General features: G+C 42.0%; 7 protein-coding genes across 10 annotated transcripts; 2 read left to right on the forward strand and 5 right to left on the reverse strand.

The window, feature by feature from the left end:
• The first annotated feature begins 161 nt into the window (after positions 1 to 161).
• Positions 162 to 7,286, forward strand: clocka (clock circadian regulator a). Its single transcript, XM_071539026.1, has 15 exons — positions 162 to 247; positions 431 to 544; positions 637 to 755; positions 928 to 1,010; positions 1,440 to 1,546; positions 1,667 to 1,814; positions 1,978 to 2,053; positions 2,205 to 2,349; positions 2,500 to 2,600; positions 2,748 to 3,023; positions 4,299 to 4,457; positions 4,712 to 4,921; positions 5,098 to 5,285; positions 5,587 to 5,857; positions 6,076 to 7,286. The coding sequence occupies exons 1-15, from the start codon at positions 166 to 168 to the stop codon at positions 6,316 to 6,318; spliced, it is 2,322 nt and encodes a 773-aa protein (XP_071395127.1). The 5' UTR covers positions 162 to 165; the 3' UTR covers positions 6,319 to 7,286.
• Positions 7,287 to 13,040: 5,754 nt separating this feature from the next.
• Positions 13,041 to 17,777, reverse strand: tmem165 (transmembrane protein 165). Of its 3 annotated transcripts, none has more exons than XM_071539053.1 (6): positions 17,460 to 17,777; positions 16,796 to 17,021; positions 16,525 to 16,700; positions 14,965 to 15,147; positions 14,556 to 14,661; positions 13,041 to 14,289 (listed from the first exon to the last, which is right to left on the reverse strand). In XM_071539053.1, exons 1-6 carry the CDS (start codon positions 17,607 to 17,609, stop codon positions 14,213 to 14,215), a joined length of 918 nt encoding a protein of 305 aa, XP_071395154.1. In that variant the 5' UTR covers positions 17,610 to 17,777; the 3' UTR covers positions 13,041 to 14,212. The 3 variants fall into 3 exon arrangements, with proteins under 3 accessions (XP_071395154.1, XP_071395153.1, XP_071395152.1); XM_071539052.1 differs by having other exon boundaries at positions 17,451 to 17,777; XM_071539051.1 differs by having other exon boundaries at positions 17,433 to 17,777.
• A 654-nt stretch (positions 17,778 to 18,431) lies between these two features.
• On the reverse strand, positions 18,432 to 20,718 carry srd5a3 (steroid 5 alpha-reductase 3). The gene is made up of 5 exons (XM_071539071.1): positions 20,477 to 20,718; positions 20,133 to 20,284; positions 19,847 to 20,038; positions 19,645 to 19,770; positions 18,432 to 19,235 (listed from the first exon to the last, which is right to left on the reverse strand). Exons 1-5 carry the CDS (start codon positions 20,698 to 20,700, stop codon positions 18,976 to 18,978), a joined length of 954 nt encoding a protein of 317 aa, XP_071395172.1. The 5' UTR covers positions 20,701 to 20,718; the 3' UTR covers positions 18,432 to 18,975.
• Positions 20,719 to 24,842: 4,124 nt separating this feature from the next.
• On the forward strand, positions 24,843 to 44,975 carry kdr (kinase insert domain receptor (a type III receptor tyrosine kinase)). Its single transcript, XM_071539025.1, has 30 exons — positions 24,843 to 25,104; positions 26,185 to 26,278; positions 26,378 to 26,580; positions 30,165 to 30,286; positions 31,048 to 31,216; positions 31,740 to 31,879; positions 32,710 to 32,875; positions 33,739 to 33,862; positions 34,080 to 34,249; positions 34,430 to 34,586; positions 36,015 to 36,135; positions 36,308 to 36,419; positions 36,524 to 36,868; positions 37,370 to 37,516; positions 37,606 to 37,737; positions 38,849 to 38,955; positions 39,436 to 39,571; positions 39,920 to 40,024; positions 40,270 to 40,383; positions 40,819 to 40,907; positions 41,222 to 41,384; positions 41,933 to 42,024; positions 42,167 to 42,289; positions 42,396 to 42,507; positions 42,606 to 42,705; positions 42,805 to 42,910; positions 43,439 to 43,581; positions 43,692 to 43,776; positions 43,866 to 43,948; positions 44,146 to 44,975. The coding sequence occupies exons 1-30, from the start codon at positions 25,038 to 25,040 to the stop codon at positions 44,360 to 44,362; spliced, it is 4,044 nt and encodes a 1,347-aa protein (XP_071395126.1). The 5' UTR covers positions 24,843 to 25,037; the 3' UTR covers positions 44,363 to 44,975.
• A 15,241-nt stretch (positions 44,976 to 60,216) lies between these two features.
• Positions 60,217 to 80,116, reverse strand: kita (KIT proto-oncogene, receptor tyrosine kinase a). 2 transcript variants are annotated; one of them, XM_071539068.1, is made up of 21 exons: positions 79,938 to 80,116; positions 77,065 to 77,319; positions 76,475 to 76,759; positions 76,148 to 76,287; positions 74,706 to 74,877; positions 74,243 to 74,429; positions 73,513 to 73,628; positions 73,107 to 73,221; positions 71,331 to 71,515; positions 69,550 to 69,656; positions 69,217 to 69,343; positions 68,524 to 68,628; positions 68,058 to 68,168; positions 67,649 to 67,790; positions 67,165 to 67,259; positions 66,906 to 67,036; positions 66,312 to 66,434; positions 65,419 to 65,530; positions 65,210 to 65,309; positions 64,820 to 64,925; positions 60,217 to 62,879 (listed from the first exon to the last, which is right to left on the reverse strand). In XM_071539068.1, exons 1-21 carry the CDS (start codon positions 79,990 to 79,992, stop codon positions 62,697 to 62,699), a joined length of 2,952 nt encoding a protein of 983 aa, XP_071395169.1. In that variant the 5' UTR covers positions 79,993 to 80,116; the 3' UTR covers positions 60,217 to 62,696. The 2 variants fall into 2 exon arrangements, with proteins under 2 accessions (XP_071395169.1, XP_071395168.1); XM_071539067.1 differs by having other exon boundaries at positions 74,706 to 74,898.
• Positions 80,117 to 93,928: 13,812 nt separating this feature from the next.
• Positions 93,929 to 114,148, reverse strand: pdgfra (platelet-derived growth factor receptor, alpha polypeptide). Its single transcript, XM_071539066.1, has 29 exons — positions 114,000 to 114,148; positions 111,260 to 111,340; positions 110,850 to 111,134; positions 110,383 to 110,643; positions 109,567 to 109,697; positions 108,278 to 108,440; positions 107,569 to 107,761; positions 107,306 to 107,421; positions 106,900 to 107,199; positions 106,513 to 106,779; positions 106,264 to 106,394; positions 105,959 to 106,127; positions 105,617 to 105,806; positions 105,308 to 105,423; positions 104,997 to 105,123; positions 104,575 to 104,771; positions 103,856 to 103,950; positions 103,158 to 103,290; positions 102,694 to 102,798; positions 102,364 to 102,474; positions 101,746 to 101,902; positions 100,770 to 100,930; positions 100,275 to 100,390; positions 98,613 to 98,735; positions 98,380 to 98,491; positions 98,144 to 98,243; positions 97,764 to 97,869; positions 96,120 to 96,355; positions 93,929 to 96,036 (listed from the first exon to the last, which is right to left on the reverse strand). The coding sequence occupies exons 2-29, from the start codon at positions 111,315 to 111,317 to the stop codon at positions 95,889 to 95,891; spliced, it is 4,407 nt and encodes a 1,468-aa protein (XP_071395167.1). The 5' UTR covers positions 111,318 to 111,340; positions 114,000 to 114,148; the 3' UTR covers positions 93,929 to 95,888.
• A 6,264-nt stretch (positions 114,149 to 120,412) lies between these two features.
• Positions 120,413 to 121,357, reverse strand: gsx2 (GS homeobox 2). The gene is made up of 2 exons (XM_071539078.1): positions 120,982 to 121,357; positions 120,413 to 120,753 (listed from the first exon to the last, which is right to left on the reverse strand). Exons 1-2 carry the CDS (start codon positions 121,355 to 121,357, stop codon positions 120,413 to 120,415), a joined length of 717 nt encoding a protein of 238 aa, XP_071395179.1.
• Positions 121,358 to 143,307: the final 21,950 nt, after the last annotated feature.

Consider the following 143,307-nt stretch of genomic DNA (forward strand, 5'->3'; position numbering starts at 1 on the left):
TTTATGTCTTTGAATACTGAATGGTCTATAACAATGCCTACATGTCAGCAGTATTACATGCAGTGTTAATGTAGCTACAACTGCTCATAGATTCAGTAGAGTTAAAAGATGATTTATGTGTTTCAGTCTGATCTTGTGGATCAGAATCTGTTGAACTTTCTGCCCATGGGAGAGCATTCAGATGTGTATAAGGCTCTGTCCTCTCATATACTGGAGGGAGAGACACTGACGCCTGAATTTCTGAAAAGTAAGTGCTGCAGCTTTTCCACTGGGGTCTTCTGTTATATCTTTATTATTTCCTTATTTCACTATTATATTTACTGACTCATCCTGAGTTTATTGACACTTTGTTATACAATGAAGGCCCTGGGTGCATATTCTTAAAGTTAGGTCTTATCTTTTTTTGTAACACTGTTTAATTTGTTTTCAGCAAAAAATCAGCTAGAATTTTGTTGCCACATGCTCCGAGGGACGATCGACCCAAAAGAGCCCCCTGTGTATGAATATGTTAAGTTCATTGGAAACTTCAAGTCCCTGAATAATGGTGAGTTACACTCAGTGTCTGTGCCTTGAGTTGGGTTTTCCTGGCCCGCTGGCTGTAAGGTTTAATTTGTCTTTTGTCCCGTTTCTCCCTAGTGCCTAATTGTACCCGAAATGGTTTTGAAGGAGTGATCCAGCGATCACTTCACTCTGCCTTTGAAGACAGAGTCTGTTTCATAGCAACTGTGAGGCTAGCTAAACCACAGTTTATCAAGGTAAGAATTAAAAGCTACTCATCCACTAGCCTAGATTTTGCCTGCTTGACACATTCAATTTCATGCTTAAGGGTTTAAAAAAAGTGAGTTCTTCATAGGATTTTAAATAACTTATCTTTGGAGATTTGTAAATTACTTACTACACTCCTCGCCTGACCTCTGCCCCCCACAGGAGATGTGCACTGTAGAAGAGCCTAATGAGGAGTTCACCTCCAGACATAGTTTAGAATGGAAGTTTCTCTTCTTGGACCACAGGTACAGTTTCTGTTTTTGAATAACCCCGAAAAAGAATGCAGTCTTACTTTTGGATGTTATTGTGTGCCAATATGTTTTGGTCTGTTGTTAGTGTATGATATGTTTTGGGATTTTAAGCCTTTGCCAGTGCTAGGATCAACCATTAACTCACTAGAAGCTACTTGCAACACACCTTTTTGATAGTATTTTTCATTCAGCGCTGCCTGAGTCAGAGCTCCCTGGAGGAGGGTGCTGTCAACCCTTTGGAAACAACACTAGAGCATTTAGTTCTGTCCTACTACTGTGGAAACACATGATAATTAGTTCTTAACAATGGCATGCAAATTAGATAAATTCACAGGACATTCTGTGCCCTTTAATAGTCCTCTTGAGTTCCAAGTGATTTATGTCAACATTGTCATAACATTGTCATTATTTGTTTATGTCCAGAGCTCCGCCCATCATAGGTTACCTGCCGTTTGAGGTACTGGGTACGTCAGGATATGACTACTACCATGTAGATGACCTAGAGACACTGGCCAAATGCCATGAACACTGTAAGTACAGTTCCATCAATCATCTATTAAGTGAGTTGACCATTATCCAGTACTTCTTGAGTTTCCCTTCTGTCCTAAACTGTGAATGTCAGTCAGCTCCCTCTCTCTGTGTCTGTGTAGTAATGCAGTATGGCAAGGGAAAGTCATGCTACTACAGATTCCTCACCAAAGGGCAGCAGTGGATTTGGCTTCAGACCCACTACTACATCACCTACCACCAGTGGAACTCCAGACCAGAGTTCATTGTCTGCACACACACTGTTGTAAGGTACAGGAAAGAATTACCCTTTGTAGACATAGAAATAAAAACACATGTATCCATGGGGCAACATAAAACTTAGAAGCCTAGATATGACCTTTTTTTCACATAGTTTCACTTTGATCAGGATGTCATGTGTACTTGTATTTTATTTCCTATCTTTAATCTACAGTTATGCTGAGGTAAGAGCAGAGCAGCGCAGAGAGCTTGGGATTGAAGAGTCACCACCTGAAATCACAGCAGATAAGGTGAGACATTTGCGAGTCTAATTTGTATTTTATTTTATTCAGGGGATGATGCTGCATCCATAGCATATCCATAACTATGCTACTTAAGTAAATCCAGAGCCAATGAGCTTTTCCCACACTGACTGCTGTCACTTTGTCCCCCACCTGACAGCAGTCCCAGGATTCTGGGTCAGAGTCACAACTCAACACCTCCAGCCTGAAGGAGGCTCTAGAGCGCTTCGACCGGAGCCGTACGCCCTCCGCCTCCTCTCGCAGCTCACGCAAGTCCTCACACACTGCTGTGTCTGATCCAGCCTGTAAGCATTCACAACAAACGGCTTTTCATTACCCAGCACACTGACACCTCAACATGATATCTCCATGACTGTGACAGCTATTTTACAGCCATCTATACCAAGCGTTCCTGTTTTTTCATCGGCGCAACATATTTGTATATCCCCCCTCAGCAACACAGACTAAGCTTCAAGGAGACAGGAGTACGCCAGGACGCCAATCTGTCTCTGCCATTGAGATGACATCACAACGAAGGTCATCAATCAGTAGTCAGGTCAGTCAGGGCGGAGAACAGAATGGAGGCTTGGTTTAAGTTCAATTCTGACTAATTGTGCAATGGATTATGAGGGATTAGATTACTGAAACAGAGATTCAAGGAACTCTGAACTCATCCTCTCTCTGTTCCTTTTTTTTTCATCAGCAGTCTATGAGCTCCCAGAATACAGCACCATCCATGGTTTCACAACAGCAACAGCAACAGCAACAACAACAACAACAACAACAGCAACAGCAACAGCAACAACAACAACAACAGCAACAACAACAGCAACAACAACAACAACAACAACAGCAGCAGCAGCAACAGCAGCAGCAACAACAACAACAACAACAACAACAACAACAACAACAACAACAACAACAACAACAACAACAACAGCAGCAGCAGCAGCAACCACAGATTCAGCCCAGTGGCCAAGTAAGATATTCATATAACTCATTTTAGGGTTTGATTCAAACCTTAAGTGCCACACAGCCAGTTTGTATCAACCCTGGAGTTCCTGGCAGGGATACGCAGCCTCTGACAAGATAGGCACTTGAGATAATGAATATGTAAATCAAGGCATGTCCTTCACATTATGATATGTGGATTGCTACTGAAACCCTGCAATATGTCTGGCACTCCCATCAGTTCCCTGATGTAAAATACGAAGTCTGCAAGCTAATAAACAACAGATATATCAAATGGGATATGAATTGTTCAATCACAGAAACTTGAAGGAAATTAATGCTGGTGATTGGTCTCTGGATAACTTTCCACAAATAAGTAATCAAGGTGTGTCCTACCATTTATGTGCTCGGGTTTTCAAGGATCATCGAAGTAGACAGCACCACCAGAGCGCACAGAGGGTGCCAAGAAATCATTTAATTGTGCTGAGTTTAACAGACGGCCAGTGCATCCAGTGTTTGCTTATGGATTGGGGCTCAATCATTGAAGCCAGATTGCACACCTGACATCCCTCCCATGTTACTCCAGGTAACGTGCCCTTTCCATCTTGGCGGCAAGTGCAGTGTCAGCCAGAGAGGGTGATAGGGGATGTTGTGTGAATATCTGCCTGTGTAGTTTTTAATGGCATTGAGCAGGTGCACAAAACAATATACATGTTTCTAATGGTGTTTCTACCTGTTTTCTAATGTTGCATTGACAGCAAACCTGAAGAGGCAGACGCTTTGTGTGCTTTGCAAACTTTACTGGCTGAAACTGAAAATAATTCAAATTTTGTGTTTGTGATTTTTTTTCATTTTATTTTGTTTTATCCTGTGAATGTCCTGAGGTCATGATGCCAATTATATCTTCATGTGCTGTCATCTTAAAACTGAATTAAATGCACATGGTATTTAAAAGTAATGCCTCTCCGGATAGACATTAATATGGAGAAATGGCCCAATGTCCCTCAAACCCAAATTTTAATAAACCCATGCACAAGTGAAAGCATACCCAAAATACTCAGTTCACACACTAAATAGCCCAAGTCTGAATAGGAACAGCAGATCTCAGTCTGCATAAGACCTGCTTAAGTTTTCGCAGTCTGAATCAGTGTGCACTCCTTGGGTGAAAACACCACTGAACCATTCTTTTGAATCAACTGCTTATCTCACGTCACACCAAATACAAACATTCAGTTGTAAACCGCATGTATTTTTCTGCCACTTTACTTACTGGCTGTGTGCCTGTGCCAATGCCCTTTGACAGCCAATGGTGCAGTTCTCCAGCCAGTTGGAAGCCATGCAACACCTGAAAGAGCAGCTAGAGCAGAGGACAAGGATGATTGAGGCCAACATCCAGCGGCAGCAGGATGAACTCCGGCAGATCCAGGACGAGCTGCAGAGGGTGCAGGGGCAGAGCCTACAGGTCAGACTTGGCAGCACTGTTAATGAGTGTGTGGCAAAAGGTCCCAAAGTGGAACATAGTGCCACAGTATAATGGGCGAAGATATGGGCCACTAAATGTATTGGCACTCCTCTGTTTTATGTGGTGAAAAGGATAGTTGTTTTTTATAAGTATGCATATATGACCATTAGATGTGTGTTTGGATGGTTTTATTGCTGTTATAGTTGGTTTGCCATAAAGACAGAAGGAGTTTTACTCTGAACTCTATGTTGCAGATGTTCCTGCAGCAAGGAGCTGGAGGACTAAATCTCAGCTCTGTTCAAATGGCCCAGGGGAATGCTGTGCAGCAAGGGGGCACCCTCAGCATGCAGGGCCAAGTGGTCTCTGCAGGGACTCTACAGAACAGCATACAGCAACAACATACTGTCCAACCCCAACCCCAGCAACAAACCCTCCTACGCGAACAGAGCACAGCACTCTCACAGGTCAGCTACACTAAATAGCTCTCTCCATTTTGCCTTCCCATGTATTTGCTACAACTAACAGCAACACTCATTGACCCAGTTAAATCATGACCTGATTTTGTTCGCTACCTATACCTCATACATCAATTATGTTATGCTATAGATCTTGTCATTATTTCTGGTTCTGTGTATTTCAGTCTCAGCGGTCGTCTCTCACACTGCAGCCTCAACAAAATCCGCTGCCTGCCTCTCTCTACAACACAATGATGATCTCTCAGCAAAGCCCAGCCAACGTGGTCCAGATTGCCACTAGCCTCGCCCAGAATAGTGGCCCCAACACTCCTGCTGTGGCAACATTTGCCCAGGACCGTGGCACACAGATAAGGTTTGCAAAGACTACCTTCATTTTATTTTTGTGTACGTTTTATTTCCTCACAAAAGATGAATGTGTTGTCTAGTAAAATACATTATGGGGACCACAAATAATACACGTGTCTAATGAATCTACACTCACACCCACCACAATCCATATGCCACCCCACTGCCCATCACTTTTATTCAGTGTACAAGCGTTTCAACAACCTAATTCCACTAATGCAAGGGTTACAACTAAGAGAAATCACCTTACCTAATCTCCATATGAATGTTACCGTTACCTGACCGTGGTCCTGTTCTGTCTCTGTCAGGTTTCCTGCTGGTCCTCAGCTGCTTACCAAGCTGGTGACAGGTCCAATGGCATGTGGGGCAGTCATGGTCCCCACAACCATGTTCATGGGCCAAGTGGTGACGGCCTTCGCTCCTCAGCAGGGCCAGACCCAGACCATCAGCATTTCCCAGCAACCACCGCAGCAGCAGCAACAACAGCAGCAGGAGCAGCAGGGACAGCAACAGTCACAGGCTGCAGCCATGCAACCAGGGCAGGCTCAGCTGACCCAACAGCAAACACAGTTCCTACCGGTAACAATCAGATTTAAATTAACTTCAAAGCTGCACATAGCATGTTCATGTTTAGGGTCTCAACTGGGGGGGGGGGGGGACATGTCTCTGTGTATTTTTATGTAAAAATATTGCCTAGTGCAGTTTTAAGTTTCATCCTATTACACATGGCACAACAGCATAAAATCCCTCAAAGTAGTCAGATCCCACTAACCTTACCGTTTTGCTTAATGCTCAAGGCTCCTCGGCTACTTCATGGAAACCAGTCCACCCAGTTGATCCTGCAGGCAGCGTTCCCATTGCAGCAGCAGGGCACCTTCACTGCCACAACCCAACAGCAACAGTTACAACAGCAGCATCAACAACAACAGCAGAAGCAGCTACAACAGCAGCAACAACAACTTCAACAACAGCAACAACAGCAACTGGCCTCTCACAGGGCAGACAGCCTATCTGATCGCTCTTCTACACAGCCACAGTAGCTGGCTAAAGCCAATCAGAAGCGGAGTGAGCCAAACCCAGGTGTGGGTGTCTTTGTGATGGGGGTCTAATGAGGAGTTCTGCTGAAAGTGCAGTACTGAGACCATGCCTCAGAGGCAGAGAAGTGATGGGATGGGTAGCTTATGGTTTCCCTCCCCTCCCCAGGATCTTTTGCTGCTTGCACTTAACTCCTGAGCGCAGAGTACTACAAAGAACCCAAGGCTGGGCTCACCGTGGCTCTGGCATGTGGCTTTGGCTCAAAACTCTCTGGGTTGACGCCTTTTCTCCAAGATAACAGGGGGCCAAGATCCCTGTAATGGACTGAGCTCATCCCCTCCTCCCCTGGCCCTTGTGTGTTTAGTGTGTGCTCCAGTCACCCTCACAGGATTAATTTATGCAGAGCTGTCCAGTTAATGCAGTGGAGCTTCTATCCAAGCTTCAACGAAGTCCTGCAGAACAGCCAATGGCACGTTTGTTTTAGGTGTTTTCTCCTATTATTGTTTTTCATGTCAAAGTAATTATGGGTCAGAAAATATTTTTAAGAATGTCATGTAGATTGAACTTTTACTGTACAGAACATCATGTGTAATATAATATGTAAATATATGGAAAAAAGACAGAGAACTAATATTTTATATGATGCATGAAATGAAAAGCGTAGTCTGTTATTTGTAGCTTTGAATATGCTTTTTTTCTAGTATTCTAAGAAAAAAAGAACCTATTATGCTCAATGGCTGATATTTTCACAGACTTCCTTTCTCCGAGGGGATGTGTTTATGTTTGTATGTGTCTGCATAGCAGACAATGCCAATGCTGCTGGTTGTGTCACAGTTTGTTTGATCCTTACCCGGTATTTTCATAAAATTGTCAAAATGATAGACAAATGTTTTAAAGTTAGAATATTTATAAGCTTTATAATATGTGCTTCAAAGCAGCACACTAAGGACTCTAAATTAACACAGAGTCAATTATTGTGAATGAAATAAAGACTACCAAGGTTAGGCTAAATGTACCCCATGATAAGATTTGTTAAACCTCAATCTCTTCATATCCTTATTTTCTGAATTTTCAACACTTCTGCTGAGATTCCTACACTTCAGAGCCATCCATAATGCATGCATGGTATCGGTACAGGCTTTAGTCGAAATAGAATAATTTATCCCTTAAATTAATGTATTGAAATGTACTTAGTCAATATGGAGATATAAGTAGTCTGCTAGCCCATAGCTAGGATTTCTCAGACTGGGTTTGAGTAAAGTTATCCTTGCTAGCAAATTTGAATGGGGCTAATCAAAATGGTTAAGAAATGGCAGCCAAATTGCCATGCTCATCCATCCATCCATCCATCCATCCATCCAGTTTCTTGCTGCTTATCTAGATCAACAGGGAAAGCAGAGCAGCCCAGACATCCTTTTCCCCAGCAACTTCCTCCAGCTCCTTCTGGGGGATCCCCAGGTGCTCCCACACCAGCTGGGAGATGTAGTCCCTCCATCGCATCCTGGCTGTACCCTGGAGTCTTCTCCCACTCAGTCGTGCCCGGTACACCACTAAAGGGAGGCACCTGGGGGCATCCGGACCAGGTGCCCAAACCATCTCAAGTGGCTCCTCTCAATGTAGAGCAATTGCTGAAGTTCTATTGCGAAGAGCAAGGCCAGCCACTATGTGGAGACCTAATTTCAGCTGCTTGTATCTGTGACCTTGGTCTCTCAGTAACTACCCAGAGCTTGTAGCCATTGGTGAGGGTCAGAATGAAGATGACCGGTAAATTGAGAGCTTTGCTTCGTGGCTCAGCTCTGTGCACTACCATGGTCTGATGCAACAGCCACATTACTGTAGCTAATACACCTAACCAGCGGTCAATCTCACAATCCTTTTTACCCTCACTCGTGAATATGATCCCAAGATACCTGGACTAGTCCACCTGACAGTTGTTCATCCCTCACCTGGATGGGACAAGCCAGTCCAATGAAGCCAGGACAACATCATCCTCAAACAGGAGCTGCCACCCTAAGGTCATCAGATACTCTCCAGACCTCGACTGTGCCTTGATATCCTGTCCATGAATATCACAAACAGCAGAGGGGATAAAGTGCATCCTTGTCATAGTCTGCTCTTGTCAGCTCTTGCTCCAAGTGTATAGGGACCAAAAGGCTTGCAACAGCAACCCCAGCACCCCACACTCCCGCTGCACTCTCACAGGATGCCTCGGGGAACATGGTTGTAAGCATTTTCCAAATTCCCAAAACACACGTAAACAGGATTAGCAAATTCTCATGACCCCCAATTATCTGCGAGAGGGTAGAAAGCTGGTCCACTGTTCCACGATCAGGACAGAATCTGTGTTGTTCCTCCTGAATCTGAGGTCTCCTTTCTAGCACCCTGTCACAGGCTTTCTCAGAGTTGTTGAACAGTGTGATCCCTTGATATTTTGAACACACCCTCTGGTCCCCATCACCCATCTTCCAATCCAAAGGCACTGTTCCCAGAATCCACACAACATTGAAGAGATGTGTCAACCATGACAGCTCAACAATATCCAGAGCCTTCAGCATTTCAAGATAAACCTTGTCCACACCCCATCACTTTGCGACTGAGGAGCTTTCTAACTACCCTAGTGAACTCTGCCAAGGAGGTGGGCTGGTTGGCACCTGTGTCCCATGTGCCATCCAGGCCCGGAAAACCACCTCCTCCTGCTTGACAGCTCCCCTCACCATCCACCAGCCACTATGGAAAGCACTGATCCCACCCTCTGGCCACAGCTCCTTGCAGCAGCTTCCATGACACAGAGTTTTAATAGTGTCCATTCCGACTCCATGTCCCTCCTCCACCAGGATACAGGAGAAGCTTGCTCAGAAGTGAGAGTTGAAATCTTTCTGGGCAGAATCCTCCACCAGGCATTCCCAGCAAACCCTCACTACCTTTATGGGCTTACCAGGGCTGTCCGGCAACCTCCCCTGCCATCTAATCCAACTCACCACTAGATGGTGATCAATTGATAGCTCAGCCCCTCTTCACCTGAGTGTCCAGAACATATGGCCTCAGGTCTGATGAAACGACAATAAAGCTTCACCATCAACCTTTGTCCCAAGGTGCTCTGGTACCATGTAAACTTATGCACCTCCTTATGTTCGAACATAGTGTTCATTAATGGGCAATCCATGACAAGTCCAATAACACACCACTCGGCTTTAGATCAGGGAAGCCATTCCTTCCAATCACACCCCTCAAAGTATCCCAGTTGTTGCCAACGTGCGTATTAAAGTCTCCCAGTAGGCCTATGGAGTCAGTAGGTGGAGTCTTCTCCAGCACCCATCCACCATCTCAAAGAAGGCTGCATACTCTGAACTGCTGTTAGGTGTGTATGCACAAACAGCAGTCAGAGTTTTCCTCTTTGAAAGCGCTAAGGCAACCCTTTCATCCACTGGGAGAAATGCCCAGCTGTAGGGCATCCAGCCAGTGACTTGAGTGTCCCTACACCCGCCTTGTGCCTCTTAATGTGGACAACTCCTGAGAGTAGGAGAGAGACTACCCCCTATCAAGGAATTTGGTTCCAGAGCCAACACTATGTATGGAGGTGAGCCCACATATATCTAGTACCATGCAATATCTGGTACCTTGCAACTTCTCGCACTAGGTCAACCCTCCCCCACCCCACCAACCCCCGGGCCCTTCCTATGGTGCTCAGGACAACCAGTTAGCAAGAGCCATGGCAATGGTGTATTTACTGCTGCTTGTCTTTTGAAAATTTGTTACAAATCTGTTAGTCCAATATTTATGAATCTCATCTTCAGTCATGTCTGCTCTGTAAAAATGGAAAGGTTAGGTTCTTGGAGGGAAGGACATTTGGGCATGTTCCCAGAAGTAGCTGTAACTGTAATTTATGTTCATTCTTTGTTGTAGTGTAATCACTTATAGATTGTTTTCTTTGAGTCTGCTATGAATGTGTGTCAGATTTGGAATGGAGTCTGTTGTCTTATAAGTTGTCAACACAGGCCAGGTGTTGTCAGTGCAGCAAATGTACAGTATGGTACTTGATTGCAAATCAGTTTATTTTCACTTGGCCTCTCCAATATGAAGCACTTGGGGAGGAATGTTACTCGCCCACTGTACAAAATTTGAGTGATGGACCACAGAAGTCATGCTTAATTTCCCTCAGTGTAAGCTCAGCCTTGAGAAGCACTGGAGCAATGCTAATTATAACTCTTTGCTTGGTGCTTACTGCTTTGGGATATTGGGCCCAAGAGTTGGCACACACAAATAGCCTTTCTAATAGGTGAATGTGGCTCCATTTGGGTTTGTCAGGAGAGAAATTATCTATCACATGTAACAGCTGCTGTTTCCTTTATGTGATATGCCCAGAGGCAGAGATACACTCTAGCTATGTGTTTTAATATGTAGAAAATAGGTTTTGATTCGATTTTCTCAACTAACTGGCTCTGTTGCTTTGTTGTAGGAGTGAAGTCTACTCAGAGTTGTCATACACCATGTGGTTCATCGCAGCTATTCCTTGCGTTATACAGCATGCACTTCCCTTGCATTTGTTAATGGACTGCCACTTGGTTGGCTGGTTGTATGATGAGATAAGTGTTTTGGGGAAGCAAGAGACTTTTTCCCCGAATTGTCTCTTATGCAGTTCGCTGTAGAATGGCACTTTAGATATGGAATGTTTATTTAGTGTGATGGTCACTTTACAGGTTAGGTTCAAGAGGAGATTATTCCCACTAAATATTAATTTATTGACAATCATTTCAGAGTGTGTTTGGCTCACATTAAGTGGTAGCACATACTAAAAATGTAATTGGATTATTTTTTGGTTAAAGTGGTTTGCATGTTGCCTTGCGTTGTGAGTCCTGTTGGTGGAAGTTGTTCATTTTATCCATATCAAATTGTTGGTTGCACAATATAGCACTATGTGAGATGTGTAGTTCCGTCTGTTCTCAGCCTATAGTTGGCCACACGGCATAACCAGTGTCAATGTTACAATATGTTGGAGCAAAGCCACCTCATTCATTCATTGTTCAAATTGCAGTCATTCAATACCTGCTATCTCTGGTTTGTTAACCAAATGGTGTCTCCTGCTGGTCGGTTAGCTGTGGTGCGTTGACTGCTTATAGTTAGATCTCATCTGGACCTCTTACACAACAGTCAACCTCTCATTTCAAATGTGTTGTGGTGCTACAATGCATATCAGCACTTAGATAAGGCACCATAGTCATACATCCCCTCTTTACTTGTACTTTAACTATCAATGTGGCGCTGACTTGTTGAGTGGTCCTCCTGGATCAAATGAATCTGCTGCACACAAAGAGCATATTCTGGAGTGGGATAGGTAGTGCAATACCTAAATGAATGTAATTAAATATCAATATCAATAACACAAGTACTTTGCATGAAGAGACGTATAGCTGTGGAGGACTTTGCACAATGTATGATAGGATATAAAAGTAAATAATAGAACTAGATTATTTTTCTATGGCCAAAATAGACCTCATTTAGCTAGCATAGATATGTATGACGTCAAACACTGTAATTGCACCACTGTTTAATGTGCAAACAAAGACCATAAAGTTCTAACTACAAATGAAGGATCTAAACAAACTGTGACACACACACAAAGTCCGTTGAAATAATTTCCCCCAGATAAAGATGGTTATGGGCTTCTGGTTATGCAAAGACGCACTGACTTTGTATCAAATTTAAGGGTTATATTTTATTTTCGTGAGTTGTGATTCAGTGTTAAAATCAGTATCAATTCTTTACTTGCAAATGAAGCCGTTTTAATTCATGATGGCAAAGAAAATTGGTTGATACCATTAAAAGACCACACAATGTTCATTTTATCGTTTTGGTAAGAAAAAAAAACAGATTGTGTCAGTTTTGGCTTTAAAAGTTGAGTATCAGAGAGTAATTTCCAACTCACAAAAACATGTCAGAAAAAAGATGAGGGAAATGTTTTGTATCCAACCAGAGGGAAACTCCAGATTGAATGCCCTAAGTGGAAGGACATGGTGAATTATGTTAAATGTTCTGTAGTTCTGATGTACACACTAGAAACTCTGAATGTCTATCGGTGTTCTCTCTCCGCTTTCATTTAATATTTGTGTGGCGTTCTTGTTTGGCTCATGAAATTGATTAGCACAGTACACTTGGCAGCAGAAGCACCTGGCACTGTTAAATGTCAAGGTAAATGTATGAGGGCTAAAATCACATTCTTCACACCAGCTACTGCCACCTGCTGTTTACTTGAAGGATAAACCCATTGTAAGGCTCCTGCATTTTGAAGTTCTCTAACCAGAATTCTACTCTGGTGTCAATCATAGAAATTGAACTAAGAACAAACATTCCATTCGTAGAAATTATGTGAAATAGGCCAAATGGTGTGGGAAGTATGTTTGTCAAAAATGTTTAATAAAGCAAGCCCAATACTAATTCAAGAAGGAACAGCATGAAAACACTAGAGGCACTTTTCACAGGTGCATATCACTGCAAGAAGTTTGCCGTCATGCATTTATTTCTTGAGCCAGACCATTTATAAATTAAAACATAACAGAACCTTTTCAAGCAAATGTATCAATCATTTGCTCCCCTTAAATTTGAAAATAAAACTGTATGAAACGTCTGAGGTGTGCTGTTCAATCTCATACTTACAGTTACTTGATTTTTTAAGACGTGTCCAAACATGGTTTTTGGCCTGAGCACAAGTAATCGGGTTAGCAATCAGACAACACATGAAACATGTTTTATTGAGCATTTTAGTTAGGCATTTCAACAAATGAACATCTGTATCACAAACAGAATTCAGAAGTGTTTCACAGCTGGGCACAGCCTGTCAAATATTGACAATGTAGCATTACCCTATTTGCTTAAAAAATATTCCCATTGCTTGTTGATAGTGACCTTTCCCACCCTTTCTTATCTACAGTACTTATGCTAAAAAAACAAACAAAAAAAAAACCTGTGCTCTAACTCGGTAAATAAATACAAACCACTTTAAATAAAGGTGTGACTTAGTGGTTCAGGTCTCAATTTAAAAGACAGCCTGTGTGTCAGCAATGAAACATAAGGATTAACATATAAAGAATTATTTCAATGTCTTCTTCACTGGTTCACATAAAACCTCAACTTGGATTGCATTGTGAAAGGTATTTCTTGATGAAATGTTGTTAATGGGCCAGAAGGTGGACAGTACTGCATGGGTTCCAACTGTTTTCAGATCCCCATAATGGTGACAACTGGCACAATCTATAGTGTTTTCCTCACAGCGGGAAATACATCATCATCATCTCGTACATCTGGAGTAAGGTAAATTATGATCTTTAAATCCATGATAGCACAAAGTCCCATTTCCTTTTCCAAAAAATGACGACAGTGTAAGGGTCATCAGAAAGAGCATGGTGGAATAGATAACTGAATAATACCAGCCGCAAGTGTTGTATATATTCTGAGGAAACTGTGGCAGCTGGTAATAGCTCACCTAATGTAGCTTCCCTTTCCTGGGCAGGATTCATGGCCTAAGGTTAGAAGACAGTCACCTGACCGCACCTGGGCTCATGCTAAATAGGCAAAATAAACCACCCAACATAAAAAAACAACAAAGGCATGGAAAAGACTCTAAACTGACCCAGTACCTTACTGCAAGGGCTGAGTATGAGGAAGTATGTCAGGCTCTGTTCTGAGCCGCAGTATTTATACTTGAGGGGTCAGAGATGCAGTAAGAGGGCAGTAATCAGACACACTCCAGTCTTCTCTCTCTCACGCACCTTGTGACGAGAACACGGCTCTTATTCACTCACTTTTCCTTTGTACACATATGGAGTCAAAACTACAGCCTCTCTACAGAAACATAATTGAGCTTTACAGTTATGTACAAAATGAACCTGAAAGTCTTTCATCCAACTAAAATCCAGCTTCTGGCTTGATGAAAAGGGCGGAGAAGGCAAATGCCAGGAAAACAATCCCTCCGATGATTGTAACTAAGGAAACAAAACAAAAACAAGAACAACTTTCACAATTGACCCAATTTGTAATTAACTTATGGGGTGATGTATAAGACATAACCAGTGTATGTGTACTGTATTTTTAAAGTTCTAGGGAGGTTTAAGCAAGTCTTCTCAGAGGATCTTCGGACGTCTTTCTAAGTAGCTTACTTCTACAACAAATATCACCAGAATGTACTAAATTTTATGGAAGGGCTATGATCTCTAAAATAGATCTGTTCAATAAATAAACATCATCTTACCAGTTCTGACAGAAATTTTCTGGGCAATCATTCTTCCTCCAACCACAGCCAGTCCTGTACACAGACAGTGTCCAAGTGTACCACCCACTGCAACTCCAAATGGATCCTGGGAATTAACAAACATTTTTATCTTTTCTGGTCAGTGCCAAAGAAAATGTATACATGATATATTGCCTTGCTTGTAGATTTATTTATCAGTGTATTAAAACAGTAGTGAGTGACATTTATCCTCTGTGGTATGGCTCAGAAGATGGAGCCTAGCACACACACTGACAACATTGGGGGGGTTGATTCCCACTGGGGCAACCCAAGCTGAAAATGTAGGTACTCAGTGTACTGTAAAATGATTTCTATAAAAGCATCCAACAAATGGCATATGTCTTGTAACCCATGGAAACGGCTGACAAACCTCCCGGGCGGCAAGAATAATGGTGGTCAGCTGGGACCGGTCCCCCCACTCTGCGACGAAGGTGAGGGTGAGGGCTTGGAGGAAGATGGGTGAGATGAAGCTGTGCCACTTTCCCTGAGGCAAGGTCGTCCCTGATCCAGCCTCCACATCCGGAGTCCCGTTAGCCAGCTTAGATCGCTGGAGCTGCACAGAGGGCCAGAGACGAAGAGCGATTTGACTAAAACTATAGACAAAAACCTCTCAAGACCTCTTGATGTAGTAATGTGACATTGTTAATATCAAGTAATGGGTTAGATAAATAAAGATTGCTTGATGTCTGTTGTGCATGAATAATGAAGTTGTGGGAAAGTTTGGAATATTTCCATAGCTACACTACCAGTCAAAAGTTTGGACAGTGGACACACCACATTTGTCTTTGTTGTTACTATTTTCCACATTTTAGAATAATAGTGATGACATCAAAACTATGAAATAACACAAATTGAATTATGCAGTGACCAAAAACGTGTCCAACAAATCAAAACTATTTTATATTTTAGATTCTTTGCAGTAGCCACCCTTTGCTTTGATGGAAAGGCAAAGGCTTTGGAAAGAAATTCATACATAGGGATCAACTTCACTATTTATATTTGTCTGAGAAACAAATTTCAAGAATTTAAGCATAAGCCTTTAGATCAAAATGGCTTAAGATAATGAAGAACAAAGATAATGAAGAACATAGTACATTCAATCAGGTGTGTCCACACTTCTGACTGGTAGTGTATGTGTTATGTTTCGCTCACCTTTCGCTCAACAATGTCAAGGTTCCCTTTCTTTTTAGGAAATCATTTTCTAGGATATTATTGGTCAAATTTCTCTACATGTTTGATCTAGAAAAATACATTAATTCGATTTGCAGGCAGTGCAAATGGAATAATATAGTTAGGATGCTTAAGATAATGAAGAGTTGTTGTTTTTTTTATAGCTATAATAATGCCTTGTTTCTGCTGATTTTTGTGTAACCTAATTTTTCTCTGTGCTTTCCAGGACCCTTAGGAGCCTTAATTACAACCCATGACAGCTGTACTTGAAACAGTAAAACCCCCATGTTAGCCCCCTTGTTATCATAAACAGCTCCACCATAACTCACCAAAAGCACATTTCAAAGAGTAGCTCAGAGTAAACGTAGGTTATTGCATGAACTCACAGTCCATTCAATTTTACATTTCACATTTTAAATCATGTGGACATTTGAGATGCATTCTGCAACGTCAACATCTTTTCTTCCTGCCAATGTTAGTATGACTATCCTGCACAGCAGCAACAGAGTGTAACAATACTTTTCTAGTTATAAACTGGTTTAAACAGGACTCTGTTTTTGACATTCAGTGTAGGGTGCAAACAAAAAAGAGAAGTGGTGCAAGCTTTGTCAGGAAGAGAACCCAGATTAAGCAAGTTAGTTAACATGACATTTTAGCATTTAAAATAATGTATGGGCTTCATGGTTCTCTGCAGCTGTGACAGGACAATATATAAGTAGGCCTAAAAATCAAAAGTTTCGCCTTTAGTATCAAACTATACCTCCTCATCCTTCTTCTTGATCTCTGCCTGCACCTCCTCCAGCTCCTCCTGGCCCTCATCTGGACTCATCCGCAGTCCCTCTCTCAGCATGCGCACACCAAAGATGGCAAACAGAGCCGTGGACACGTAGTACGTGTAGATTCTGGGTATGATGGTGGTGGCATAGCCAAACAGCACTGGGGGAAACACAGCAATGATAACTTCAGCAAGAGAGGGAGGGGTAACTTCACATAAAAGTTATGTACTGGACCAAACACTTATCTCGACCAACCAGAGAGGCAGGTCATGAGGCCCAGTGCCAGCATAGCTCCTGCCAGCACGGTGAGACGGTTGTAACGCATGGCCATGATGGCTGCAATGAAGAACGTCTTGTCTCCCAACTCGGAGACAATGATGACAGAGATAGCAGCCACAAAGGCATGGATGAAGCCCAGGTTTCCTTTGCTGGAGTCATCTTCACTAACTACTGGGCCAATGGGATGGGGACTTGGGACTTTCTGCAAAGAAAAACAACACAGTATAACTGAGTTTTTGTTTTTTTTATGAAACGTTTTCCGAGTGAGGTACAATTGGCTCATTACCGCAAGCTCCGCAAGTTTATTTAAGAACAAGACACTTAAATGCACACTTAACGTGATATGTCAACAAATCCCAGGATATGTCAACTTGACCTAGCAGAGCTGCCTGGTGGCAACACCTGAACGGTTGTTATCAAACCCTCTTAACATTTCTTCAAATATTTGGCTAGCAAAAGACCGCCTAAGTTACTCCCGCACACTCGGGCTAACCCCGGAACACAAAACGACACATATTCACTTAGCATGTGTTGCTAGCTAGGGAGCGCTAGTCTAGTCAGCAACGTCCGCATAAAAAAATCGATTTGTAGCGACAAGGGTGAAAGGTGTTACCGGTGATAACGAACTCACAGCCTGTACCTCTTGTGGGGGCTGCTCCTGGACTGGTTTGTGTTCCTCTGGGATGCCCGCAACTCCGACCGACAAACACAAAACGGCAGCGAGGGGTAACAGGACACACATCACTTTTCTATCAGCCCGTCCATCTCCTCCGCCGACCATGAGAGGCATTTCAACACAGCAAAACGAGCAGTTGCTTTAAAAATACTGAAGGCAGGCAGTTTACGTGCCAATTGAAAACTGTGTCCTGCGATTCACTTGATATCATTAGCAGCACATTTGGCTAACTTCATATTAGCAATCTGTAAAATTTCAGGAGCTGTTCAGTGGTTCCCGATCGAACCAAACTCAATGGAAGTTGGAAACTTGCTTCCTCAATGAGGCGCAGACCAGCGAAGTGATTGGACCGTCGAAAGAATGACGTATATTTCATACGCTGACGTATATACTGTATATTATAGTGATTGGCTAGTCTCACTATCAATAAGAAATGTCATGGAAAATGTTGTCAAGCTTGAAAGACGTGCAAAACAAGGGACAAACATGAACAGTCAAGTTATCACATGATAAGCCGTTTTTACTAGTAGTTGAGCAGTACCGGTATTTAATTTTAAGATAAAAGGGATTCGTCCAATCCAGTCACTGCTGTAAACCTATCACTTTTATAATGCAACTGTACTTAGGCTACTCAATATTTGCAATAAACTTTCTCCACTCTAGAATAATCTGACTATTTTACAATTCATATTTTAATACAAAAATTATATAATTAAAATATGATTATATAATTATTATTATATAATTCCATCAGTTACATTTCAACATGGAACAATACATATATTGTGGATATCATTACAATTAACGCAACATTTAACTTTATTTAGCTCTCTGGTGATTGCGTTAAAAGCTCAGTCAGGACTCCATAGGGAAATTTAAAGAAAATTTTATTATAGAGTATATAGACAGTAATTAAACACAAAAGGTATTCCAGACAATCTTCCTTTATTGAATGTAATTGCAATATTTAATTACAACAAACGTGGTATGTTATAGTTAATGCAGTTAGTTTTTATGTATTTGTCAGAGGGGAAAATGAATGGAGATTTTCTGCAGTATGAATGAGATATTTGCAGTTACTTTCCTCCCTGTATCCTCACAGCAATTCCTGACCAATCTCTTTTAAACATATATTTAACCCGGAAAGAGTGTTGCTGAGCATGCACATTTGTGCAGCACCGGCGTGCTTCACATTCATGCAGGTACACACTTTCACACCTGGGAGCCATCGAGTACAATCAGTCTTGTACTGCTGGCTGCTGAGCAGCTCCACTGCAACATTTGGGGGTTAAGTATCTTGGTCAAGAGCACCTTGACAGTAGATGTTGAGGGAGGGGGGAGTTTTACACAGATGTCCTAGCTGGTCCAGGGATTTGCTGCTGTACCTTCAGGTACAAGCCCATTTCTCTAACATTTGGCTAGCAGCGTGCCTTTTCCCACTAAGGAATGTATAACCGGAGACACCAATAACAGGAATAAGTCACAGTAGAAAAGGTATAAATGCATTGCGATCCCTTGGGTATGATTCATATTTGCTGATGTAAAACTCATGGCAGAGCTGAGCGGCCAGCGCCTGGTTGAAGAGCACATAAAGGACCACAAGCCACCAGGAGAGAGAAAGGCCTCCAAATACCAAGCTCAGAGAGACGTAGATGAGCAGCTCAGCAAAGTAATGGGGGCATGACACCAGCTGGAACCAGCCTCCCTGTGGCACTCTGTGAGCCAGCGTCTCCACTGCTCCTGCAACACACCAACATGATACATGCAGTGGTGTATTTATTTATTTTTTATTGTCTTTATTGTGCAAATGTTACATAGAATATTTGCTATTTGCTCAGCATGTTAGGTTGCAAAATAAAAGTCAAGGAACAGAGCCAAAGCAATAATCATATCCACAAAAGAATAAAGATAAGCAGACCAACAAAGTCAAAAAAAGAAAGCAAGCCCTTGGTACTTCACCATAGGGATGGGATGGGATGTTGAAATTCAATATATTGTGATATGAAAATGTGACAATACTTATCGTAGGGCAGAAAAATGAATTGTGATATTAGCAACATTTTATTCTGCCGCAGTGGTTTATGTTACTGTTCACATGATTAGTATGTATCTGTGTTTATTTGAGCTGAGACAAGCTGCACAACTTTACCTGAATCTCCAGTGCGCAGCCTGGCCAGCAGGACGATGGAGCGGTGCTGCAGCAGAGAGGCCCATATGAAAAGCGCACTGCCGGCCACATGCAACCAGTTCAGCTGGGAGAGGAGCGTGCCAGTCTCTGAAAAGAGCAGCACACACATAAACACCACAGAGAACCACCAGATACATTCAGAGAGGACTCATTTCAGTCTCACCTTTTCCAACACCTAGATGATCCGAGCAGAGGACCGTCAACCCCAGTACGACATAATATCCCAAGCCGAAAACATACTGGACCATATGCATGGCTCCATCAGAGAAAACACTGACGAGCAGACACTCCAACAGCCTCCTGATGGAGTGGACCCAGAGCAGCAGCTGCACCAGCAGCAGAGACACCTGTGGAGCTACAGGCAAGACTAACATCAGATACCAGGAAAGCATGCATTGAATAGGAAGTTATGAGCGTCACCAACATGGAGCAGAGGGAGTGTAGCCTACCTTGACTGTCAGACCTTGGCACTCCTGTCAAAAATCCCAATATGCCAGTCAACCATGATGGGTACGGCTGATTCTGTAATGTAAAGTTAAGGGACAGGAGCAGGAGAAGACCATTCCAGCCTACAGAGACTGCATAGAAGTGCCAGAACCATCTGATTGGGACAAAAACAAAAGCAGCATAATAAATAAATCATGATCATGACTTCTCGATCAATCAATCCCTTCGTGAGATTTTAAAGGTTTGGGCGAGGTGAGCAGCAAAATCAAACTACGTAGTTCTGTTAACTACATCGTTTATTGTTCCTTTACTAGGTTTGCAGGTTGTGTCCTAAACTAACAGTCACCTTTTTGGGACATCAAAGACGCGCAGCCGGTTGTCTCGTTGTAAGTTTTGCTTAGTTTTTCCGTATCGAATAAGATCCTGGAACAACAGATGAACGTGAGACTTTTCACATCTTGTCGGCAAGCGAAGTGAGATTTTGTGAACACAAAAAGCCGAAAGAAAACATAAAGACAGAAATAACCACAGAACATCAACTGCACTCCATCCCATTGAGCTCCAGATCATTTTCCTGCTCGGCGTTCGTGTACATTGTTTTGTGCAACATGGAAAAGGGTCCGTTGGAAAACAGTCCGTGCAAAAGTTCCGGGTGAGACGTGGCGACAGGAAATGCCAATTAGTTCATTAAATGTAAACATTTGATGAATTAACAGTTGTTCGTGTGAAATGCATACGATGTAATGTCTTGGGTTAGGGTTAGGGTTAGGGTTAAAATAGGAGCTTTCAAATAGGAATGTAGACAGCTTTAGATTACAGCAGATGGCAGCACCTGATCTGTTCAACCATGTAATATGTCCAGTGGAGTGTGCCCACATGCAAACCATAAACACAGAGGCATGGACTACTAGTCGCAATTGATTTCAGCAGATAAGGGCATTACTCTTTAACTATGTAGATAACATTTTGTGTTTACTCTCTTTTTCCTGGCCATAAAAAATGAGAAATGGGAATGTAGGCGTATATTTTTACTTGTGTCGGTTGATGTTTTATGTAATAACCAGTTACCAGTTGCCTCTCCACACTGCTAACCGTCTGACAAAAGGCCTACTGTATATGCCTGGCAGGCTTCCCATGACTTTGTATGTACTTTAAATGTACTTTGACTTTGAACAGCAGAATAGGCTATAACCTGTTAGGGTTATCATTGATGTGATGTCAGTTGGTGTTTTGAGTCAGTGATTAACTTTGCACTATTTGAGATGACTTCATTTCCTGAAATACTTGCCACCGAAACATACAACCAAAATAACCTTTCCTCTGCCTACATTTTCTCTGCAACAGAATTGGCTTGGTCGCTGCAGGACACCGGGCAGAACGATCGACACTGGCAAAAGTGTGTATTACTAGAGTGCATCGGTGTATTGTGTATTGCATATGTGTGATTGATTGTTTAAGTCTGGATTCAAAATCTGCATCAGTTTATCATAGATTGTTCTGAAGGTCAGTGTGACATTAAACTGAGTTCACAGCCTCCGCAGTTCGCTCATGGCCACTTTTTCTGAGCTTTCTTTTCGCCATTTTGTTCAAAAGTGATCTATATGTGAAAAAATGTGTCCCTCTGTGGTTAAGTGTTTCCCCTGCATACAATGCAGTAATGTGTCAAAGGCAAGTAGTGTGTTTGTGTGGAAGACACAGTAACGCCTTTGAGGCATTTGATTCCAGGATGCCTCTTAGAGGAGCACAGTATCCTGTCTGAGGAAATGTGGACTGTTTCCTGCCTCCCTCCCCTCCCTGTCCTCCTGCGTCCCTCCTCTCTTCTTTACTGTGCCAAGAACTGGAACCTCATTAGGCCCCCGGCCCGGCCCGGCCCATAGGTTGCAGATCATTTTCTTCTTGCAATCAATTTGTGTTCCACAGACAGAGTAGTATAACATAAGCTTTGGGGGAAAACCCAAACGAGTATCTACAGATTCAGACACAGTCAGAGTGAAAAGAAATAAAATCCAAAATACCGGAGAGAGGGTGTTGGTGGATTGGTTGGTGGCACAAATGTATGAGAGAGAAAGAAAGAGAGAGAGGAGAGAAAGAGTACTCACTCCCCTTTGTTTCTTACACAGTGGAGCATATGATTGAGAGGCCTATGCTCTTTCCCTGTATCTTACCATCTGTCTTTGCTCCATGCTATCTTGTTGTAATGTGTCTTTTGTCCTTTGTAGTTGGATGTATTCTCGTTAACTGTGAGCTGTGAACGGCCTGCAAACCCTGATTGGTGGAAAACAGAAAGCTCAGGGAACCTCAGCCAAGTTGATTATTCATAGACATTCTCTAGGTAAACCTTGTAAACCACTGGATACATCTATGATGTGTAGTAAAGTCATCTGCTATATTTACATGCAGTAATTTTCTGTTTTATAATCGCTTGTAGTAAACCATCAACTTGTCACATGTAAGCAGATATACAGGCTGTTCAAGCTCGCACAAGTGTTTGTTGATTTATGCAGTACATTGCTGGTATCTGTGCAATTGGTGTGTGTGTGTGTGTGTTCGTCTGGGTGGAGAGGTGACAGTGGTGTGACAAAGATGATGATCAGTGCAATGAATGCAAATATAGCAAAAGTGCATGGTCTTTGCAAGCTAAGTTTTACCCAACTGTGTCATATATTAACATACAGCTGAGTTTTGAGATCCTTTGTTGATTGGATTCAGATGAATGCTTATCTCTGAGATTTGCTGCTTTAAATTATAGTAACTGCAGTGGACACACACACACACACACACACACACACACACACACACACACACAACACACACACACATACACATAAATACTCTCCCTCCCTCTCTCTCTCATCTAGTAACTCATTCAATATCTCTCTCTCTCTCTCTCTCTCTACCTCTCAGCCATGCCCCAGTGCTTTGTGCCTATTCAATGCTGTGTTGAATAGTGAGATACTGACATTTGAAACCCCTCTTGTGATCCCAGAGCATAAACACAAACGCTACTAATACAATCCACTGATTTTCACTTGTAAAGAGTCTTGAGTAGGCTTCATTTAGGAGATTTTCAGCTATGCAGTCTCATTTTAATGCATACTCTATGAGATCAAATAGCTACCTACAGCAATGTATTTTCAAAATAGGAGCGCGGATATAGAGTTGCTGATCTGGTGTCAGATCACATATTCTGATTAAAGAGCAGCTGATATACCAGAACTCCTGTCTTTTATCACACTCAATCAGTCGTGGTTTATGCTTTGCGACTGTGCTTTCTTGTATCTATCAGTAATGGGACATTTTTTTTTAATTCCTGCATTCTTCCTCCTGTTTTTGTCACCTTTGAGAAACCCTGCTGTAAAGATTAGGCTAAAAGTGTGGTGCAAATATCTAGCAGACGTCAGACATTTTTTTTACTGTTAAAGACCCAAAGTTACACACACCTCATAAACAAAAAGGATAATTATCTTCTACGCAACTATGCTTTCTCTTTTGTTAAAGGTCCCACTTCAGAAATGTTCCTGCCTATTCTTTTCTCCTCATTCTTTGTCCCAAATCCTTTTTTTTTTTAATCTGTTTTTATGTTGCTCTTTGTCTTTGAGTGGGCCAGAGTTCAAAGCAATCACTCCATGTTGTGAATCTGGAAAACAAAGCAGATAGAAAAATGGAAAATGTTTCTGTTTCCAGCTTTTCCAAACACGCAGTTGGTATCAGAGTGCCCTGCAGGAAGCGTAGGTTTGGAGGAGGGTAGGCGGTTTAGTGGGCAGAGAGTCCCTGTAGAAGTGACCAGGACAGGAAACATGTGGAGATAGCACATAACATTCAACCCCGTCTCCCCAAACCCTCCAGAACCCATGCCAACATCAAAACCCAAGGCAGCTCCTCTCCAGCTGAAACACTGCATCCGTCATGTCCAGAATAAAAGTCAGTCTTTGCCTGTGAAAAAAATGATAATGAAAGCACACTTTGTGTCAGTGATTGGACCACACTGGATTTTCCATTTGGGACCTTGTAAACAAAACACTGCCTTCTTAAGTTTTGAGGTTGACTTTGTTCATTTTCATTTAAGGAAGTGCTCAATGAATACAAAAAATACAGTTTTTTTTCAGATTCAGAAAACTGCATCAAATACATTTGAATGGTTTAATTCCAAAACTCCATTTATCCATTTTGGGGAAAAAAAATGGTTCCTAAATTTCATCTGTCGGTATTTCAAAATCACATATCATTCTGTTTTGTAAGTAAAGGTCTTATGATGACTCCTAACTCATAGTGGACTTTACAGTAAGCCATCATTTTGTTAGAGGAGGTGTCAATGTTTTCAAATGGTGGATGTCTCATTTTTGAAATGAAACTATTAATTTTGACTATAGGCCAGTGAGTAGCCTACATCTGTTATAATAATAATACTTAATTTATATAGCACTTTTAGAAAACAAATGTTACAAAGTGCTTCACACTTTTCAACGCAGACCGGCAGGATCAGTTAGTGTGCTGAAAGGACAGATGTGATTGGAAGTTTGGAAATAGGACATTTAAAACAAACAAACTAGTTAGAACTTGTGTTTTTCTTCACAACTCTTTGGTCAAAGTTTACTGTTTTGACTGCGATAGAGTGACGCTCCTCCCTGCTGCGCTCTCCATCCTTCCTCAGCAGCACCTTCAGCTCAATGGGGACCAGAGCGACACTTTACACGCTGCAGATCACCGGCGGACTGACGCGGCTTTAGTATTTCTCCTTGGGAAGTTTTTTCTAATTTTGTGGCGCGGCTGTAACTTTCATAGACTAATCGTTGAAGGGAATATAAAGCACCGCTGCTCAATGGACAAGTAATGAGCGTGTAGGATTATTGCTGGAGGGAACGTTTTTATTGGATGTTCATGTGGGGACTGACCACCTCTTTTGTCGGATGATGGCTAAGGCAATCTCCGTCATTCCACTCCTTGGCATTATTTTGGAAATCAGTTGTGTCGTTGGTGAGAGAATAAAATAATTACTTACAAATAAACTATGTCATATAGCTAAACTCTTAAGTTGAATAATAGATTCAGATGTGTAGCCCACTGTCTTCCATGAAAACTCATTCTTCGTGTAGACTATCAGATATTCTCTACACTAGCCTACTACTACTACTGCTACTACTACACTTGTACTACTTTCATGTAGTTTTCAACTGTGGCTTTGATGGATCAATTATATTTGCTTTGGCAATTCAGCCAGAGCATGATGAATACATTTGTTGTTTATGAAAAACAAAATAAGTACTATGTGCATTAGGTTAAATTTGAACAGTATAATAGTAAAGAATTTCTGTTCTCTTTTGCACAGGGGAATATATGAGAAGATAAAAGAAATCAGTGCCCATTTGAAATCAGTGCCCAAGGCTTGAGTAGTGACAACTATTTCATAATCCTAAATTTGCTGTAGTATAACATAAAGGATTAGTATATATTAAGTTAAACCAAGACACATTATTTAATGGTGTCTTTAAACACTTCATTGTTCAGCATGACATGTTCAGCTTTTCCATAGACTATATGCGGTGGGGCCTCACAGGGAGGCGGTGGGCTCCGGGCCTGTATCCTCAGAAACAGGAACCCCACCTAGGCGATACAGTGCCGGGCTATTGAGCCTGACCCGGCCCATCTTCCCCAGCTTCCTGTTTTGACACAGCTCCGCCATTTGCTGCAGCAGTGGAAAAATGGCCCAGAGTAGCCAGAGAGCCAGTTACAAAACATTCATCCCTGACTCCACTTTCCATGCTTGATACTTTGAGAAGCAATAACTGTTTTTTTTTTTGCCAACCTAACATATTTCACTTACAGTTTCTATCATTGCAGGGATCTTGGTAGTAGGATTTGTGCTGTTGAATTGATTTGATTTCCATTAAAAGACCATGCTGTGTGTTTGGGAGACAATAGTGATCTGACCTCTGAACCCTCTATGGAAGTGACATTTGTCAGGGCCATACATTGACTAATGTCATCACTGTTGATTGTGTTTGTTGCATTCAGTCAGTCTTTAGGGTGTTTGACTTCTGTTGATGATTCTTCCAGCCATAGAACTGCGATTTATGCCTGATCCCCCAACGCTGAACATCCATGGCATCCAGAGGATGAATAAATCTGACAACCTGGAGCTCACCTGCAGGTGAAATATCTAAATACAATACCTCAATACATTTCATCCATCCATCCAACCATCCATCTATACATACAGTATATAATTCTTTTTTTGTTGATCTGGCAGTGGTCGGCAGTACCTGAGGTGGACCACTCCTTCTACAAGCAGTCGCTTCTCCACAGTTGACTGCAGCGGATCGGGACTCTTCTGCACAACACTACGGATCTCCAATGCGACTGCCAATGAAACGGGACAGTATCAGTGTTCCTACAAAGACCTAGAGGTTGAGGATGGCAAGACCTCAGCAGCTGTCTTTGTGTTTGTCCATGGTATAGCACATCTTAACCTTTCTTTGGCGTGACAAAAGCATCTGGGGTGTTTTCAGTTATATCCCAGAAGCCTTAGTGTGTAGCTGCATGGTGGTGCTGCGTTTTGTTGTGATGTGTTGTGTTAGACCTAGAAAAACATCCATTACATAGTAGCAGTTTTGCTTTGGCACATAGGCACAAAACAGTGAGAAATATTACAGTATAATCAAGCAATTATGGACACATGCAGAGAAAGATCCTATAACACAGTGGTTCCATGCCACAGACTCACAGACAGACACATTAGGCCACAGACCCCCATTTGATTTTGTCCGAGCAGACTGCATGTGGGAAGATTGTTTAGTAGTGAGAGTGAAACCTATGATTAGAGTTGTCATTCTTATACATTCTGTAATTAGGATAATTTGTAGTGAATTAGATTATACTGAAATGACACTATTCCCCATTTCACTGTTCCTCCACTTTGAGAATCACTGCTGTGACAGACCGTGTTGTGTTGTGTGTGTTGTGTTGTGTTGTGTGTTGTGTTGTGTTGTGTGTGTTGTGTTGTGTTGTGTGTGTTGTGTTGTGTTGTGTTGTTTTGTGTGTGTTGTGTTGTGTTGTGTTTGTTGTGTTTTGTTGCTGTGCTGTGTGTTGCATTGTGTTGTGTTGCACAATGTGTGTTGCATTGTGTGTTGCATTGTGTTATGTGCTGTGCTGTATTGTGTTTGTTGTGTTGTGTTGTGTTGTGTTGTGTTGTGTTGTGTTGTGCGTGTGTTGTGTTGTGTTGTGTTGTGTTATGTTGTGTTGTGTTGTGCGTGTGTTGTGTTGTGTTGTGTTTGTTGTGTTGGGTTGTGTTCTGTGCTGTGCTATGCTGTGTTGTGTTGTGCGTGTTGTGTTTGTTGTGCTGTGTTGTTTGTTGTGTTGTGTTGTGTTGTGTTGTGTTGTGTTGTTCTGTGTTGTGTTGTGTTTGTTGTGTTGTGTTGTGTTTGTTGTGTTGGGGTGTGTTGTGTTGTGTGCTGTGCTGTGCTATGCTGTGTTGTGTTGTGTTGTGTCATGTTGTGTTTGTTGTGTTGTGTTGTGTTTGTTGTGTTGGGCTGTGTTTGTTGTGTTTTGTTGTGTTTGTTGTGTTATGTGCTGTGCTGTGTTGTGTTGTGTTGTGTTGTGTGTTGCATTGTGTTGTGTGCTGTATTGTGTTTGTTGTGTTGTGTTGTGCTATGTTGTGTTGTGTTTGTTGTGTTGTGTTGTGTTGTGTTGTGTTGTGTTGTGTTTTGTTGTGTTGTGTTGTGTTGTGTTGTGCTGTGTTGTGTTGTGTCGTGTTATGCTGTGTTGTGTTGTGTTTGTTGTGTTGTGTTGTGTTGTGTTTGTTGTGTTGTGTTGTGTTGTGTTTTGTTGTGTTGTGTTGTGTTTGTTGTGTTTGTTGTGTTGTGTTGTGTTGTGTGCTGTGCTGTGCTGTATTGTGTTTGTTGTGTTGTGTTGTGCTTTGTTGTGTGTTGCATTGTGTTGTGTGCTATGCTATGCTGTGTTTCTTGTGTTGTGTTGTGGTTGTTGTGTTGTGTGTGTTGTGGTTGTTGTGTTGTGTTGTGTGTTGTGGTTGTTGTGTTGTGTTGTGTGCAGTGTTTGTTGTGTTGTGTTGTGTGCTGTGTTTGTTGTGTTGTGTGCTGTGTTTCTTGTGTTGTGTGCTGTGTTTCTTGTGTTGTGTGTGTTGTGTTGTGTGCGGTGTTTGTTGTGTTGTGTTGTGTTTGTTGTGTTGTGCTGTGTTTGTTGTGTTGTGTTGTGTTTGTTGTGTTGTGTTGTGTTGTGTTGTGTTGTGTTTGTTGTGTTGTGTTGTGTTGTGTTGTGTTGTGTTGTGTTGTGTTTGTTGTGTTGTGTTGTGTTGTGTTTTGTTGTGTTATGTTGTGTGTTGCATTGTGTTGCGTGCTGTGCTGTGTTTGTTGTGTTGTGTTGTGTGCTGTGTTTGTTGTGTTTGTTGTGTTGTTGTGTTTGTTGTGCTGTGTTGTGTTGGGTTATGCTGTGTTGTGTTGTGTGTTGCATTGTGTTGTGTGCTGTGTTTGTTGTGTTGTGTTGTGTTGTGTTGTGTTGTGTTTGTTGTGTTGTGTTGTGTGCTGTGCTGTGTTTGTTGTGTTGTGTGTGTTGTGTTGTGTGCGGTGTTTGTTGTGTTGTGTTTGTTGTTCTTTGTTGTGTTTATTGTGCTGTGTTGTGTTGTGTTGTGTTTGTTGTGTTGTGTTGTGTTTATTGTGCTGTGTTGTGTTGTGTTGTGTTTGTTGTGCTGTGTTGTGTTTATTGTGCTGTGTTGTGTTGTGTTGTGTTTGTTGTGTTGTGTTGTGTTTATTGTGCTGTGTTGTGTTGTGTTGTGTTTGTTGTGCTGTGTTGTGTTGTGTGTCTTGTGTTGTGTGCTGTGTTTGTTGTGTTGTGTGTGTTGTGTTGTGTGCGGTGTTTGTTGTGTTGTGTTGTGTTGTGTGCTGTGTTTGTTGTGCTGTGTTGTGTTTGTTGTGTTGTGTTGTGTGCTGTGTTTGTTGTGTTGTGTTGTGTTGTGTGCTGTGTTTGTTGTGCTGTGTTGTGTGCTGTGTTTGTTGTGCTGTGTTGTGTTTGTTGTGTTGTGTTGTGTGCTGTGTTTGTTGTGCTGTGTTGTGTGCTGTGTTTGTTGTGTTGTGTTTGTTGTGCTGTGTTTGTTGTGTTGTGTTTGTTGTGCTGTGTTGTGTGCTGTGTTTGTTGTGCTGTGTTGTGTGCTGTGTTTGTTGTGCTGTGTTGTGTGCTGTGTTTGTTGTGCTGTGTTGTGTTTGTTGTGTTGTGTTGTGTTGTGTTGTGTTGTGTTGTGTTGTGTTGTGTTGTGTTGTGTTGTGTTGTGTTTGTTGTGTTGTGTTGTGTTGTGTGCTGTGTTTGTTGTGTTGTGTTGTGTGCTGTGTTTGTTGTGTTGTGTTTGTTGTGCTGTGTTGTGTTGTGTGTCTTGTGTTGTGTGCTGTGTTTGTTGTGTTGTGTGTGTTGTGTTGTGTGCGGTGTTTGTTGTGTTGTGTTGTGTTGTGTGCTGTGTTTGTTGTGCTGTGTTGTGTTTGTTGTGTTGTGTTGTGTGCTGTGTTTGTTGTGTTGTGTTGTGTTGTGTGCTGTGTTTGTTGTGCTGTGTTGTGTGCTGTGTTTGTTGTGTTGTGTTTGTTGTGCTGTGTTGTGTGCTGTGTTTGTTGTGCTGTGTTGTGTGCTGTGTTGTGTGCTGTGTTTGTTGTGCTGTGTTGTGTTTGTTGTGTTGTGTTGTGTTGTGTTGTGTTTGTTGTGTTGTGTTGTGTTGTGTTGTGTTGTGTTGTGTTGTGTTGTGTGCTGTGTTTGTTGTGTTGTGTTTGTTGTGCTGTGCTGTTTGTGTTGTATTGTGTTTGTTGTGTTGTGTGCTGTTTGTTGTGTTTTGTTTATTGTGCTGTGTTGTTTTGTGTGCTGTTTGTTGTGTTGTGTTGTGTTGTGTTTATTGTGCTGTGTTGTGTTGTGTTGTGTGCTGTGTTGTGTTGTGTTGTGTTGTGTTTGTTGTGCTGTGTTGTGTTGTGTGTCTTGTGTTATCATGTGGTGTTGTGTTGATTTCATGTAATTACTGTCTTATAACTTACATGTGTTTTTAATTTTAGATTACAAGGTGCCATTTGTGCCATCTGAGAAAGAATATGAAGTGGTGTTTATCAGTGAAGGAGAGTGGGTGGTCATACCGTGCCGTGGGACCTTGGAGAATCTCAACGTTACGCTCCACACTGTAAGGAAGAATTGTGTCGAAATTGTATTTCTGTTCCCTTAACATTCTCCTTTATTAAGCTAACTTGACAATAGTGACATATTGCATAATCAGAAAGATTTTGCAGGATGAAAGGCATACCAGCAGATAACAACTTTGGTTTTGAACATAAAAGGTTTCATTGTCTCATAAGAGACGGGGAAAATTTACTTTACCAATTGAGTTTCCATTTCCCACTTGGGCTACCTCCACCCTTTGGGCACAACAGTTATAATTTCAACGAATAAAGGGCGTTTATGTAATATGTCATTTAACTCAAAGGGTTTTGGAAAAAAATGTGTCATTCAGTTCAATGGGAGTTTGGCTGCTCAAACAACCACAAGCTAACATACTGAAATATACATACTTAGGAGTATTATTGTCAGTAACTAGTGTTGGCATTACAGTTCATAACAGTCTTACTGAGCTCTTTTACCTAATGTGGTATTTTGAATAGTAATGCAATCAATAGTAAGTCAGATACAGGCTGCTCATTAAAAAAACAAAAACATTCTGTACCATAAGGCTCAGTCCTTCCCGCAGCGACCCAGGTTCGAATCCAGCCTGCGTTCATTTCCTGCATCTCCTCCCCTCTCTCTCTCCCATACCTTCCTGTCTCTCTCTAACACTGTCTCTATCAATAAAGCCTAAAAAATAAATCTAAAAAATAAAGAGTTGACAAGTAAAAATTGAAACATGAGACCCAATTATATGACACATTTCTAATTTTCTGTGTCTGTCAGAATTATCCAAAGAAGGAACTGTATCCAGATGGGAAGGATTCTCTGTGGGATGCGAAGACGGGCTTCACTGTTCCCAGTCATCTGATCAGCTACGCCGGAGTTGTGTTCTGCCAGACTCAGATAGGCAATGAGACGTTCAAGTCCCCTCTCTACATTGTTGCTGTTGTTGGTAAGGCGGAAAAGGATTTATGTTAGTCGATATCTAACAGAGACTGTAGTGTGTGTGTGTGTGTGTGTGAACTGAATGTGTGTCTACATAGTATAGAAGGACCATGTCTGGATCCTTCATTTTGTGAGTGTGTGTGTCTAAGAGAGAGAAATAGATTTGTGTATTTAATCATTTGATCAGATTTTATTTTTTATTGTCACTTAATACTTTTCTTTTATTGTCATTACCGGATGTTATTGTTATTACCATTCTTTTTCTGTATCTATTATTTTCCCCTCTATATGCTTTGGCAACACAAATGTATTTACAAGTCATGCCAATAAAGCGAGATGAAATTGAAAATTGAAAAAAATTGATGGAGAGGGAGAGAGAGCAAGAGAGAGAGAGCAAGAGAGAGTAAGTAAGAGAGTTACTGAGCGAGTGAGAGAGAAAAGGAGGGAGAGAGAGAGAGAGAGAGTCTGTAGTCTCATGAGAACAATAGGCCGTCGACTCACTTGCCGTGTCTTCCCTCCCTTTTCCGCAGGATACAAGATCCATGACCTCACCCTGACCCCCACGCAAGCGAGGCTGTCTGTGGGGGAGCGGCTGGTGTTCAGCTGCACCGCCAAAACCGAGCTCAATGTGGCGATTGAATTCAACTGGACGCACTCTGGTCAGGCCCTGGTCAGTGCCCAAGCCTGTTATGTTATATCCTTCTATGAAAGATGCCACTGATGTTTATCTGATAGTGAAACAAACCATTTAGACGTAATACTGTAAATTCAGGGCAGAGATACCAGAAATACCATCTCTCACCAATCTCTCACTTCCTTTTCTCCTTGCAAATATTCCTCTCTTCCTGCTTTCAGGAATCCTTCAACTTATCTCCGCACCAGGTCAAAGTGCAAAGTTGACCAGATGTGTTCTTTCATGTTCTGGTTGCGTAGACTCTGTTGCTTACATAACAGAAATCAGCTTGGTGGACTAAAGCCAATGTATTTTCTTTCTTTTTTTAATGAAATACTGTCATACTCTGTTCTATTCAGTAGATCAGTGGTTCTCAATGTGAGGTCCGGGGACCACCAGGGGTCCTTGAGGGGGTTCCAGGGGGTCCCCAGCAAATTGATGAATTGTTAAACTTCATTATTTCATTTACAAGAAGTTAACACAATTAAAGAATGTAGAAAAATGACTAGTTTGATCATAGTTTCACTGTTATCTCTCTACCTACAATACAGATAGTCATGGAATTCTGGACAAAATCATATCTAACAATAAAAAATATTCCCAGACTTGGGTCAGAGAGACAAAATCTCATCAAATGGGGTCTGTGGCTCTAATGTGGACTAAATAAGGGGTCCTTGATATGAAAAAGGTTGAGAATCACTGCAGTAGATCTTGGCCCCTCATACTTTTCACAATTACTATTAAGTGTCCAAATGAGCTATGAATTGTACTTTTTTTTAAACAGATAAATATACAATGCATTCCTCACACGTCTCTCCTTCTGTCAGACTTCAGTGAACACGACCTCCCACAAGACGAAGCTGTGGAACTCTCTAGTACTGTCCAACACACTCATAGTGAAGAATGTGACTGTCAATCACACCGGAGAATATACCTGCACAGCGTCTAGCGGTCAGATGGACAAAAGCACCTCCGCATTTCTTAAGGTTTATGGTAGGTACACAGAAAAAATACTGTAATAGCACACAGTACACAGTTCGTTTGGTGGCTATGTTGAGTAAATCATTCTTGAGACATTCTGACAAACATTTTCCTCCCTTCCTGAAACCCTGAATATTTTGTTTATTTGAACTGGGTCCCTTCCATGGAATATGTCATGCCTTAATAACGATGATTTTACTTTCTTTAAAGGATAGGTTAGAGATTCTTGGACCTATATACAGTGTTTCACTCACATACAGACGTGGAGGACGTTGCAATGTTTGACAATTGTGGTTCAATCTGACTGTAGCTGTTAGCAGGACCGCAAGAAGTTGCTCCAGTCTTTAAATGCTTTGCATGCTGCATTCACTCATGCCTCATGCCATGTGTTTTTGCCTATTTTTCCATAACCAGTGAATGCACAAACCTTGCATTCAGTTTGGCCTCTTTTTCTGATAAATATGAGCATGGCTTCTTTCTTTTTTTTCTCTGGATGTGCCGTGTGAGTCTTCAAAGCACTGTAGGAAACAGTATACCTGCACATCCAGGGCTACCTGATTAGTAAATAGTAGTAGTAAACTATCTCCAACTCCTTATCTGCTATCAACTTTCAGTTAATTAAGCTAAAAACATGGGAAAAATGTAACCAATGAAAAAACCCACATGGTCCTGTTTATGTAGTTTAGTATTATTTTGCTTGCAGTAATTGGGCAAACACTGAAGACATACCACAGGTGTCAACAATATTCTTGGGGGCAATGACAAGTCTGTAAATGAGTGAGACATCACCTTTGGCCCCAAAACTCATAAACCTATAATGTATATAGATGGTTTATGTGTCTAAGAGTATTTTGTGATTTTTCTCCTGTTTCCAGAAAAGCCTTTCATTGAGATGAAGGAGCCGTGGATGAAGGTTTTGGAGATAAATGTGGGTGATCAAACATCTGAGTCCCTGATTCCTGTCAGGTACTCAGCCTACCCTGAGCCCATTGTACGATGGTATGTTCACAGTAGAAGTAGTAGTTGCAGCAGTAGTAATAATAGTTTATCTGACTGTTAAACATACATAAACATGCAGCTTCTTGTGCGGGCAAACACAGAAATGACTTATCCACTGTGGTCTTCTCACATGGATACTGGATTTTTAATAAAATCTGTCATTCCCCAGATATATTACGGATTATTTGATAACATGACTCTCCTCTGTCTTGTGCAGGTTTAAGAATGGCCATCCACTTCGTAAGGATGATTACAGAATAAGACCGAGAAGCGATGCCCTCATGATCCGTGGCGTCACAGAAAATGATGCAGGGAATTACACAGTAGTCTTAACCAATAAGAATACTAAGCAGGAACAGAGACGCTCTCTGCAACTGTTGGTCAATGGCAAGTATACTCTGCTCTTTCCCTTTCCCTCTTTCCCGTTCCTTCTTGAGCTCCCTGACCCTGCTGGTCAACATTAGGGCAGCTGGGTGGTGTAGTGAGTTGGGAGACCCTCCTTCATCTGTAAGCACCCTATGACAGCAAGCACCCACCTTGTTTAACTCTTGATGTCTTCTCCTGCAGTGCCTCCCCACATCATTGAGAAGGAGGTGGCTATGGACACTGATGTATTCACGTACGACAGCAGCCCCACCCTAAGGTGCACCGCCCGTGGAATCCCCACACCTGCACATATCCAGTGGCAGTGGATGTCCAAAGAGGACTGTCCAGATGCCTTCCAGTAAGTCACCTTTCTTCAGTATGTGTGTGTGTATGTGTGTGTGTGTGTGTGTGTGTGTGTGTGTGTATGAGAGAGAGAGAGATAGAGAGAGAGAGAGAGAGAGAGAGAGAGAAAGAGAAAGAGAAAGAGAGAGAGAGAACCTCCCTCTGTGTATACAGTGTTCACATGCTTCTCAGACACTCATTGTCAACAGGTTGTTGATTTAGTGGAGGAATTGCAGCTTTCGTGATGTTGATAAAAACACTAGAAGAGACAATGAGAGCGAACTGTGACCCGATGCAGATCAGCGGATGTGATTCATGTTCTTCACATTGTCCATTTTTTGGAAAACATCAATTATTCACATTCAGACTACGATTGCTAAATACCTCTCCATGTGTATGATCAGATATTCTTAGCACATGCACTATGCTTGCCTCCCTGATTCTGCTGTGTTATGCACTGTGAATGCATTACAAGGATTGGGGCATATAGGAGGCCTTGGCAACATTGATTACACAACAACCTCCTCAGGTATGCAGTGATTTGAAGATTGTTGATAGAAAGGGGGCAGGCTTTGACCAGAGCAGACCATCAGCGGAGTCTTATCTCCAGCCTGCACATCAGAGCACTTCCTCAGTCCTGCACTATGTTTCCTGTTGTTCTGGTTGTGCTCTCTATCAAAAAGGGCTTCTTCCTGTCAGAGCTGCCTCTCTGCTTGTATGCCTTCCTGCCCTCATTATCATGCACCCAATTATACACTATCTACATTCTCTTTGCTTTTCCTTCATGCATTGTGTTCCCTCAATCATCCTGTAGGTTGTATTCTACAGAAGTGTTTCTATCTTTACTGTTGTAATCTGGATTGACAGCACTCAATGTGTGCGTGTGTGTGTGTGTGTGTGTGTGTGTGGGTATGTCTTAAGTCACTTTCAGGGACACAAACCAGACTTAAGACCAGTTGATTGGGGACGGCTTGTGCAATTGGGGACAAAAGCTGTGTCCCCAATTGGTAAAAAGCTGATTTTTGGGTCAGTGGTTAAGGTTAGGGTAAGAGTTAGGTTTAGGCAAGTAGTGGTTATGGTTATGGTTAGGGTAAGTCTCCAGGAAATGAATGTAAGTCTATGTAAATACCCCAAAAGTGACATAAGTAAGACTGTGTGTGTGTGTGTCTGTGTGTGTGTGTGTGTGTGGACATGACCCCCCCTCCAACTCAAAATAAATAAATTGCATAACCCAGCAAAAATATTCTTTCCGCTTTATGTGTATGTGTGAGTCAGAGAGTACTGCAGTAGTGTGGTATTGCACCTACAGTAACATGTGTCAACTGAAGTGTCCAGCTACAGGAAGGGGAAAGGGGAAGAAGAATTGCCTTACAGGGATGAATAAAGTATCACATTAAGAGGTTTGTGATGTTTTATCTGGATTGTGTTTATCTTTGTTCGACAGGTCAGGGTTGATGAAGTCTGAGGTCAGGCTGGAGGAGTGTACTAAATGGAGAGACATCAGCAATAGCACTGGTCAGAACCCTATTGACCGAATTATCACTGATACTGATCATGCACAAAAGGTGAATTCCTCTTGACCACAACACAACCACCTACACACAGAACATAACCCAATCTCACCTCTATGATAATCCAAAAGATTACCTAGCAGTTATTCTGTGTTTTTTGTTGAACTGTGTTTAAATTAAAGTTAAATTAATAATAATGATTAACAAGGTAAATGCGTTTCCATAGAAAACTGTGAGTTCTTTGAAGATTCAGAAAGCTCAGGTCCACAGCCTCTACCGATGCTTGGCTGCCAACAAAGCAGGAGAGGATTCACGCATCATCCTTTTCCATGTGACACGTAAGCACCATACTCTCCTTTTTCTTTTTTCTGATCATTACTGCATGGCAATTTTTATTATACAATTCTCATTCTTGCTTGTGTGTTCATCTGTACCCTCTCAGGTGGCCTTGAGCTGAGTGTGTCTCCGTCCAGTGAGCCCCTGGAGGAGGACCATGTGGTTTTGAGGTGTAAGGCGGACAGGCTGATCTATGGGAACCTCGCCTGGTTCCGTTTGTCCAACATCTCAGACTCTGAGCAGGTGCCGCTGGTGCAGCCCTGCCGCTCCCTGTCCCTGCCCCAGCGCCCTCTGCCTCAGGCTGTGCTGTCTGGCCTGCAGGGCGCCAATGTGGCCCTGGAGCTGTCGCTGCCCAATGCGTCCCGTCAGGATGAGGGTCTGTATGCCTGTCAGGTGGAGAACATCAAAACTGGGGACAGGACCTGCCTGCTGCGCCACCTCTCTCTCAGAGGTACAACCACAGCTGGAGAAGAAATTCTCACTCTTCTCGTTAACTTTGTCGACTGTAATGACGCCTCTCAGAACCTAGAAAGGAATTATTCGCTCTGCCAAAATCAATTCTTTGATTATACAGGACATACATCTCACAGGTGTTCACCTTAAGAGGTCATTTAGTGTCATATTCATCCTATTTTTCTTTCTACAAGTAAGAAAATTCTGCCTGTTGGGCGAGCTAATTCTGCTTGTTTCAGGAATTTTCTAGAAATAAGTGTCAGCATCTTGAAACAAGGCAGAATATGGCAGATAACTCAATCAAGAGTGGAACATTTGATTGAAGAAAATTCTTGAAGCAAGATGATTTGCATTGGAAACAAGTAAAATCATCCCAGTGTGACAGATTTTTTTACTTGTTTTAAGAGAAATAAGTTTTTAAGACTTAATACTAAATGACTTGGATATTTTTGCAGTGTTTTTGAAATGAATAACGTTTGACTCTGCACTACTATTTTAGGTCTTGAAGCAGCAAGGATCCTGAATAATTTAACTGACCAAAAGGTAAACGTGAGTGCAACGACCACTCTCGTCTGTGATGTTGCTGGTACGCCCAGCCCAACTGTGGTGTGGACCAAAAACAACCACACAGTGCTGCAGGGCTCAGGTGAGTGCGTGGCTTTCCACTGAAAATCGATTCACTTCATAAGTTGGTACTCTGGGACAGCTGCTAAATTATAATGTGGGTTTTTGCAGGTGTGATTCTGAGCCATCTTAACCGGAATTTGACGATTCAGCGAGTCAAGAAGGAGGACAGTGGTCTGTACATCTGCACTGCCTGTAACAGCCGCGGCTGTGACGCCTCACAGGCCTTTCTGACTACTGAAGGTCAGCCTCTGCCTGTACTGTAAAACTAGATATTTGTGCCAAGCAGGAAATGCTACTAATTATTCAACTGAAATGCTGTAGTGTAGAATGATGTAATCTTTCCTGCTGGTATTATAAAGAATATAGTATAGCCATTATTTTACCCAAAAGAGTTTACCTTTAACCTCTCAGTATACACGCGCAATTTTACAAAGACCATGTATTTATATCTGGCCTCAAGGTTTCCCTGATTCACATCACACATACGACATTTCTGATATCAAAGATGAAGTGTAAGAATAACTTAACTTCCGCGTGGCAGGAAGTTGGCCCTGTTAGCACACATCCTCCTGGGAGTTTCTAAATCCAAAACAATGAGGAGACGGCAGGACAAAGGCCGGCCCTGCCCCAGCCCCAGCTCCAGCCTCGCTCTCCTCTCCGCCCTTTTCTGTACTGAACACAGAGACACAGCGACAAACAAACAAATGTGCTAACTGGAACCGAGGCCTACGTGACCTGTTCCCCGCCACCAGCCTGTCCCCCCGTTAGCTCCCAGGCTACTCAGGCGCCAGCCAGCCCTGCTAACAAGGGAGGGCAGAGGACAGATCCTGCTCTAACGAGGAGCTCCCCGCATATGGGGGAAGAACTGAGGGAGTCAAAACTGGAGTGTGTTAGAATGTCAGAAAGGAGAGAGGAGGGAGAGACGGTCCTTTCTAACTAATGGGCAGGGTGTAAGGATCTGTAGCGTGTGACAGCCCTTTTCCAAGTTGGCTTTGGCAGCACTTATTCTTGCTGACTTGTGAACATTTGTTATGACTAGATAAAATATCAGTCTGCTTGCAGTCCAAATTCCAAATGCCTCCTTCCTCCAACCCAAACACAGACACACAGATATACAATACACACGCCAAAGACAAACCTGTCTGAGCTGTGTGTGGAGTGCTGCCAAGGCACGTCACTGAACATTATATTCCACATTTCAGTGTGACTATTCCAAGTTTTTCCTAAAGAATGTGCCCCATTTGTATCAGTTGAATAATCTAATTCTTTGATACTTTCATAATTCTACAGGCCGAAGACAAAAGTGGGCTGTGAATAACTCTTGCAAATTATATTATTGTGCTTATTCTAGGTGCAGAGGAAAAGACCAATGTAGAGCTGATTGTTCCTATTGGGTCAGTGGTCATTGCCATGTTTTTCTGGTTACTGATCGTCTTTGTCATCCGCGGAAGAAAGAGAGTAAGAACTTCCTCATCCTCCCTTTGCCATGCTTTTCCTTCCTTGTTTTTTCCCAGCAGTCACACACAGAGGAGGTTATAATGAATTAAAAAATAACAATTAACACACACACACACACACACACACACACACACACACACACACTCTTTAAGCAAGCATGCACACGCGCATGCACGCACCAACACAAGTGCACACACTGAATCTGTGTATGACTGATTAGAGCTGACTGGCCTGGCTCTCTCTGGCCGGGCTCCTTTGTATCCAGGAACAACAGGGCTACTTTCTGCTCTCATAAGTCACGTACACCCACAACACTGACGTGGCCCCTTTTACCCAAGGGGCACCGGAGTCACTGGAAAAACTCATATACAGTTACATTGTAGGGAAAGGAGAGCACTGCCATCGAGACACATGCATGTCATTAATTCACACATCAGATCTCTCTTTGTCTCTCATACTCTGTCTCTCTCTCTGTTTCAGCCAAATGGTGGTGACCTGAAGACAGGCTACCTGTCCATGATCCTGGACTCAGAGGACATGCCCATGGATGAGCAGTGCGAAAGGCTCACTTATGATGCTAACAAGTGGGAGTTCCCTCGGGACCGGCTGAAGCTAGGTGAGGTGTCAAAAAGATTGCTGATACGAATCTTATGAAATACACGGAATGGGCAGCAGGGTGGTAGACTGTTCAGCCATGTCAGCAAGCATCTGCCCTGCTGAAATGTCCTTGAATGAGATGTTGAATCCCTGTTGTATAGCTGACCCTGACCTCTGACCTCCTTGGGCAAGGAAGAGAATTTCCCTAAATGGATCAATAAAGTATCATATCACATTACGTTAGAATGGACACAGAGTTTACATACAATACACTTAAATCTGAGACAAAAATATTGGCAATGATGTTATTGGTTGCGAGGAGGTGAAACCTGAGCTTTATATTGATTACTAATGTTCTGTCTCAAAGGCGACCCATTGGGACGAGGAGCATTTGGTCAAGTGGTAGAGGCAGCCGCCTTTGGCATTGAGAAAGCCACCACATGTACTACTGTCGCAGTCAAGATGCTCAAGGGTTAGTATTCTGTCTTGTTTCTGTTTCTCTAAACACATACATGCAACTACAGTAGTTGCATGTATATTATAACTGTTATTCCAAATTCCATTTGTTATTTCATAGTTTTGATGGCTTTACTATTATTCTAAAATGTGGAAAATAGTAAAAATAAAGTTAAACTTTTGTCTGGTAGTGTAGACACACACACAAACATACACATACACAGAGAACTAGGTTTTTAAGTTTATCTCTGTCTGTTTCAGAGGGTGCCACATCTAGTGAGTACCGTGCCTTGATGTCAGAGCTGAAAATCCTCATCCACATCGGCCACCATCTCAATGTAGTCAACCTGCTGGGAGCCTGTACTAAGCCAGGGGGTGAGTCGTCATACAGAAGACATATATCATCATCCATAAATCATGCATAAATCATAGATACATCATACTTGTAACTACATCGGTTTGTTTTCTGCCTCAACCCTTGATTTTGTGTCAGTGAGACGGGCCCATTTACTTTGTCCCCATTTTGTGTCGTGAGCACATAGCGTTCCTGAGTAATTGTCTTCTTTATGAGAGCTAGTGATGGAATTTAACGAGTGTTCCCTGACCTAATTACATATCTGCTTCAAACACAAAGTTAGCTATGTTCACTTGGGGCGGCTGGTATTTATTCTCCTCTCTTCCTCTCTCCGCCTCACATTTCTCATTCGAACAGCCTCTAGATGTATTCTGCGGCCCTGTAATGTTCAGTTCTGAGTTGTTGACCGTTCTTACTTTGATCCGTAACCCCTTTGCTCTTCCCTCTCTGCTCAGGGCCGTTGATGGTGATTGTAGAGTATTGTAAACACGGAAACCTCTCCAGCTACTTGAAGGGCAAGCGTGGAGAGTACAGCCCCTTCAAGGTAAATGATGTGTAACCCCCATGTAGCCAGTGAAGCGCAGCCAGCCTCTGATGTGGTTACACTCGCCCCAGACGACTGCACACAGTCGCACCACTGATCACACCATTACACAGCAATACACTCCATTACTGTTTTGGAGATTACTCAACTTTTCCCACAGATGTCAGCTGTATGGTTTCAGCCTCTTATACAAGACTGACGAAATCGTAGTGCCTATCAACAATAACATACATCATGAATAAAAATGTTATTATGATTACAACTTTTCTGTCCTCGTCTTCTTAACTGACATCCCTGTTCCTCCATGGCAACAGAGGAAGCGTGTGGGTGGCCAGGAGTGGGTGCAGGTAGAGGAGGATGTGACTGAAGGGGATCTGGGTCTGGGGAAGATCGCCCAGCTGGACATCTGCACAGGGACAGCTGTCTGCTCCAGACTGGGAGATGAGGCTTCAGTCAGCAACCTGGACAGCCAGGAAGGTACGGAAAACAAATCAGGATGACGCACAGTTTTCAGCTTTGCTCCCAGCTCATTTCTTATGTATACATCATTGATGTCTGCCATTGCTCTCCTGTCTAATTTATCTATCTAGACTACCAGTAAAAAATTTGGGCACACCACATTTTTCTTTAATTTTACTATATTCCACATTTTAGAATAATAGTAAAGACATCAAAACTATGAACACAAATGGAATTATGCAGTGACCAAAAGTGTTAAACAAATGAAAGCAATCTTATATTTTAGATTCTTCTAAGTAGCCACCCTTTGCCTTGATGGAAAGGCAAAGGCTTTGGAAAGAAATTCATACATAGGCATCAACTTCACGATTTATATTTGACTAAAACAACATTTTTAAGCATTTAAGCATAAGCCTTTAGATCAAAATGGCTTTAAGATAATGAAAAACATAGTACATTCAATCAGGTGTGTCCAAACTTTTGACTGGTAGTGTATAACATCTATATCTATAATATTGTGTGAATGTTCAAGTATTGAAGTATTGAAATGCATCATGTGACCACAGAGAGCTCAGACTATGACCATCTGACCATGGAGGACCTGATCAGCTACAGCTTCCAGGTGGCCAAAGGCATGGAGTTTCTGTCCTCTCGCAAGGTGAAGCTCCTACACCTACTGTACACAACACAATTACCTGGAAATCTACATTATCCTCAAAACTGAGGATAATGATTGTCTGTCAAATGAAGGCTGTTGCTGCATGTGAGTGCTGACTCTTCTATTTCTGTGTGCTCTATAGTGTATCCACAGAGATCTAGCAGCCAGAAACATCCTCCTGTCAGAGAACAATGTGGTGAAGATCTGCGACTTCGGCCTGGCTAGAGACGTCTACAAAGACCCCGACTATGTCCGCAAGGGAGACGTGAGTCACCTTAAACTGACATGTAGACTTCAGATGGTGCTACTAAGGGCTGTAAAGCAGATTCCTATATAATAAAATGTGTATTAACCTTTTATCATTGCTACAGGCGCGTCTCCCTCTGAAGTGGATGGCTCCTGAGACCATCTTTGACCGGGTGTACACCACCCAGAGTGATGTTTGGTCCTTTGGAGTACTTCTCTGGGAGATCTTCTCCCTGGGTAAGCCTAGTAGTAATAATCACTAGCGCAAAGTAACATCGGACATTAATGACCACTCTGTAGTACCCACAATCCAACCACTGTCCTCTCTCCTATAGGGGCTTCTCCCTATCCAGGCGTTTGTATCGATGAATCTTTCTGCAGGAGGCTTAAGGAAGGTACCAGGATGAGAGCGCCAGACTACGCCACCACTGAGATGTGAGTGGAAAGTTGACATGACGCAGTAACATATAGCACACCACAGAAATGGTCTTTGATCCACTGTCTTACTGTGACCCAAATTACTTTTCTTCATAGATACCAGACCATGTTGGACTGCTGGCTGGATCGTCCCACAGACAGACCAACGTTCACAGAGCTGGTAGAACATCTGGGGAACCTTCTACAGGCCAGCGCTCAACAGGTCTGTTTATGCTAAAACAAATGCCTATTGCTTCTATCCAACACCAGTTCTTGTTAAAGGAAAAATCCACCCAAAACACTATTCAACAACAGCTATTGCAGTACCATGCATTTCTGGTCCCAATTGGCCAAATGTTGATGATGTGACATCATGTTAAGATATTTCCAGCGCAGCTGCAATGGAGTTTGATTGCAGAAAACTAAAACATCAACCCACAGCTGAATGGAACAAGTTCACGCCCATTCTCTGGGGTTTGTTGAACGTCATTCTGGGAAATGTAGGAAATCATTAGCTGAAGTAGAAGTAGATGAGGCAGGTTGAGGGAAAGTAAATTACAGCACTTTATCACAGAATAACTCCTGGAGTGCTTTGAACATCACAGATTGATGATAAGTGACAGTGCAAGAGTATCTGAGGGTGGAGGGTGGTTTTTCCTTTAATGTTGGCAAAGATGGTCTGAATTTGAGATAATGTCTTTTTTGTGTTTTATTTTGGGGTGGAGAAGCTAATAACTATGTTGGTCTCTAGGATGGGAAAGACTACATACCTCTGACAGCAGGCGAGGTGCAGGAATCCCCAGTGAGTCCTGTCACCTTGAACCCCTACAACAGGCCCCAAAGTGGGGAAATCCTGGAGGCGCAGCTCCACTATGACAACGCACCGCCCCTTGGGTCAGCATGATGCTTTCACCTCTCACTCTACACTCTAGCTATCTACTCCGACTGTTTCAGCACTCACCGGTGAATCTCATCTATTGACCTTTACTCTCTTCCTCCTGCAGGCTGACCCAACAGAGTGAAAGGTGCAGTCGGCCGCTTAGTGTTAAGACTTTTGAGGACATCCCGGTGGAGCACAGCAGCGTCATGGTGAGTGTCACTGAAATCCACAAACACACAATGTCCCTCCCCATCATACAAAGCATAGCGTATTTATTCCCTTCATGGGATTCCTACAGGAGGGTCACACAGACAGTGGCATGGGTCTATCACCAGAGGAGATGAAGGGTCTGGATCATCAGCCACGAACACCCAACTTCAGGTGAGGACTGCGCACCTGTATATAACCCATATTATAGTAGTATAGCATAACCCACATACATTTTTGCCAACCCTTTACTCACATAATAACCACTTGGGAATCTTTCATTTCTTGCTTTTGTAGCTTTATAGTTCTAAAAGACATTCTCAATATCAATTTTCATTCCAAATGTCCCCATTCCCTTTTTCTCTCCTCAGCCAACTGCTGCGTTGTAAGAGCAAGGAGTCTCTGGCCTCGGAGTCGTCCAATCAGACGAGCGGATACCAGTCGGGATACCACTCCGACGACACAGACACCCCGATCTACGCTAACGAGGAGGTCATCATGAAGCACAATATGCTGAAGAAGCCTCCGTTGCCCAAGACAGCCGACAAGTTCAGTGTTGAGGTCCGCTACAGCACGCCACCTGTCTGACCCCCATCCTCCCCAGTACCTCTCTCCTGTAAGCCTTCCACCCCCGAGTCTTTTCACTGTACAGAAGTTTGTTTGCCTTCCGCAGGTATTACCTTTTTAGGAGCAACAACATCACATGCAATAGAGCTTTGTTCATTGTGATGTTGAGATATTTTCACAAGAGATAACTTAATAATTCAATGGGAAACATGAAGGTTGTATGCACAAGATAATTGATCTTTGTAAGAGCAGCTCTCTCTGGACAGCCAGTGGAACGCTATCATGTTTACACAGCAAGTGGAAGGTCTGGGAAGCCTAGACAGGCGGACACGCCTTCTTCCTGAGAGGCAATCCACCCACTTCCTCTATTGCAGGAAATGGCAAGTGGAATTTTAGATAATTGAATTAGCAAATGTTTTCTTTCTTTTTTCCATTCGTTTTTTTTTTTTTGGTCACTTGTGGCACATGTTTGAAGGTTTGGTAAAGAAGCTGTTCTCTCAGATCGATTTGAATGATATTTCTTGATCCTTATTTGTACAGTTCCTTTATTCATATGACTTACCGTATTTTATTGAAGGCGTATCGACTAAACCTGCAATAAATGTAACTAGTTTTATAAAATAAATACAGTATACTCACAGATTAAGAGGTTTCCTGTGCATTGCTTTTTCAAGATTTAACAGCTTTTGTTTGATACAGCATATCAATTTAGGAGTCTCCAATAGTCAATATCATTGAATGTTCAATCCAATCATTTGTTGTTGCTGGATGTGACACCCTCTGTAACAGACAGAGATAAACTTAGTTCTCTCTCTCTCTCTCTGTGTATGTGTATTTATCTCTCTCCCTCTTTTGCCGTTTGTGTGTGTGTATCTTTGTATGTTACACCTCTCATTTCCTTTCTCTGTGTCTTACTGCCCCAAAGAAAACAATACCTTCTCAGCCTTGGTTATACTGCGTGTGTGTGAGTGTGTGTGTGTGTGTGTGTGTGTGTGTGTGTGTGTGTGTGTGTTTCCAACAGGAACAATACCCCTCCAACCTTGGGTGTTTTCTTAGGTATATTCAGCTCAGAATACATGCCCACAATAGCCCAGCCAAGGCCAGTGTGGGCTGGGTAAATACATTATGAGGGGGTTTTGTACTGAAGGGCACATTTTAAAAGTCAGCATGAGAGTTCTTGCCTTTAACCTTTTTAATCCAAAAAAGGATTCTCATGCTCTTTTTCAACATGTCCAGCTTCAAAATCATACAGTTAATTCACAGCTGAAACCTGCCCAATACAAATTCAAACTGGCAATTCAAACTCTAACCTTTAGTTTAAGTCTGAGTTTCCCAGGGAGTTGAGGGCAAGTTTTTGTTTTTTTCCTCTTTGTAGTAATCGTTCTCAGTTGGGCCTAGCTGTCTAAATTGATGCCTTGATGACCTTTGTTATAACATTATGTCACTACCTTGTTCTTGTTTGGTGAAGGCTTTCATATTGTGGCTTCAGCTGTGTTTCTAACACTGATCCCTGCTGTGCCAGGAAGTACGGCTACACATCATCAGGCAATGTATCACAACCTGCAATGTAGGATGAGTTCAAAGACAAGAACCCTTCTGCAACCTTCCCAGAGCTGCAGTGGTACTATTGTTGATGTGGTGTGGATTTTATCAGCTTATATACGCTTATACATACACACACACACACACACACACACACACACACAATTCATTTACACCATTGCACCATTGAAACGGAGGTGACTGTCTGAGTGGGTGATAATGCATGAGTACACAACATATTTTGTCTGCAATCAAGGACAACAGACCTAATTATAGCATACTGGAGGAAATGACTGAGAGCTTCTGAGATGTTGCTTCCACACTTCCACACGCCTTACTGGGGGGTAAATTTAGAAACTCCTCTCCATCACCAGCGGAGGTACAAGGAGTGGAAGTGACACATATTAAATAATAAAAATAGATGTGATAAACTTGCAAGTGAATTGATAAATCCTACAGCGATTTCAAGATTTATTACCACTTTCTATCAATAAACATTGCCATTTATCATTTAAGGTGAGCCCCATAATACGGAGGAGGCTAGAGGTACAGCATAATGTTTCTGTAGATGCTCTTTGTCAGTCAAGTCAGAGATTTTTCTAACAATCCAACGATCCATCCATAAAACTGAGAGCCAAACTAAGGGCTTGAATGGTCACCGATATAAAGTCAAACTATGCTTAAAACGTCATCCTCATACTCTGAGAATGGATAGAAATGGTCTGTGCAACATTCAGAATCAATGGAAGAATATTACTGACAACGAAAGTTTCCCTCACTGTTCAGCAGATGGCAGTATTGCTCATGTTTCCATTCGTCCCATGAATTCACTGGATAACTGAGCAACAGGGACCTCTGCTGTTACAGTGGTGGACCTACATATGTCATATGTTTGTTTTTTTTCTCTTACACAGACCAATATACTGTATTGTAATTCAGTACGTCAGAGGACTAGGGAAAATATAATATCTACAGAAGGTGAAATTCACTGTTAAGAGATGTTCAGTTAATATAAAAGCATTTAGTACATGACATATATACTAGTCATCTACTCTTGCTGATGTATTTAGGAAATAGACACAGGACTTCTATCTGGAGCAAAGGAACGGCACATCTTCCACTGCAGGAAGCTCAGTCTAATTTCCTCTGGAATGGACAAACAGGCTGAGGGCAGAGAGCTGCAGTGGGAGGAAATACCTTGGCATTCACAAACAGATATTACCACTCTCAATATAACAGCCAGACAGCCAGCCAACCAACCAGTCTGCCAGCCAGCCAGTCAGCCAACCAGCCAGACAGAGACAGACAGACAAGTAGACAGGCAAACCATCACCACCACATACACACACACACACACACACGCACGCACACACACACACACACATTCCAGAGTATGTAAATTATGTTTTCAGTGTTACCTAACAGCTGTTAATGTAGAGGGGTCAAAAGGTCAATGTAGACATTGTTGACATTGTTCAGTTTGGAGTAGGTTAACCAAGGAAAACCTACATCTGCACACAGATGTATATATACAACAAGCCTATACTATAAAAACTACAGAAAGTTCTTATGATGGACGCCTCTGCCCCAAATATTACCATGTGATCTTTAACACATTGGTTGACTGAGAAAAATTATCTGACTTGCCAATTTTATTTAACCTATGACTATTTAACCTGTGACTCCCCCGGCAAGTGGTAATAATGTTCTAAAATTGATTCTCCAAACTCTCAAAACTCCCAAAATCTCAAAAAAGTGCAGCATTCTGTGTCTGCTGTGTCAGAACAGAGTACACATTAAATTTTACACTCCATGGTCCACATGGTATGTGGCATTTGGTATGTTAAAGGAAATGAGACAGGATAATAGTGCCTTCTGGTAACGTGCGTGCAAAAACTATCTCGATCTTTCCATTCATCCATCTAATCACATCAGCAAAGCTTAGCTGATAAAATCCTGGACATGTATGCACACACACACACACACACACACACACACAGTCTTACTTATGTCACTTTTGGGGTATTTACATAGACATACATTCATTTCCTGGAGACTTACCCTAACCATAACCATAACCACTACTTGCCTAAACCTAACCTTTAACCTAACCCTAACCTTAACCACTGACCCAAAAATCAGCTTTTTACCAATTCGGTTTTGTCCCCAATTGCACAAGCCGTCCCCAATCAACTGGTCTTAAGTCTGGTGTTAAGTTGATAGATGGGCTTGTTTAGCTGTCAGTTTGTCACTCAGAGTTAACAAATTGCAATTTCCCAGGTTCATTAGACTGTCAGCTCACAAATAACTAGATAACTACTACCAACACCATCAACAGGGGGGTCAGCTCACACACACACACACACACACACACACACACACACACACACACACACACACACATTATTCAGTGGATAGATACGCTTGTTTCACTGACAGACCTATGCCAGCTTTATCTGATATTCTTGTCATTTGCCCCAAGCTTTTAAAGGCTGCTTATACAAGCCTGTCACTCACCTGCTGGCAGTCAAGATTGACTTCTGTGATACACAACCAGTCTAGAGGCAAATCAACTCCAGGGAAGCAACTGCTGCATGGGAATTCAGAAGCAGGAAAGGAAGAATAATATATATATATGTTTTTGAATTTTCCAAGAAAGAGGTCAAATGGAAACTGTCTTTAAAATATATCATATGCCATACATTCAAGCCAATATAAATAAATAGGCTTGTTGCCTAGACACAGATGTATTTAGTGCCAAAGTTTTAGCTTGCTATGAAAAAATATAAACTAATAACGTCAGACAAGCTGGTCTAGTTTTTTGGTGTGCGGCTGGCCTGTTTAAACATGCACAGGTATTGCTCTGATGATACCTCAGGGTCAAGATTTCAGTTTAAATGAGCTGTGTTAATTTCCCCTGTGCATCAGAACTCAATTGAATGTGGCAGCTGAGAGATATAATAATAATATGATTATTATCAGCAGCAACAATTGAGTTTGTACTAATCCTAGACAAGATTGCATGCAACTAGCACACAGTAATAGACTGATTACCAGCCATTAGAGGTAAGTGAACTATCATGAAGAAGCAGTGATAATTATAACATGGGCAGGGTAACGTGGTTGATTTACAGCAGTTACATGAAGCCCGGGGATGACTGTCTGTTGTAGTATTTCACTGAGGTAATTCGGGAAAAGAGAACCGAGGTCTGGCAGAAGGAGCAGCAGGTGATGGGAAGTTCAGTTAGAGCCTCTGGGCACAGACTGTGAGCACTGCACCTATCAGCCTGTCAATCTGACCTGCCAGTACAGGATGTGCTGCTTGGTCACAAGACAGTTCTCCTCTCTCATGTACACAATAAAGTTTAATTGTGTGGTGTGTCTGTGAGTCTCTGTGTATCTGTATGTACTGTATGTGTGTGTGTGTGTTTGTTTCTGTGTGTGTGTTACAGCCTGACAACCCAGTTTTTTTGTCAACTGTTCATACATGCTTTGATATTGGCAGATTTATGGGTCATAGCTGTGAGTTTGACAGTTTAATGATAGTGCCGAATAATGGAAAATCGCAATTTGATTGTTGGAAATGCTTTTTGACACCTGTCATCATGTATTGTAGTGGTTCTATGAGAAATAAAAGCCTATATGAACCACCTCATGCTGTTTCAGCTGAAAACAAGCAAGACTAGAATTATAATCCATTCAAATCTTTCCTTTAAAAACAAGTCAAAAAGGTTTTTAACACAGTCAGACAACTTGGCCAAATTTAGATGTACAGTATCTGGAACCAAATATCCACTGAAGCGGCACTAATCTGCATACATTCAATGATCTTATCACATTTTTCACAGTACATTACCAGCTGGTTTCCACAACACCAAAACAACAAGACCTCCTATAAGACGAGACTGCATGGCACAGCTCAGATACACAACATCTGGTCAAATAACATTCTCAGTCAGAGCAATACACTTTAACACAATACCAATCACTATCAGAGAGTGTGCAACCTTTATGAGCTTCAAAGCTCAAATGAAGACTTGGTTAAAAGCGACGCAGACATGTTGCCTTCACCATGTCAAATTGTGGACTAAATATTGCTGCTGCTACCCATGACATGATATGTATGGTACTGCATTGTCTGTGTATTTTTAGTTTTGTATTGCATTGCATTGTGTATATTACTGTGTGTATATGGCATTCTATTTTGTGTGTATGACACTACTTTTTACATCTGTATATTTTCTGCCCAGGGACACTGTGGATGAAAATGAGCTCAACAGCTACATCCTGTATAACAGTGTTGTGCATAGTCCCTGGCAAATAAATACTAGACTAAACTAACTCATTATGTCTGTTCTGGCTTAAGGCTAATTGTCTTTGATTAGCGTGTCCAAAGGATGTGTTTATCATGGTAATCATGAATACTGAGCTCAACATTTGACTCCACTTTCTGGAAGCTCTGAATCACCCACAGGGGGCATTGCAGACCTCAAGTAATGACTGTTAAATGCATGAGCAGATTTCATATCATCTCAACTAAATCTCCACCCTGATATAGACCACAGAGTAGAAACTACCAAATGTTATGAAGTAGTTTCCCTCCAAACTATGCAGTGATCATTGGGTGGAGTCGGTGTCATACGTGACACCAGATAAAGAAATCAATGATCCATCTCCCTATCTCTGGCAGGAAATCTTCTGAATGCAGCACCACCCATCCATCAATCACTGTCTGCTGTGTGTCAGGTGCCAGGGATTGTAAACGTCTGCAATCCATCACAGTGTTAGTGATGTGACGAACACCTCCCACTGGTCGATCCCCTGCTTCTCTCTCAGGTGCTCGGGGTGTGTTTTTTTCCTCTCTGAAAAAGATTATGACAGACTTGACTGCAGGTGTGACTATTTATCACTGAGTTCCAACCAGATGTTTACTCCTTTACAGTTTTCAAGCGGTGGTGACGCTTTGGTAATAATTTAACAGAGAGAGGTCCAAACCCATCTGACAAATAAAAATGCAAACATTTTTGAAATATTGCTGTGCACTATGCAGCGGTCTCACGTGTGCTTCAGGAACTTTGAATGCTTTGAACTCACCCAGGTTTATTCTGAACAGACACATTTTGATTAATATCAACAAGAAACATATTTTGTTTGTTGTTTGCTTTGTTGTATCCATTTATTAAAACACCACTGCAATTCAATCTGATTTTGTTATTTGTAGGAAAAAGTCACACACAACAATAGGAGGTGGATCATATCAGCATGCTCTACCTCTTTTCGAAAAGGAGAAGAGGAAATGGTTCCATTATTGTATTTTTCATCTGTACTGAAATGGATTGCTATAGTAAATATAGTAGAAGCAGGTAGTAAAGAGGACACATGTTGTTCCCCTTGTATTAGATTGCATTATTTATATGGGTTATATATCACCATGCTGGAATGTATTATATCTGATGAAAAGCAAGGGCTGGAATATTACAAAAAAACAAGAATTGAATGACATCAAATAGCCATTCCATTCAGATAAATATGGGAAAGAGATATTTCACATAAAGGTAGTTTAAAAAAAAACAAACCCTAATCTGTGAGTTTTCTCCCCAGTTATTGTGGGAAAGAAGAACATGGATGTAATGAAACTGTTCAGCTAAGTCAGAAGGCATGAAATCATGACATTTGACAGATAATGATGATAACACACCCGCAGATGCATCATGAAAAGTGAATTATATATAAACACAACCATGAGCACAATGTCAGGAGACTGGTTTAGTGCTAGTTTATTTAATTACCATTGGATTAGGTGCAGAGCCTCGTATTTCCCATTGTATTTCTTATCCCCATCACTTTGTGTTTGGAAAAGTTAGTGAAGAGAGTGGTATAAGAGGACACAGAATAAAAAATTAGACTTAGCCCCCATTCAAAATAAACACAAACAAAATGGGACAACTCCAGCCAAACATTGTAATACAGCTATCTGCAGCTGCTATCAGGGCATGAACTGAATGATCCCAATGCAATTACACTGTATATTCAGAACAATTCATTGCACAATTATCCATTATGCATTGAGCGGAGCAGGATGTGCTGCCTCACTGTTATTGTGTCTCATAGTCCAGCAAGGGGCTGAAATCTGCAGCGCCAGATAAGAGTGCTGGCCATGACCAACTGGACTGTCCATTCACAAATTTCTCATGAGGTCACTCAAGCTGCTGGATATTAAAAACCAGGAGGAGGGAGAGCAAGAAAGTGTTATTATTTGGAGAACCTCAGGATGTTTTTCTCCTTGTCATGATAACACTGCATGAGTTCCTTCCTTCCAAAAAAGGAACGTCAAACAGTACAGTAAGTAGATATCAAGGAAAAGAGGAGTATCTATTTCACCGGTATCTCTTTGTGTGTGTGTGTGTGACTTAATGCGTCTTCGGTGAATAATTCACTAGTGAGTGTTGTTGTGCCGGTCAAGCACAGCTGTACAGGAAGGAGACCCTCTCAGGTTATCAGCGCTCTCACCGGACACCCACACGTCACTCCCCAGCTCCACTGCAGATGTGTGTGTTTTCTCTGCCTCCGGAGGGAAAACGAGGCAGGGAAACGGCGGTGGTGACAGGGACACAACACAACGCAGAAGAAAACGTCCTTTACAGCTCCTTCATGACATTTTTCACAACGTAATTCCTCATAACAAGCTGTAATGCGATTTAACTGAAAACCACAAAACCACAAAGACTCGTGATGAACCAGGATGTACACGGCTGATCCCTTCAGAAACCACAACGCATGGCAATCATGTAATTTGATTCATGTACAGCCAGTTTGCTGATCACTTATGTCAATATAATTATTTTGCATACAATGAGAGAGCCCATTGTTGAGTAGTTTATGTAGAGTATGCAAACATATTACAGTAACTGACAGTCAGTATAAATTGTCCTGTCACTCGTTCCTTTGACAAAAGAGATTTGATGAGTTAAATAATTATTTGAATTTGAACAATATACAGTTCAGAGGACATTGTGTGTGTGTGTCTGTGTGTATGTGTGTGTGTGCGTGTGTGTGTGTGTGTATGTGTGTTTATTTAGCTGTTGTAAACAGCAACGCAGAGGTTGGATTGGAAGGGAAGGAAGAGTGATATCCACGCTCAAAATACAGAATGAAGAAACAGGATGTTTGGTAGATACAGTATTATAAGACTGGAAGAGATAACATCTTTGTGTACAGTGTGTGAGTAGGAATTCTGCAAAATATGTTCTTCTCAAGTCATTCAGTCTCAAAGTCAGTCTTGACATCTTATTATTCTGTGAACATTTTGGAAATGAGAAAAAATCTGTTAACTTGGATGGAATAATTCCACCTTTTCCAATATAGTTTCACTGTTTTCAGGAATTTTCCAGAAGCATGTGTCAATATCTTGACAAATGGCAGAATAAGGCAGGTCACTCCACTAGTCAAGAAAAAAAGTGCAAGAAAAAATTCTTGAAACAAGTGGACTTCCACTGGAAACAAGTGAAGACGTGTACTCTGTCCTTTCTCTCAGCATTGGCAGATTTTTCACTTTAAGAACAACAACAAAACGTAAGACCAAATACTAGATTAAATGACTTGTTAAGATGAATACTTTTTTTCAGTGAACAAGAACCAAGTAAAGATGAGTGATGGGTCTCAAAAAGCAGCACTAAATGGTTGCCTTTTTGCGAAGAGCCCTCATTTTTCTTTATCAAAACATTAGACAATATGTTCTGTAATTACTTTTTTTGTTTTTAGAATTAATAGATACAATCTGATCAATCAATCAACCAATAAATCCCTCAAACAACTCCCTGTAAAATGATTGCATTAACTTCTCTTACTGGTTGAGTCCAAAGAGAGACTTGAATTACACTACTTACTTGGCATATTCCAAATTCCTATTATACTAAACTAAAACAGAGTCAAGGAAAGCTAAGGAATCAGGACCGGTTTTGTAGCAGCAAGCAGGGAGCTGCCTTTGCTGGCTGGTGACCTCTGAACTAATTAACCCTAACCTTTAATATCCTCAAATAGCTGTTAAGCATGGTTCCATAGAATAACGGACACAAACATTCACATAAAGCACTGTAATCAGCCACAGATGACAGAACCTGCAGGAAATCTAACCATGGATCCTGGAACTGCAATGTAAACAGCAGATCACAGAGTTAAACCCCAGTCCTCCCTCACATCTCCATCTGTAACTGCTTTTCTCAGACCCAAAGTGGCATGGGCAGGTCTTCCCTGACACTACGCTTTTCCTGTACTGGCATTGGCTTTGAGACTCAGACTGCCTCTGGATCCCACTTTAATGACTTGACCGCTAACCCCAAAAACAGACACAGCCTAGTCCTTGTTGTTATCTAGTAATTGAAGTTTGTTTAACCCTCATCGTACCGAAGGGGGAAATATCTGGAAAACAGATTCCTTTCATGTTCCAAAGCTCCATAGCCTAAGAGGTTAACCTGATGCATAGTCATCAAAATAGTATTATAACACACCAAACTAGACTGAATACTTGCTCAGCTTTGAAAAAGAACACACACACACACGCGCACGCGCACACGCACACGCACACGCACACGCACACGCACACGCACACGCACACGCACACGCACACGCACGCACCTACCGACTGGCCTAGGGGTCAATGTTTCTTCCCAGACATGTATCGGCTTGCTTGCTATGGTTGACAAACTCCCCAGAACATAGTTCAGATCTGTATTTCGCTATAACTCACTCTCAGCATACCAACCAAAGACCCAGTATAGAGATGTGATTTGCCAAAAAAAAGTGCAGTGTTGATAATGAATGGTCATGACGTGTTGAAAGCCCTAGTCTCATCCTTCACTGTTACTTACAGGGGGGCTTGGCTGTTCTTTTTTTTTTTATTTATTTTGCCCTGTCTAAGAGTCTGGATGGATGCCCTGTGACAAGAAAAATCTGTCAGTATCTGTCATCATCTCTTTATTCAAAGGTAGTGAGACAAGAGCAGCTGCCCAGGGGCTTGCACTGACCTCGGCATATGGCATCATCTTCTTCAGCTACAAGTACTTAAATAAAGGAAGAGACTGGCCGTGTTGACCAAACTCATCAGGGAATGTCACCACCTCTCTACCAAAACAAGCACGTTTCCCTGAATGACGTCTGACAACACAGACGAGACACATAATTGCGCTCCTCAAGAAACAGCTAGACATAGTCTGACAATCTTGACACCGTACTGATAGCTGCACTGTGCTTTTTCTTAAATGTCATGATATATGACAGCTGTCAGAAGAGGAATGGTACAGTTAGCGCCAAGTAACCATTTGTGTGTTAACCCTGTTTCTCGCTCTGTTTCTATACCACCTTTTGTCAATTCTCTACCTGACGTTTCCGCAAAATGGGTGAAAATGATCCCTGCCCCTTCACACTGCCCTTATGGTGAAGGTGTATGAATAAGAAGAATATGAATTTCACTGTTTATGTGGGGACTCGAGTTACATGACTTTGGACTTGACTTTGGCATGTACTTTGATGACTTGAAAAGGTTTCTAAATTCTTGACAAAAGATCTTGTGTAAATTACTAAAGTTGAGATAAGATTTGTCCCACCAGACAACTGAATTTAAATTCTGTTTTCTGAATTTGTATTGAATTTATTGAAGTTAAAACTGATTATAGAAATCAAACTCATGATGCTCTTACCATGTTTTTATGCTATTAAGGCAATATTGTATTGAAAAAAGTCCTAGATATTTTGATTTGTCCTGACTTGACTTGGTGTTCTACATTTATTTAGACTTGAGACTTGACATTAATGACATGGACTTGACTTGGACTTGACTTGGTAATGTACATTTAGACTTGGGACTTGACTTGTGCCTCTAGACTTGAGACTGACTTGGGACTCGAGCACAGTTGACTTTGTCACACCGCTGCTGTTTATGCAATTTCACATGCTCATAAGTCTGTTATAGCAGTGATTCTCAACCTTTTTCATATCAAGGACCCCTAATTTAGTCCACATTAGAGCCACAGAACCCCATTTGATGAGATTTTGTCTCTCAGACCCAAATCTGAGAATATTTTTATTGTTAGATATGATTTGTTCCATAATCCCATGACTATCTGTATTGTAGGTAGAGAGATAACAGTGAAACTATGACCAAAACAGTCAGTCTTCTACATTCTCTAATTGTGTTAACTTCTTGTAAATTAAATAATGGTTTATATTTTATAGTTTATTAAGATCCCCATTAGCTACAGCATTGCAGCAGCTATTCAACAATTCATCAATTTGCCTGGGACCCCCTGGAACCCCCTCAAGGACCCCCGGTGGTCCCCGGACCCCACGTTGAGAACCACTGTGTTATAGAGTGTGGTTTAACGTGAAGCAGAGCTGGTCATATACAGTATATCGTCCGGCCAAAGCCCTCTACACCCTGGCTTCGTGACTACAGCCATGCATGTTCTCTGAGGCCCTTTCCTTGTGCGTCCGCTCTCATTTACACCATATGTGAAGGGGTTGAGGGACCATGAGAAACAGCTTGCTTGAATTCCACAGTCCAGTGCACTCATCACTAGAGCTGTTGCAACATATGGCGATACACATATATCATTTTTTTCAGTCTTTTAAATCATTTTTTTTTTCAATCAACATTTTGGAATATATTCTAAATTACAAAAAGGTGTTGCACTTTATGAAATGGTATGAACGGCATGTTTGTCTGGGTAAAAGTCATGATCTGTATGTCACATCCAAGGAAATTGGAGAATAAAATGAAACTGAATACCTTGTTTTATGTGAGCCTTGCACCAGCAGTTGAATATTTGATGAATGGACAGGTGATATCCCCATGCCCGATGGAATGTCCCAGTGCACAATGAGGCTCTGGAAAAACTCACAGGAGAGTCCAAAATTGCTTCTATTGAACAGAAGAAAAGGTTCAAAACCAGGACCAGAACCAGGACCATCCATCCTGCGTCACCCCTACTGTGTGTTCCTCCTAACTCAGTACAGAACAACTGCTTATAGTGGAACTGCATTGTTAAAGCTATGAAAAATAATACAATTATTCACACCTTGGTGACACACCTTGGATAACAGTAAAGGAATAACCTCTATAAACTATGCATCATAACGTTTCCCTGAGATGAATTCCAACTGTCACCACAATCTTCATACCAGTTATAAGTGATCCTTTAATCCAATCTCTAATGATAGGCTCACACCCAGAAATATGAACCGATTACAAAAGACAGCGGGGTTCCCATGGTGCCCCGTTGTGTGTTTATACAAACAATATGACATCAAGCCTGAGGTGAATAGTGAAAGGTCAGATTAATGATTACCTGCATCACACAAGGATGGTGACATGTCTAATCGTCACCTAACTGAAACACAGCTAGCTCTCCCAGTCTGTAAACTGACACTAGAAGATCAGGTGTATGAGTCTTCTCATAACACTGTAGTCAAACATTGTAAAATTGTCACTCATATTCCACTTTTTTCAAGCAATTCAACTAAACTCAAGATTACAAATGACTCTGATGTCGGCCAAACTATGAGCAAACACTATAGATCATAGTGTCAGTACTTTTATATCCACCGCAGAATCCGTCCAGCCATCTGCTGCTGTTCTGAGTTATGCTTGCCTGGGACTGTTAGCCTGTTGCTGACCTGCCACACAGGGCCGGGAACAGAAGGTTAGCTCTTACCACATGAGGAAGTGCAGTGTACCTTAGATAAAATCATCCCCCCTCCACACCTCATCTCTAGGCACCCCCCCCGCCCCCCTCACACTACCCACCCCCATCCAACCATCTCTACCTACTCCCACTGCGGTCTCTGTATCTCAGAGCGTCTGGCTGGCGGGCCACAGAGGCACCCCTCCTTGACACTGCCAGTCCCCAAACAGGGGGGCATGTTTCCTGAGCAGCTTGGCGAATATGGGAAGTGGTGGTGACCCACAAACTAGCCCATATGCGGCATCCACCTTGCACCCCCTTCTCACCCTTATACAACGTTTAACTGCTAAAAAGTGAGCAATGAAAATAAATAAGAGATTTTTTATAGGGTATTATGCACAATTAATTTACCTGTAAAATTTCCCATATATTCCCAAATTACCAGTTTAGCAATTCTTCCAAGAGGAGTCTTGACTGAAGGTGTTATGCAGGCTGAGGTAGGACACGGTCTTTGAGAGTGCTGTTATTTAGCTCGTCAACTCTGAGGGAGGCTAATGGGTAGCAATTCATGGTAATAACGTGTTCTGATGTACAATAAGAAAACCCCTTTTTCTAACTAAAGATTTTGATGTTATCTTAATTACATAGCACTGAAAATGACATGGTGGAGCTCAAGCATTACATGGCAAAGCATGAAGCCCACACACACTCACATGATGCCGAGAAAAGACATTCTGACCTGGTCCAGTAAGGTAATGGAATAGAGACCCCGAAGGTACTGTTAAGTGTTCCTTATCTCTAAATGATTTTGTGGTGACGCAGTTTCACAAAAGCTTCGGAGAGTTTTGCTTGTGGGTATGTGCTGCAATATCTTGTTTTCTTGCATCCCAGACAGACGATGCAATGGTAAACCAGAAAAACCGTGTACCTGTCCACAGTTGCTGTCCTCTAATCTTTGTATTGCCCCCAGTAAACCACCCTTTCTCTCTCTTTCTTACCCTGAGATGAGTTTGTTTCACATTAAACTGCCAGATTTACCACAACCAGCATAGGAAGGAAGGTGACAGGCTTATCAAACTTGTAACCACAGCAAGCAGCCATAGCAAGTTGAGCAATTGCAGGCATTCTGACAGGAGAGCTATTGCATAAAACACTATGCGTGCGCACACTATAATAAATTTACAATTTTCTTATTTAACAGAAAACAAATGAGTCTACTCTTCTGGAATGAGATTATGTCTCAAATCTCCATCTTTCTGATGGCAGAGAAGAGAGAGAAATAAGACGAGTGTCAAGAGATGAATAATGGCTGTAGTCTGTTAGCCAATTTAAAAATCGTATATAAACGTCATATTGATGCCTGTGTCTATAAGGTTCTTGTGCTTGCTTGTCTTCAACAAGAACATTTTCATACTTTTGAAGACATGAATTTGTCAGTAGAGTGCACACCTATTAGCCTTCAAGAAAACTTGGAGCTAAAATTGTTTACACAATCAAGTACTGTTGCATCAGAGGTATGAAGGAAAGGGTTGGTTGGCCTTTATCTTGTACATCAGAGTTAAAAAAAAAACATCCATAACCTGTAAACACTCAACTGGTGTATGATGATGGAAGGAGCAACTAAACTACTTAACCATTCTGTGATTGAAAGCTATCTGACTGTTCCTCAGGGAAATAACATTATTGTGTTTATTACAGCCATCAGTGACAGTGATGGAGCTGTACTTGTTTAGGCTTGATACATAATTCAGTGACATCAAAATGCTATGGGAGTTTCATCTACAGGCATTTTATGTCATGTAAACATTTGATTGATTGCAAATTAGTTAAATCTATCAACAGCCTGTTCTAGCAAGTACAGTATGTGTGACATTTAATGTTTTCAAAACCTTAGTCCACAGTCCTCTGACATTATGATGTAATGAGTTGTAATGAGTGTCTACATTGCGCTGCCTGCTGACCTTATTACTACTACAAAGATTCACCTCACTCTTTCTCTCTTTCTTTTCCCTTAAAAAGTTCCCCAAGTCTGACTCACAAACATGCTCATTCAACCACTCTGCTTCAATGGTGGGATTTCCTGCCTGTCTCTTATCAGTTAGATGCTGAAACAATGGACTCTGCCCACGCAAAGTCGTGCACCGGGCCGTCCACGGGGCCGCTCTGAGAGCTGCTGTCCTCCTGGCTTTCCCCTTACGACCAGATGTCCCTTGCTGGGCCGCAGCCAAAAGTCCGGTGTGGAGTAGGAAGAAGGGCTGAAAAATCAGATAGTGTATCATCCATTACTGTACTGTGCATTAGTGTTTGGCAAACCTCAGATCCAGTTAACCTCCACTCCGCAGTACAGTAGAGATGATCTGAGCAAGTGAGCAGGAATCTCTTGCGACAGCCGCCTGAGGGAACAACCTGCTCAGAGGATTCACACACAGATGGCTAACAGCACGCTTACAAGCTATAATGAATGACGTGTCATATGTCAGGTAAAGGCATGAAGAGATTTGCATGTTTTTCCAAACAGGATGAAGAGAAGCTGTTTAATATGGCCATAGCTGCACAAAATCTCAGTATGTTGATCATTTTGCATTTATATGAACATGGGTGTAAAACGGCAAAAAAAGTAACGAGTAATTCATTGTGAATTCCATATACACAATTTTATTTACATTGACACATGAAATAGCAACACATATCAGATTTACACAATGACACTATATAGCCTCAGATTTAATAAATATGCAGCAAAATGCATGAAAACAAACCTCTTAGATTTAAGGGAAACAATAAAATGTCCAAATTGAAAAATGGATTATTCTGAGAGATCACTTAAACTTGTAACATGCAGTAATATCACTTTTAGTGATACTGCTTTGAATATTAACAGATATTCAGATATGACTATTAAGAACAGTTCAGCCTGTTTTCAGAACATAGCATGCTGTGGCAATTGCCAAGGGAATTGGCATTAGGCTTGAAATGATGAATTTCAAAACACTAGCCAAAATTAATCTCTTCCTTTTAAGTTACCATGGTGACAGAGACACAAGCAGCTTTTCCAGTTTCATCTACAGTTTGCAATCTGTACACGCATCAGAAAATACAGCATAATAAAATTTTGCATCAATGTACCATATCTTCATTAAGATAAAACATCTTCAAAAGCATCAACTTTACAATATACGCACATTCATATTTACAAAAAGACAGAGCAATAAGACTGTGGGAGTTTAGTAGCCTATATGATGAGTCTTTAATAGTGGCACCTCTTAACAGTATTTCTTTTTACTCTGCAAGCATACATTCATGCACAAAAATACAGTTAGACATGTGTGCACATGCATGCGCACACACAGACACACACATACACACATATACATACACACAAACAGGACACTTTCCTGGTGCTCTTCACAACAACATCCACCTGTGGGAAGAGGAAAATCATAATGGTCTGGACTGATACAGACTACTGGCTGAGAGGTGCTGGAAGTCCCACTTCTGATGGAGGAAACAGCTGGATACAAAGAAGAGAAGGACTGCTGGGAAACCAGCTACTGGCCGGAGCACAATGAGATGACCCACAGGGTACTGAGACACTTTAGATCTTAGCCTAGTGTAGACACCTGAATAGAGAGCCTTTCAAACTCTCAGCTTTCCTCTGGCTGTCGTCTCAGGGGCATACTGCAGTCCACTTAATGGCATTTCAAATGAGCATCCAACATTACTCTGATTTTATCCATGATCAAGTCCTGTGCAACAGAGAACTACGGTGGTAGCATGGGATGGAAGGTGGAAAGTCGAGAAAACATATCTCAGAAATGGCAGTACCTGTCTCATGTAAACAAAGATCACACACTGGATGTGGCAGGAGAGAAACCATATAAACCAAACCAGTTATTTACACATTTACAATGGAACTCTCCTGCAGTCCAGCTGTTAGAATGTGAAACTATACACCTGCATTATCTGCTTATATAGCAAATCTAAGACGAAAGCTAATGCTCCTCAGGGTTATAGGTTTCACAGAATGTATTCTTTGTGAAATGTATAACTCTGGTGCCGCCTACCTCATCATATCATTGCAACAACTACAATCATTACCTAAAGTTATATACACATATACAGTGAACAAGCGCATAAATGCAAAGCTAAAGTACCATGTCTATACCATATCAATTTGAGACATTGCTATCAGCCTGTAAAGACAACTGTGTGTGTAACGTAATCATGGGCTGAGCCATTGTATTGATAGTTGTTATGTGCTAATCAGATTCAGTAAAGACAGTAAAGTATGTTAATTGTTGTCCAGGTAGTGGTGTGTAAAATAAAATGAGCAGGAATAACTGCATATCTCCTAATAAGCTTGGAGCACTTATGGACTCTAAGCATGTCTGACCATGCTGTCTAGCTTATTTACCAGTATCTCAGTATCTCAATTTAAATTGGCCCCCAAAGGTATCTCCTTCATATGAACACAGAGCTGAACAAGTGGAAATAATACTGACAATAAAACAGTGTAAAAAAAAAAAAAAAAAGAAAAATGAAATGAAAGCTGCATCAGCATCATGTGGTGTATGGAATGATGTGAAGTTCAAGTGCCTCGAGTGCTTTTTTCCTCCAACAATCACAAGAGCAGTCCTCCAACCATAATAAAAATGCTACATAACTTTTCACGAGAGAAATACAACAAAAAAACAACAAACACAAAACGTAAAAAGAAAAGCCTCCAATAGATAGAAAGAAATATTTCAGTTATACATTGAGTGCCAAAAACAACAAAACAAAAAGTTTATGAAATGTATAGGAAAAACTGAAAACACCAAAGCTTAGAACAGTGTATTTTAGCAGTGGAGAGTTTATATGACTGTATGACAGTTTTAGAGTAAAAGTTGTCCCTCCACACCCCAGCACCTTAACAGGTCTGTCCCATGATGAGGGGAGCATTTGTCCAATTGTCCTCCCTGTAATCAGTAGGCAGTAATAGTGATCATGAGCAGTCCTTCTTTCTGTGTGGTTGCAGTAATAGATGGCAACAAACGCCATTGGTACTGGGGTGGTGGGAGGGTGTAGTGGTTGGGTGGTTTGTGGCGGAACTTTACAGGCACTTTGCGGGGCGGCCGGCTGGACTGAGTGGGTCCTTACACCCGGTGGGCTCTGAGGCCTATCCCCTCCAGGAAGACCTCATCATGGACCAGTAAGGGCTGGGTCGGAGTACTGCTACTGCCGACCGGGTTGAGACGGTGAAACGCTGCGTTCTGGGTACTCTGCTCCTCCCTGGCACCCGGCGTTGCAGGAATCCTGGAGCTGAAGTTCAGATAGATCTAAAGAAAAGGGAAGAGAGAGAGAAAGAGAGAGCAAGAGAGAGAGAGAGCGAAAGAGAATGTGTGTAAAATTTCACTGCAAAAAACATCCATCTTAACAATTCATTTAGTCTCATATTCAGCCTTCAAATTCAAAATTCTAAATATTTTTCTTAAAACAAGAGGAAAAATTCTGCCAATGAGGTGAGATAACTCCACTTGTTTCCAATGCAGTTTCAGGAATTTTCTAGAAATGACTGTCAGTATCTTGGAACAAGTCAGAATAAGGCAGATCACTGCAGTACTATCAAGAAAATGACACTTGATTCTAGAAAATTCTTGAAACAAGTTGATTTGCATTGGAAACAAGTGAAATTATCTAACCCCACTGGCAGCTTTCGTTCAGTTTTTTTTAAAGAAAATCCAGATTTTAAGGCTAAATGACTTATCAAGATGGATATTTACAGTGTTGTAATGCTTGGTATTATGTTCCACTTCTGCTTATAGTTTAGCAGTAGAGCGCACACCCATAAAAAAGTGCAAACCAACGGTCCAAAGTCAGAGTAAGTAATCATGAAGGTTGCACACTTCTCTCCATACAAAAATATTTATTTATTTTAGATCACCAACATGTTTCGGCACTATGCCCTCTTCAGGGTGTCATGAAAATGAAGGTGCACCTGGACCTTAAATAGAGATGATTACTCCCACTTCTGCTTATGCCATAACCACTGACAAAGCTGTTACTAACTAAACAGCTGCTGTGAGTGAGGGCTCAGAGGTGTGAGGTGGGTTAGGGCAGGACTGGCTGTGAGTGGGTGGACTCTGGGTTTGACCTCACACTATCTTCCCACCAGAAGCAATTTGGACACCTAGCATATTTGCATACTCTGCGCTTGACACTATTCATTCAGGAACTCAGTACTAAGAAAATGTACTGCTTCAATTAATCAGTCTGGGTTAGGGTTAGGGTTGGTTAGGATTAGGGTTACTTTGGGTTATTTCTGTGCAATTAATTCCAGAACAACATCAATAATAAACAGTTGTTAATTATTTGCGAATGAAATGACAAGGACCAAGTAAAGTTAAGAGCCAAACCAAGGACTCAAGCATGGGAGTTTTCAGAATGAAATAAACTTATTGTCAATGAATCTTGGTTCATCTGGCATCTTCAGAGGACTGCGTGTGTGTTGTGTGTGCATGCGTGTATGTGTGGGCGTGTGTGTGTGTGTGTGATGCGTATGTTGACGACATGACTGACATGTCTAGTGACAGGGCGTCACTAGACATGTTTAGACACGCACGACCACATTTGGCTGTGGCACGGGACATTAACATTTTCTCTGTCTTCTTTGCGGAGACTTGAGGAGTTGAAAGGGCTGTCAAAGGTAAACCATTAACCACATCACATCAGCTACTCCAATGTGTGGACACTCCCGTCGGTTTTATCTTTATCTTAATGGCCTGTAAAGTCTTCCTGGCTCATTATATTTGAAGATGAGAATAAGTGGGACATTAGTGGATGTGGTGTCACGTGACAGTTACAGCATATTTACCTCCACCAAGGAGGTTATGTTTTCGGTGCCGTTTGTTTGTTTGTTTGTCTGTTAGCAGGATTATGGGAAAACTACTGGCCCGATTTTCATGAAACTTCGTGGAAGGGTGTAGCATGGGCCAAGGAAGAACCCATAAAATTTTGGATCGGATCCGGATCCGACTCACGAACAAGCAATAATAGCACGAACCTTGGCGGAGGTCTGCGCTCTCCGAGTGCCCTTCTAGTTTCAATTGGGTTTACAGTAACAGGGAACAATTACACATCAGTTTCATCATCTTTGCCTTCCATTTACGAGATATAAGGACAAAATGTGAGACAAAGTTATACTTCTATTTTGGGAATGTCCTGTCCTGTTTAAATCATGTATACAGAATGTAAATAATACCAAAGTGGTGTAACCTACATGCTTAGTGGCATCTGACAGCTGCTGCTCAATCCTCTCCACGACTTTCCTGAAGGGGGGTCTCTGGAAGGGGTCGGCATCCCAGCAGGACCTCATGATCTGATACCTGTAGAACAGCATATACTGTCACAGCCCGCCATTCACAAAGCTATTTTATCATTCTTTGCCTACAGTTTGTCTACATCTTCTTCTTTTTTGTCTGTGTGTTTTTATACTCTCTATTTCACTTAAGAATTTGAACATGTCCCCAGTTTTAGCGATGCTTGTTAAAAGCCAAATAACAAAACAGGATGAGAGTGGGCTGCTATTCAAATCTCCCTTCATGCTCTCACCACCTCCAGCCCTCCAACTCCACGGCGTGTTTAGTTTACACACAAATAAAAAACTCACATTTCACTGGGTGCAAACTCTGGAGCATCCATTCTGTATCCTTCTTTTATTAGTTTGTAGAACTTGGAGTCCACAGGCATACCAGGATATGGGCTATTTCCTATGTTTCAAAGTGGAGACAGTCAATGAGCCAAAGACATAACTACATTATGCAGCTTAATAAAACAGAGACACACACACACAGGGACACACTATATGAGCAGACATACCTAGTGAGAAGATTTCCCAGAGCAAGATGCCATAGGACCAGACATCACTCTCAAAAGTATACACACACTCAAAGATACTTTCGGGAGACATCCACTTCACTGGTAGACGAGCCTGAAAGGAGTATACAGTATATCAGTACAAAAAGTTGCAATCCAATCTCAAAGAAAAACCCTTTCACTGAGGCTATAGGGTCAGACATGTTTTTGCCATCTGAGTGATACACTAGGTCATGGACTGTTTAATGAACACACTGTTCCCAACCTCAGATATGCACATAGAATGCCTACAGCGCAGCCCATCTGCAAGGCCCGCACCTGAGACTTATGAAAGAATGCAAAAACACACACACCCTTTTCATGTGACAGATTGCATTGAGCTCATCGCCTGTCAGAAAACATTTCATACATGAACATGATGCCTTGTCATTTAGACATACTAGTACTTGCATGCCTAGAGTCAGAACACTTGGTAGTTTCCATGTAGACTATGCTCTGTCTTTAGGCTACCAATTTACAATTCTCTAAGTCACTGTATTTAGGATGATAAAACAAATCAGACAATACAAATGAAGCCACTGCAGAACTCCCACAATTTTAGTCACCAGTGAACTATTGCTTTGAACCTTGGGAGGAGTAGTTGTTGAAAATTCAAATTTTGGTACCATTCCAGCTAATAGAAGTAGATAATACAACTATTTTTTTCAGAGACAGAAATTTACAATACACCTGTCTGTTGTGCTTTAAATCATTAGATTAGAGAATAGGCTGCAATATCTGTTAGAGTATTTATGGTGGATAGATACGGGATTAGGAGGCATTATGAGGGATTTCCATGTATGTGTACTGTAACTCATCTCATATTCTCCAGTAGTAGATCATTGGTGCAGACTTACATTGCCTTTCACTACATAGTTGGAGTCCGTGGTGATGTCTCGAGCCAAGCCAAAATCACAGATCTTTGCCACTCTTCCTTGAGTCAGCAGGATATTTCTGGCTGCCAAGTCTCTGTGGATGCACTGAAAAACAAGGCACATCACTATCTGTAATATCTGACGACGCACATTATGTACAGTACCATGTGATAATATATGCCTTAAGCAGGCAAGCAACACAAGATTTAGGCTATGCAATGTGGTACTGAATTTCCACACTTTAATCTGTACCACACAAACACTGACACTGATACATGGGCTTGCTGGGCACAGTATCTGCTTGCCTCCACAACTAATTAATTTTTCAACAGCATGCTCAAACATACGTTTTAGATCCGTTTACTAGCTGTGGAAATAGGATCCATGCTTTGTGTTGAAAAAAAAAAAAGATGATGGAATGACAGGATGCAGTCCAATTCATTCAACCAAGTCCTGTCTACTTTTCTTTGGCTGTGCAACTTCACTGAAGCAACTTCACAGCAGCTTTTTGTCTTAAAGATATCATCAATTGGTGTATTTGTCATTTACAATCTACACATTGAAATAGATACTTACATTTTTGGAGGCTAGGAAGTCCATGCCTTTGGCCACTTGATAGGAGAAGCTGAGAAGGTCTTCAGTGTCCAGAGACAGACCATCTTCATTAAGCATTTCGCTCACAACATCTGAATCGATGTAGGACCCACCTGAGAGACAAACACAACAAAGACCTTGTATTATTACTGTACTGAGGATGCATCCTTATTCAAACTGGTATCTGTGTAAAAACAGCATGTATTTCAAGTCTGTCGAGTTTGATGAATGGCTAGCTTGCCTTTGCGTAGTGAGCGTCTCTTCTCAGAGGATGAGCTAGATGGCGGAGCGCCAGCGACAGAAGGCCTCATGGTCATGTAGCCGTTCCTGCTGTCACTGTGAAGAGGAAAGGAGCAGTCTGGTCTCAGCTGAGCACAGCCACACAGAGGCATGCTGCCGTCCAAACACCCGACTCCTACGCACGTTCTGGATAGTAAATACTAGTAGTCTCTTTTCTCTTCCACACTACTCTTTTCCATTTTACACACCACAATACTATCAGCTTTCACCTTTCAGAAGCAATTACTGTCTCCTGCTCTGTCAAGAAAGAGTAGGATTGTTCAGCGTGTTTAGTGCCTCACACTTCCCTCCAAGCACAATCTGCTCTGAAGTAAAAAAAACATGAAAATCTTTGCAGGCGTTCACCTCTGAGGTATGCAAAATATGGCAGAACACAATAAACTACCGTCCCTGTCCCTTCTGTGTACACAAGAGAAGAAACTGACCCTGCTGTGTCTCTCTGCTGCATGACATTCCTGTAGTAGCAGTTTTCCTCCAGCTTGGAGCAAATGAAGGATTCTCTCTTCCTGCGTAGAAAGTTAAGGAGGTCACCAAAGCAGCAATACTCCGTAATCACCAGTGTGGGACCTGCAGACAAACAAATATGTCTAATGAGAATCGTCTTTACAAATACATGCCACACCAAGCTAAACAGCCTAAGTAACAAAATATCAAAAGGCATCAGTAACAGTGACTACAAACACGCAAACTAAACACACATGGCTGAAACACATTGATGATACAGCAGTGACGCAGCAATATTAATTCATCTTCTTTTAAATTCTCTAAACCATTTCCAAAGTCTCCTGCTTCATGAGACTGCGAATACACTCAGGGCACTGCAGCTCCCCTCACCTCCGACAGTGCAGGCTCCCAGCAGGTTGACAATGTTCATGTGGTTTCCCAGGTAACTGAGGACTTTCAGCTCTGACATCAGTGCCTCTTTCTCTGTGGCATGGGCGCTCGCTGCGGAAAAGTTATCGGAGCACAATCAGCATGTAGAAAAGGATTAGGCGTCAACTGAACTCATGTTAATCTGACTGTGATTACATTTAATGTTCTGGCATTCACTAGAGAAAAAAGGTGATTGCTGGAGGGCAATTAAAATAAAAAGATGCATATACTATGTTGATTTGGCAGGAGCATGCATTCCACCTCTCTAAACCACTCTAAATACCGGCAGGCAAAATTCATTATGCATTCACAAGCTCTTACCAGAAATTGTGCACATTCATCACATAGTCAAATAGATATAGTTAAATTGTTATGCTCTGTTCATCTTATTTCCATTTGCATGTGTTTTGACAAAGTTAATGCTTACGTTTGAGCATTTTCACAGCGACGGTCATGACTGAATCTGCTTTGGAGAGTCCATACGCGGTCGCTTCTACCACTTTACCAAATGCCCCAGATCCCAGTGTCTTCCCTGAAGACAAGAAGATCGACACAAAACTATTATTCCCCATCCTGTTTCCCTCCCACTTCCTGGCCCCGTGCCAGGGTTCCTAGGACAACACCAGTTTGAGCCCCCGGGCGGCCTAGGCACCAGGACACGCAGGATCCTGTTTAAGATGGTTTGGTGAAAACAACACCCATAAAATGTCAACAATATTATGTTTGCAATGAGGGAGTGGGGTTTCTTCATTAATGAGCAGTGGAACTGGTTAGTCAGTGATGACCACAGACATGGCAAAAACGTTAATGCTGTGACCAGATACACAGCAAACAGAGCATCTATCAATCACCATGAAAGGCCCTGAGGGTGGCAGAGATGATGTCATCGTGATTGCACTGTTAGGTTCCATTAGTGAGACAAACCACATTTATTTCAACATTGTTTTGTTGCTGGGGTTTGATTTACACCTAAAACCTGACAACCAAAACATACCTTTCTGTGCAGTCGTGTGTCAGAAATGATGGATTAATGGAATTATGGAGGCCTAGGAACAGTATACATCCCTGCTCATTTGATATATAGGCGACTCCAGCAAGTGATAAGAGCAAGGGTGCTCACCAAAACGCAGCTTGTCTCGAGGAAACTCCCACTGGTGGTCGTACGGTAGCTGGGTGGGGTCAATGTACACATAGTTGTTTCCATGGATGCCTTCGATAACTTTCCACTGAATCTGGTATTTGGGTTTCTGGCAAGAAGATAGACAGAATAATAGAGAAGCATATATCACTATTACAAATTAAGTTAAGGGGCTTCCACGTGTTGCTCAACAGCTTGAAAACATAGCAATATTGTTTGATAAAACTTCATGCTTTCTTGGCTTGTTATGCATGCATAAATATTTTGTGAAAGAGGGTGTGCCATGCAGGCAGTTTCAGTGCACAGCTGTCATACCTGCATGTACTTGTAGAACAGCACAATAAGGATGAGGCAGAGGATGGCTGCTGCTGACACAGAGCCAATGAGCAGAGGAGTGAACAACTCATGGGGAACGGTTCTCTCTACAGGGAGAAATATATGGAGATGGAGACAACAAAAGGAAAATAACGGTGAGCACCATAAGTCTAAGAAAGAGTAACCACAACAAAACAGCATACAACAAAAGCCTTGTAAATTGATGCTATCAAACAAAACAGGCTACCTTTAGAATTTGTGGTTTGTTTCAAGCCCTAGCCTCTCTCATTGGTTTGGCATGTTTACATAAAGGACACTGCGCAGGGGCATTAAGGGACTGCTACAGAGCATTAAGTCATGGTGAAGCTCACTGTCTCTTACTAATCACAACAAAGTAATCCTTTTAATTGTATACATAGTATTCTCTGTTTCAGAAAATTTTTCCTTTGTTACAAATTCTGCACCTTGTTTGTCCAAGTAATTGGCTAATATCCCTTTTGATGATACAGTATTTTACTATACTGCTGTTGCTTATACAGCTGTGGCAGGGAGTAATTATATATAATCAGTGTTCTGTTCCTTTGTGTCTGGCTGTTTGTGATGCCTTATTGTTTTGCTCCTCTGTACAGTGGGGTGTAATAAGCTCTTTAGCGATAAGGAGCTTTCTCTCCACTTCAAATCTGAGAATGCAGAGTCTGCAGGAACTAATCCTCTGTAAACCTGTCAGTGGTTTCTAAAGCTCTCTGTATTCTCTGCTGCAGCTCACTGACACCTCCAAGCTTCCCAGAGCCCCAGAACTCCCCACACCGCCAGGACTCCTACTGCGCTCCACACTCTCAGCGCCTCCGCCTGGTCTGCTGTTACTCTGTGAAGCACAAAAAGCCTGGGCACATGCTCCCAAAGGCCTGTCCTGCCTGGCTGCACACACTCCTCTCATAATGCTCGCCCACATACCCGCTGTGGCCACCCTATCCCCCTCTCCTGCACCAGCCCAGGCCTCCAGGCCCAGGCAAAAACAACTTTACTTTACTTTCAATTCCTAGACTGACACCACTTTGAGGGCATTATACAGCAGATGGAGAAGCCGTTATAACAGGGAGGATTTGTGGTCATAAGGTAAACAATGGACTAATGCTAATTCCTATCTGTAAGTGGCGACATGTTATCATAGCCAATCAAAACTGAGGTATCTCTCCTTGCAAATGTTTACATAACAGATTATGGAACCCTACACAACCTAACCCCTAGTTCAAAACCTGCGTCTTTATCTGAGGGTTAATCCATGTCAAACTCATGCTTTTGGTAAATATTTTGAAGTGACCTCATGGGTTTGCAGAGTTGTGGGACTGCAGAGAGAGGAGATAAACTTGTTTCCCTGTCTATTGAACAGGGAGTCATAAGCAGGTGACTAAAAGGTTACGGGCACACACAGAATTGCTAAGGTCATTGAAATTCCCACTATAAGCAGCAGTGTTTTTTTTGTCATGTTAGCTAATGAAACTGAGATCAGATGTTTACAAAGAACAGTTCTGAAAAGAGAAGATCTTCCTGCCTGTATGTCCGCTCTTGTCCTGTTGACACTGCACTTAATTCTAATCTGAAGGTGTGGACATGCAAAGGATTAACACATGATATATCAATTTAGCAACAAAACGTGGGACAGGCTGACGCCAACACCCCCCTGCTTACATACAGTATCTTAATGTATTTATGTGTGCGTGTGTGCGCGCGTGTGTGTGTGTGTGCGTGTGTGCGTGTGTGTGTGTGGTATCTCAACTCACCACTAATAGAGAAGAGGGTGTAGGCCTGCTCTCCTTCCACTGTAGCCACACACTCCAGAGTATGGAACCGTCCCCTGCTGACGTTCACTCTACTCTCCACCTCCGTCTTTCCAAACATAGGACTGAACACTGTGACAGTAACAACATCCTGCTCCTCCTGGGTGGCATTCACCTGCTGGGAGCACCTAAAGGTGGAAAGTTATAGTGTTGACAAAGGGCTGATGGGATCATCAAGCTATTCATCAAATATCTTTGTGTTATCTCTTCCCTCTCACTGTACAAACTACATTCCTCCTTAGTTGTAAAAACACATACCAGTGCACAATAAGCAGAGCCCATCGTTAATGACAGGAGTGGTTTGAACGTCAGGCAAAGTTCTCTCTTTCCCCCTAGTAAATGGATTTTCCCCATATTGTGTATTTGTATTCAGTCTCTTCGTGTTTCAGTATGATGCCAGCAGTTATGTTGGTTTCCTCAAAAGACATAAAAGCTGAGGAATTCCTTCTATGCAGATAAATGGCAATGAGTAAAATTAGCCCAGGGCTCTAAATTTCACAGCACCATAGTGTAAATAGCAGCTGCTTTCTAAGTGCTGTCAGGTCACAGGCTCAATCAGGTCATACCTTAAAGTACCTCGCCACCTTTCTGTTGGTGTATGTATGTTTGTGTTCCTGTATGTTGTAAGTATTAAGTAGATTTGATTATAATTAAAATATCATTGGATAATGTTTGGATAATCACTTATGATTCATTGCCTGTGCTGCCTGGGATTGGTGTTGCTATGGCCACCAGGTGCTCCTCCTACAGTTTGCTTTATGTTTGACACACAATGTACTGTGTCAGGCCAGTTATATCCAGGCAGATGTCCTGGGCTCCTGCCAATCACAAGTCATTTCTGTCCAATCCCTTGTCACATGGGAGTCATGTCATCACAGTCAACCAATCACAAGTCAGCCCATTCAAATCCCACAATCCAACATTCCACCACCATCATCATTAATAACTCTATCCAATGTGTCTCTAGCATGACCTTTAGGACCTTAAGGCCTTTGTTGTTTGTTGTGGGTGAAGGATTTGAATATATATTTTGCATTTATTTTGCTTCTTGCTGTAATGCTATTTAGGACAATGAGGAGAAGTGACATTGTAGAAAGATGCGCTTCACATAGATCTACTGAAAGTTTGCCTGCATTGAAAGTAAATATGGTTAAACCTCCAATAAATATCAGGTCCTGAATGGTTGCCGGATCTCTAACAGTAGCCAGGGAGTGTTGTGTGTATGCATAAATAAAGGCGGGTGCCAAATAAAAAGCCGTCTAAATTCATACATTCATAAATTAATAAATTCATAGCCTAAAATATTATCTATTATATCATTAAAATTGCTAAAATATCACAAAATAAATGAACAAATGTTGCATGTAGTGCAACTCACTGACATGTTTATCTCATTACCATGAATACAAGTATTGGCGTGAAAGCTTTGAAATTCATTGCGCAAACATAACTCTACTGGTTGGATCGCTATACAGCATCGTTCCTGTTTGTTAGTCAGTGCATGGCACAAAGCCATTTTTGACTCACTTTTGTGGCTTTGGCAGTTTTTGTTTCATTTTTTTTTTTTAATCCAATGATGCTGTATTTGCAAGACCGCTGACCAGTATGTATGAACACTTCCCTGTACTATCTATTGTAACGTGAAGCTTCACTTCCCTAATTAGACTGCTTGAGCCTATAGGACACTGTATGATTCTGTTGTTGGTCTCATGATCTCACCTAATGTACGGCTGCTCACAGTAGTACCAGGTGATTTGGGGTGCGGGGAACCCCTCTGCTACACAGCGCACCTGTCCATCCACCGGGCCCTCGTGAGATACAATCGCAGGTTTACCTAAGGACAGGTGAATGTTAGAAGACATCATCTGAGAAACAACGAACGACAAGTACAAGGGATTATAATCTAACGCGTTCTGTTCAAACATTTTATTTTTAACACTGATGGGGGTGTAGATAACTGCAGGGTGAGACGGGGGTGGAGAGCTGGACCTCATTTCAAACAGACAGAAGTAAACAAAACCCATTCCCACATGTCACTCACTAAAGATTTATGCTATGTGGAGTAATTCACTATATGGCTTCAGGGAACAGAAAACCTTTAAAAAAAATCTATGCTACAACTTACTGATCACAAAGACCATAAATGACTGATTGGCTGTTGCGTCGCCATTGGAGGATTGAAAGGTGTAGACTCCACCCTCTGACATTTTCAGTCGCACCAGCCTCAGCTCACTGCTGTACCTAAACATGTAAACAACAAAATCAAAATTACTTTTTAGGATCAATGGCATGAATGCTTTTCAATCATAGTGAAAACATACTACGTTATGTTCAATGCAAGTATCAAATTGTAAATCAGTTCTTGAATGAAGAGGTCATGGCGTGTTCTTGCCAGAGTAAAAAAAAAGCCTCATAACAAACACCTGTGTAAGAATATGTTAACATGAAGCGTGAACTAAAAATGCATTATGCTGAACATGCAGCAGTAAATATTGATGAAGGTTTCTATCTGCAACACGGAGGCCATATTGCAGATGTTTCATGGTTAACTTCCCTTTAAGCCAATTGTATTCTCACAGTTATAAAGCACAGAACTCCATTTCACTAGAGCACCCTGGGGTGTTAATGAATTTCCACTGTATTATTCAGGCAGCTGTGACGTGTGTCGCTGTAGCATATTGCTGTAGGGAAGGCTGGTTGTCACAGTGAGGTGCAACCGCCACCTCCACTGACCTAAGGCGAACTCGAAACTAAAGGTGTTAAATTTCAGTGAGAGGGAGTAATGGACACATTCATCAGCGTGGTTCGCCCAGGGCGAGCAGACACAGAGCGAGCGTGTTTGTGCGCTTGTGTACCTGTGTGCATTGTTGTGTGTGGTGATGACATGGTCCGTTGTGTTCTTTAGCGCTTGGCCCATGAAGCTCCAGGAAAAGGAATGCGGTTTTGGATAAGCCTCCATATCGATGTTTAGGGACAGGCTCTCCCCTGAACGCACGTGGATGGTACTGTTCTCTGTGGGGGTTAGGCTGATGAAGCCTTTAGCTGAAAAACAAAGAAGTTGACATATTCTCAAATGGTTTAGAGAAGTGAAGTGAGATTTATTATTATTGGACTGGATGATTTTGGCAGCACAGGTGTGTGAGACTTATCAACAACTCAGAAGGTCACAGCACATCCTAACACGCATGGTATGAAGACAACAGAGACATGATGAAAGACCCAACAACACATACTGAATTGCACTACATATACATTCAACATTCAATATCTATGTACCATGGGAAACTTAATATACAGGAGATCTATACATGTACTTACCATAAACATCCAGCCACACCGACTCTGAGCTGACCCCCTTCTCATTCTGAGCTTCACACTGGTATCTCCCAGTGTCTTCTGGTCTGACTGTAGCGATGGTCAGGGTGGCGCTGCGCACGTGAGTGAAGGGCTCAGTCAGGATACGTGAAGCGCTGTCAACCTTTGCTGGTTGCTGTGGATACCAGACGGCACCCTGTCAACACCCAGAGATCTCTAGAGATTAACCCCGTCTGCATGTCTATCCTCGCCAAGCACACAAATACAGTAAGCGCACACAAACACACGGGCGCCAACATGGCATGCGAACACATGTACGCTCACACACACACACACACACACACACACACACACACACACACACACATACTCATGCACACATACACATACAGCCAAGATCCTGAAGCTTAGGCAGCATGAACTTTGACCCTCATCTTATCATCTTCCCACACAATTTCAGGACAGGATAGAAGATTTTCACACTCTTCCATATAAACAGACGTACTCTGCTGCTGCGTCTCTCTCCTCCACCCTCACTGTTCTTCACTGTATTCAAACCAAAGCAAATGCTGAAGGAGGCTACTCTAAGTTACAAAACATATCATCTAAACAAACCCAAATAAATGCTACTTTTGTCTATATTTGCTACAATGCAAAAAAGGTTTTGTTCCAAAATGAAATCAGCCCTTTCAAATTAATGCTGCTAGATTGTTGCTAGATTGCTGAAATTACAGTTCAGTAAATTTCGTTATTGAATATCATTGCTGTTGGCTTGATTAAGGCCTTTTCTATAAAAAATATTCCATCCATTTTCAATTTTGAAAATCAATCAATCTATATACATTTATATACAAAGTTGTTTATGTTGAGTGGCTGAAAGCAACACTTGTCCGAAGACAGTCACACTAGCGTTTTGGGACACCAAAGACCAACAGTTTTCAACCGTCATTAGTTGCAGCAGCTAAGTTGGCACCACTTCACCGAGGAGTCATGGTTTGTCTAATCATTATGGTCAGTTTTTCAGTGTGTGAGAACACCTAGCTAAGGTTTTCCGTTTAACTATGACTGAGTCAATGTCCCAGTGGTTCTTAAATGTATTTAAAGTATAATTTGTAAACTAGGTCTAACATTCCAGCAAAACTGAGAGTTGGAAAAAAACACAGGCAGTGGCTACAAATCCTCAGGACAGCTGATTTTAGTGGTTTACTATTCATGAACTCATAAGTGAAATATCTCTTTGAATTCATCATAGCCCATTGATATTCCCATTCAAATCTTTAAAACAATACTCAAAGTGTAAGATTTTCTTATAGCTTCATATCCACAAATGAATCCACCAAGAACTTTCCACCTTAATCTCTATGGTGCACTGCTTGTCTCCAAGGCAGACAGATCAGATCCAGACAGCGCAGCACAGAGCGAAGAACAGGGAAACGGGTTCTCACCGAGCCAGGTGGGGAGACCCACTTCAGCTTGATGTCTCCATTGACGTTGGTGGTGCTGCAGAAGATGGAGAGCTTCTGGCCCTGGGTGAGAATAATCCTTTTGGGCGCCTGCATCTCAATCGCAGGAGGGGCATCAGGGACTGCAAGGAAACAAAAAATGTATATTCTTATCAATCTCTGTGCAGTAGATACTTCAGGTAAGGTGTGTAACAGAAAAGGGTTTTAAAACAGGCCAGTTTTGGTGCGCACACGCACATGCGCACACAGGCACACACACAAACATGCAAATGCAGACACACACAGGCACAGGCATGCACACCCTTTTACCTGGTCTCACTGTCAGATCATAGTGATGCGATCTGACGTCGGCCTCCCCAAGTCTTCCTGCGCAGACGTAGCAACCCTCGTATGACTTTTGCGAGTTGTGGATATTGATGCCTTTCTCCAGGCTGGCGGTATACTGGAGACCAGAGGCCAGCTCTCCACCAGAACATGCTGCTAGGTGCAGGTTGACCAGACCTGGATCCGTTGCCAGGCACGGAATGGAAGCGGTGTCTCCCACACGGGCCAGGATGTTGAACACCATCGATTTTCTGAAGGGATTGTCAGGATCTGCCAAAAATGCAATCTAACATCAAAAGTGGTATGTCACCCAGCCTTAGTCAAAGCAACAGAAATGTCTACCCTACAAGGTCAAAGGGAAGGAAGTTTTTTGTTGGCATTATATCTATCTATATCATTATATCTTCCCCCTGTAATCTGCTCTCTCTCTCTCTCTCTCTCTCACTTTCTCTGTATTTCAATCATCTCACATAATTACACATAACATACTCACACATACTCACAGACACACACACATATTAAACACATGCCCACACACACAGTAGCACGCTTAAACACACAGATGCAGCAGCTACCTTTCACGTAGACGTAGATGGAGGTTTGCTCCCCTGAGCTCTCCTCCAGGCAGAAGTAGCGGCCCATGTGGACAGGTTGCGCCCTGGAGATGTGCAGACTGGACACCCCGTCGCTCCTCATCTCCCCCCGCACCCTCCGCCGGTCTTCCCGCTGCCAGTGCATCACCTTTTCACCCTGGCAGTGCAGGTTGAAGGGTGCGTTGAGCGGCACGACAAAGTGGGGGTCGATGGGGGTGATAGTGGGCCTGGTGTTGCCTGTAACATAATTGGGGCAAGTTGTGACAAAATTGCAGACAAGAAGGGATTTTACTGTATAGCAAAATAGCCTAAACCATGATAAACCCATTTGAGTTATTAATATTTTAAGAAGTTCACTGCACTTGACTGAAAAGATAATGCATGATCATGGCCACAGGATAATGTAGTACTTTTAGATTGCTGATGTTTATAGATTAGTGTACTGAAAAAATAAGTAAGTGTTCTGAAATATAAAGAACTGTTTTTGAAATCAGACTGAAGGCTTTGAAACATTTTTTGACAAGTCTTAACTTTAAAAGTGAGACAAGCTCCATCTATAGGATCTAAATGGTAGATGGTGTAACTCTTTGAATGATTTCCTCACCGCTCTGAGTGCAGGATGTTTCAATACATGAAACCCCACAAGTGTCAAGTGCATTAGAAGGCCTTAAATCCAAACTATCTTTACGATGCCAAGCAAAGAGGCTTGGTGTGACACCACAGGGATTGAACCCTCAACCTCTTGACATCCGAGCAGATCACTGTAATCGCAAGGCCATTGAGCCGCATCAATTCTGGATACAGAAGCCTCTCGGGAAAAGAAACATAAACAGGGCTGATATTACAGCAGGAATTTATTCTTCAGCATTTCATCAATCATTAAATAGTGCAATGAAAAGAAATGAGTAGCATGACTTGGAACTGGTGGGTGGGTGCTGTTGAGTGGGCGGTTTCTGAGGGGGGGGTAGCCTCAAGGTTCGATTTGCCGAATCAGTTGGTTAAATTTAGGCAGGGAAAGCGAATGAGTAATGCTTGCCCCTCACTCGAAAACTACCACCGAGGTGCCCAAGAGCAAGGTGCTCCAGTCCCACTTTCTCCAGTAGAGCCGATCAACAGCAGAAGACTGTGGGTGTGTTGTAAATGCGTGTGACTACATGAGTGTGAAACAGGGTGCTGCTGAAAAAGAGCATGCGTGCTCAACAAACCTACCTTCGAAAAACAAAGATATAAAAAATCATTGAAGCATTTAGTTTAAGTATAAAGTCAATAATATGCACCCTCAATCCCAAGACATTATGTAAATTGACAGTCTTGAAGGAGACAATGTTGTGAAAAGGTTGTGGTGGCATAACACTTAGTACTTAACTTTGGTTACTAATTAAAAAAAGAAGAAGAAGAATCACAGATCAACAAACACAAGAATATCAACTTGCAACTATTTAGAGAGTGTTAATAAGGTTAATAATAATGACTGCTGTGTTTGCAAAGCCTCTGCCTGTCTGTGCCTAAATATTTGTCTAACCTCTGTGAAATTTAACGTAAACATGAGGCTAATGAGATGGGGGAGGGGAAACATTCTTTGTTGTTTTTTTAAGTAATCATAGGGTAACAAATGAAAGAATAGCAAAAAAAAAAAAACAAGAAAAGAATGAGGTCTATACATAAACAGGCTTGAGGCAAACTTCATGCCATGCGTTATTGCATCATATGACAGGTAAGCCTGTGTGCCTGCAGCAGACATTCAAATTCCATCATGATAATGACTTGGCTTGAACATCAACAACCCCCCTAAATCCATTTTAAAGTATATGTTATCAAGCCAAAATAAATATACCATGGAAATAACGTCCACCTGACTCCAGCAGGACTGATGCTCCGCTGAGGGGCGACGAGCAGCGCAAAGTTAAACAGCAGTGAGGTTTAACGCATGTTTTGGTTAACCTGCATGGTGGTGTGGCTTGCCAGGACGGCTTTCTCTACATTTTCGTGCTCTGTCTGTGAAAATCTTTTTTTCCTAATAGGATCAGGCCTCTGCAGGTGGATTCCAGAGCTGATGCCATAAAAGTTGCAATGTATGTTAAACATTACAGTCTATGGCTTTAACCATTCCCAGAGAGTTAGCCAAGAAAACTAAACCAACCCTGATTGTGGGAAAAAACATATTGCTCTACACTGCTCAGTCTAACAAATGTGACAAAATGTTTCCAAAAATGAGACATCATGCCAGTACATGCAAAAAGCCTTAGATAAATCAACTGGTCGTTTGCATGCTTCCCAGGAACTATCATTATTTCCATAATGACAGTTGGAGAGCGGCTCCGCGCTCTGCCTCGAAGAAAACCGCATGAACCTGTCTGAAATGTCTGTAAAACTGTGTAGCCCAATCTCTTTTAATACACGACCCTATTGTTTACTTCATTGTTTGATTACTTTTTGCGAATGCTGCTCTTCGCTGCCCTCAGAATAAAAATGAATTATTGAGAGGAGCGCAACTTGGCACCCAGTTCACAAATATCCAGTTTCCTCATTAGGTTTCAGTGACTTAAGGTTGGGTTGTCAATAGCCTACATTTGGCTACACCACTTGCTAGAACAAGAAAACTGTGAAGAAATGAAGCAAACAAAAAAAGGCGGTAGCTTATACGGAGCAAGCACTGTTGAACAAAGGCTAATTAATGAAATATAATAAGGACTTGTACTAAGGACTACGCCTTCAAAGCAACACCTTACTGAGCTTCATCATTCTGGTCACCAAAAGGTAGCCGATCATATCCACACATTACGACAAAGTTAAAAGCAGGCAACAAGTTGCCTCTGTAAATTGATGCACCGAGTGTTAATTTTCAGCAAGCTTACCTGGATGGAAGGTTAACTGTAAACAGACAGAAAACAGTATCCAGTGGTATTCCATACTTATAATTCCATGGGTCTAGCTGTAAAGGTGAGCCTGTGCCTTTATGGTTGAGGTACTCCTTGCGCCGAGTGCGTCTGAGTTGTGGGAAGTTGACTGAGGGCTACGATACGAGCGCACTTAAAAGTCTTTAAAGGCACAGTGATGCTAGGCTACAGTCCGCAGCAGCGCTGTCGCCTATCCACAAACATGCTGTTCTGCCGGAGCACGCCAGGGGGTCGAAGGAGGGAAACAGGTATCACGGAGACTCTGGCGTCAACAACATGTTTATAGGAGGCAGCGGGGCACGGACACGCGCTACACACACGTTAGAGGGAGGTCCATAAACCTGTTTGGACTTCCCAACAAGAAGTTCAAAGGCAGGCAGGCAGGCAGACAGATCAAGTCACAGATAGCCTACACAAATACCCATGGATAGCCCTATTATATTACATTTTCATTTCATCATTTTCACGGCAAGTGCATTTGAATGTTCAGGACATAATGTAACTGAGATGACTTGAGTACACATTCTCCTGGAACATGTACTTTCAGCATGTCTAGGGGAAAAGGTGGGTATAACCCTTATCTGTGTATACACTCTACTGCACTACTGCACTCAAGGCTGAAAAACATCTCTGTGTTTCATCATCACAGCTCTGAAGAAATGTCTACCTCTCAGAGCAGAATTAAAATGTAACAGTGTAAAGTGACATTATAGTTAGTTAATAAAGCTTCTGCTGTATTTTTGTTTTGTCTTCATTTTCTTTGTTCTTAAACAGCGTACACTTATGCTCATTTCAACACTAGTAGAAAACACAGCCATAAAATCGGAATAATTGCTTTGATGAGAAGAGAAAACATAATGCTTTGTCACTTGCTCCCCCTTGAGACAAAACAAAACATTATTTAAACAAAATATCCATGGGGATACATTTTCACTTGCAGCTCACTTCTTTCAAGCTGGTCATGGTGTGATTTGCCTGGGATAGAAAAGTCAAACAGCTTCATAAGGGGGAGATTGGAAAAAATCAAAAGAGAACTCAGTATACCACCACATTTTTGTATGACTGGCTTTGAATTTTGTGATAAAACCCCTCCTGTAACCTCTCCTACAGGGGTCCTGCACATATGATAACACAGATTTTTTTAATGATATTACATCTTTAGGATCATCAGTTTTAACATTGAAATCTTCTATTCCTAGACAAGACTCCTGCCATCTAACATGGTTTCCCCAGTGGATGGTATGAAAGCAACCTGGATGCCACATCCTGTAAAACTCGTAGAGCAGCACATTGCTTTTGTTGGTGTGTGGAAATCAAACTCGACAGAAGCGGCACTCAATGTGTTTGCTCTTTTTCTGTTTATTCATGATTTCTACAAAGCCCACTCGAGAGAATCACCAAGTTTTGGACAGATAAGGTTTGTGTACACATGCTGCTCATATTTTAAAACTGCCACACCTTACTCAAAGGTATGTACCATGCACTCAAGGCTGAATAGATTTCTTCTGCCATCTAATATCTTCCAGAATCAGCTCCGATGACTTGAGCACCACAGACCACTCTTAAAGGCTCAGATGGCTCACGCACTGAAACCAAATCTCCAATTTAACTACCTCAAAGCATTAACTCCTGTAAAAGACCCATAAATTATCACACATTGATTTTTCCATTTACATAAATGTCTTTTAGAGTAAGAGAGAATTATTTTTGTCTATACCTCATTTTGTAGTCAAATCCACAAAGTTCCACTTGACACCTCAAAATATTTTGCTGCAGATTTGTTATTGTTGGTATTGTGAAAATCTCCTGTAGTACAAGTTTTAAAGGGTTAGAGGGCATGATAGGTGCGGCTCCAGAAGCTATTGAAGGGGGAAATAATTTAATAAAATAATTCACGTGTTATTTTCACTGGCATAGCCCAAACATTATTTATTAACGAGAACGGCTACCTCCAAAAGGTAGAAAACCAAGACTAGTGGGTGGTGCCAAACCAAACAAACAGATGTGCTATATGATACAGTACTGATTTTCATATACTGAAATCATCCTGGATACTGTCACAGTCACCATCCCCATTTTTTTTTTCTAATTTGTTCTCTACATAGCTGTACATTGCTGTAATATATTAAAGAATAGGACCATTCCCACTATCTTATATCTAACTATGGGAGATATTAATGGAGTCTGAACAATCTGAGGGGCATAAACAAAGAACAAAAAAAAACATTTAGTGGTTTTCTCTTTAATCAGTGCACCACCTCCAGCCACAAAAAGACAAAATAAGATTTAATGTTTTCTATTTCTATTTGCTATTCTATGTTGTCTTCTTGCCTCTATACCTCAAAAACACAGCTTTGACTTTGTCTCAGTCCACACAAGAGCCTAAGGTGATAAAACACTAAACACTAAACTTCTCACATGACTCTCTCTCTCTCTCTCTCTTTCTCTCTCTCTCTCTCATTCTCTCTGTGTGTGTGTGTGTGTATGTGTGTGTGCGTTACTATACACATGATGGAAGAGAGCAAGGGAAGGCAGAAACATAGAGATAAGGAAATCGAGTGAGAGGGAAGTTGTAACATAATAGTCATCTTCATGCTGAATGATGATGTGTGTGTCCATACCACTGAATTTAGAAAGAAATGACCGGCACGCCAAATATATGCACTAATATGCCTTCAGCAGCAGCAACAGACAAACAGGTTTCAGCCCTCTGCCATCATCAGTGTCTGGTTGCACTGGGAGGTAGTGAGACACATAAGCTGTCAATCAATTAATCAATCAATCACGTATTCAAATATACTTCACAGCCATATTAAATCTTTGGTGTTTGGGTTGCCTTCCTATTTAAGACACACCACTGACTTGAATAAAATTAGTTTTGAACACCACCTAAGTTTTTTGGTGGATCTGACTCACAAAACTAGTACTTTAAATTTGAGAATGCATTTTTTCTACAAAGCCAAAGAGTCATTATGGTGAGCGCATGCGTGCCTAATTATGCCAATTAATTTCTGGGAAAATCTGAAGAAGATTATGTGTATAACAAAAAAAGAAACACATTTTCTCCATTATTGAGATGTTGGCTTAGATTCATTGATGATATTTTTTTCTTTTTTAAGGGCATTGAGGGCCAATTAGAGGATTTTAAGGTTTATATCAACTCAAGAATGCTCTCTATAAATGTTCCCGGTAGAGAAGCAGAGGCTTTTCTGGATGTTTAGGCTAGTAACACTGAGCTGGCTCCAAACATCTGTATTTCGCAAGAAAACTGATAAGCATAACTATCTTGATCATCATCCATCCAGCCTGAAGAAAGGTTTGCCTTATAGCCAGCTATTGAGAGTCAGTACAGATGAATTGTTTGAGAAATAGTCTTTTTTCTTTGAAAGGGTCATGAGGACACAGTACTTAAAGAGTGTATGCAGATGGCCTGTAATTCAGAGTGGGCTGGATCACTGATTCCCAGACCCCCTCACTCCAAAGATCAAAGTAACATTTTAGTTACTACCTTTTCTGCCTCTTCTCTGCAAATCAAAAAATGTTTTCCGGAAGCACTGGCACATTTTATCAGGTGATTCTTGTGTGGGCCACGCCTTCTCTAATCCCTCCAGTATTTGCATAAAAACATGCCATAAATTTGGGAGACAGTTTGGTAAGAACAGATTGCCAAGTGGATCATCAACAATTCTAGTCTAGTCTCCCTCCAGGGAATTTCCCATGCAATCATTGTATGGATAATGCTATGATAAAAGGAGATGGCCTTTTACATCTGCATACAGGGGAAAAAAAGGTCAAAGGTGTGTATGTTTTGAGAAGTTCTTGTGGGTTATATTATGTTGGCAAAATGAAAAGGGAGTTAAAAGTCAGAATATCTGAAGATAAAAGTAATATAAGAAAGCATGATGAAAAATCCCCAGTGGCAGGACAGTTTAATTCTACAGGACATGAGGTTTGTTCCTTAAAGGTCCAGTGCAATGAAAATTGCATTTCTCAACTTCATGGTATAATTTAACACAGGACCTGTTCGTGTAAAGTTATCCAAATGATTATAACTGTCAGCATTGAAATTTGACTAACACCCTTTGAAAAACTTTCCCTCGGGTTGTCAACAGAACCAGATTTAGAATTCCAATTTACTTCCTGGTGTAAATGATGTCACTTACACCCAGGTTTTAATGAATGCTGGACAGCATGCATAGTTAATCAGGTGTCCGATAGTCTGTCAGACCCAGCCAGCTACTTCCCAAACTAGCCAAAATATCTGTGCCTCCGTAGTTACTGGGTGCCGAAGTTCTAACACTGGATATTTGTTCCCCAAAGACAGAAATATTGTCATGCAGTGGAGGCACAGTCATGAGGCAGGCTCGGCTCTCACTCAGTTCTACCATCTTTGTATCGTCTAACTATCAAAAACTGAAAAAAATTATGTTCATTGTGTTAGAAATCAACATCAAACTTTTCCTGACTGAGTTGAAACCATTGCACTGGATCTTTAAGGTTACACGGCATAGAATTAGTGAAGCCTTTGAACTGGGGAGATGATTCAGACCTGTAAACTGAACATCTGAGGAGTTTGAATGAAGTGGTTGGGATGCTTTCTGTGACCTACTAACTTTTAAGATGTTTACCTATAGTGTGCTTTTGTAGAATGGAGGCTTATAGGTAGACCTCTGAATATTGTATGACAAATTTCTTGGGTTAATTTTGTTGTATGGTATCAGCTTGTTGTGCCTAGTGGTGCACAGTGAAACTGAATACAGTATCTGTTGGACCTTGCACCCATTCTAAGATATATTCTTTGACGTTTGAACCTGTTGGATTTGTGCACGCTGTTCCCTAATCTCTATTGTCCATGCCCACTCCCCTATGAGCAGCGGGTTCCATGGGAGTCCAGCCTGAGCTCCTACATGCACAGGAACCGCTGTCACTTTTGATGAACTGGCCAGACTGACCTTGCCTGACCAGTCAAGACCAGACCGGCCAGCAAGCCCATCAGTAACAGCGGCATCATAAGTGTACATGGGTAATATAATAGCACTATTCAATAAGGCACAAGGGGAAGCAGAGAGGGAGAGGGGTTGGGTTAGGGTACTGAAGCTTGTTATAACTTGCATGTGATTCAGTCAACAACCCCTTAGGAGCCTTCAACTCCGCACCAGACTCTCATATCACAACTAGCCTTTGTTCCCCCACCATGTATAAACAGTATCAAATCTGTTTTAAACACCCTCTAAGACCAACGAAGCGGCAAGAGTTTGTTTACAACAGAAAGTTGGAAACTTTATAGTCTTTGCGGGCTATCACATGAACACAAACAACATCAATACCAGACAGCAATATTTGCTGTTCTCTCTTTTTGGACAAGAATGATAGGGCCATTCTTGGCAACATTATTGAAAAAAACAAAAAACAAAACAGTAGATAGACACCATTAAAGCATACTGTAGGAGGCAAAATACTGTTTAGATGACATTCTTTAACACAAAGTTACTTATGTCAGAAGAAGCCATGTCAGAAGATTTTTAATTTTAGTTTTTAATTTGAGAGTGCAGTACTAATTAACCTTGAAAGCGCAGGTGGGAAAACAAAAATGGACAGAGTGAAATGTTTGATCATAGTAGCCATTCGTATACACACAACCTCTAATAAATGGAAAAATAGTGAAATTAATTTTCATTTTGCCTGACCCTTGCGGTTCCCAGGACCCCATATTCAGAGCGACTCTTTTAAAAGAGAGGTTAAATAGGTTGCAATAAAAAAAATGAAAACTTATCACTTGTAGTACTCTATGGTGTGAATTGTCAACTTGGCACTTCCTTCAATTTTATGCATATCGCATGAACTTACTGCCATCTCTGCCAAATAGAATGCCCTGTTTGTTATGTGCCATAAAACTATCAGCGTGGTACTAATAGACTGCAATGAACATGTCAGAGAGCCACGAGAGAGGAAATGCCAGGTCTGACACTTCTGCACTGTAATATTGTCTGATACTCCACATCTACAGCGGGGAGGTCCATCTGTCAGTGATGTATCACCCAGCACACATCAAGTCCAGTTTCCCAGGGAGGGAGGCCATTTTTAGACGCATTTATGACTGAGATATTACTATTGAAACTGTGACTTTGAGAGAGGAAGTAGTTTTGTGTTGGCTGGATGATTTATTCCGCCATGGATGTTTTGATGTTTTGATGTTTTGCTGAAGACAGGTTGCTCGGATATGAACCGGAGATAGATAATATAATTCCCTCCTTGGCTTTTTGTTTTTGTTTTAAATAACTCGGAAACACACAGGTGAAAAGCAGCCTGTGAAAATAAGCTGTAAAAGTGCCCCTGCAGCAGTCCCTACAGGCCTAGTCTGCCTATACCAATATTGACACAACCAGTGTTAGTGCAGTATAACAGCGTAGGAATATAAATACAATGCAGTAACTTCTTCTGAGCATTAAACCACCCACTTATAGTATGAAAATGAATGTCAAAACTGAAGTACGGTATGTGGTGACTCTTGTCAGGTAAGTCATAGCTGATAGCCAAATTAGCCTGAAACAGAAGGGAAATTTCTTGGTCTTTCCCCACAGACAGGGAAGACATTATATTCCAGCCTACTGTATATTCATTATCCACACTTGGTCCATCCACACTGGTAGATGATTATTCATACATATGCCCCAGTTATTATGTGTTAATTTGTGTGACATTAATGTGCAATAATCACAGTTTATGTCAAAGGGAAAAATTGTTAAGGGCAATAAACTGCTTTTATTTGTTTTCCCATATATTACAGTTTATTATCAGACCTGCATCTTAGTGAGTCTTATGTATATGATCTTCTACTGGTGACTTGCTGTCTTAAAGATTTTAAAGCCTGTGTCCCTTGAACTGCAATGTATCCCAGTACACTTGGCTTGACATCACCACCTTTTCCTTGTTGAATGTTGGGTGAAAAGGAGGATACCACATTCTTTCAAGAATAGATCCAAGTGGTGGAGTCTCAGTTTCCCTGGAAAAAGTCAACAGTGCATGAGAAAATGGTGTGTGTGTGTGTGTGTGTGTGTGTGTGTGTGTGTGTGTGTGTGTGTGCGTGGCATGTGAAGGAGTTAATCGGTTTGTGGATCACGGAGGGATTAGGAGCTGCTCAGCTGGTTAGAATGATCCTTGCTGCAAAACTGCATGTTCACAGATCCAAGTGACAGCCAAACTGGATGACTGGTAAACAACTGTCTTACACACTTGAATGCACACATGCTCGCACACACACACACACACACACACACACACACACACACATAAACATATACACATACACACGCGCACGCAGCGTTACACACACAGAAAGAAACGTTTTCTCTCTGGCTCTAAACTGCTAAACTGCAAGAAACTGGTATTCAAATATGCATATGGTTTGAGTTCAGTTTCGCACACACCTCCAATATCACAATGACCCCACAAATGCTGAAGAAGTATTTGATTCCTTATACCAGGGCATTTGATCTAGTTATTCACAGTGGTTTTCCAGTCAGGCTGTGTTTATCTGTGAGTGACAACACTCAGTTGATAGTAAATGAACATCGTAACAAAGATGTCTAAACAATTTCATGGACTTTTTACACTAAGATTATCCATCAAAGCATACCCATTAAGATTGCTTTGGGTGACTGCTAAGCCATAAATATAAAAAAAAAAGAAAAAGAAAAAATTATAGATTACGACCACCATAGCAAAACGCTCAGCAATTTTATAGTTGTGAAAGGAGAATTGACACCCTGTAAACCACTAAATTCATTAGTTGTGTTGTGTATGAATATTTTAAAAAAGATTCCACAAATAGCAAAATAATTATTCCCGCTGCTGCACACATAAAGTTACATGCTGGTGTAAATTTTAGACATTGAACCATGGTACACTTTATATTGTACAGAAACAGAGGTTTTTAACCCTTAAAGCAAGTTGACTAAGAACATAGGTTATCTAGTCCAAAGTATTGCAGGGAGGTGCAGGTGTGAGAGAGATAAGTCTGTGTCCATGTTATGTCTGTGTTTATGTTCATATGTTTTGAACTTGTTTCACATATAACATACAATAGCATATGCCATTTGGTGTGCAGTACCTTGCATTTTCAGTATGCAGGACCTCAGTAGGAATCAAATTCCTAACCATGTTACTGTTAGTGCCAATCTCTAGCCATTCCTGTTGAGCTATACTAGACCAGGACTTGAGTGATACTCAAGTGTTACTTTGTATCGTTTCCCTTGAAAGAAAGACGATGTGTTTGATGAGCGGAGCCCCAGCCTGAGCGCTGCCTGAGCTAAATCATTAAAGCTGCAACATGACTGGCATTGCCATGCAGTCTAATGTGCCAGGTCACTCTGCAGGATTGAAAATCATCTCCACAACCAAGATCAGTCTATAAAGTCCTAAAGCACCCAAGGCAAATGGATGAAATTGCTCTGGCTGAGAAGTTGTTATATGTTTGGTTCACACCACACAGAGGGCATATGATGGTCATGGTTTGAAAGAATCTGAGAGAGGGACAATGCACTTGGTCAGCTGGCGACTCCAGAGAGTATATTTCTGTCAGTCTGGCATATGAAAGGAGTGTATCATCCCCCCTAAGCCTTAGGCTCCTACAGACCACCGAGACAGCCCACTGTCACTGATCACATGAATAGAAGAGTGTCATCCCCAGGCCACGGCTACAAATTCAGAAAGCACATGACTACTACACAGGCTCAGTAGCACGCAACACACATCCACACACACAGGCAAATGCAAACATCGCAAACGTACTCACAGAAATGATTGTGCAAGAACAGATCTATGTAAAGACACACACATACACTCAAAAAAAAAAAAAAAAACCCACACAAACACACACATGCAGAATTGCTTTGAGTAAACATTTTCGGATCCAGGTCAAATCCCCAGGAAGCAACAATGAGGCACAGTGTTGGAGACCCACAGACATAACATGGGGAAAGGGGCAACTACAAAAAAATAAGACAAACAGTTCTCGCTCTGTCCAGATCTTCCCAGGATGCCTGTGTGCAAATGGCATGGGGTCTTAGCTATAGCTGGGTAACTGTGGAGGCAGAGGGCATAGAATGTGTGACCTGCTGCCTGGGTGTGTCTGCCTGTTTCAGTCTGCTTGGCTTATTTGTCCACTAACAGTGGCAGGGGGCAGACGGGGCAAAATGAAACCAGTTAGAAAAGATACAGTCCTTTTTTGATTCAGTACCAACTGGGTACCATCCTTCAGAACTGGGGAAATACTGTAATATGAGGCATAGTGGGCACATGAATGTTTAAGTATACAATGTGTGGCTTGAGTGGTGTAGGGAACCATGGAACTGAATAGCAGGGTGTCTTGTATCCTCACCAGTCACCACCAGACCAAGACCAAAGGAATGAACTTTTGGTCAAACCCTGTAGTTTTTTTATTTATTTATTTTACACATGTCTTGCAGTCTCTACATGCTTGTCCCCTCCCTTCTCCATTTTTTAACCTTATTTCTTTTATTTTATTTATGTTTTTTCTTTACTTAAGTTCTGCCTTTGTTATTAGCTTTCGATTATACATTTGTCCTTCTGTATCTTCTTATTTTGCTTTATCTTACTTTATCTTATTTACAAATATATTTAATAGCTCCCTTGGTGCCTATAAATCAATAAATAATTGTTGACAAAAAAAACAACAACCTATAGGCCTGGTATTTGAGCTGTGGGGGGCCTCTATTTCAATTAATTCCAGTTCCATGGTATCCCAAGAAAATTAATTTAAAATTTTATGAGCTAAGGTTTATGACATCTGGGCACATAGAATTGATATAAAACTATAATTTAAAAAATATATGGTTGACAAACAGAAAATAAACTTGTTTTTTGTAAATCCTGAAAGGTTGATGGTGATCATTTTGAATCACTAAGTATTCACCTAAAAACAGTGAAAGATTAGACTGAAAGATATACAAAATAAGTTGAACTCTAGCCTATTTTCTATGTGATTTCTTTAATTAAAAACGAATGTCAAGCCCTCCACAAGACAGACAGATTTACCTGTGGTCTGAGTCTTGGCCTGCTCAGTGACTGCTGACCTTTCCCCCTAAACAGACATGGGACTAATTAAGAACAGAAGACTTCTGGCTGTTTTGACATCTGCAGCACAGCTTCAGAAGAACAGTTTGCGGCCATTTAATTTAACACATGATAGTAATCAGGTGAGCAAACATATTCACATGTCTGTTGTAAAAAGATAAGAGATGACATTTAGGAAGTGATAATTCAATAAGAACCTGCATGAAATATCAGCTATGTACATGGGCAGATCTGATATTCCATCAACTATAAGATATCAGCCTGTTTCTTACATTTATTTAAATTGCTTTTCTTCTAGGCTATCATGTATTTTTGCAGAAAAGACTAGACCAAACACAAAGTGGTTTGGAGGCCTGTACTGTCCCAGCCTAGAGCAGTCTCATATGATACTGAAAGCAAACCTTCTTCACAGTCATGAGTTAGCAGTTTTTCTTAAGTTACTGCCTTGCAGCAAGTTGAACACAACAAGGTCTATATAATTATACAGCTACAAATCAACGTGGATCAAATTTTGGCGTGTGTGTGTGTGTGTGTGTGTGTGTGTGTGTGTGTTACTGTGTGTGTGTGCATGTGCATATTTGTATGTTTCATAGTGTGATTTTTTTTTCTTTTTCTGGAAACATAATGTCACACACGATGATGCAGCAAATGTAGGACAGGTCAAGGAAAGGCAGATTAGGAGGTTAAAGGGTAATAGTAGTGTTTTTGTTGCCTCGCTTGTTGTGACTGCTGTTTATTTTCCTGCACTCGTGTGACAAATCAATGGCGGTATCTCTTACAGAGGTGGTGTTTAATCTGGATATGATGCTCCCTGTTAAACAAAAGCCTGGGAAGCACGGGTCCTCAGAGAGGGGCTTGAAATGGGATACGGGCCTTGAGGACACACTGGGGCCAAGAGACAAATCCATTTTGCAGTAGAGCTGTCCAAACACCGGCCAGCCCAGGACGCACTCTCCCAGCGGAGCGGAGTATGGAGACCGCATGGTCGGCCGCATGGCGTCGAGTTTCACAAAGGAGACTGATGTTACATATCAAACAAACCAAAGAGATTACTAATCTAATTGTCTCACACTCACTCATGCAGCCAAATATATCAAAATCAGATTCCCTCTCACTCTCATAAAGTAAAACACGATACAATCAAATTTCGCGCAATCTCTTTCATGAGTTATGATCTGGTAAGGTCTCGCTTAGTCTTTCCATGTTGTTAAAAGAGATCTTTATTTTTCATTTTAAATCGAATCCAGTGTCAGTTAGGTTCTCAAAACATTTTGTAAATGCACCACAGGTTATTGGCCGGTCCATTGTTTACAAAACATATAGGGTATTCAGCCCTCATTAGCATTTCAAAGAATGAATTGTTCCTATGCTAAGGTAGGGTCAACCAGAACAACCATATGTTTTTTTTTCTTTGTGCTAACTTGCCCAGCAGTTGTTTACTATAGATTTGTTTCAGGCCACTTTTGACGCCAGTTGACATAGGCCGTAACACTCCAGGGCACCAACTGTCCTGTGCATCTCATTGCATTTGCTTGAGAAATGAAACAAACTTGGTGAACCATATCAGCAGCACATCACATCACCCCATAAGTAAACGTGTAGACAAAGTTAATGGCCTAATGTGTTTCTTTGTCTCATCCCCCACTCCCTTAGCAAGAATGTTATCGTTACAGTATTACAGCATTTGTGAGGTTAGAGGATGATTTGCTTAGCATTAAATTTAAGTGTGTGTGTGTGTGTGTGTGTGCGTTCGTGCGTGCGTGTGTGTGTGTGTGTGTGTGTGTGTGTGTGTGTGTGTGTTTGTGTTTGTGGTGTAAAATGGGTGTTGGCTGTATCCAAAAGTCTCCAATCCATGTTTTGATTTCCCTGTGAGTATTAGCAGTCAGATAAATAAAAATGTCTCCAATTCCATTTTTTAATTTCTTGTGTATGCTGGCAGGTTTTATATGTCTCCAACTGCATGTTTTGATATATAATGACAGAGCAACTTTTTTATTGCATTTGGATTGAGGCTGGCCTTTAAATCTTTGGATGTAATTGAGGAAATAAATCTTGGAAGGATGCACAACTCTGGAATAAACATCCATAAATACAGCAGTTCAGTCAAACTTACAGTTATTTTATTGCTGCATCTTATCTTGCAAAGCACAATGCTTTGCATGCTTGTCTCACGTTAAGCAAAGTTCATTGCATGGTGCATTTGTTTTCATTATGGAGGGATCATCCCTATGACCTGCACACCATGAGGAATTGTATTTTTCTTTGGGGAAAAAAGGGTCCCAGAGAGCAGTTCCTGGCACAGTTGTTTCTTTTTAAATGAATACAAAACATTGAAAAATTATAATTCTGTCATATTTAGACATAATAGAGGTCTCCCCTGCTCGGTGCCCTCTGCAGGCCTCTACTGGCTGAGTGGAATTCAGCCCATGAAAACACTTCACTCTGCTTTACTGCCTGCTTTACCGACAGCTTCACTCTCAATTAATTCTCTGAGCCCCAATGTAAAAATTCTTTTCATTTTTGGCCTGGGCAAAAGCATTTCCCTACCCCAGCAGTTTATAGAATTTCTACTGTGTGAGAAACTGATTGTAAACTTTCAACTGTTGTTCCTTAGCAGGGCAGATATATTTACCAGCACCCTCAAGCACAGTTCTTGGAATAGTGACTATCATTACCAGTCCAACTCACACATACAGTGCAAGCTCCTCTTGGCTCTCCCTTGCAGCTGTAGTTTGCATCAGGTATTGACACCTCTTTGTAGCAGCATAGGTCTGCCTTAAGGGTTTAACAGTTTGAGCAAATAGAAAGAAATTTGAAGCAAAGCTAAGCTAAGCAAACCTGTAAAACAAGACCGAGATAGCTTGCTGTACAATGAATACAAGATTAACAGTAGAAATGTGCAGATGAAGAAATTATAAGAATGATGGACAGTATATTGATGTCATTAAAATATTTTTAACTGACAAAAACAGCAGCTTGTCTTTACCATAATCTATTTAACTATGATTCTTCTATGATTATCTTCCAGTAAACATCATGTCACTCATTATTCAGAAAGAATAAAGCTCTGACAAGTTTGAAACATCAACATTGCCTTATGAAATGGCTTCAAACCGCTTTTCTCCCAGGTCCCTGCCAAACAAAAAGGCACATAGTATTTTCTAGATACTACTTCCCTCTAGTGGAAACAAATGGCAATGACAGTGTTAGGCTCTGCAAATGATGTGGAGCCTTTTTGGGATTTTCAGTTGGTTGAACTGTCATTACATAATCTCAACCTCAACCCCACACACCGCCATTGACAGGAGATGCTGAAGTGGCATATTTTTTCTCACAGCAGTTTGTGCTGTCTGTGGTCAAACTAATTAGTAACCTCACAATGGTGTTACTGCCCTCTAATGGTAATCTTTTAGATTGTAATTGCAATGATCAGACAGTGGAGAGCAACTCTGCAACATTGGAATATTGTGAGTCATTGTTACTTTGTTTTATAGTGTTTGCTATTTATGGAATCAATGACTCTGTGTGTGTGTGTGTGTGTGTGTGTGTGTGTGTGTGTGTGTGTGTGTGTGTGGAGAAGGCATTGCTTTTGTACTCTTAATATAGGTTTAAACGTAAGTTATTTACTAATTGTCTGTGGTGATGGCATATATCTATGATGATCTATGTTTTGGATCCTCATTATTTACTGTTATCTATGTGGACAAAGATCACAGTAAATAATGAACCTTTGTTGTTGTTTCAAATGCATTTGAGCATGTTTACATGTGTGCATGTGTATTACTAAAATCTTTGACAGTAAGAGAATAAGGCATTTATTACATTATAAATCATTTATTGAAATATAAATCATCTGAATGTACATAACGCATACTGAAACATAAGGATAACATCAGCATATTGGGTGTAATTACCTATAATTACAGATACTGTACCATCAATAATACATCATTCCTCTGAAGCACTCTGGAACATTCACACCCCCGCTGCCATAGACAGGGAGTCAACTAAAGCCAAAATTAAAACCTTCTTAGCTCAACCTAGCTAAATCTTCTGCAACATCCAAAAAAAAATAAAAATAGGAAAAATAGGAAAAAAGTGCAAAAGTTTTAAAATGATTGCAGATTATATCACAGTCAACAGTAGAGACAGAAAGAGTGAGTGAGAGGCAGTGGCACAGCTGGTACAGTAGCTGGAAGATACTGGAGGATTACAAAGTCTACACATAACTGATGTATGAGATCAGGTCAACATGAATGTCTAGTCCATCTAGTGTCTTACTACAGGTAGAACCTACTAGACTCTGTCTATAGATAAAAGATTAGGCTGGAGGACATGAGCTATTAAAACACTGCTGTTAGATACAGTTAACACTCCTGGTTAGAAAGAACGCAGGATGGTGTCCTCTAATTTGGTGGCAAACTTTTTTTTGAATGCCATACTGCCGTATTTATTGACATTCTTGTCTTTGAAACTCATAAAAGTTATCAATACAATTATAAAATTAAGTCAGATGATGCTTCATAATGAACTGACTTTATCTCTGATTCTATTCTTGAAGTTCCCCAGGTTTATTAGTGGATAAACCCGTTGTTACTATTAATCGCATATGTTCAAAGCAGAGATAGACATTTTCTTAGGTTAATGTGCTAATCAAGAATTATTGTATACTATGCTCTACTTTGGCCAAGATTTCACTTTAGTCCTGTTCATCAGAAACATTAGCTTCACAGGGTTGACTGAGGGTGCAGAAGCTTAATATGTGCTAATATAAAATGCTTGAAATTTATCCCAATAATTCTCTCTTTATAAAACCACTCTAGAACTATTTACATTACAATCACACAAGGACTTTCCTTTAGCAGAGGCCTATGACAAGATATGATTGAGGTCTTTTGAGGGACAAAATGAACACATAGTGTATTTGGGGCAAGGTAAGAAACTGCAGAGACGCATGCAACTTAAAAGCCATATTCGGATAGTCGCACTCTCCATTCAAACAGCTATGGTCAACCTCTACTCAATATTCACAAATAATACATGTTTACATAATGATGAAGTAAAAAAATAAATTTGAATTGCTGCACTTATTTTGCCATTGACAACATAATATGGTCACATACAAAAAATACACATAGTCCAGATTTTGTGCTTTTAATTTAAAGTATTGCTACTGATTGTACCAGCATCAGGTGCTTATCCTGTAGGTAGGTGAGTATGAGGTGAGACTCTCTCTTGAGTCTCCTACCGATCGCGTTGCTAGTATTGGACTTATCTAGTTTAAATAGTGTATCTGTAGTGGTTCAATATGGCTGAGTGACATACTGTGGTGTTCATTTAGAGTCTTTGACCAACATGTCTGATCCGTCCCTTCTTGCTTATATTGCTGTTATAAGAATGCCCGATAGAATAATGCTCTCCGCAAATTAGAAAGACAATCTTGCTCTGTTTTCTCTTCATGTGTTTTCAGTCCCATCCAACACAGTTCCAAACAGACTCTGTGACCGCGGTTCTTGATGTGAGTCCTTGATGTCTTTGTTTCCACCAATGCTCACTAACCCCTCCAGCCCAACAGGGGGGGCGGTGTCCCAGGAGGAGTCAGGGGCGCACCATCATATCACCACAGACTCATCCAAACAGCGAAGTGGTTTTGGAAGGGCTGTCGAGAAGGAGGTGTAGGAGGGGCTTAAGGGAGGACGGGGGACTGGGAGTGAAGAGGGTCTTTGGTTGATTTACAGGTCTTTTAACTAGTTCCCCGTGTCCTTACACCCCTCTTCCTTGTCATGTCAGTAAGCTCCACGGGTTGCGGAGCCGTCACAGGAAGCTGTCCTCCACCAGGTCACTAGAGTCCAGACACATCTCGTCCAGAAGCGTGATGTCCTCCAGAGTCTCGCCCTCGCGCTTGGCCAGCGTGGAGCTGCTGGAGCCCGTCTCAATGGCGCTCTCCTCGGACGTCTGAGAGCTGTATGGCACACAGGGATCCCAGGTTAGTGCCATAATATAGACATAGTGGAGGTAAACGTAAGGGAGGTCAATTTGTATTACCTGTGTCTGTTCCTCTTTCCGTATTCATCATCAGATATAGGGTCCAGGTCGGGGAGGGGGATGATGTAGCCGCTGTCGGAGCTCAGGCGCTGCTCGTCAAAGCCGCTCTCCCTGTCCTTCAGCTTGCCCTGGTTCTTATAGGTGATGCCGATGTAGGCGTCGTCGTTCTCCACACACACCCGAGTCACCGCAGGGTGGTCACTCTTCAGGAACTCATGGTTCACCCTCTCATAAGACTGCACAAGACAGGAGGATACTTTAGAAATCAGAGGCAATGACGTTGTGTTGAAAAAAAAGGTCGGTAAACTATGACTGTGATCATCATAAGGCAAACAACCACCAATATAAACAAAAATCTATATTTTCAGAAAATAAATTAACTTTGGCTTTTTAACCCCTAACCCTAACCCTCAAAAGACCCCATCTTCATATAACTTACATCAGTTTGATACTACTTACTATATACACTATAATTTATTTATAAATGAAAAGGCGGGTAAACTACCCTCCACTACTTGTTTGCACAGACGCAGGTGTGCACTCTGGTCTTTACGTACAAAGATTTCCTTTGACTTAATCTTAGATTTCACTGTATGATTTCAACGGATTCAAAGGAATGATAAAAAATAAATAATGTCTCTCATTTATAACCTGGCTAATGATAGAAATTAGTTTCAGCTATTGATATATCATAGAAAATTGGAGAAAAGTGTAGATCGGTGTAGACCGGTGATTTTGACACCAAGGTAACTTTTTCTGAAGTCAGAACTTTGCCTTGGATTTGGGTGCAAGTGCAAAATGTGTGAGCAAGAACCTTTTCTAAATGAGACTCCGCAGAGCTGCTGGAGAACTGAAGTATTTTCTCAGCAACAGAGTTGGCTGTAGTGTAAACTGAGTGCGTCCGTGTGTGCTCTGTATATGTGTGTGTGTGTGAGTGTGTGTGAGTTCTCACTAGCTGCGTTGCCAGCTGGGTGGTGAGACTCAAACTAAACCACACATCCCATCCAAGCCTGAGGTGCTAAAACAGGAGCTGGTTCCTCCTCTCTCCCTAGCCATTAAAACTGTGTGGAAGAGGGAGAGGTAAAGGCGGTTTGATGTGCCATGTGTGGTGTGATGTTTAATGGGCTAATTATGGTTGGCTGGTGGAGGCGAGACCTGGGGCTGCGTCATTACCCAGGCTGAGGCCAGCCACTCTGACCTCCAGCTGGTGCATTAGCACTCTAATCACTGGTAGTGTTTCTGCTATATGCTGCGGAAATACAGTGAGCTCTGAACCCACAGAAACACACACTCTGAAAGCACTGGCACGGGAAGTGGCTGGAGATTGTGAGTGGGGTTTTAAATTAACTGCCTCACTATTTTAACAGCATATTCTATTTATTTTCAACCTGTTTTTTGCCTGGCAATGCAATGAAAAACCAAGAATTGTCACAAGCACAACGCCAGGAGAGGATATTTGGAGAAAATACGGAGATGGGGTCTCAAAAAGCCATGACCATCAACAAGGCAATGTAATAAAGTAAGATAGAAACAGACTGTGAAGGTCCAACCATGGGGTCAAGAATGAGGAGGTGGTAAATTAGAAAGCAGATGTTAAGAATCCATAGAAAAACCAGTTGTGTCAGAGGTCAGAAGGAGACTCACCCTCTTGTAGCTGGAGGGCAGCAAAGAAGCTACGGTGTCACTCAGGCCCAGGAAGGACGGCCTCTTCTCTGGCTCACTGTTCCAACACTTCATCATCATCTCATACCTGGAAAAGTCAAAAAGCAAAAACAAGCAGTGTTACCGCAGAGCAGAACAGTACAACCTGTCCTGAGGAGATCAGCACCTTGTAATTAAGCCATGAGTCCTGTCATGTGCTGTACATCACAGCTCAGTAACAAACTGCACCAAGTTTACAGTCTGCAGCCCAAAGCATTCCTCATTTGACATGGAAACTTTATGTAATGCTCAACAACTGTTCATAACGAATGTAGTCATTGTCCACAGCATCATATATAAGAACAATATAAACAAACACTTACACATCACTAGGTGCATGCTCTGGTTTGGCCATCCTGTATCCACTTTTGATCTTGTTGTAGAAGCTGGAGTCCACGACCATGCCTGGGTACGGGGTGCCACCTTCAAACCAACACATATTGTCATCAGTGCATCAAGCAACTCCAGTCTCAAACTCAGTTCAATTTAGAAGCTATTAACATATATGAAGGCACCCCAATTCTTATCACACAACTTGTGGTGATGAGTAGACACTCACCTAAGGAGAATATCTCCCAGAGGAGGATGCCGTAGGACCAAACATCACTGAGGGTGGTGTACAGGTTATCAAAAATACTCTCTGGTGCCATCCACTTCACTGGGAGAAAGGTCTGTGTGTTGAAGAAACATAGGGGAAACTTTCAAATACGCTGGGCAAACACTTGCAAAACAAGTACTTTAGTAGCAGAAAATACAGTATGTCATGTAGTAGTCTTATGAAGAGAGACTTACGCTGCCTTTGGAGACATAGTTGTTGTCATGCATGATGTCTCTGGCCAGGCCAAAGTCACAGATCTTCACTATCTTGCCCTGGGAGAGGAGGACATTCCTGGCAGCGAGGTCCCGATGCACACACTACACAGAGGAAAAGAGAGAGACAGCATAAGTGATTAGCAGGCCATTGCATCTCATACAATTGTTTTCAATTCCCAGTTCTCCCATTCACTCATTCCCAAACTGATACATTTCAATTCACTCACTTGACAGCTCTTTCCCACATGCACTGAGTACATCTATTTCTGTATTCCGTTCATTTCGTTTCAGTTCATTTATAATTCCATTTCATATTGCCTTATAAAGCACGGTCTTTGTGTAAACATGCCAGTTGGAGGGATGGCTGTGACCACTGGATATTCAGGGATAATAACTATGAAGCTGAATGAATGGCTTCTGGCTGCAGTGTGTCTGTGCCTGGTAATTCTAGCCTGGCTGTGCTGCTATATTCAGCTGCTGGCTTCTCTCCTGAGTGGGCTCAGCCTACACAGGACTGCTTATCACACAACCGCTGATTTACTCAGCCCTCTTGGCCAGCACAGCTGTCATCATGCAGGACACAGCGCAAATCCACAACTTGCCATCAGTGCAGCGGTAACCAGTGGAACACAAGGCGGTAAAATGTATGTGGTGTCCAACCCACTCTGTGATGGATACCAACGCAGAGGTCAGAAACCCCAGCGGCACCAACTTGTCTTTGGTCAGAAGGAGACTGGAAGTCACAAACATTATCCCTGCAGTTTCTAAGGTCACTACAAGCATTGAATGATTATGCTGTGCATGAACGGAAAGGGGAATATTCAGCTTTCAGCATAAGCACCTTGTCATCGACAGTTCAATGCAATTACACTACCAGTCAAACGTTTGGACAAAAGTTTATTTTTCATTATCTTAAAGCCATTTTGATCTAAAGGCTTATTCTTAAATGCTTGAAATTTGTTTCTTAGACAAATATAAATAGTGAAGTTGATGCATGTACAAAATTCTTTCCAAAATCTTTGCCCTCCCGTCAAGGCAAAGGGCGGCTACTTTAAAGAATGTAAAATATAAGATAGTTTTGAATTGTTTAACACTTTTTTGGTCACTGCATAATTCCATTCCTGTTGTTTCAAAGTTTTGATGTCTTTACCATCATACTATAAAGCAAGGAATCTCTGTCTGTCTGTGTGTCCTTCGCCGATCTCGAGAACCATTCGTCCGATCTACTTCACACTTGGCGGGTGTATTGCTGGGGACCCAAGGACATGCAGTGTCGCACTGGACATGCAGTGTCGCACTGGACACGCGACACGTTCAATATTAATAAACTTTGAATAAACAAGCGAACAACGCTCTGTACAGCAGCGGGGCTCAAAGCAAGCGACTGGAAGCGTAGTGTCGAGTGTGAAGTTGTTTGGATGAGCGGCTCTCGAGAAAGCTGCAAGCAGCAATACCGGAGGCCAAGAAATCGGCCCGTTCCAAACAGGCATGTTTGGAACGGGCACTGCACTAGTTATTTTAAATAGTAAAAATAAAGAAAAATGTGGTGTGTCCAAACTTTTGACTGGTAGTGTATATTTACTGTCCCTCCATAGCCAGTCGACATAGTTTTTATCTGAGGACATTAGCCGTCTCACTCACATTTTTGGAAGCCAGAAACTCCATGCCTCTGGCCACCTGGTAGGTGAAGCTGAGCAGGTCGGTGGTGCTGAGGCCCTCGTTGCTGTCATCTGACAGCAGGTTGTCCAACTCGTTCTCTGGATGACGAAAACAAAGATATACAAAAAAACATATCATGAGGCAGTCCATGAGTGTATGTTTGTCATGTATAGTAAATATAGAACTGGCTGCTCAAACCTGGCTTTTCCTAATGGCAGGGAGAAACCGGGCATTATTATGTGTGTGCTGCAATTATCCTCTCCATATAATTACAGGGCTGTACCAGGCCTAAATACTGACAAGGGTGTACCCCTCAACCAGCACTGAGTCAAACACAGCACTAAAGCCAAGCAAGCACAGACCAATAACCCTTAGGAGAGAGTGAATAAAATGAAGAGAAAGACAGGCAGAGAGACAAGATTGTAAAGAAGAGAGCGCTGTGTTGAGACAGGTAGATCACAGACTGTGTGTGCTTACCGCTCAAGCCTTTCTGGGAGGGTGGGTGGTCGTAGTTGGACCTCTGGATGTCAGAATACTTGAAAGAATTGCTCATCTCCAGCATGGGCACGTACTGAGTGTTGTCTGCCTGCTTCATGTCCATGTAGTCTCCTTTGCTCTCAAAGGACAGGATCACATAACTGTATGCAAAGAAAAGAGAGAGGAATACTGTTGGTGATGAGGTGATGTGCTATGGTAATATTGAGGATGACGAAGTGTTACAGAAAAGGCTTTTGGTGATAAGGCATTAACTTGCATTTACTATGTTACAATCCCATTCAGTTCCCTATTAAGTGTGTGTGTATGTGTGTGTGTGTCCTTAAATCCCCTCACTGTCTCTGGCTGAGGGTCAGAGGAGGATGCGGTTGAGGCTAACATGGTCAGGGTTGAATCATGTTATGGTCATTTTGAGGTGTGGTCACTGTGAGTCATCCATCAACACAGATGAGCTCTAGAGAGGGCTGCTGTTTCACCATGCATGCCTGGGCAGACAAAATTAACAGGTGCCTCCATAATAATGAAATTAGCCTGAAAGCTGAGATCACTTCAGACTGAGATTAGATTAGGAGAAGACGCCAGACAACCTCCTCAGCCATGGAGAAGATGGGGATACAGTTACTGGTTAGGGGTTACGGAGTGAGGGGGTGAGGGTGTGTGTGTGTGTGTGTGTGTGTGAGAGAGAGAGAGAGAGTTTGTATTTGTGTAGTGTTGTGTCAGTAACTGTAATACTTGGGAGTGGCAAAGGGGGAGTGAATTGAGCATATATAATGGCTGTATCTATCTATCTGTGCATAAATGTGTTTGCCCTTATTCTTAACTGTCCTTAACCATGTTGAATCTCTGAATTATGAGGAACCTTTGCAAATTATAATTCAACTAAGTGGATGGAATTAGAAAATTTAAAATATGACAGCATGTGGTCATGCTTGCATGCTTAGAAGCATATATCCGGTACCTCCTGCTGCTCTCATCTGCAGGGTTGATGCCGAAGATATCCAGGTCTTTTTTGGGGGTTTTTTCTGGGTGCAGGCTGAGGAAGTTCTCTCTGTTCTTGTGCAGGTAGTTGACCAGGTCTCCGTAGAAGCAGTACTCAGTGATAATGTAGATCGGGCCTGGGAACAACACAGCAGATAAAGACACATGCACGGGCGTCAGTCTGCAGGCTAATCTTATCAGAGGCTCGTAAAGGCTAAAAGCATAGTCAAGAGGGAAAGCCTCCACTCTCTCATAAAAAACCCTATTAAAATACCACACCCACCAACAGTTAAGACAGGACTGTCAACCTTTTTTGGCTGTTAGAGCTGTAAATGTCTTCAACTGCCATATCTGAACTGCACCCATGCATATGTGCCCGTGTGCCTGTGTGTGTGTGTATGCGCATGTGGATGTCCACACGCGCATTCGTGGTTGTGTTTGCGTGTGTCTTTGTAAAGTGTCATGACTAAAATGCTTGGGAGTGGCAAAGTATGAGTAAACTGAAAATAAACAGTTATTGTATGTGTTTATCTATGCATAAATGTATGTGTGTGTGTGTGTGTGTGTGTGTGTGTGTGTGTGTGTGTGTATTATTCACCTGACTTGGTGCATGCTCCCAGAAGGTTAACAATATTGAGATGAGGTCCAAGATGAGTCATGATCTTCAGCTCAGACATCAGTGCCTGTTTCTCACTGGAGCGTGCAGTGGCTGAAAAACAGGTGTAGCACAGGCCATCACTCAACCACAGCTGTCAATCCATCATCACACACAATCAGACCATCTATCAACCAACCAGTCAGTCAAGACTATCCGGTGTATCATTTGCTTTAATTTTATCACTTTGTCTTTTATCACAAAACATTTCAGATGACTGTTGGGAATGTGGCTTATAAATGGTTCCCATGAATTGTAATCTGTTGAACATACGTTTCAGCATTTTCACTGCCACCTTCATGACAGGTTGGGAGCGGCTGAGTCCATAGGCCGTGCCCTCTACCACCTTCCCAAAGGCTCCAGAGCCCAAGATACGACCTAAGAAACACCAGAGATAGGAAGCACATGATCAGTTAACATGGAGGATAAACAAAAATTACGCACGCAAACAAGCATGCACACACATCCGCACACTTCGGATGCCTCTGCCCTCTCATCTGCGACCTCTCCAGTGGCTGAGTTTCCCTTTGATCAATGAGTCAAACCAAAACCCAGGCCGGCAAACCCCAGCCGCCTTCCTCTCTCTGCTCCTGGCCAGATGAGCTTATCACTGCCCCACTTCAAAGACGCAGAGTGAGACATCACAGCCGCAGCCTGACCAGAACATCGCTACAGGGAGGCCACACCGCCACCAAGACAAGACCACAGCATTAGTACAGCGCATGAAATTGACTCACCAAGCACAAGTCTGTCGCGGGGGAACTCCCATCTGGAATCGTAGGGCAGCTGCATGGGGTCGACGTAGATGTACTCATGACCATCAGGGCTCACAGACTCGATCACCCTCCAGCGGATCTCATAGCGCGGTTTCTGGAGGACAGAGCACATTATGAGAGCTGATTAATTAGCCTGTATCAAGTCTAGGCTGGGTTGTGTTGGACATGATGCCATACAGACACGAGTTCTGATATTTCAAATTTGACTTTTGATATGTTTCTACGTTGAATGAAAGCACAGTGTTTCATTATGGGAAAAAGTATGTTATTTTCTGTAAGTTTTTTAACATGTCATTTGGTTATCTAAATACAATCATATGCAACATATGCAATTGATTTTTTTTCCATAATAATGATTTGCTTCCTAACTAGTAGAAAACTTAACATCCCATCATAAGAGAAGCATTATTTTGGAGCTTTTTGATACATTTTTTGTCATTTTGTGTCATTTTTTGCTATCCAGTCCTCAATAAGTCTAAGAAGAAGGACTTGCTCTTAATCGGAGGGAGAGAAGCAAATTTCATCCTCCTAGGAAAGTGAAAGAATCCATGAGAAAATAAGATGAGTTAAGAGAGTGGGTGAGTGCATGAGTGTGTGAGTGAGAGAATAAGTAGGTGAGAGAGTGAATGAGTGAGACTGAGGGCAGGATGCAGCAGTACCTGTTTCCATATAATAACCAAGACAATGAGTGAGATGATGACAATGACCAGGAGCACCAGCACAGCAGCAGCTACAGTCAGCTCAGGGTGAGGGCCTGTTCAGGAGGAGAGCCACCGGTCATACACACAAGATGGATGCAACACATTGTTGTCAACATAATGAGTATGGTATTTTGATAAAATGCATGTGGTGAAACAAGTCATGAAAATGCATTTGAGTTAATTCATTGGTGCTTTACAGTGTTGCATAAGAAATATCCCATGCCAGCCTCACAGACAATTGCTGGAACCAGTAGGGTGTCCAGATTACCAGGACCAAAAGGTGTGCTGAGGAGATTAGGTGGGACGAAAGGGGTGGGGGAGCAGCGGGGGCAGAGGTTTAGGGGTGAGGGGGGTGTGAAGCTCAGCTGAAAGGGCCAAATGGCCTAAGCATCTCTGGCTTCTCTGACTTAGCCGTCAGAATAAGAGTCCCTGCCACATGGCTGATGCACAGGCTGCTAGATCAGCTGTCTCACTGCAAACACTTCATCTGACAGCTGCTACAACACTGACAGCACCAGCTCAGCCACTAACACAGTCACTTACAAAGCCTCTCGCACTCTGAGCGTCAGAAAGGGAAGGAACTTCGAAGTGGAAAGAAACAACAGTATAAAATGTGAATGCTGGATGGTGTGTGGAGGTGTGTGTGTGTGTGTGTGTGTGTGTGTGTGCGTGCTTACCGCTAGACACCAGTTTGACCTCCCTGCTGACAGCAGCCATGTCGTTCCTGGCCAGGCAGCGGACAGCCAGTGTATTTTCCAGATGACCAAACATGACCTGGCTCTCCAGATGATTGTCCTGGTCGATGTGCGAGTCCACTGTGACCTCGGTGGAGTTGGGAGGGAGCGGCACCCACTGAGAAGAGTCATTGGCACAACTGGATGGGGAACAAAAGAGGGGTGATACAACCATACACTGCATTGTGAAATTGTAATATGAAACAGAGATTAGGCAGTGATTATGTGAATACACTTCAAACACAGAGCCATACAGTGTTTAGTAACTCTGCAAGTACATCAAATGAGAGGTCCTGAGACATGGCTTGGCTGCTGAGCAGTTTAATGATGTACTAAAGGAAACTGTCTGAGAAGGCTGGACTTACTGTTTGATGTTCTTGCAGATGAACCATTCCACCTCAGGAGTGGGCTGCCCTCCAGCAATACACACCACAGACTGGCCTGTAGCTGAGCCGTGGTGGAGGTCCATCAGATCCACAATGACTGCAGGAACTGTAACACAGGCAAACAGACAGGAGTCAGTATAACACAGTGTGTGTGTGTGTGTATGTGAGAAAGAGAGAGAGACATACAGAGAGACAGAGAGAGAGAGAGAGGGTAAGAGGTTGTGAGAGCAGCATCCAAGGGAGATAAAAGTAAAGCTTAATGAAGGGTTTGGAGCATTCCTCTCTCTGACCTTTGACCTGGAGGCTAAAGCTGTGGCTGCGGCTCTGGTTTCCATTTTCCACTCGGATGGTATAGTTCCCACTGTCCTCCTCCTTGGCCCGTATCAGGGTCAGAACACTCTGGTACCTACGCAAAATAACACAACCATAACAGCAACCGCCATAATCACACAGTAGCGGAGTGCCACAATAGCACCAGACGCTAATTATAGGCCAAGGAGTTCAGGTTGCCTATGAGCTGATGAGTGGGAATGTTCCTTTGAGCTTGTCATTAGCTAAACAGTGTAGCTTGGAGGCGCGCTGAGTGATGGGAGTCTCACCTGGTCTCGCTGAGCTTCCGGAGGCTGGCCGTGATCTCTGCTGTCACATCATTGAGCGGGAGGCCATCTTTGAGCCATGTGACACGGACACTGGGGAAGGAGTCAATGTCGGCTCTGAACTCCCTGACCTCATCCAGCTCTGCTGATTCCTGGGAGCTGAACTCGGGCCACAGGGACACAAACGCACTCTCTGTTAAGAAAGAGAGAACCACAATTCATATGGCAACAGCCAATCAGCATTCATTCATCACTGAAGGCAATATAATAGTCTATGAAATTATGTCACACGCTATTTATGTCACACGTAAACTATAACTTTGTGGTTGATAAAATTATTTATACCATAGACTGTAACAGCAAGCTCCTTGGTTTTGCTCTCGTTTCTGATAATATCCGTGATGGAGCAAGCATAGATGCCACTGTCTTTGGCCGAGGCCTGAGGGATTGTCAGGGTGTAGAGGATCTCCTGATTCATCTTATTCTCATGCACTGACTTGATGCCACGATTAGCCTGTCAAACACAAGAACACATCAGGTACCTCAAGTTACAAACCAGACAGCAACAGGATAGGAACTTGAAACACACTATCAAATGAATGAAATAAGAGCTCATGTCTTGCATGGGATGACTTGTGTGTGCTCCTCACCAGTTTGCCAGGGTATTTCCAAAGGTCTTCCAGAATCTCAGACCCCCGAGCCACACAGTTGACCGTGATGGTGTCTCCCACCAGCAGAGCCGTCCGCTGAGCTGTCAGCTCGACCTGCAGTTCAGGGCCACCTGACATGCAAAAACAGACTCTCTGTCAGCCTTCAGGTCTAGTTCACTAGACAAATTGGAGAGGTACAATGCCTTTTTTCGAGCGAGGTGACACACACATTCAGACATGCACACACACCTGCCCAGCCATGGACGATGTACTCCTCACTGTAGTGCTCCTCTCCGTTTATGAGGGCCTTGCAAACATAGGTTCCAGCAGTGAACATCCCCACAGCGCCCCTCTTGCCGTCATACACACTAGGCACAGGCTGCTGGGTGTCAACGTTGACCAGGGTGACGTTAGCGCTGGGATCTGACACTCGACACTGGATCTCCATCTCCTCATGGTTGGACAGGATATGGTTGCCATAGGGCACCATTGAGGGCACAAAGGGAACATCTGGATCTGAGTTGGAGTAAGAGAAGTTAGTTTTCTCTTATCTAAACAGAACCAATCAAAAATAATACCCTAAAACAAAATGGCAGAAAAACACACACAAACACACGATTGCTGTGGACTCCATACCTGGTACGTAGACGTAGATGCTGCTCTCCTCCATCTCCTCAGTGTAGTTTCCTCCGTTGTAGTAGCAGGCGTACAAGCCGGTGTGTGCGGCAGTGGCGTTGTCCACAGTGATGGTGGTGACAAACAGGCCGCTGTTGTCCTCCTGGGTTTGCTCAGGCAGGTAGACCGGGGTTTCCCAGGCCAGCTCCGTCTCTCCCCGGCAGGTCAGGGTGAAAGGAGTGTGGAGGGTCACCACCATCTCCTCCTCCTGGGGCAGCAGCACCGGGGCGGAGGCGGGTGGGAACAGCACTGTGCTGGGGGCTGGACAAAACACACATGTACAGCATTCAGTCACAGATATACAAAATCAACAGGTTTAAAAAACTCTATCTATCTATATATCTATCTATCTATCTATCTATCTTACCTTTCACTTTGAGGGTGAAGGAGAACTCGGCAGTGTGAGAGCCACTGAGTGCTGTGATAGTGTAATTCCCGCTGTCTTTCTCTAGGGGCTGCCGTAATGTCAGTATGCTTTGATACCTGCAAGATGAAAACCAACACACACCTTTGTTAAGGGTTTTCAACTTTCTCAGAACTCAAAACTCACCAACTAAACAAGCACTAAGATATAGATGGAACTTCACTAGTGAATTTAAGTAAACTAAAATTCATAATCTTCATCCTCACCGATTTCCTTCAACGTGACTAGTTTTGGTGAGAAAGTAGTAGTTCTCCGGCATGGCAGTACCATCTTTCAGCCATGTCACCTTGGGTGCAGGGAAGGCATCAATGAGGATAGTAAACTCTGTCTCCTCCAAAAGACTGACAAACTCCACCGCTACAATCCCGCTGTGGTCCAGGGTCACAAAGGAGTTCTCCTCTGAAGAGAGCAATAGAAAATAAGAAAAGAGTAAGCGGGCGGTCATGGAGGAAAAGGGGCAAAGAAATACATTCAGCAGCGGAGTCAAGTAAAGTGAAGATGAGAGGATGAAAAACAACAAAAAAAGAGAGGGAAAGTGGAGGAAGAGGAAGATTGAGGTGGAGGAAGAGTGAGAGAGAGAGAAAGAGAGAGAGAGAGAGATGAGGAGAAATGAAAGCCTGACACACATCTGCTGAAGCCATCCCATAAAACATAGTAGCTGATGCTGAAAGCAGAGGTGTACCTTTACTGTCGGATGGTAGAAAACTACTTCCATGCACCCCTAAAAGCACCTCATGCACATATGGGAAACCATGACAAATTTACCTGACTGGATGATGATGAGAATAAAATAAATGTGGATTAAGTGACTTGAAACTAAAAGATATGAGCGCTCATTCAAATTATTGCAATACTGCAACTTCATGAAGATATCCAGGAAAAGTTTGTGGCGGGGCAAACTGAGGGGAGACTTACCAAAGACAGTGACAGCCACGCTGTTCGCTCTGATCTCTCCACTGGTGTCATGGGTGACGGAGCACTCATAGATGCCACTGTCCTGAGAGGTGGCTTGTGGGATACTGAGGGTGTAGATGACTCGGTCAGGCAAAGTCTGCTTCATCTGAACTGCACCCACCGCCTGGAAGAAGAATATATGTACAGGTTTTAGATTCTACTCACCGGATTCACAGACTGACACACGCTGACAAAAAACCTATCTCTTGGTAATAAGATATTTTGATTTTCCTTCTCTCTGTATTTTTTTCATTTTTGCAGGTATAGAGTCATGGTCTATATATCGGAGCTGGTGTGTAGTGCTGGTGAAGACTGATGTCTAAAACACTTGCGAGGCCACAGGAGATAAATCAGGATCACAGAGCCTTTTAAAAGGCTGTAATTGCAACTGAGACCAAAGCCAGGAGTCAGGAGTCCTGCGTTCCTGCCCTCTCTGTCTCTGGAAAAGGGCTTAGAGGAATCCCATGCACTAAAACAGACAGTTTGTCACAACGTGCTGCAGGGATTATGGCAGGACACACACACATGCACACACACCCCCCCGACACACACACACACACACACAAAATCTACTTAAAAATATAAATAAACAGAAAATCATCAGCATCTTGTAGCCTACTCTCTGACCTCCATGGAGTTTACACACCTAACACACAAAATGTTTTGCTGAGGTCTTTGGGGTTCAGTGGGACACACATCTGTCCCACACATCGCAAAGTCACTGGGGTCAAGTGATTTACTATCTTTTTTTTCTTTTGAACTACCTCCTCCCTCCAAGCCGTTTGTCCGGAACTTCAACCAACACCTTTCCCATCGGTGTCTCACTATTTCAAATGGGGTTAACTACAGTGAGGGCTGTTTGGCAGGAGTACGTGTAATAAAGACACAACATTCAAGCTCCTGCTTTCCCGACACGTACTTCATAACCACTAAGGGCCATCCTCAGAGTTATATTCCACTTGCCCCTGCGAAGTTTGGGTCCAAAACCATCATTCACTAATTTAAGGCTTGGTGCTGCTGGGTAGGAAAATGACATGGAAAGGCACTAAGACGAAGGATAGAAGGAAATTTAGTGCAAGAGGGACAGGAGCCAAGTAAAAGAGTAATAAAACCTGAAACTCTGAAACAAGACAGAGGCTCAGAGAGGAGACTAAATTAAAAGAAAACCACGGAAAGACAAGGAGATAACCGGACTGCAAACCCTATGAGAGAAAAAGAGAGAAAGAGAGAAAGAGAGATGTGCTTCTTGCCTGTTTTCTAGGATGGAGCCACTGCTGCTGAAAGGCCAGTCCAGTCGGAGCCACGCAGGTGATGTTGAAAGGCTGCCCCGCTCTCACGGTCTCCTCACTGGCTTTTACCTCCACATGGAAGTCCACCATCTCTGCAGAGGGAAAGAGAGACCACCAGAGAGCAGAAATCAACACTGTCATCTCACGGCTCCCAGGACAGTGACGGCTTGATTACCAAGAGTTCATTTATCTCTGAGCCGTGGCTTTGTATGCCATCATCACACACACACATACACACAGACACATGCACATGAACATACACACACACACACACACAGTGACAACAGGCGTGTGAAGTCATCTCCCCCAGTGATAATAACATAATGTCACGGCTCTCATGCAGTGAGATCACCCTGCAGCTCTCTCTAGCGGTAAACAGACTTTGGGAGTGTTACCAGCTGTGCTCAATAGCGTTCTGTGATTTTTTTTTAATATCCTTATGCAGAAAAATTGTTTATTTAGCTTGACTCTTTCTTTTACTTCCCTTATTTATTATATTAGTTCACATCATAGGGACAATACATATTGATAAAGATTTGTATATGTATACTGTATATGTGCCAAAGATAGCCAAAGAATCTCATTTTCATCTGCAGTCCCTAGCCAGACTCTATGGTCTTTTCACACAACACACCCATAGAGTTCAAATATCGGGTGTTGTGGTGTATCTGTTGAAGAAAATGTTACATGCATACAACATTTAAGAATGCATTTGCTTTCCTCTGGTACACATCCCAAACATCCTATGGCATCCACGCATCTTCTTCTTGGTCTTACCGGTATTTTCTACAGTGTAAGTGACACTTGCGACTGTCTGGCCATTCACAGTGGTTTCGCACAGGTACTGCCCGCGGGACAGGCCGCTGAAGAAGCCCATCTTGTTGTCATAGGGAGCGGGGATCTCCTCTCCGCTGGGGACGCTCCTCAGGATGACGTGAGAGTGGGGGTCAGACACCCGGCAGGGGATGATGACGCCATCAGTGAACACTGGGACAACCAAGTTACCGGACTCCTCAGGAACAAATGGGACCAGGGGGTCTAGGGGGGCAAACAGAGGAACAAAATCATGGTGTTATATTAGAATGGGATTTGGTTTTATTGGAGAGGATGATTATGAGCCTGTGTAGCCTTATTTTAAGGAAATACTGTTTTGTAATACAAAAATCTACAGTTTATTATTTCATTCTGAACTACCTTTACATTTTTAACATCACAGCCCTAAAATTTTAAAAACTAGTATCCACCTGGGACAAAGACGTATATTCCGGTCTCATTGTCATCCTCGTCCTCCAGTTCTCCCTCTTGGCTCTCGTATTTGCAGATGTAATATCCGGTATGTGCAACAGATGCGTTGTAGATGAAGAGAGTTGAAGTGTAGTATCCTGGGTAAACGAATGTGTTGTCCGGTAGGGGTTCAGCCCAAACGACGTTTCTTTTACCGGTACAGCTTATGTTGAACACGGACAGTGGCTGGAGGACAAACTCGTCTTCGTTGGATATAACGGTTGGTGGCGACAGTCCGGAGGTAACTGGAAGATTTTATCACAATGTAGGGATTCGTCAATTGCACCAACAAATCCACTGATTGCGCAAAAAATGTGCGGAGGTAGTTCTACTGTAATAGATCACGACAGAGAAGCAATAGGCTACTCACCTGATAGGAGCCCCAGCAGGACACCCCCAAAGACGAGATACGTCTTCACCCCATCCATGACTAGGCTATGGATGTTTGGCCCTAGAAAGAAAACAAGCACGTCATTCATATAGCCTAGGCTAGTAGAGTAAACACGATGGGTTTTTTTTTTTTACTTCGTGGTGGTATGATACCACTGTCTCCACGGTAAGTCCATTTGGATAACATTGCTATTTGATCAATAAATCAATGGCTTATCGGCTTCTCTCCTGCCTATGCAGTTGGACTGACTCATAACAGAGCTCATGTAGGCTATGACACAAAAATCACTATAATATTCCCCAAATGACCTATAGTGCATCTGCGATACTTAATAGCGAGATTATAGCGACTTTGTCGTATTTTTGTGGTATTTGTCTCCTCACTTCCACACTATTCCTCTTGACTTCTGTGACATTCACATCCATCTAAAGTTTATCATAGGATTACTAGAATTATTTTTCGTAAAAGGGGGTTCACATTTTGCTGAGCGCAAGGCTGGTGATTGCTCTGTGTTTGGTCTCTAAGGACGTTTGATGAATGGGTTGTTGGACGGGGCTGGATCCGCTTGGCGCCTCCACATCCTCTCTCCTCCAGATGCGCTGGAGTTGAAGCGGGGCACCGCCGTTAGAGGGCGACACAGTCCGCATTTTGAACGCATCAAGCCTCCCCTGATCACATATTCTGTTAATTGCTCCGCCGCTCTTCTGAAGTTGTTTTCTTCAAATGGAAAAACTGTTAACTTTTCGTTGTTCAGTGGTCACAGTCCACACAAAACTAGGTCTTCTAATTTCATTAAAGTTACATGGAAATATTTGTTTTTTCCTGTTAAAGCTTCTTGTGGGCCAATCCAACAATGTGGAAAATGAAATATTCGCGGTAATTGAAGATATAGATTTAAACTAGGCTTCTTAAAAACTCATCAAACGAGTCTTATCATGCTGGGTTTGGTCATGGAGGTCTTGTCAAAGGACATTCCCCTGGTCTCTGTGTGTGTTATCTTTCTATCTGTCTGTCTGTCTGTCTGTCTGATGTCGGACCCTGGTTTTCATCAGGGGCCACGCAGACTGAGAAGCTCCTAAGCAGTCTGGAGGTGCGCAGAACTGGCGAGGCTGGAAATACTTTTAAGCACATCGACGAGAGGATAGCCTTTTTTCCCGAAACATCCAGTGTCCAGAATAATTGAACTTAAAATATACAGTTTTATATTTGACTTGTAAATTCTAGGTTGGAATTTTTTCTGTCTCTCATGTTCATAATCTACTGCGGAAACTTCGCAGGTCAAAGCCAATATGGATATTTTGAATCTCCACTGGACAGTGTCCCCAAACAATAAACCACTGTTACAAAATGTTGGCCCTCACGAAGCTCCCTGTGGCTGTTCGCTCTGGCTCATCCGGGACAGGCTAATTATCCATGGCCAACCTGGGTTTGGTGAAACTCTATAATTAGTGAACCCACTCCACACAACAGTCTGTAAAGCAAATATTCGCGTGGGAATCCTCTGACAAAATGTCTAATCCGTTTTGACATGTTTAGTGCACACGCCTTGTTTCAGGGCTTTTCGCCTTGCCAAGGATATTCCAGCCACAAAGTGTAAATCTAAGGCTGGAGTAGTAAACTGGTAGCATGTCCTCCTCTCCTCTTGTCCCCCCGCTCCCAGCAAACGGCTCGACAAATGTGCCAGATACCAAATGCGTCGTTCTGCTGGGCTCGATACATTTGAGCAACAGCTGATAATGGCTTGTCTCAACTTACTGTCCTCCACGGATGGTTAAATGGTTCAATTCAATCCCACATGTGAACAACTGATTTCCATGGGAATGATTGCGAAGAGAGAAACTGTCTAAAGATAGCAATTATGCAATTTGCCCACTGAAAGGAACATCCAAGTGAGCGCTAATGCACTCAAGAAAGTTTTGAATGATCTATTTTGCAGCGTAAGGCTAAAGTTGAGCCTAATTTTGCCTTAAGATTTAATTATGTGACATTTCGCCCACAATCAAGAAGTATTCCTATGCAAAATCCCTTGATGGCCCGGCAGGGCTGGTAGTTAATGAAGAATGTGTCGTGGCTCCCGAACAGACTTAATTATTCTTTTCATGTCCACTCAGTTGCAGCTCTGAAGCCTCAGACCAATCCAGTGCCTCCAATGCTGATTTTCCATTTTAATTCCACACATTCCACGAGCAGAAGAGAAAACAACTTGAAATACAATTTCCAATGTGTTTCCCATTAGATGCCAGGCAGCATCCCACAATGGTGCCTCAGTCTTCGAGGTGACACCTCCAGCTGTGAGGCCGAAACCGAGCGCTTTCATCCAGCCGAGTCAGCGACATCTCCCTGCTCGGCGTCCGGGGGTGAGACCATATGGTGCACGGGGAACACAATTCTTACCGAAAAAATAATGCATTGCCTAATGCAGAACTTGCAGACTGCTTGCAGACCAGCAGATGATTCCCAAATTATTAAACAAAACTTTTCAATAAACTTTTCCAGGGCGGGGGAGATTGACGTATAAAAAAAGTCGTTAATATAATAAATCGGTAGACCAATTATGTCTGCATTTGAATTCCTATTAGAACTACATAAATTATTCTATTTTGTGCTAAAAGGTTTTAGTCCCCCCCACTTAATCGATAAAAAAACCCCAAACTTTAAAGGAGTGTAAAAAAGTATTTCGTTTCAATCATTATTTGGATTCCAACAACCTTTCAATTACCTTTTGTAATCCCCTTTTTGTATTCCTTTCGATTAAATATATCCACAATCAATAGGACGGGAGCATAAGCGCTCCAAAAGGCGCAGTCAAGGGTCCTTTGCAGCGGCAGTAATCCTCAGAGAGACCCTGTGCTGTGAGAGCATATGTGCGCCCCTCTGTCTGCGTCCACGGCCGCCTTCACAAATGCGCTTGAGCTACAGCGACCTGTAATTGATTCAATGCTACAGTCCATCCTTCCCAAAAAAACTAATCATCTGGCTCAAAGTAAATAACTCTCAGGAAATGACACCCCCTCTCCTCCCTTCTAGCGCTGGTTTCTTTTCAAAATAAGAGTCCCCCCTTTTCAGGGAAAATGCAGAAAGATGCGAATTCCCCTTCTGAAATGAGGGGAAGAATGTCCGAGTTTTGTTTGGATAGGAGCCCATACTGCATACAACGTATTTCTGAAGAAATTAAGATTAAAATGTAGTTGAGGAGATTTTTTCTAACTTTTGTTGCCCATGTTTTTAGCCTATGCTATTTATTAGCGATTTACATCACCCATCGACTTAACAGGCTAATGAAAATGTGCATGTTGAATTATGGAGCAATGTTGTCTGGCAAATTATTTTCCGTATTTGTTTCTCGCATACTGTATGGCAAATCAGTGGGTGAGTCCAGTTCTTTTGCACCAGTTGGAAATTGGGAACACTGAAGCCCTAAACTCATAGAGGGCGCTCCAACACCGTCATATAGCCTACCACGACCCGCCTCTCTCTCTCTCTCTCTCTCTCTCTCTCTCTCTCTCTCTCCTCCCTCCACAGCCACATGCACACATGATAAACAGGTTTTATCTATCTATCTATCTATCTATCTATCTATCTATCTATCTATCTATCTATCTCCACATACATTAACTCTAAAGCAAAATTAGAAAGACAGACATCATAAAAAGCACTCTTTTTTCTACAGCATAGGCTAGAAGACAAATGGGGCCCTATTTACTGGCACACATGCGTCAGCTGTTTACCGGCTCTTCACAGCCACTATTTTACCCCAGCCCACTTACCCCGGGGTTCTCCTGACGGGCAACAGTAGAATAATGGGCCCGTGTGAATGACCTATCTCAGGGCAGAGAAGCGGGGCATCAGACCGGTGTTTGGAGCAGAGCCCCGGGGCTGAGCCCCCCACCCCCCTTCCCTCTTTCAGCTGCAGAGAAACACACAGCTCCAGCCGCTCGGCGCAATTACTTCCACATGTTGCCGAAAAGAACAGTGTCCCTTGTTCTCCAAACAAAGGAACTCAAATTTGGAAGGGCAAGCTTACCTCAAACTAGTTGAGGTTCTCAATTTTTAGGGTTGTTTCCCCCTAACCTTAGCCTAGAACTGAATTCTATAATATAGTGGACTATTAGGAGGCTATATGCAGTGTATTATATCCATCCAGGTAAATTGCTGTAGACGGTGCACACTGAGAACGCTGATTTTGGGAAACTTTGCTGAAAAATACCTTATACGGCAATTTGCATCAGCATTTTGAGTACATTCAATATACACAACAAAATCGCCAGTGTTAATTTAACTCTGAGAGTGTAAAAAGCAAAACCATGCCTGTGTTTATACTGTATAAGTGCACACCCATCAGAGTTACTTTAACACTTTTAGATTTGAACACGCGCCCCAGAGCCATATCAGCTCTATATGACAAACAACTTTCCAGTCAGCACTTGTCAACTCCATATAAGTGTCACTGAAAAATTAACACAAGAATTGCTGCAGATATTGTACAGCCCTATGCAAGGTAAGATGTTATGTAATGACCAGACAAAACACAAAACACAGGTTGGCTTAGTCTTGCAGATGCAAACTGCTGGTTCGACATTTTTGAGATGATGTTATCTCTGCACTGTGCCTGTATTCAGTAGAGGCAGCCTATTACAGTCACAGTATCTGTTCTTGTTGTAAACATGTTAGATGCCGATGCACTTCTATGATACAGTTTAGATGTTTGCACACCAATGCTTATTAAATAGAGGACTGCCTGCCAAGAATGTTCATCCTGTCACTGATCAGTTCGTCTGCCTCCATCCTTTGTCAAAGCGTCCACCAGGGGGCTTTGGAAAAATGTAGCCAATTATCTAAAAAATAAATGTATATACGGGCATATGCATATATATTTACAGAGAAAAATCAACAATTATGATACATCAATGTATATAGCTTGATATTATATTGAAAGTATGCCTATTTTAAATATTAGGACATGGTTTACCTTTTTTATTGTAACCTTTGCCTAGAATCCAACAGTAACAGGTTTACAATTCAAGCATGTCTAGTGCATAAAAATAGTAGTGATGGCAGCATTTAGCCATCATGACTTTCTGAGATAAGTTGAGTTACAGTTATAGGCTGCTATGCATCTGTATCAAAACTGAGGTCATACACAGACTTTTATTTAATACGTCTAAAATCTAATAAAACCGTTTTGAGTTTAACCTGTCCCTGGCAAATCAACTTTGTCTTGCAATGGAAATGTTTCTATTTCGGGCCCAAATGAAATACCGCGATAATCTAATTTGTTTGTTATGTCAGTCTCCCACTTATACTAGAATAGACTCGGGAGATCTTATGACAAATTCACATAACGGGCCTAAACACCAGTCGAACTGTAGTCATAAACAAGTGATAAGCGTTTGAAGATGACTCCCAAAGGCTGCAGGTCTCCGGGCGGCGGTCCCCGTGCAGGAGCTGTCCAGCGTGCTGAAATGTGACTGTCTCCTCCACGTCAGTCTGGGCAGTGCGTCTCTCATGCCAGCGCAAATACCGCTTATCTTTGTAAAACAGCAGCTCCCCAAAGCTGCATTTCCCATGATCTTTGGCCTACCTAAAGCAGTTTACAGAGTGAAACTCAAAGGCCTTTTCAAAAGGTCTCTGAGCACTTACAGTCATCAAAGTAACTCTAATCTCCGCCTTAAACCATATTGAGTACAGGCGAATTCTTACAAACTGAACAAAGAAACCTCTGAATCTGAAACAATGAAAAACTCATAATCCCCTAACCAAAATAAATTAACAGAAATGGAAATCATTTTATTATAAAGCACATTTCATGGCTCCAATCATACAAAGGACAACATAAAATTTATTTCACTTTCAGTTTCTGAACAAAAACATTGCCTTGTACCTGACCTTATATTCATGCACAGAGAAATGGGCCTACTTGACTTTTGCTTGTCAAAGTAACTATTATGATTAATTTATAACCATTATACCCCCCTCTTTCTCTCTCTCTCTTTCTCTCTCTCTCTCTCTCTCTCATTCACTCACTTATTCACACACACACACACACACACACACACACACACACACACACACACACACACACACACACTTTGTAGGCCTAGATGGGAAGGGGGAAATTAAGTCCTCAAGACTGTGACAGGATGTTCGCAAATTAGGCCCGCAATTATTCACAAAATGAATGTTTATTTTCCACTATAGTTGCCAGGCCGGCCAGTTAATCCTAAACAGTGAAATCGGTGGCTTGTTGATATTAGGCCTTTATCACAAACAGAGCCATAAGAAATCAGCGTCTGAATGCAGGTGATTGTTTAAGGTTTAACAAAAGAATTGTGTTTAAAGTGGCTGAAACGCAAACAAGGCCTAAAACGTCAAACGGTCGTGATGTAATGCTTGGTAACCATGGCTCCTGCAAGATTAAGTTTTAAAGACAGCAGTGATGATTTCCAGAATTTACATGGAAATCTCAGCGGACGCTCCTCCTCTTCCAGGACTCTTCCACACTGACACGGGCTGTAATGATGTATAGGTCACCCAGGATTTAGATGAGGACGGATATTGCACTTGTACAGATTTATGAACAAAGCAGAGGTCTCTTCGGAAAAAGACAACGCCGTTTCCCCCCTTTTCCACATTGGCACTTCAGCTTCTCCTAGCCTCTATCTCCGCATGAGACAGCAGCTGCAACCGGCTGAAAAGCGCTCTTATTAATTGTCTTTTGTCATGCGTAATTGCCACATTTTCAATGGTAGCCTAGGCCTGACGTATTTGGAGTGGTCTTGTTCCACCGTGCATTTGTAGGTATAGTCCCTCTCATCTGAAATTTACATTCCGCAGTGTCTGTCTTGCAGCCTGAAGCATTTTATGCGGTAAAGCCAATGGAGAAACATAGTCGTGTTTTGAGTAGATTCACTCGAAAATGTGATATTTTGGGAGGAGTTAGCTATTCGATCTGGACTAATAGAGCTATTCTCAAAATGAGCCTCAGCCCATTATAGCGGCCTGACAGTCTGAGGTCAGGTCCCGCGGGGTTGAAAAGGGGGAGACTTTCTCAAAACTGCGGTTAACTCCATTGTTAATCGGTTTTAATGGGACGGTGGTCTTTCACTTTCACACCTGCGAGGGGTGAACTCTAATTCGATTAATAGGAACTTCAATATATATTCATTAGGTGGCTTTCCCTCAATAATATATGATCACCAGCGGGTTGTGAAAGGAGACCATTTATTTCTGTTCTGAATGGGTCTGCGTGGGACCAAAACTTCACCTGCTTCCCCTCTCAATTAGGAATGTATCCCAAACTCTGACAGAAACGAGTTAAATTAAGCGTCAGCTAATTTCCAATGGCCCCTCCTACGTAATCCCTCCTCAGAGTCTTTCCATTTTAGTGTGCCCCCTTAATTTACCATAAGTTGAAAGGTTCAAATAGTGCCTAATGAAACAGTGACTAAATCGTTCTCTGTCGCTCGGAGGAACCCTGTAGCTATCTCTTCAAAGCCCTCTGAGCCCACAGCCGTCGGGGGTCTACAGCTAAATGCGAGTCCCAAGGCAGGACAATCTAACCTGTCAAAGCCTTTGCCACTTCTATATATCCTTGTTCTGTGGTTTTGAAGGAATCGCAGCATAATCAACCAACGTGGGACCGAAACCGCAATTAAACTCGCTTTGGACAACCAAAATCTCTTCAAAAGCAAACATTAATGGACTATTGGCTGCTCCCCAGGGGCGTAATCGGGTACCCTTTTGTGGTCAGATCTTAGGAGAAACTACAGCTACACTTTCATATAGTCCAACCATTTTGAATCAAATAGCCTATATGATGTAAATGGAAGTAGCTACCCTATATAATGTTTTTTTTAACAAAGTAAGCCCAGTCTCAGCAGTAGGTTAAGAACTTCAGTCTTAACAGTCTATTAAATATAACACCAATAGTCTACTAATTATTGCCTAATAATAATGATGATGATAATAATAGTTGTCACTGAACTTGTAAAAAGAAAAAAGGAAAAGTAATGTGGCAAAATGTGCAATGCAAAATGCAAAGTCCAGTCGTCGAGGAAAGAAAGGACGTTGTTGTACATTTAGGCTGTAAACCCCAAAATCCTCAAATATATGGCCAGTGTCGCTTCCTGACAATATATTTGCCAAAATAATCATAATATGTAGTGTCTTAATGTAGCAATTTCGAAAATGACACGTTTGTTGAAATACATATGAGGGCTATAACAATCTTTGTTGTAAATCTTTATAATGTCTTTATAATATTTATAATGAATAAAGGCCCTATTATAATGTTATCACTAAAAGCTAACTCTTATGTTTCATTAGGCCTTTATAAATGAAGTAGCCTAACTTATACTGAGAGAGACTGTGTGTGTGTGTGTGTGTGTGTGTGTGTGTGTGTGTGTGTGTGTGAGAGAGAGAGAGAGAGAGAGAGAGAGAGAGAGAGAGAGAGAGAGAGTTTCTCAATGTTTAACAACCTTTGCACTTTTTCGTATCTCAAGCAATGGAAATTCAAATGTGTCTGGTGTCTTTTAAGTCCCTCTTGGGTTTCTGTTTCTCTACATTCTAGTGCTATTTCGATCACATAATTAATAATACTCAATAACAGTCATTAAATTAGAAATATATGTCTCTTCGATCAGAAAATAGATTGACAAATAAATACTGAGGTGCAACTCGCCAGTGTTTATTACAATAAATACAAATATACATATTTTACAAATTCACGTGAAGGTTTTCACACAGGTTAGGCCTATGCTATTTCTAAGGGCTTTCACACCACACAACCTCAATGACAGGAGTGCAACACCGACCACTTCATGACAATTACAGGGGATAATTAACTAGACCTTGGTATGCAGTTAAGAACCCTTAAAGGATCAAAATACAGCAGGCTATCACGTCATATTTCCAAATATTTTACGACGGTGTTAAACTTCAACATTTATTCACTATTTGCTCATTTTACAGTAGGTTAAACATGAAGTTAAGAACAGGTGACATTTTCAACATTTCTTCTCATACTTCACGCAGGAGTTTTTTGGCCCTGAGGTTGCATGATGCCATAATCCATATTGGAAGCAGGGCAGAGTAAGTGCCAGCAGTGGGAAGGGAAGTCTTTCAGTGTTGCTCTCAGATGGGTGACACCTCTTTTTCCTCCGAAGCAGAAGCCGGAGACAGAGACTCCTCGTCCTCTGACCTTGGATAGTCTGTGTGACTACTCGCGCACTTGCAACCGCTGTGCGCGCTCCTTTGGGTGCCCTTCCCCTCCTTCTTGTGCTTGACCCTGCGGTTCTGAAACCAGATTTTCACCTGCTTCTCCGAGAGGTTCAAATACGTGGCAATTTCGATTCTTCTTAGCCTTGAAAGATACATGTTGGTGGAAAACTCCCTTTCCAATTCCAAGAGTTGCGTGCTTGTGAAAGCCGTGCGCATTCTCTTGCCATTCTGTATGTGGCTACTCTCGGAGGCGCCTGTTGGAGAAAAACATGATTCATGTCAAACGTTTAGTTTATTGTCAACACTACAAGTCTGCACTTCATCAGCGATACAAATGGCACAAACTATCGCCCTGCGCGTGATGGTGCGTAAAACCAGAGCGATAACAATTTTCGGAGTTTTTTTAAAGTGCGTTACGAAATGAAGACTAATCAAATATATAGGTATTGAAGAGTGCTCCAAGTGGCAAACAGGTGGCTTACCTATGGAAAGACAGTGGTATCTCCTGGGATCTGTGACGCTGAAAGTGGGCGTGCAGACAGGTGTATGTCCAGGGTGCGCCAGTGCCGGAGACTGCTGATGCGCTATTCTCTGACAGTATTGTGCCTCCGCTCCTGGAAACTGACTCTTCAGCATGGGAATGCCGCTGCGGGAAGAGTGGATGTGGGACGTGACGCACAGCGGGCATACACAGAAAGTCCCGTTTTTCCTGGATGGGCACACCGGCGCGGTGACAGTCATCACGCTTGGAGAGTGCATGCTGATAGGAATAAGGAAGTCTTGCCCTGGATGCTCAGCTGGTCCAGGTCGCACCGTATCCTTGATTATCAAAGAGTCAACGTAGAAGGACCTCGACATTGCTGCGCCGTTGATAAGTGATCGCTCCTTGCGCAAGATGATAGCTGTTTCTCATCTGAACCCCTCGGGATCTCAAAAGGTGCTTATGTTTGATGGTTCAACAAAAGGGACCCCGAAGAGGGCTGGCCCTGCAGCGTCACCCACGTGCGCACCCGGCTCCAAGGGTTTATACTGCCACTGACCCAAACCACGTGATGTCTCCCTGGGCCTCCAATCACAACTTGCAGATTTACTCTTTTTATCCCCAAATCTCTAAAAGTCTGGGACACTAGGAAAACATCACCAACTACTGTTTTTTTGTTTGTTTGTTTTCAAGAACTTTCTTAAACTGGTAACAGGTTGGTCCAGGGCCATTTTGTAATCAATATCTGCCCCATGATCAATGTCCACTAGAACGAAAAAATAAAACATCAAAAATAATTTCATTGTCATTCATCCTGCTGCTAAAATAAGCATTCAGGGTGTGCAAACTGGATTCACATCTAACTGTAGCTACAGTAGTTATTCCAACTGGCAGTGGCCAAATATCAATTTGAAATAGTTTGTAATGTTTGCAAATACTTGTTATCATGTAAACACACACATCAGCACATGTATCACCAAATCAACACTTCACAGACCTTAAACCCGCCTTGAACAAATGAGATCAAATATGAGCAGTGATGGTAGAGAAGGAATAAAAGCATTAGATCAGGTGCAGTGGCAACTGAAATAGAAATAAACTATATAGGATTTCCCATCATATAATAGGATTTACACATTTCAAGTGAATTAATGGGATTTAATCATTCTGTTTTTCCCCGATTCAAAATTTAGATTAATTCGAATCAGCCTATTCTTTTGGAATTACTGTTTAATTAGTCCGGCATAATGCTGTATATTGAAAGCGGGGCTATATGAGGGACATCCAGATATAGTTTTATTGATAGTCTAGATATTTGTGCAAATGCGCTTTAAGGCTCCAAACTGTGCACGCGACTAAGAACTAATTGCTGTGCAGCCTAATCATACTTTGCGTCCGCTTGGTTAAGGTTTCACGTCCAGCAATTAAAGAATTATGAACTGCTGCCGAGTGTGGGCTGCGGCTATTTGATAGCGATTAGGATTCAATTAGAAAGTGTTTATTATGGTGGGTCTGTGCGGGGTAAACAGGCAGTTATTTCAGAAATGCGTTAATCCCTCATCTTGTGACAATAATTAGCGAGTTTGATCCCCAGGCGGGTCACCGGTAGGTTTAGCTTCTGCTTTCATCTGCCAAGTAACGCCTCGGACCTTCAGACAGAGGCGCGCCGTCAGTAGGTTTATGGTGCAACATTTCAGGTGCAACACAACCATGTATTATTTTCTTGACTGACTTCTGGATCCCAAGTTTTAATAAGTCAATAACTGTTTCTGACACTTTCTCTATATCCAATACTCTCTATTCTTGATCTTATTTATGTGAGCCCCCAATGAGCAACGGTGCACTCATACTCCTACCACTTTAATTGCAGTCTTTGAAAGAATTAGAAACTCTTTAAATCCCGATGATAATAACGATAAAAAATAAACACGTCTGTCACGCAGTCTGTAATTGCAATAATAAAGTGAACCCAGCGTATGACAAGGAAGACGCACAGAGTTGTTGTTGTTATGGTACGGATAACCGTTTCAGATGAGAGAGAGAGTGAGAGAGGGAGGGAGAGAGAGAGAGAGAGAGAGAGAGAGAGAGAGAGAGAGCAAACCAGGCGGAATGATGCGTGGCGCGCGCCCTCATCACACTATGCTAGCTCTAATATTATTTTTCCATAATTCTGCACGATAAAATTTCATTGTCTATTAAGTAATCCCACAAATGAGATCCTTTATGAGGCTATAATGAGGCCTAATTGCCAGGACTAGTGGAGCCACGTGGAAGGATTTAGGAGGCATTAAGCCGTCGGGTACTGAGCACAGGCTGTTACCTAGCCATTACTTTCATAATTCAAGGAGAAAATTAGTCCATTTAAGGGAAAAATCCTTTGATTCCTTTTATTCTGCTCGGGGTGACAGGACTACAGTTTTGTCCGCTTCGGTTAAGAAGCCGGTGCAACAAATGGGGCTGTTGCAAAATTACTCCTGTTTAAACGTCCGAGATTAAAAAGAATTTCAGAAATGTATAAAGCTCTCAGGGCCCCACGTTTGACTTGCCTCTTCTCTCTCTCCAATGTTGTGTGCCTTCTACTTTATAATTCAGCAGTTAGCTTCCTCTATTCACCCCTTTTCAAATCAGGTTGATGGGCAATTAATCACTGGCCTATTCAATAAAATTAAAATTAAATATAAATAACAGTGGATAAAAGAAAAGTTAATTCTCTTTAAAGATTGGTTACATTTTTTCCTCTCAGTGGAAAACAAAGTTTCCCAGCTTGTTTGTTGTTTTGTGTGTGTGTGTGTGTGTGTGTGTGAGGGAGGGAGGGAGAATGTCTGTCTGTATGCTTGCAAGTGTGCATTACAGAGAAAAAGAGAGGTGTGTGTTTGTTTGTGTGTGTGTGTGTGTGTGTGTGTGTGTGTGTGTGTGTGTGCGCGTGCATGCATGCAACTTCTCCCAGTAGCAAAAACACACAAATTTGTTAAAGTGTAGTGCTGAAGCACCCCCCTCTTATTCACATCGCATCCCATGCCATATTATACCGTGAAGAAGTCCATTAATGTTTTGTTGAACAAGCGTCATTAACTTGTATCAACGCCTTTTTACAAACGTTGCATTGTTGTGCAAGGCCAGTCTGCGGCCCATCTTGGCCAATACAGTGGATGATTTGCCCCTTTATTAGTTACCAGGCAACAGATCGTGAATACCAAAACTCAAAGGAAACACTCTGGTCCTCCATATAGATTTCAATGGCGATGGGAAAATGAACAATGATCCTGTGGACAACATAATGCCAAGCAATGACTTTTCATTAACAATTATCTCGTTCATGTGAATAGCAGCTGCAGTGGCCACTCTCCATCTCATGGTTTCCAGAGAAAAGAAGAACGGAGAGAAAGAGCCTTGCAGTGAATAGGATCCTGCAGGAGTTAGGGGTTCATGGTCTCCATGAATGTGGAATCTAATTTATATCTCAGTGAATAATTAGGTTTCTATGCAAAAATGAGTTTGAAATAATTACATCTTAAAAGACCGTGACAACTTAGCCAGATAAACAAAGAAAAGCATTCCCTTTAAGTGCCTCTCACCAGAAGTTTATTCGCTTCCTCCAAATCGCCTGTCAAGATTCATGACATAACATCGACATTTCATGAAATGTCATTGCAAAAATTGATTAGGAAATGCTTCTCAACTCTCATCTCTTTCTTTAAATATACAACTACAGTATCTCCCTTTCAAGACTGCAGAGTAGAGACACGCAGGACACATTTATACATTGTCCTTGAATATATGTAAAAAATGTTTTCTATGATTGGGAACAGACGACACTATTTGGGACAATAGGCTTCAGTCCTATAGAAAAGTAAAGTGACAGCCCCGGCCCAAGAAGAGGCTGGTGAACAAAGCCAGTGAGGGCCCTGTCGATGGGCTATAGAGATGTCCTGCACCAGGCTCCCTCTAATTAGGGAGACGGTTGCCAGTCTCACAGAGCCGCTCAGACCAGACACTCCAGACTGAAGTGTGCCCCTCCGCCAACGAGTGTCTGGATGTCCACACTCAACACGCATACACAGGAGTATGTGTGTGTCTCTGCGTTTGATAGTGCACACAATTAACGAGTCTAGAAAACGAGATAAACACCGACTGATAGTGACGCTGATCGTGGTTAAGTTCCCAGAGAAGTGTCTTTATTAAAGCTTCTTGTTAGAGCCCCTGATTTATCCCTCTGCCTCCTCTGTTGTTTCCAAAAGACTAAGCAAATGCCATTACAGCGACAAAATAAGCCGCAGAACACAGAGCAGCCCTTATTTCAATCTTTTCTTGCTTGAGTTGTCAAACAGTCCTGAATTTCCATCCTTATTGTAACGTGAAGATATTTCATTGGTCGCTTTGCAAAGCATCTCCAGCCTGTTCTCATAGCAATCAGTTGTTGTTGAAGCTTGTTATTGCTCTCCCTCACTGGTTTCTCAGTAGGATCAAGATGCTGTTGTATCTTCATTAATGATTGGCCTTTTACCAAAACAGTTACATTATTTGGGTTTAAAAAAAGTGATGTTTTAGACTTAGGCTGGAAATTTCATGTGTACCCGTTCCCATCAATATAAGATGCAGAGCATTTCCACTGATTTTGATGGACTGATTTCTACTGATTTGGTCGAAATTTGCCTCTTTGTGTTTCTCTCTATTTGTGTAAAATTCACACATTAAAAACAGCTGTGGCTATGAATGGAATCCAATCAGCTCCCCCATGGAGAGCCTTAACCAAATCTGATAGGTTCTCACCCCTCCTCAGCCCAGAACAGAGAGGTTCTGACTTCCTGTGAAACTTGAATCAGGAAGTGTTTCAAAGAGTGAATGACAGGAGTTCCTCCACCCAGTTGCCTGACCGTTTTCTCGCTCAATTTAAAGGAGGTGATATTGTAGCCGTGTTCTCCCTTTGAAAGGGGAAATCCCTCGGATTGAGCTTGTGTGCTGGAGCGGAAGCAGACTGGAATGTGTGGCCAGGCCGTGTCTTTTGTCACCAGGCAGGCAATGAATAGACATGGGCTACAATCTCTCTGTCCGCTGTTTATCAGACTGTGGAGAAGCAAACAAACCAAATGCTTCATCCGCATATTACCATAATCCAATACCTTATACCTGCCAATCACTTTTTTCCTGTCTGATGGGCCATTAGAGATTAAACCTGCCCAATAACTACCTTTTCCACTGAATAAAGTCTTTGATCCAGGACTAGCTGTAAGCAGCATGTAGGAAACAAAGCCAGCAACCTGCTGCTTTTATTGATTTTAATTAACGTCCCTCTCTTTCTCAAGTGGATTTTTCTCTACTGTTGTTCTCCACAATTCTTAAGAAATGTACAGAATGTGTGTATAAGCACAGACCGAGGCTCTCATGGGTCAGGATTTCTGAAGGCAAAAATGGCACAAGACTCTGAAGAGGAGGGAGTTTATATCTAAATAAATAATAAATATTTCTGATGTATTTTTCTTTCTGTGCAGATTTCCCTCCTCAGATTAAATATTGATAAGGAAAGTGTCATGTTGAGTCGAGTCTTTCATTATTTTGATGTTCATCGTTGCCAGTTAGCGTCTCTCAGCAGCTTGTCCCTCCAACCTTATCGTTGTTTTTCATTGTGAGTTTCTGTGTTTGAGGTCAACAAGAGGCTTTGCCATGCGCCCCTCCAAGCTAGTGACTCTTCACTCTTCCAAATAGGCAAACTTACACATCTCTTAATTGAGATTATGTCCACATTTTTCAGGCCATTATGCATAGTGTTCCTCTAATGGGACTCGTTGGAAGATATGCTGAAGTTTGTGGGAGGTGGAGGGCCGGCTGTCAGGATGCGGCCACTCTCTGAGACTCTGCATTACTCTGCTCATTTAGACAATGAAGAGTGCATCGATCTGATTTTTTCCTCTCTTTTTTTTTGGCCCCATCATCTTTAAAGCTGTTGGCGTTTCAGTGTTCATTTATATTCAGTCCTCAGCTCTGCTAGCACAAGCCACTATACTGTAATTGAAATCCTCCTCGTATTTTACACAATCATGAACGTGTTCCTTCCAGTAAGGGCTTGTGATTCCTTTTTTGTCACTTAGAGAGGATTATCAGCTTCATATATCTTAATTGGCTGAAGGCGGCATCAACTAGTCATTTACTGGCTTTTCCTGAAGAGAAAATCCACTTTCTTCTCAGCCTCAAACAATTCCAATATTTTGATATTGGTTACTTTGACATGCTCATACACTGCAGATACAGTACATTCTAGTGTATCATCAGTAACTTTGCACAGTTACTACAATCAATTTAATGTATACTTGAAGTAGAACCCATGTTTACTGTGATCCACTGCCTATCTTTGCTGCATGTTGGAGTTTAGTTACTAAGTACTTGAATGCATGGAGTGGCGTGGAACAAAGTGAACTCAAGGTAAAGGTTGTGGGTTAATTGAGTGTTTAAATAGGAGATACCGGATTAAGCCTACACTGAGTGATGGAAGCATAATGTGGTTCAGTTTAATAACCTGACAAATCTCCAAGCAGTATTTCACTTTGGTGTTTGTTTTTTACCATGCAAATTTCCATATCATCATTAAACTGGAAATCTACAGCTTTTTCAGAATTGTGAAAAACTAGTGATTTTTTTATATTCATTATATTCATTTTTGACATTTGGTGATCAATAATTCAGCTTGGTCTGAGGATTGTGAAACATGTTCTGCACATGGGTGATAGTGTCATCTGCCATGTACCATGAATAAAAAGGAAACTGGAGAATTTTTTCCAAGGAATGCTTAAGATATGAATTAATGAGAAGTCAACCTCTGAACTTACCTGCTCCAAGGATGTGTAATTGCCACCAGCGTTGAGTCTATTTCTTCCCTGACTCATTATCAGTAGCTGCAAAAAAGGAAAATTACTTTTTAGAAATTGTGCCTGCAGTCCACTCTGAATTTTAGACTAGGTTTTTAAAAGCAAAGTGTGTGGTATGACTATTAATTCATGGGGGAGCCAATATTGCTGTTTGACTGTTCATGAACTCAAACGGGGGCATACAGGCCAAAAGGAAATATTTTATCAAAGTGGAATGTCATTTGAAGTGGCTGATTTTTTGTTTTTTTTGCCTCCACCCATCACTAGCAGTGGGGTAGCCACTGGATTGAGGGCATCACAAGGTTTAATAGCATAGAAAGTCATGAAGTGTTTTAAGCCCTGCAGAGCTTATTATACAACAGGCGGGTAATTGTGTGGTAGGTAGTTCGGGACATCACATGAACTGGCTGGGGTTTGGTGAGCAGCTGCATCCAACCTCCAGCTCAGTCATCAGGTGCAGCAGCAGCACAGATCTGCACAGACTCCGGAGAAACTGGGTCCCAGAGGGGAGAACGAGGCTTCCTACTGTCACTAGTTTGACGTTTTTCACAATTGCTTTGACTCAGTTTTCACAACAGAATTTCAATGTGCAAAACTGTTGATACAAAGTTCTATGTTCCTAATGTTGAGCTCAGAATTCTAAATAACGTGCACAAAAAGAGGTCTTTGTAATGAGGTAATACATTATGCAAAACATTATCCCTCACATCAGAACACTGGCTATGTTCCTTGCTGAAATATAGTCTTTGGTGCATTTTAAAATGAAACATTATGAAATCATGCTTTCAAAGAAAAAATAATTCTGATGAAAACAAAGTACACAATAATCCTAATAATTCTAATATTTAGATGATCCAAATAGCAATGAGCAAAAGGTTTTCAACCTCTATTGCTAAAGTAATTGAAATTATGTACAGTGACCATTCTCTGTGTTATTCTGGATTTGTATAGATATAGATATAGACACATATACTGTATACTGTATTTATGGGCAATTCTATCAAAGTGGTTCAAATTGCAGACAAATATTTAAAAACAGATTAAGAATAATTTGAAAAACAGTGTGTGGCTTTAAGAACTGTCATTACCAAACACATAATTTATCTAATCAAGTAAAAACGTTTTGCAAAGTATTATATCCATAGCTGTACAACTGTCCATAGCTGTGTTTGCTGCCCTGTGCAGCTGTTTTTGATTTATGCTCACAGGTAGTGACATGATGGATTTCTTTCAAGGAAATTAACATAATTATGTAATCTACTCCAATATGTTTATGAATGTGATTAAATTATCTATATACAAACTGATAGATAAAGCTGATATCAAACAAATTAAGAAGAGATTAGTGAAATATCAAAAAGATACATAATATAAAATGTATTTTCTACTGTTGTTGATACTTTATATGATGATTATATTACCATGTTTTTGATAACATGGTAATATAATCATCATATAAAGTATCAACAACAGTAGTAATCAACATCTCTAAACTCGTTGTACATGTATTTTCCTAAATACTTCTATGAAATCAATATATTCAAATTTAATACTAACTAATCTTAGTTATTAGATATTTAAATTATTTTTAAAATTAATTAAAATGTGACTTACTATGCAAAAAAAAAAAAAAAGAATAAGTGAATGTGATGAAAATTCTGATAATATAATATGAAATTCCACTGTACTTTTAGTAGATTGCCTTAGATAAGATAAGATATGTCTGGTCAAAGTTTTTGTCCATGGTGAAATGGAATACAAATTTCAATTTATTTCCAACCCCTAATTTGAGCAATTTTGGTTGAATCACCCAGATAGATTGTATTTTAGATTTTCATTACTATACTGAAATTTATTGTAATCACTATGTACAATATTGTACAATATACTGTGGCCCTTTCTATAGTAGCACAACACTGTAAGGTGTACACAAGTCAGTATTGTACATTATGGTATTTTACAATAACCATAATATAACCCAAAGAAACCAAAAGCAAAAATTGAATAGTAACCAAAATTACTGTTAAAAGTCACTATAAAAAGTGCTATAAAAGTCTCTATTGTGCAGTAACCACATGACCAAGGCATTGGCCATGACTGTCTTCACAATCTCAATCATGCTCCATACTGTCAGAAACAGCATTACAGGCTTTCTACCTTTTATGTAGTGGTGAAGTGAGGCAGTTGTGTTGCAGTGCTATTCACCTGGGTAATGCTGTTGGAAATAGCAAGGCATGATTAAAAATACATGTTGATTTGATTTTGTAATCTGCATGTCAAGGAATAAGCATTTTGAACACTTTGTATGTAAGCACAGCCTTTTGTGTGTTAAAGTAAGACTTTTGACTCACTGCATTTCGAGTTTTGCACATTGAAACTCCAACAATTGAAAACCGAGCCAAAGCAGTCATGATAAACAATAATCTCAGAGTAAAGCTGAAGGTCCATCACACTGAACACTGAAAATTCAGTTTTAACAAATTTTAACATTAGTTTTAACAAGTGTTTCCTCAGCAGAGATGCCAAATTTCAGCATTCATTTCAGCGCTCTGTTCAGTGGGTCCAAGTGCGGCGGGCTCCTTTTATAATTGTTTTGAATGCATCCGGACAGTCGAGGTCAGGGCCAAGAGCTCATGCCTGCATCATCCGAGCTCTGTGCCAAACAGATAAATGGAGAGTGTTTGTAAGCTGTCTGAGCTTTGTGTTTGCACAGAGTCACAACCTTGAATGGAGCCAGAGGGAGAGGGGAGGGAGGGGGCGGGGGGGGTGACCACTAAGATTTGTATGCAGACTACAGCGCTCACCCACCCCCCTGGTCCACTCTGTGTCCTCTCACCTGCCTGTTGCAGTAAATCATAGAGCTATCAAGTGAAGCGTGTTGATGTGTCTGCACGTGCAAGAGCTTTGCTGCACCTGTCTTATATGTGCGTGTGTGTGTGCGTGTGCGTGTGCGTGTGTGTGTGTGTGTGTGTGCGTGAGCAGGAAGACGCAGAGAAAAGTCCTTGCAAATTAAATTTCTTTTAGCTGTTACTATGAATGTTTACTTCTCTCTATTCACGTCTTCTCTTTGTCTGTGACTCTTCTCGTAGGCCTGAGTGTAAGCGATAAGAGAGTTTAGGCGATCAGCTTAATTGTGTGGTAATCTGTTTGTTTGTCTGTTCATGGTTGTGCGTGTGTGTTTGTCAGTGTGTGTGTGTGTGTGTGTGTGTGTGGGTGTGCACGCCTGTCTGCGATAGTGGTAGGGAGCGAAATAGAGGTAGCTGGGTGTCAAACAGGAGGTCTGCAGATGCCTGTCCGGCTGAGAGCTGCAAGGTCCCTCCCTTTGACAGAGTATCCATTCAGAGTCAATGAGCTGGGTCAAAGCCTGCACGTCAGGCTGCAGCTCGGCCTAGCGCTGGGGCGGTCCAAGAGGTCACTCCTATTCACATGGCGCTGTCATGCAAATGAACCCACCCACGCTTAAACAACTCTTGGAATTTTTATGTCTGCTCCCTGGCCCTTTTTTCCTCTTTTTCCCCTTTTTTTCCTCCATCCCTCCCTCCCTCGCTCTCTCTCTCTCTCTCTTTCCCTCTCCAAATCTCTCTCCCCTGTATTCACAAAGTCATTGACGAGACATTCAAAGCTTTTTAAATTGGCCAGCTTCATTGTGTGCGGAATAAAGTGGGGGAGAGGGAGAGAGAGAGAGCGTAAAGAAGAGTGGGCCTAAATATACTCCGGCCTGAAAGTAGTTAGATCATGTTCTTTTCATGGTCCGATTAGAATCAAATCGATCCCCCCGCCCCTCCTGACACTCCAAGGTTTGAAGAGGAGCGGCCAAACAAAGATTTCTTGGCTGAGACAGGGGAATGAATGACCAAACCTGAATGCTAAACACACTCTTAAAAGTCTCATTCTGAAGCCTGACAATACCCAAGAGAGTAAATTTGTTTTAAGTATGAGTGAGAGATGTTTGCGTGCTTTAACTGTGGATAAAGAAAAGATATCTCTACAATGATGATACTGTAGGAGTAACTTAGGACAAGACCTTATCTACATATAAATCAGAAAAACACACAAACCTCAGTGGAGGATCTTCTCTAAAAAGGCTTTAAGCCTCATGTTGATAAAGGAGAGGATTTCAAGGCTCCTTTAGAGTAAGGCTATGGCACTTTATCAAAAAGAAGTATTTGTTGACGAAAGGGTAATTTTGTGTAATCCATAATAAGTTTTGTTCAGGAGAGAGGTTAGATATACAGAGTACAAAGAAGTGGGTTTCTGGAGTGAGGTGTTTAGCGTAAGGAGGTAGAGGGTTCACGGTCGGCCTGGGGAAAGTGTCTGATGAGGGAGAGGATGACCACTGGACACCGCCGCTCTGCTCCAGGGAGGCGACCGTGGAGGGTGAGGGGAGGGTGGGAGGAGGGATTTGAACTTGGTGACACCCTTTCTGCACCTGCAGCTGTGGTAATCATCAGCTTATTCTTTCACCAAGTACCATAACTCTCTCACTTTATTGGTCTCCCCTTTTTTTTTAATGACAAGCAGTATGACTAATGAGTTTTGTACTTTGCTACTTATATGTATATGTAATATTTAGTAAAAATTTTGTTTAGCATAATTATTTATCATTATGTTGAAAATCTACAGTAAAAAGTGGTAGGTAAGCCTTTGGATTCCATGCTGTCTGTTGCCAACATGGTAGCAGCCCAAGGCTTTGATTTTTACTAAGATGGGATGATTGATGCGGCACCTCTGTTATAATCAGCTAACCAAAAACTGTTAAAAATAAAATCTTGGTGGTACTCATGAGTATTTGTTTTCCTAGATATAAAAATTTAACAATATAAATACCCCAAATCTTTATTAATTGCAAGCATCTCAAAAAAGCAAGAAATTGACATTGAATAATTGGAACAAAACTGCTTGGTAATGGTTATTGTTTTGCTCCAAGCTATTTTGTTATTCACCTTTCCTTTTACTTCTGGTATTTATTCTTAACAGAATATTTGAGTTGTAGATATGTTGTCTAGAGTGCTAATATATATTAAACATAAACAAATCTGGCTTTGCTTATTAAAATAAATCAGCAAATTAACTTTCTCATTTGTGTTATGCAGCTACTGCATAATTATGCAGTAGCTGCATAACATGATTTGTTTTTCTTTTTAATGTGTGTGTATATGTGTGTGTGCATGTGACTGTTAACCCATAAATCTATTTCTGATTCGCTCCATCTCACCTTTACTCTTCTGTACCCTTTACCTAGATAATATAAATTCTCCCTCTCCATCTCATACTGACTTGTGCATATACAGTAGCTAAACATATACAGCTCTCCACTTCCTGATGCACATCCCTCTTGTTCTCTCTCTCTCCCCTGTCTGTTCTGTCAGTGTCGGGTTAGTCTGCGCTCAGAGTGGGTAGGACTGGGAGTAAGTTGTTTGTGTTCTGAATCCTAAGAGAAGCCAAACAACACTGTAGAGGTGGAGGGACGGAGGGGTGGGACCACCCTGCAGCTGCCCCCTTCTCTCTCTCACTCACTCCCACCTCATCCCTTCATTCCCTCTCCTATTCATTCTGCAGCTGCAGTCTTGTGCCCCTCTCTCTCACTCTCTCATACAAAGTTTCTCTCTCTCTCTCTCTCTCTCTCTCTCTAACTCTCTCTCTCTCTCTCTCTCTGTCTCTCTCTCTCTCTCTCCCTCCCTCTCTCTCTCATTTGTCCCCCAGACACGAAGATGGATGGAGAAGCTCCTGGTATGGCAGCACAATAGGCCGTGCCACAAGGTGAGCAGCCTCAGCTGCATACGGCCCAGTGCTGCCTTTTTTAGCTCTTGCAAGGCTCCTTGCCCGACTTGAGTATGTGTGTGTTAAGGGGGGTCTGAGCGGCACAGTATGGCAACAGATGCTTTTGTTCGGCCAAAAGTCTGAAAGGGGCCTTGGGTGGGGGGCTTAGCAGTGTCAGAGCACAGAGTCATTTTTCTCTCCTTTTTCTCTCACTCTGCCTCTCTTTCTCTCGCTCTCCCTCTCCCCAGCTGTGCCTGCCGTGGCGGCTGAGCAAGAGGAAATGTGAGGGCAACGGCATGATGGAATACGTAAGTGGGGCGCGCGGTTTTGGCCTGTTTTGTGGGCGACTTCATTAAAGGGTCGTTTATCTGGCCTGTGATCCCATTGTCCTGGGCCTTCTTTATCAGCCCCGGTGTGTCGGGGGGGCGTAATTGGCCGATTGGCCACGGTCCGCGCATGCTGAGGTGATTTATAAAGCTGTGAATGGAGCTGACTCCTCTCCAGGCAGTGCTCCCTCTCCCATAGGAGACACCGCACTGCAGAATAACACTGAATAAATGCAGAAGAAACGTGAAAAGGATGAAACGTCCCCAAAGCTCTTTGTGCAAGTGTGAAATCAGAGGCTTGAATAAAAAGGGCTCTGGAATCACTCTTTCTCCTTCCCTTGTCATCTATTTTTTCCCACCTTTATACTCTATCTGACTTTGTTGTTTCACCTCTCTTTAGACTCTATTCTGTTCTCTGTTGCTCACCCCCCTCTGCCTGTTTTTGTATTTTCATTTCCTCTATTCTTCATCCTAGTAGACGCTGCCAAAATGGGTAAGATTGTTACCTTCTTTCTGCCATTCAGCCATTCACATAACTTGTTGCTCCTTATAATGAGACTTAGAGAAAGCCGGAAACCTCAGTTTTTGACCAAGTTTTTGTGGGTAGCCATTGTTTTGTTTTTTTCGTTATTTTTTGTTTTATCCTATGCTGTTAAATACAGCATTTTGAGTGAGGGGTAGAGGCTGAGAAAATAGGCTAAATAATGGTAAAGCCCATCATGTTATGTTCAGTCGATAACTGAACAATTTCAGGTAACGGTATTTTGCATAATAATAAACTTTGAATTGAAATTATTTGAATTATCATCACCATATGTGGAGTCTTGGAGTAGTCAGCTGTATTTGAGTTGGAGTCTACATATCTGATTGCAGGTGGGAGTGTGCGTGCTGGCTTTATGTGGTCCCATGGTGTGCTGAGGTTGGCTCTTAATGACCTCCTAATTAAAGCTGGCCAACCTCTCAATGGGCTGATCATGTAGTGAAGGTCAGAGGTCATTAACAGGGCTGCTGGTGGCCAGAGTTCCTGCTCCATGCTAATTGCCCTCCAGTAAACACCAATCAACACATCAGCATTTCTGGAGAGTATAGACTCTAAAATACAACATCATCTGTGCTTCAATTCTTTATCTGCGCAAATTAGTAGAACTCTTTCATGTGATTTTTATTTATTTATGTATTTAATTATTTATTTTCTATGAAACAAAAGTTAAACTCAGATGGAATGAACTCACCAGCCACCACCTCTCTTTCAGCTCCCACTCTTAAACAGTCTCTCTCTCTCTCAAAGATGCTTGAGCGTTTTGCATTGTGCTGCCAGAGGAATAGACCATGAGCTCATTAAGCCGGACCGAGTGTTTGTCTAACGGCTAGACGAGAGACAACCTAAATCCCCAACAAGTGTTTGTGGACTTGCAGATAAGGTCTGCATATAGGTAGCTACTCTGTTTGATTTGCAGGAGGATTCAGTCTCTCTCAATCTAATTTTTAAAATGGCTTTTGCAGTATGAGGAACAGAAGAGAATTACATATTTTCAGAATAATATGTTGAAACCATGTAGGATAGGATAGACATTATCTGATGGTTAAAAACAAACATGTAATAGATAAGATTAGGAAAAAATTAAACATGTATAATTCTTCTCAATTAAACATGTTTGACCTAAAGAAATGTGTTTACCTTAATTGCAAAGACTTTTAACTCTATCAGTGATGTCTAATTTAAAAAAAAACAATAAGTAAACTTTTTGGAAAACAGCTTCTCTTTGGTTAATTTCTGCTACCTTTCTCAGTTGTCTGTGGGCCTCTAGGAGCCTCCACCTAAAGGCTGGGGAAGACAGGCAGGGAGGGGCCTGGCTAGGATTTAATGTAGCTGATTGTGCTGCCATGAAAAAAGGAACAGTTTCTTCTGTGTTAATTTTCAATTTTGTTGCTGTCTGTGTGTCCAGCTTTTGTGTCCAATTCTTCTTCCCTCCCTAAACGCCACCACCACCCCTCTCTTATTCTTTTCTTTTCACTTTTCTTCTCGTCAGGCCGTCTAGATTATGTTGCTAAGGAGATTTTTCTTTTTTTTCCTTTTTTTTTTTCCTTTTTTCACTGTTTCCCATTGATTTGGTGTTAATGCGTTTTGAATGCCCCTTGGTGTGTGCCGAGCGGTGGGGGAGGAGGGGGGCGCTGGGTCTTGCCGAGTGGAGGAATTTCAATCTGAAGCGGTTAGGTGGGGGTCTGTGTGGGTGAAGGCCCAAAGAGAGGCACTCAAGTGAGAACTGAAGTGGTTTGCAGAGCCTAGGAACCTCTTGGGCTGCCACTCCCCCTCTTCTTCCCTCTCTCTTTTTCAGGGTTGGCCCTGCATTGATGGCCCACAGGTGCACTGTCAATCTTTCCTTTTCACACCAAAAAACCTTACTCAGGAGTAAAACAAACAGAATGTTTTGCCTTAAGTGAGAAAATGGGGGGGGAAAAACAGGCAGACCAAAATGGATTCTTAAAATTTTGATCATGACATCTCGGTAACATCTTTACCTTTAGAGTACAGTTGGTTACAATCATGAGGAAGAAAGCACAAATGAATACAGGCAACAGAGTTATGGGGGTAGTATGTGAGTAATGCTGATGTAGTTTGATGATAATGGTTCATGGTGAACTGTGAAATGATGAGCTGGTAAATAATTGGTCCTATTTCCTTTTAAAGCTGATGAAGACTGTGATTCACAATTGGTTTACTGTGGACAAAATGCACTTATTGTAAGTCGCTTTGGGCAAAAGCATCTGCTAAATGACGTAATGTAGTATATATAGGTTTCTGTCTCAGTATATTAAAAGATGTTACTGTGATATAATGATCAGGTCCAGAAAATTGGGATGAGTCATTACACTTCTAAGTCAGTTTGATAATTAAGATTCTAGACCTTGGATCCTGCCTTGCCCTTTTCTATCACACAGGACTGTGAACACTTTTGAGCATCAGTTGGCTGAGATAGTCTGATAGCACCACACCTTTTGATATTCACTATCAGTAGTTGTGAAGTCTGGATAATTAAGGAAAGGGTATCATCTCAACCTTGAATGTACCATCTCTGTTTTTTGATCACATTACCTCTGCCTCATCTCTGTTTTCCTCTCCCTCTCTCTAACTGTCTCTCATCCGCTCGCCCACACACACACGCACACACACAAACAGAGAGAGAGTGAGCTTCATTTGCCCCTGCCCTGCAGCTGTGTGAGGATTGCAAAAGTATCAACCATTTCATCTACATCAGCGCTTAACGTAATTAGCCAATCAGGGATCGCCTGAAGCAGGAGCTGCTGTTTCTAGGAGTGCTTCGACTTCAAGCAGCTGTGGAAGTCCTTTTGGGCCGCCTTGACTGAGGCTATGCCACAGTGTGCAACATTATGGAAGCAAACATACGGCCAGCGGAGGAAACTGCAACACTTAACCCTGAATGTATGAAGTCAAGCCATCTGTCCTGATGAGTTTGCTCGGTTCATTTTAATAAGGGAAGGTACGTTGAAGTCAAGCAACCAAAACCAGAGGTGAATTTTGAAGCCAATAAGGAAGTGGCGGCAGGAGACAATTCCTCTAACGTCCGCTAGGGGCTGGCTCCAAAAAGACTCCAAACCCAGCCCCACTCCATGCAAGTCAATGGGACCACAACCCAACTTCTCACTCAAAATATAAAGTCAATAAATTTTTTTCGACAAGAGGTTATGGTCTCAGTTTAATTTCACTTCTTCTAATGTTATTAACAGGATATAACGGTTATAAAACTGGGTTGTTTTCCTAGTGATTGACAGGTTGAATCTTTTGGCTTCTAAACGGGCCTTCAGAAACAAATTGGTGACATCACAATGACTACATCCATATGTTTTTACAGTCTATGGTTGAAGTTTGCTGTTTCCATCATTCCAGATAATTATGAACAATGCGTCAACGATATTTTTAAGAGCAACTGCCGCACTCATGCAGCAATATTTCACAGCCGTACGATATAACCGTCTGCCAGTATCCGTGTTTTTCAATTTTCTAGTTTGTAAGGAGGCTGGATGCCCAATGTTGAGGTTACAGGTGAATGCCTTAGGTGGTTGGCAATGTGTCAGTTAAACCTATTCTACACCAGAGCTGGGGTTGACCTCTGACCCTAATTTAACTAACCCTCACCAGTGTACTAGGGGACAAACACTCCCAGCTGCTGAGGCTCTCAATGGGTTTTAACCAGAGGGGAGGAGAATCCATTCTGGAAGCAGTCAGGCCTTTTTATATGTAGTGAGGCTCAAGACCTCCTCTGCACTCTTAGGAAGTCACTTGAGGTTGTTGTGGAAGTGGATAACGATGATTTATACATGCATGAAATTGCCCTTTTACAATATTTTTCAAATGATGATGAAAAATATCTACAAGAGTTGAAATATGTACTTGGATTTAGCCGTCCTCAGAGAATAAGTTTGATTTAAAGAGGAATGTAATTCAGCCCCACAACTCAAAGTGAGGTGTCTACAGTAGTAAATATTTTATTCAGAGCCAATATTTATGTTGACAGAAATATTGTTATCAAATATTCAATCTTGTTGATGTTTGCAGTTTCCTCCGTGTTCGTTTTCAGTTTTTGCTGGGAACCTTTCTGAGTAAACCAGTTTGTTTATGCTCGCTCTCTCACGCCGGCATAAATTATATGATTGTGTACAGAGAAGTGAGAGAATGACAAATCAGCTGACACATTTCTGATTGAGTCTTTCATTTAGGTAGTGGCGTTGGTTTTGGTGGGAGAACAGAATGGAAGACTGATCACAATGCTGTTGACTAAGCCAGCAGCTTCATCGTCAATTATGGTCTGCTCTGTTTGTTCCTCTTGAATTGGATAATGATACATTGAGCTTTACCAAGAGATATAGATGAATAAAGAAACATTTCACTCTCCAAGTATCTCAGCAATTATCACTCCATACTTGGGCCCACTGATGAACTGTAGCCCTTTGTCTAAACTAATGTGGGTTTAGCATTATAACACTCTCCCTCAACAACTACTGTCCGGGTGCCATTGAGCAAGCTACTTAACCCCCTAACTGCTCCAGTTAAAATCCTAGTCATTGCATACTGAACAGGCTGGAGTTGGAGTGACTTGGAGTGAGGCAGTAATAGAGTTGCAGTTGTCTAAACAAGATGAGATAACAGCATGAGTGATCTTCTCTAAATCTGTGGAAGATAAAAACAACCTTAGTGGAGGTTTGGTTCCTATCTAAAAATCCCGTGGGAAATCATGACAGGCATTCCACCAATGTGAACACCACTTGTTCAGCAGCCTGCCACATACACACACTGTGCAACAGGCATATCTGCACATCTGACATAATTCATAAGCACAAAAATGTTTACAGGCGTACATTCACAACACACACATGCACTTGCTGAGGCCACCTGTTTAGTTACACAACACACACACATACACTGGAACAGTAGCTGTACACCCAGCAGCTGGGGAGGAGCGCCATCATTGGTCATGTCTTCATACGTTTGATCCTTTTGGCTGGGAGCTTTACTGCTGGAGGAGAAAAAACAGCAAAACTGAGCTAATGTGTGTCTTTGTCCTCCATGGGAGGGGAGAGCCTTTCTTCTCCCCAAGTACAAATCGCAAGACTTTGGCTGCATTCTCCCAGGACAGAGGGAGGCAATGGCGGAGAGAAAGATCCCAATCAGACATTGATCTGAACCAAACTAATCCCCTATTGGTGCCAATGTGACCTTAAAAAATCGGCTTAGAGCAGCTCGGTTAAACTGGACACGGTTTTCTATTTAAGTGGCCCCGGCACAGCCCACCCTAATTTTGCCACCCACAGACATGAGTAGAAGAGAATTAAGACACATACATTCATAACACTTTTCATTACAGCGAGGGTGGGGTGGTGAGTGGTGTATCTGCCGCCCCCACACAGCGAAACAGCTCTACATGCAGGATAAGCTGTGGGCCTGATGGGAGGAGATCTCTCTATGGGATGACATCTCTCTATACTGAAAACTGTTGCTCTGCTCCCTTTTCACTTTTGAGTTGTCAGAGGAAAGTACTGAAATTCCTTCATTTTCTATCTAAATGCGCAAAACGGAGATCTGCTTTGGGTGACCATGTAAGTCTTGTACTGTGAGGGCTGCATACAGCATGGCAAGATGTGTTATGTAAGCACAGTTACTGAGAACTCAGAAAATGAAAAATAACTTAACAGTACAAATTCCACTCTGTAAAAAGGAATTAATCACATGTTAACACATATTTGTCATGTTCTCTGTACCGGCCAGAGCCATTTAGGTTGCCTTGGCTGCAACTAACTTCTGCTTCTGATTAGAGAGCACAAGACTCCATAGCTATAATCTCTGCTCTTCTCTGTCTGTGTGCCCGCCTGTCTGTCTGTGTCTGTGTGTAGGGGGTTTGTATATGAATGGATAAGAAGAATAGTGGAGAGGAACTTTGTTTATGGGCGCCGCTATGCACAAGAATGAGGCTTGTCAACGGGTAAGACAAAACCAACAGTGAGGATGTAGATGCGACTGTTATCTCTGTTGTGGCCTCCTGAGTTACAGGCCTATCTGAAGACAGTTAGAGGTCTATTTTAAGCGTGGGTAAGAAGTATCTCAGCTTTGTTGGAGAGGCTGAGCCCACTCTGGAGATGTACACAAAACAAAAAACACATCAACCACAATAAAACTAACCATATCCTGTGATTTATGTAAGCGCCATTACAGCTATGATCCTCCACCAGCACTTCCAGGGATCAACGGCTAAACCAACAGCCAATAAGAGGCATTTGGGGTTCCTGGTAGTGGGCCAGGGCCCAGAGAGAGGTTCCCATTATAAAGCAGATCCTACTATTATACACCCCACACCACATAGACCATGCTGACAGACATTACACATAAGAATTACACAGATGTACTGTACACATTTAAACATGACACATGCTTAATATAAAGTGAAAACCATTTAGGGCTTATAGATTATGTGTCAGTGTACCATTAATTATTATTTATTACATCATTACTCTCAACAAACTAAAGGTAATCATTTATGATATATTTTCATTTGATACTCAATAAATTATAGTTGTCTATATTTAAGGACACAGCTCTACAGAGCTATGTTTAATAATGAAAATGGAAATAAATTTGAGGATGCAGTATTTTTTCCTCTTTTTCTTTGAATATGAATGATTTTGATTATGTTGCATGTGGAAGGTATGTGTGTTTTAGGCAGTCTTAGGCAGTTGTGTAAACTTTTGCTCTGCCCAGTAAGGTGTCTGTTTACTGTTTAGTCTGCACCATCCAACAACACAGGCCTGGCCAGTGTCCTGCCGACTGCCTCTCTGCAGGGAGGCAGTGTGTGCGTGTGTGTGTGTGTGTGTGTGTGTGTGTGTGTGTGTGTGTGTGTGTGTGTGTGTGTGTGTGTGTGTGTGTGTGTGTGTGTGTGTGCGTGTGTGTGTGTGCACCTTCATAAATCACTCAGGAGAGCTCTTCTGGGCGTCTGGCTGACACATCAAAAGACTAGCAACTCTATCCTATCAAGACATGGCCAGTAATCACAGCCACCTACAGCAGGAAAACAGGCATACAAACACTGACTTCATACACTTAGGCTTAGACACGCAAAACCCTATTATGTCACTGGCTGTCATGGTCACACATTTGTCTTGTCAGAGAATAAGGCAAGTTGCCACACGGAGGGGGATTTGACTCTTAATCTGTTCAGAGGGATGCAGTAAGGGGATTTGGTTGTCAGTAAAGGTCAGTTGTAGGTGAAACCCATCCTGTTTTGGCTGACCCATCTTCGAGTTGAGTTACCGCCACTTTACTGAACTTGAGGATGTGTCGATCTGGGTTTAGCAGTGCTAAGTCGGAATAGCTTTAGCTCATCTGCGCCCACAAATAATGACTAATATCATAGGCGTAATCGGCCTCCAATGTTCAAAGTAGGCAAAATTGTCCCCCCCAATAAAATTGGCGGTTCACATGTGGCGGGTTTTGCGCGCGCAAATCCATTATTTTCAATGTGGCTGCGCTGCAGACGAGAGCGTTGCGCACACGTTGCGAGGCGTCTTTTTTTTCAAGCGAAACCATATGTGATAAAAATATCTAAACTTTTTGGAACGTCGCAAGCGCACCGCATGTCACATAGCCTGAAAGCCTGAAATAAGCCTTGAATCGCTCACCATCCAAACGAAGGTGATATTCCCGTATTTTTGCTAAATCCTATAAGGCCGACACACAGTATCCTGGCGCACGGCCAAATTCATACGCCACATCGTCATTGATTCAGTTTGTTTGTGATATGGGACATTCACTAAGGAAACCACATATGTCATCAATCACCAAGCATGCCAATCATATCCCAACCTCATCCCCAACTGGACTGAATAAAAGATATCTTAAATTAGCATTTTGACTGGTCATAATGTAATGAGAAATATCTTAAATTGGCATTTTGACAGGTCATAATGTAATGAGAGATATCTTAAATACTTACAATGTCGCTCATTACATTATGACTAGCCAAAATGCTACTTTAAAATATTTAAGATATCTGTAATGAGAACTACTGGAACTACCACTACTAGGCCTATACTGCTGCAGCAGCTGTAGTAGCAGCAGCAGCAGCAGTGTTGTTGCTTGCCACTACTGACTAACTACCACCTGGCTTAACGGTACTGCTGCAGCAGCAGGAGCAGCAGCGGCAGCACCCAGCACATTCCCTGGTAAAGCTCTTACTGTGGACTTTGACAAGGGCCTACAACCCTATAAGATAAGATAGCACTTTATTGTCATGGACTCTGCCAGAGCTTCCAGTTCGATCTAGTCTCTCTTTCTCTCTCCCTCTCTGTGTGTGTTTCTCTGTGTCTGTCTGTGCTCTGGTTGTCTCGGTGTAGATCCTGTAGTTCCCGCCCACTTGTCAGTCCACCTTTGAGTTGCAGCCTTCCACTTTTCCCATGGACCGGTCCCGAGTGGCTTACATCCTCACCTTCCTGGAAGGGCGAGCCAGGGAGTGGGAAACAGCAGTTTGGGAGGCTAACTCGCCTGTTTTGTGCTTCATTGGATTCCATCACCAAAGAAATGAAGAAGGTATTCGACAGGTCAGTCATTGGCACAAAAGCTGGCTCCCAGGTTTGTTGGCCCATTTCCTGTGTCAAAGGTTGTTAACCCCTTTGCTGTATGCCTACAGTTCCCCAGAAACCTCAGAAGGATTCACCCGACCTTCCATGTCTCCTGCGTCAAACTCATTCAGACCAGCACACTTTTTTTTTTTTCCTAGTTAATTTTGGTAGTTTGGACTGGGTGGCGGGTTTGCTTCAGCAGGAGGCGAACCGCGCCTCTTCATACCACCACCAGCTCTTCAAACGCCATCGCTA

Source organism: Centroberyx affinis, unplaced genomic scaffold (assembly GCF_046629955.1).
Source record: "Centroberyx affinis isolate AG114_WGS23_722 - 3 ecotype Tasmania unplaced genomic scaffold, CSIRO-AGI_Caff_v1 ptg003390l_1, whole genome shotgun sequence".
Lineage (NCBI taxonomy): Eukaryota > Metazoa > Chordata > Actinopteri > Beryciformes > Berycidae > Centroberyx > Centroberyx affinis.

Bases quoted from the DNA above. Each gene is read 5' to 3' on its own strand.
- kita (XM_071539067.1), bottom strand. From the start codon at position 79,992: ATGGAATACCACTGGATACTGTTTTCTGTCTGTTTACAGTTAACCTTC. The intron at 67,260-67,648 runs GTCAGTTTCTTC...TCCTCTTCACAG, and splicing joins CAGCAGAGAGACACAGCAGG to TGACAGCAGGAACGGCTACA. The intron at 62,880-64,819 runs GTAGGTTACACC...CCTTTTCTTTAG, and splicing joins TGTCAGATGCCACTAAGCAT to ATCTATCTGAACTTCAGCTC.
- tmem165 (XM_071539051.1), bottom strand. From the start codon at position 17,609: ATGCCTCTCATGGTCGGCGGAGGAGATGGACGGGCTGATAGAAAAGTG. The intron at 14,662-14,964 runs GTTTGTCAGCCG...GTTAATTCCCAG, and splicing joins TTATTCTTGCCGCCCGGGAG to GATCCATTTGGAGTTGCAGT. The intron at 14,290-14,555 runs GTAAGATGATGT...TTGTTTCCTTAG, and splicing joins GAAAATTTCTGTCAGAACTG to TTACAATCATCGGAGGGATT.
- gsx2 (XM_071539078.1), bottom strand. From the start codon at position 121,357: ATGTCGAGGTCCTTCTACGTTGACTCTTTGATAATCAAGGATACGGTG. The intron at 120,754-120,981 runs GTAAGCCACCTG...TTTCTCCAACAG, and splicing joins ATACCACTGTCTTTCCATAG to GCGCCTCCGAGAGTAGCCAC.
- kdr (XM_071539025.1), top strand. From the start codon at position 25,038: ATGATGGCTAAGGCAATCTCCGTCATTCCACTCCTTGGCATTATTTTG. The intron at 26,279-26,377 runs GTGAAATATCTA...TTGATCTGGCAG, and splicing joins AACCTGGAGCTCACCTGCAG to TGGTCGGCAGTACCTGAGGT. The intron at 40,384-40,818 runs GTGAGTCGTCAT...CTCTCTGCTCAG, and splicing joins AGCCTGTACTAAGCCAGGGG to GGCCGTTGATGGTGATTGTA.
- pdgfra (XM_071539066.1), bottom strand. From the start codon at position 111,317: ATGGATGGGGTGAAGACGTATCTCGTCTTTGGGGGTGTCCTGCTGGGG. The intron at 109,698-110,382 runs GTAAGACCAAGA...TTCCCTCTGCAG, and splicing joins TTACACTGTAGAAAATACCG to AGATGGTGGACTTCCATGTG. The intron at 107,422-107,568 runs GTGAGGATGAAG...TTCATCTTGCAG, and splicing joins AGTCACGTTGAAGGAAATCG to GTATCAAAGCATACTGACAT.
- srd5a3 (XM_071539071.1), bottom strand. From the start codon at position 20,700: ATGATCTGGAGCTCAATGGGATGGAGTGCAGTTGATGTTCTGTGGTTA. The intron at 20,285-20,476 runs GTGACTGTTAGT...TGTCCCAATCAG, and splicing joins GTCTTTGATGTCCCAAAAAG to ATGGTTCTGGCACTTCTATG. The intron at 19,771-19,846 runs GTGAGACTGAAA...TGCTCTTTTCAG, and splicing joins TCATCTAGGTGTTGGAAAAG to AGACTGGCACGCTCCTCTCC.
- clocka (XM_071539026.1), top strand. From the start codon at position 166: ATGGGAGAGCATTCAGATGTGTATAAGGCTCTGTCCTCTCATATACTG. The intron at 1,011-1,439 runs GTACAGTTTCTG...GTTTATGTCCAG, and splicing joins TTTCTCTTCTTGGACCACAG to AGCTCCGCCCATCATAGGTT. The intron at 3,024-4,298 runs GTAAGATATTCA...GCCCTTTGACAG, and splicing joins AGATTCAGCCCAGTGGCCAA to CCAATGGTGCAGTTCTCCAG.